The sequence below is a fragment of the Sphaeramia orbicularis genome, chromosome 12 (genome assembly GCF_902148855.1).
Source record: "Sphaeramia orbicularis chromosome 12, fSphaOr1.1, whole genome shotgun sequence".
Taxonomy (NCBI): Eukaryota; Metazoa; Chordata; class Actinopteri; order Kurtiformes; family Apogonidae; genus Sphaeramia; species Sphaeramia orbicularis.
In genome coordinates, this window is record NC_043968.1 from 19,737,386 (window position 1) to 19,881,564 (window position 144,179).

The 144,179-nt window shown below is 37.9% G+C and overlaps 4 protein-coding genes and 1 long non-coding RNA gene across 7 annotated transcripts; 2 read left to right on the plus strand and 3 right to left on the minus strand.

Annotated features, from left to right (window-relative positions):
* Window positions 1–5,408: 5,408 nt before the first annotated feature.
* On the minus strand, window positions 5,409–14,190 carry kctd9b (potassium channel tetramerization domain containing 9b). 2 transcript variants are annotated; one of them, XM_030150004.1, is made up of 12 exons: window positions 13,791–14,182; window positions 13,468–13,589; window positions 11,878–11,921; window positions 10,228–10,321; window positions 9,956–10,014; window positions 9,719–9,847; window positions 9,575–9,642; window positions 9,380–9,475; window positions 9,145–9,294; window positions 7,913–8,018; window positions 7,695–7,828; window positions 5,409–7,039 (listed from the first exon to the last, which is right to left on the minus strand). In XM_030150004.1, exons 1-12 carry the CDS (start codon window positions 13,836–13,838, stop codon window positions 6,923–6,925), a joined length of 1,167 nt encoding a protein of 388 aa, XP_030005864.1. In that variant the 5' UTR covers window positions 13,839–14,182; the 3' UTR covers window positions 5,409–6,922. The 2 variants fall into 2 exon arrangements, with proteins under 2 accessions (XP_030005864.1, XP_030005863.1); XM_030150003.1 differs by having other exon boundaries at window positions 9,719–10,014; window positions 13,791–14,190.
* A 71-nt stretch (window positions 14,191–14,261) lies between these two features.
* Window positions 14,262–18,806, minus strand: marchf5l (membrane-associated ring finger (C3HC4) 5, like). The gene is made up of 7 exons (XM_030150007.1): window positions 18,655–18,806; window positions 18,023–18,099; window positions 16,645–16,847; window positions 16,423–16,553; window positions 16,147–16,318; window positions 15,822–15,988; window positions 14,262–15,613 (listed from the first exon to the last, which is right to left on the minus strand). Exons 2-7 carry the CDS (start codon window positions 18,049–18,051, stop codon window positions 15,449–15,451), a joined length of 867 nt encoding a protein of 288 aa, XP_030005867.1. The 5' UTR covers window positions 18,052–18,099; window positions 18,655–18,806; the 3' UTR covers window positions 14,262–15,448.
* A 562-nt stretch (window positions 18,807–19,368) lies between these two features.
* Window positions 19,369–27,332, plus strand: actr1b (actin related protein 1B). Its single transcript, XM_030150006.1, has 11 exons — window positions 19,369–19,556; window positions 20,386–20,450; window positions 20,573–20,648; window positions 22,005–22,130; window positions 22,236–22,360; window positions 23,582–23,798; window positions 23,886–23,978; window positions 24,068–24,242; window positions 25,492–25,553; window positions 25,648–25,688; window positions 25,786–27,332. Exons 1-11 carry the CDS (start codon window positions 19,509–19,511, stop codon window positions 25,886–25,888), a joined length of 1,131 nt encoding a protein of 376 aa, XP_030005866.1. The 5' UTR covers window positions 19,369–19,508; the 3' UTR covers window positions 25,889–27,332.
* Window positions 27,333–30,032: 2,700 nt separating this feature from the next.
* Window positions 30,033–51,546, plus strand: LOC115430116 (uncharacterized). The gene is made up of 3 exons (XR_003936874.1): window positions 30,033–30,087; window positions 50,362–50,367; window positions 51,370–51,546. It is a non-coding gene; the product is annotated as an uncharacterized LOC115430116 (long non-coding RNA).
* On the minus strand, window positions 32,356–98,171 carry npy8ar (neuropeptide Y receptor Y8a). 2 transcript variants are annotated; one of them, XR_003936873.1, is made up of 6 exons: window positions 97,990–98,171; window positions 55,330–56,015; window positions 53,047–53,288; window positions 50,983–51,129; window positions 48,963–50,762; window positions 32,356–32,367 (listed from the first exon to the last, which is right to left on the minus strand). XR_003936873.1 is itself a non-coding variant. In XM_030150005.1 (5 exons), the coding sequence occupies exons 2-5, from the start codon at window positions 55,636–55,638 to the stop codon at window positions 50,312–50,314; spliced, it is 1,149 nt and encodes a 382-aa protein (XP_030005865.1). In that variant the 5' UTR covers window positions 55,639–56,015; window positions 97,990–98,171; the 3' UTR covers window positions 48,698–50,311. The 2 variants fall into 2 exon arrangements, 1 of the variants encoding a protein (XP_030005865.1); XM_030150005.1 differs by lacking the exon at window positions 32,356–32,367 and having other exon boundaries at window positions 48,698–50,762.
* Window positions 98,172–144,179: the final 46,008 nt, after the last annotated feature.

Here is a 144,179-nt window from a genome sequence, read left to right on the forward strand (position 1 = left end):
GAAGAAAATGTTTCTTCATGCAGCTCTGAACCCAAATCACGCACACACACACATGCACATACACACATGCACATACATAGTCTTAATAAACTTGAACCAGAAATCACAAATTAATCAGTGCCAGGTTGTGTTTTAGGGGGGGAGGGGGTTGATGGAAAGCTTGAAAACTCTGTGACTCAACTCCAGAGAGATCCAGCAGTCTGAGTAATAATCATGGATATATGGGTGTCACAAAAAAAAAAAAAAAAATCAATGAAACCTCATGTTGTGAAATGTATCAGTGTGGTCTGGAAGTGAGAGCAGGTTGACCTGGCAGATAACAACAGTCCAGTTGGATGGTATGGGGCTTCTTAAAACTTTTACACATATGTATTTTATGTGTTACTAAAAATCGCCACGTGGTTATATTGAAAAAAGTAAGCAGTATTAGGGGTGATACATGGCAGACAGATGTTCATGTGCCAGTGATGTCAGTGGAAGAAATGTGACTGTGATTCAGTCATTTATTCATATGAACTCATATTTGCGTGGGCTGCTGTCATTTCAGCACTAAGCCACACATATTGCATTAGGAGCATTTAAGTTTACCCAGTGGAAAAGGAAAAGTATATTAGAACATTTAACCAAAACATTTCTAACCTTCCTGTGTGTAACATTTTGCAGATTTAGGCATTTTTAATCCTGGCTGTCTATTTTGTTGGTTTCAGGGTTAACTTCCTATCGAGAGACCCTCTCCGCCTGCAGGTCAAACAACCCTATGCAAACATCAGATCGTTTGAAAACCCACCGGTGCCACTGACCAAACTATCATAAGCATATTCAGACCTAAGGTGTGCAGACATTAACCACCTAAACCACACAAACACTTAACCCTCCGGCCCACAGCCCTGCACTCTTACAGTCTGACATGCCAAAGGCCCAGTATAGCCTGTCCAGACAGAAAGTGAAGCAACACAGCTTTCCCCTGTTTTGAGCTCAGAAAGCACATCTCATCTGAAAATACACCCACCAATTTCCTATAACACATAGTGAGTAAGGCATGGGGGTGTGTTGTGCTTGGCAGCTGTCAAGCCACAACTCAGCTGACACTGGTTAAATTAAAATCCTTAACATGTGATGGATGCAGGTTGCAAAACTTGACCATTGTTGTTTAGTTTACTTCTAGGGTTTGATATTGACGTTGTGTCAAACATACACTATTGCCCATAAAGTTGTAATAATTTTGTTTTCACACATTCCTCTTTTTTTTTTTTTTTTTTTTACTTACTGTTGATTTCGATTTTTTTACAACCCATACATGTTTGAATTTACATTACAATTTTAACCCATAAAGACCCAAATGTCCATCACCGACCAAAACCATCTACTGATCTAAACTGTTTCATACCCATTGAGTCACTAATCCTATCAATACCTGTAAATAATTGATGTAAAATGCAGTTTGTCATCTTTTCATGGTCATCAGATATGACCCATTTGGACGTTCAGAGGCTCCGTAGTGAACGTGGAAACACCATCATCTTCTACAACATTGATTCACCAGTAAAACCCATGGAGTTGGATCAGTGACAGTGGAGACACTGGGTTTATGTTCAGTTGATAGATTTTGGTGAAAAAGTCACTTTTTCTTCAGTTTTCTCTGTTTTTGATATAATACCCTCAACTTTACTCTGAGCTTTTATGAACGTCTACATGATCAGCAAATAAAATACAGAAAAATACCCGATTTACACTGATAAAATGTGAAATACAGAGGATAATAATAAAATAAATTGTGATAAATCACTTAAGGAAAGTTAGATAGAGAGAGAAATTCATTTGGGAATGGACACAAATTAGCACTGGGCTTTTACAGGTTAAATACAACATTTTCAATCTACTTCTCTCCAAAGACAGATCTTCATATTCCTCTTTTTACTCCTGTTTATACACATCACAAATGACTTTTGGCCAGGTGTAATGATTACATACTGGGTCCCAGTTACACTTTATCCATAAAGAATAAATCACATTATGATCATTTTGCAAGAGGAGGTAAAGATATTTTATTCCAACTTTATGAGCAACAGTGTAGCTTCTTCTTAAAGGCACACAAATCAGCATTTCAGAAAATTAAACAATGGTCTATGCCTATGGTTTCAAAGACATAACTTGAGAGGACAAACCAAACTTACTTCACGTTTCTCTTGGCTCCAAGGTGCAAAAACCTCGATTGTGATGGACATAGTGATGGCCAGGCTATTGTCCATTCACATGAAGACAAGAACTGAGTTTGCAGCGTGAATGGGTCTGTGCCAAAGGCTGTACTGTGGTCTACAGAGTATCCGTGAGGTTCACCAAGTTGACTGCAATGGTTTTTGTTTTATGTAAGCAACAGGACACACCAATCATTCTAGGGTGTAAGCAAACCGATTATAGTCATCTAAATACACCAAGCATAGTCTGAGGACAACAAAAGAGGAAGATATTGTTCTAGGTGGCAGCAAGAAAACTGCATTTAATGTAGAAAATAGAAAATGTACCAAAACAGAAATGGGTGCTTCTGTGAAACTGGGTTCCTTTTGGTACTTGGCACTATGCCAGCTTTTTTAGACCCAATAATAAAAGAGAAATTTAGACATATTTCCCCCCAGGATGTACCTAATGATGACCTCAGATAAATGCAAAAAAATTCTATTCTTGCTCTGAGCTGTCCCAAAATTAATCAATCTGTAATCAAATACTCGGGCCAAAAATAGGACCAAAATTGGGACATGAAAAGCTGTCGAGGTGTCAGTGCATTTGATCTGGAAAACATGGCTGTAAATGGTCTTATATACCGCTATAAATAAAGACACTTTGTTAAATTTGAGGATCCAAGTGGTTTTTCTAGTCCAAACATGCAGGTTTTTCATGAATCGGCAGTCTCATTCTAGATTTCGCATGTAACCCATCATGTCCACATGTGTTACATGTGGAAACTGCCCATTTAAACACAAATAAATTACGAGTGATTTTGTAACAGCGGTCATTTTTGTGAAACACTCTGCTTTGCATAATTACTTCGATTCCCAAAACGTACCAGTGAGAGACTAAAAATATATTCAAAAAAATTGTAGTGCATAATTTTCGTGTCCTTTTTACAGTTACATGTGGATTTTTGTATTAAAATAATATAAAAATGTGTTTTATCTGAAAAATAGTCTCTCTTCTATCAGTAAATATTTATTTTAAAATAGACACAAAGTGCTTCCAAACTTGCTTCATAACATTAGTCTACACCTGGTTTGTATTTTTAGCCCCTCTGCCCTGTTTTTAGGGACCAGTTTCATAGAAGCACCTATATCCAAGCAGATATCAGTTGATTTCTACACGTGTGGCATGTACATGCAACTGGTGGCAGATTATGTTCCTATATAAAAAATTTTTAGCATCATCAGCAGCATTTCCTGCTAACTGTGGGTCTACAGGACAGTGTCATGGTAGGTATTTGAGGCAGGGTATGGAGGGAGATAATAATGATAGGTGATAATATTTCAGTGTTATGTTGTCTATAAGTAAAAAAAAAAAAGCCACTTTAAGTTAGTGTATTCTACAAATGTTTGTGAGAAATGACTCTACTTCAAACTGGAACATGATGTACAGCATTGTGCAAAGGTGATTACAGTTTATAGAAGTGCACTACTTGTCCACTGGAGTCACCTCTCTGCATCAAACCACCAATCAAGACTCACCCACGGCCTCATTTCTCCACAGAGAACACAACAGCAATAATCTTGCAGTGGTTGAATAAAGGACAAACAGACAGATATAGCAGGTAGAGTCAATCAGGTTCCTGAAACGAGAAGCAGAGGCTGACAACAGTTTACACCACAGGTCACAATTCTCTGCTGCTGATTTCAGTCTAGACCTTTTTTGGGGCAGTTTAAATATTTCTGTTTACTTCCTAGAAAGAATGGATGTGTACTTGAATAAACCACAAAAGTAAACTGTAACAAAGTCAGATCAACATCAGAGGGACCAAACTGAACCAGAGATTCATAGATAGAGGTCATTCTGTCTGATCTGTATCATCCTCATGCACACCAGGACATGAAACAGTGCAACAGCCTGTGCAGATCCTTAAAACCAGCTGAAAACTAGTGAACATCTTTTGACTCAGATAGTTTTCCTTTTCCTGTTTGTAGGCCCACAATATGCAAAGGCTTGTCAACAAATACTGTGAAAAGACCCAAAACCAAATATTTATTCCTAAGGCTAACCAGCCAGTCTGAAGATTTACAGTGCATGTTGAAAAAGTCAGATGTTGTTTCAGGCATCATAAATGCTCTGTAATTTCTCACAATAGATGGGAACTGGAAACTTTTACAGCTTTCATGCATTTGTGAACCTTTATTTGCATTACTGATGGTAAACTCCAGATGGACCTTGCTTTAACTTGTATACAGACACAAAGACAACACTGCCCTCTGCTGTGATGAAGAGGTACAACAAACACACAAAATAATGCATACCGTATAACTCAATTCTGTAGGTCTGGATATGCCTACACCGATAAGCCGCAACATGACAACTGACACGTGAAGCAGTAATAAGGTTGAATATGTTATTTAACCACCTGAAACTCAGGAAAGTAAAAGGTTTGACTTTTTTTTTTTTTACATTAAATAATTGCCTTGATTTAAAAAAAAAAAAAAAAATCTATGAAACTCTAGTCCCCTACAGAAGGTAAAATGCATTGCTGGGTCTCAGGAGGTTAAGTGGTACTTTTCAGTGGGTTGATGTATTATACAATATGTGAACATTCAGTTCTGATTGTTGAAAGCAGCAAGTTAAAGAGTATAAGGATCTGAGCAGCTTTGACATGGGTCAAATTGTGATGCCAAAATGATGAGGTCAGAGAATCTCCAGAACTGCAGGTCCTGTTGGGTGTTACCGGTCTGCAGTGGTGAGTGCCTAACAAAAGTAACCTAAGGAGGACAACTGGATCTGTGGAAGCATAACATTAACCACTGCCTAATATTAGGTAGGTACCCTTATCACAGCCCAGAACTGCTCATACCTAAGGTCTGCACTCCACTAGACCTCTGCAGGTGTGTTGTGGTATCTGACACCACATTGTCCTTCATTAGACACCTTTATGTAGGGTGTCAGCCACGTCCTACCTGTAGACCAGGTACACCCAACAAGACCCACAGTTATAGATGCTCTACGTTGCCATTTACCTGTCACAATTTGACCCTTGTCAAAGCCGCTCAGTTCCTCACGTTGCCCATTTTTGCTTCCAACAAATGCCCTTCAAGAGCTTCAGTTGCTGGCTGATCTATATCCCAACCACTGATAGATGCCATTGTAATTGTCATATTACCTGTCAGTGTTCATAATGTTATGGCTGATCAGTGTATAATAATACTTAGAGTCTTTACAACAAATGTGAGAAGTGTAAAAACATTTATTGAACATCTTGTCACAGCGCAGCAGAAAAAACTGACAGGTAAAGATTAGCACCACATTGGTATAAAGACAGTTTCACATGTCACAACAGTTGAAGTGCTCTGACTCTTCTAGTCAGTGATGACTTTGTACAAACAAAAAGTCTCAGCAGGATGAATTCCTAAAATATACATGCAGTGGCAAAATCCTGCCATAGCAATAACTTGGAAACTTTGGCAATGGAGAATGGCTATTCAGAGTATCTTTACTGTAAATTTTGACATCACACTTTAGGCAAGACAGGAAGCAAGCTCAAATTTGCAGTTACAATAAGCACCTGTGTTTATGAGTCAAACCAGAGGTAATAAAATAGAGGGGGAGCATGTACGAACATAATTCAACAAAGACACACAGGCAACATACAGTATAAAAAAACATGTTCTTCAAGGTCTCACACAGCCTGTTTTAAATGGTACTGTCCATGAAAAAAGTGGTAAACCTTGGTCACATATGAGAGCTCAGGTTTACAACTGACATCCATTACCTTGGTAACTAATGCAGGTCAAATGAGAAACATGTTCAGACAAACCATAACAGAACATTAAACCCCCTCTGATCAAACTACAAAGATACATTCACATTAATGTGACATATACAGCAGAGCGACGTGTTTACCCAACAGTAGACAGACTACTTTACAGGGCAATGGAAATCTAAATAAAGTACATGTAGGGTACAGTCAATGCCCTATTCAACACTGCAGTCATTCTCCTTACAACTACAATCTGGTCATATTAAAGGCTAATATACATACTATTTCGTAATATGTCTATTAGTTTTATTAGCAATTGGTTATTTCATTAGTGTAAAAACATTTGAACAACAGGAGGTCACATTAGAGCGTCTGAACTCCAGTGTTTGCCCTAAAATACTGTTTTCACCAAACAGGAAGCTGGACAGCATTTTTATTAACCTACAGCTGATGAAGCTTGAGTATTAATCACACTGAAGGTACTAAAGTTCATATTAGTTCAGATATGATTAGTCCATAAATCAGCAGTAAAACTCCTTTAATGCTGAATGATTTTGTTTCTTTCTCGGTTTTGTGTAGCTTTCTTTGGAATTTTGTCTGAATAAGCTAATTAGAAACATCAATAATGGCTGTGCGAAACAATACTAATAGCCCTGCACTCCCTACATTTATTAAAATCTATTTCTACTACTTTAGTGGTTATTAACAGTGGTTCTTTTGTCATTCAATAGCCTATTGGAAGCATACCATGATACACATTGGAGTCAACTTCCTTGTTCATCAGCTGCTCTCGAACAAGAAGAAAATTCAAAAATTCTTATCTTTTCAGCTCTTACAAGGCATATGTGTATATTTATGGGTGCAAAATACTCTATAAAATGTAAGTTGTCTAACGAATGGATGAAATATAAGGTTTGGCATACATTTGTCCTCCTCAGGCAGTGGAGTGTATATTGTTGTGTAAAATGGAAGACTGGTTCACCGCACACTCTGAGACATGTGTAGAGGAGTCAGCATCTCCTCAAAGATGGCTCCCTTCACATTGGAGCCTCTAAGGTTCGCCTCTTGAAGGTCACATCCAGATAAGTCACAGTTCTGAAACAGAGTATAACACACATTCAGATTACATTTAAATGGGTTTGATTATGTGTTAGAGTACATCTACAGGAAGTGAATGCATGTCTGTATACTTTAAGGGCTCATTCATGCTCTACGTTAAAGACGCAGACGTGCAGATGGATGGAGCATTCTGTCTGACATCTGCGTACATTACGTGCGTATTTCTGTCCATCTTTCGGGAACTTGCAGGTGCGTATCCTGATGGAAAATATGGAGCAGTACCACCGGGAACCGTGGACGCAGTGTTGAGATTTGATGAGAATAATTTTCATAAATAGCGGAACTTTTCAAAGAGCGACTGTGTGAGTTAGTGAAAAACTAACGACATATTTATGACAACTACCCTTCTCAATATCAACATTATTATCCACATTAGTAAAACCTCCTCCGTCCTTACCATATTTGTTATTATTGACTTTCTTCTTCTAAAAAAACTTCTTTGTGGTATTTGGCCAGTATGTTACTTAAGAGCAGTGCCCTCTGGTGGATTGATTGAGAAATGCTCATTCCGACGCACTGGACGCATGGAAGTATGAAGGCAGTGACGCATGACAGCGTTAGAAACAGACATACCTATTTACATATGTAAAGCAAACATAAAAAAGCCTTAAATGTGAGGATGTGCACTTACCTCCAGGTCCGTCCCGGCCAGGGTAGCTCCCCTCAGATTACAGTTCTTCAGTTTGGCGTTTTTCAGTGTTGCGACTCTCAGATTGATACCAGTCATCTGACTTCCCTCCATATCCACACCCTTCAAGTTGGCTCCTGAAAACACAGACATTTCATTTCAATATAATTTTCATCTAGTTTATCAGAGATTAAAGATATGTGTATGATCTGGTGGTTTACCTTCCAGATTTGCTTTGATTCCAGCAGGATCCTCAAAGTTACAGCCTCTCAGAGAAGCTCCTTCAGCATTGGTGCACAGCATCTTCACACCCTGCAGATTGGCTCCCTGCCACAAACAGAGGTTTTATTCTGTTATTCTATCATTCAATTATTTGTTAAACAGAATTGTACTTTATATGCATTCACACAGTTCAAAGTTGATTTGTTTGTCTCCTCATCCAAGTTGGTGTGAATCTGATGACATTGCAATGACAATAGGAAAAAACATAACGTGCTCGCACTTGAAAACCCTTGGCCTTCAGTCCACGCCAAAATTTTTGCACATACGGACAGGCAGACGTACAGACAGACAGACAATGAACTGATGACAATACCCTGTGGTGAGGGCCGAGGGTAAAAATTATGTTTTAGGCACCAGTTTGACAACTTTTGGAGCAGTGTCATATACCATTGGATTTTATCAGTGTTTATGGAGTGTAGCTCATCTGACATCACAAACTGCATGTTTTTATTAGCCATTAACCTGGTTTAATGTTACCTTGATAGTTGGTGTTTTCTCTGCTTATCTTTCTCTATCTACTTTAGTAACAGACTTGTTTTTTTGGTTTTTTTTTTTGCCATTTCACATGCGATTATTTCTTGCATGTAACTCACTAGCCCTAATCTACATATACATACTTTACAATGCTTCAGATTGGATAATCAAGCTACTTTGGTCCAAACCTGCAGGTTGTCATAACTTTGCAGACAGGAACTTTACTAATAGAGGCCAGGGTTATGTCTATCATGTTGTCATTTTCTGGTCTGAGCTGGGCTTTAGACTCACCAAAGCTCCTTCAATTATGTCAAAGTAAAGTGCGTTTCTTTTAATCTGATGGAGTAGTGATGTTTCAGTATCATATTGCTGATATTTACCTACCCAGTGCTTCATGTAAACCGATGAACTGTTAGGCAGGTGTTTGTGAATATGATGTCTGAGATACATTTAATACTGACTGTTACTAATGTTCTTTTTTCAGAATCATCATACAAGTGTCAAAGAAATATTAGATATTTCAGCTTTGCATTTTTCACTATTCAAGCCCAGGAGTAAAGATCTAAATATCTTAATTACACAGTACTTGTCAGTTCAGCTTAAGGAATTATGTTTCTTCTGGCTAATGCTGAACATTTCTCTTGATAATAATCCTGTGAGTCTTCAACACAGTTTATAGAAACCAAAAAGAACTCACATCAAGACAAGCCATAGACAGGTCTGCTCTCTCCAGATTTGCCCCGCTGAGGTTGGCATGCATCAAATTAGCTCCACTGAGGTTGGCCATCTTAAAGTTGATGTAGCGTAGATCCAGACGAGAGAGATCTGCACCGTTAAAATTCAAACCCTGGTAGACCAGAGAATATGTGAGAATCTGTATCACAGGTTTACTTAGTAACAATGACTATTTTAAAGCCATGTCTTCTGAGTACCTGACACCGCAGCTCTGACTTAGTTGTTGTGGCCAAAAGGAATCGAATAAACTCCTTCCGAGTCAGAGGAGAATGGTCATCAGGAGGCTGAGTGGACTAAACATGTGAAGCAGATGAATAGGTTTAACTACACACAATGGATACACATCACATTCATCTGTATGTGAGCTCCACAGATTCAGTTCAAACACTGGCCTTTATCAGGTTCTCCAACTGCTCAGCTAGCTGCTCGATACCAAAGAAGCGAGCCTCTTCCAGCACCCCTGCAGAGGACAGACTAAAAATCAGAATACTGTTTGATCTAGGGCTTGCTGCAGAAAGGTTTGTGTGTGTTTATACCAAGAGGGTTGATGCCTTCATTGATGATGAGCTGTCCGTGTCTCAGATAATTCAGGATGGGTTCAAAGTAGTCGGGACTGCGATCGATTAGAAATGCTCCCTGTGAGTCCTGCTTGTTCCCCCAAACATCTAAAGAGTGCCAGGGTGAAAGAGCAGGCAGAGGATAACAGTATGAAGTGAACTGAGAAAAGAGCAACTGTCTCATAAAGCTAATAGGCATCAGTGATTGATATTCACCTTTTTCTCTGAACATATGGGCCAACATACTCTCTGGCTCTTTGCTGACTAGTGTGCTCCTGAAAAAAAAAACAAAAAACAAAACATTACCCATTTGAACTGAAGGCATTCAACAATGTGCAATTAAGGCTCTATATTTTGTTAGTTAGATGAACTTAACTGATACAGTCTCTGATTATCATCCTCAGGCATCAAAATATGAATAGCAACTAACAGATTCTCTATATGATACTATAAACTAGTATTGCTTACATCACAGCAGTCATGTTTACCTTGTGGTGGTGAAGCAACGTCCACCAACGTTAAGTGTCAGCCAGTCAGTGTGAGTCTGACACTTTTCAGGGCCTCTAAGGTCTTCCTGAGGATCTGAATATAAACAGGTTAAAGGTTTTTTTGAGTCACTGTTCAATTGCAGCAGAAACCATGCGGTGATGGAAAAAGTAAAAACTGAAATGCTTTGGGTTTTGAGGTGCCACATAAGTTCCGTAGTTTTCTTTTCTTTTTTTTTTTTCCTAAAAATTCTGACGTTAATAATAACAGCAATAGCCTTCTCCTGTTTCAGTTTTTGAAACCTTGTTTTTCAAGTGTGTGATGTAGGAATCATTTTCAATATTTTGACTGCTTGTCTTTTACTACTTTATCATGTTTTAAAATCCCGGATAAACTTTCTAATATTCAAAATTCTGACTGCCTTTGGTTGTTGTTTACATTTACTTGTACTTTTACTTTCATTACTTGAGTACCTTTAATTGTAGATTACTTGATATACTTAAGTATATAAAAAAAAAAAACTACATACTTAATGACTTTAACATGAGTGGCATTTCAGTTGGTGAACTGAACTAATACCAAAGTAATTTTTTTGGTAGGGTACCTGTACCTCTACTCAAGTGTGACATTCCGGTACTTAATACAACACTGAATCTGATCTGTATTCTGGGTTTGTCACCGTCCACCCTGTGTCATCTACTGTAAATCACATCTGCTGCCTACAACACACAGTCATCACAACTCCTTACACTGAAAACACTCTCGGTAAAATCTGTCACCGGTCAATCATCAGCGTAAGACTGGAATGAGCTTCAAAAATACTGAAACTGGACAAATTTATTTCAAACTCTGCATTTAAAACAGTGTATGACTTTCATCACAAATTCTTTTTCAAATTTGTCAAACCTGAGGGATAGCCTAAGTATCACTAATCCATTAGTCTTTCCATGCTTATGCACCTGAATCACTTCACTCACGGTGAACAGCTTCAAAGATGACTCCATCATAAACACAGTCCACTTGTTTACATAATAAACCAAAACGTCACTTGGGTCTTTTCAGAAATTTTGTCATGAAGTGAACTGTGGGACGCAAAATCGGTTTCTCACAGATTCTGCCAGAAAATGAGCCAGATCGTCATAACGTAAAATTATATAGTCCGCCAGGGTTGTTTTAAAAAATGAGTATAGTCGGTAGATGGAGGTAAAGGTGACATTTGGGTTCAGCACTCACAAAGAGACAGTGAAAATGCTGCTGCATGGAAGTCCCATTCCCACGAGTCATATGCTGCTTTAAATGCAGAGTTTGGAATAAAACTGTCCAGTTTCAGGATTTTTGAAGGTCATTCAAGTGATTCAGGTGCATAAGCATGGAAAGACTAATGGATTAGTGATAATTAGGCTATCACTGGGATTTTACAGATTTGAAAACAAATTTGTGATGAAAGTCATACGATGCTTTACGAAAAGTATTATGGACATTTTTATCAGACACATGCAACTGCAATCCTATAACTAACATACTGCTGCTTTAATGTCTGTTTTAGTTTCAGTTCCTTTTTAATCACCTTGTATTTTTTGTCATGACATTTGTCATTGTAAATTAAAAGGTTTTCTTAATAACTTATCTGGTTAAATTGAACAAAATCTTACCTTCAAACGAATCCCCATCAGATATGTACAGCACATCATCATCTCTGCAGGAATAGATAACATCGTTGATAAATATTAACCCTTTCATGCATGAATTATGAGAACCTTAATCAAGATTTTTTTCCTGAGTGTTTTTATTCTTCTTTTGACATGTAAAAAAAAAAAAAAAAATTCTTTATGAACCTATTTTTCATGCAGTTCCAAAAATGTCCACTCAGCTGGATACCATGCGTTTAATTTTGGAAGCAAAGAAACATGTATTTACTGATATATTGTGTGAAAACTATGAAATAAAAACATTTTTAATGCTGCTAATCTGTTGTTTTCTCACATTTTAACATACTCAAATACTAGTCATTACTCACTTCATGTAACTATCATGCAAAATAATAATAGCAATAATAATAAACTTTTAATTGCAGTTTAATAACAATAAGAAGCGATTAATTTACACTCAAACATGTTACTGCAGATCAGGTTTATCTAGAACAGCAAATTTACAGTAATGGTACAAATTACAGTGTTTAGGATGATGCATAAGTGTCCACTGTTTTGGCTGATATGGAACTAAAACAACAAAATACATGAATATATAAGAGAACAGCTATAGAATAACTGTCCACTGTTAGTGACCACTATGCATGAAAGGGTTAAATGAAACAACACCATAAACTTTGTGTACAGGGTGGGGAAGCAAAATTTACAATATTTTGAGGCAGGGATTGAAAGACAGTGTATGACCAATTAGTTTATTGAAAGTCATGAGAATGTATTTGCCACAAGAAAATTGACATATAGAAAATGTTTTCATTCTATGTGTCCTCCTTCTTTCTCAATAACTGCCTTCACACACTTCCTGAAACTTGCGCAAGTGTTCCTCAGATATTCAGGTGACAACTTCTCCCATTCTTCTTTAATAGTATCTTTAAGAAAGTCGACATTGCTGTGTGATGTTCTATTGGTAGCATGTTCTAAAACGCCCCAAATAGCAGAATCCAGAGGGTTTAGATCTGGGCTAGAAGGCGGCCATAAACATGATTCCCAAAAATTGCTAAAGTTGGATTTGTTGCTGTTGTCAACAAGTGTTTTGGTGTTCTTGTGTAAGATTTTAACTTCAAATCATATTTTACTGCATTTCTAACGGTCTTGTTGTCTACCACAAGTTCAATTGCCATTTTTCTCATGGATTTGGTTGGATCCTTTAGGATTTTGGATTTGAGAGCTTTAATAAAAGCTTTGGTACGTTTTTGTTGCTTCCTCCACTTCCAGACTTTCTCGTAATAGTTTTGCTCATAGTCATTCTCTTCTTTCCATTATAAACAGTCTTTATGGACACTCCAACTATTGTTGAAATCTCCTTTGGTGTGACGAGTGCATTCAGCAAATCACACACTCTTTGACGTTTGCTTTCCTGATTACTCATATGGGCAAAAGTTTCTGAAAAGGTATGGATAATAGTGTTAGGTATGATTATGACCTCAATATATGTTTGGTTTCAAAACAATTGACGCAGTGCCTGCTGAGAAAAAAAACAACTAAATGTTCATTGTAAATTTTGCTTCCCCACCCTGTATAATGTTGTGATCTTACCTGATTAATGATATGTCATCTATGAGTCCTCCATTCCCATTATAAACACTAGAGGCCCTTATTCCCAGTTTGGAACTGGCAACAGACAGTAGATCATCCAGAGACCCGTATACAGCCACCACCTGTATGACAACGTGGACAGGTTAACATACAGGAACTCACAGCACATCCCTGAATGTTGAACAGGAAGACAAACAAACTAAATGTGAGTAGAAGTCGAACAGAAGCACTCTGAGGATGAAGACAGCAGACGGAGGCAGACGAGCTAAACACAGCTATACTCCACCTTTAGGCATATATACATACATATATGCTCTACGTACCTTTCCATTTGTGGACGTTCCGTTGACAAACAATGTGACTCTTCTCATGGTGGACTGATATCAACTAAACAGTTCAGATTTAACGCTTTCCCCAAATCAAATACATGCTTTTTGGCAACAAGCACTCACTCCCTTTCTCTTTCCTGCCTCCGCTCAAACGTACAGTACAGGGGAATTAGCCAATCAGCTCGTCAAAATAAAACACCCAAGCCAATCAGCAACGTGAGTGGGCGGGACATGCACGTCTCAGAGCAGCACAATAAAATGGTGTAACACAGGTAGTTTGGGTCATTGTCACATTTCAGTTTTGTCTTTGTTGTGAGAGAACCTAAATACTGTGCAGTTTATTCATTTATAATACCCACATTAATGGGATTATGTCAGTTCATACTTTGTGTTAAACACATAATGAATTTACAGGATCCCTAGGGTTCTTTGACTTTTTTTGTTTGGACATGACAAAAGGGCACATTAGTTTTAGGAAAAAACTTTATTAGAGAAATCATAAAATGAAACATAGGAGTACAGGGCAGAAGGACAGTGTGCAATTAAAGACACAGTGCATGTTCACTTGTTCACACATGTTCACACACCAGAATACACTTCTCTTAACAAAAAGCCTTGTTTTGTCTGGCTCAGAGAATGGTTTACATTAAGGCCCTGCAATAATAAGTCTATTTTAGAGTTGCGCAATTTTTAAACTTTTTAAACCAAACAAATATCACCTTAAAAGTGTACTAATGTCCCGTGCTACCATGTGCATATCACAGCCCTGGACAGGATCCATCTCCAAGGCTGAGCAACTCTCCTTTTACACCACAGGATGAAGTGCAACAAGCTTAGTCTGTGCAAAACAACTGTGAAATCCTTGAACTGGGTGTGTGCTAGTTCTACAAACTATGTGAACATTTCACATTTCTGGCCACTCTCCTGAAAAGTGTGTACTTAGATCAAACTATCAAAAGTTCTGTCAAGAAGAGGTGCAGCAATTAATGTGCCTATCTGTGGTGTGTGTTAGCATTAGTGTTTACATAGTTCTAAGATCAAATACAAATGGACACAGTTCATAATACAGTAAGTCACCTGATAGTGTTCTCAGAGAAACTTGCAGGAGAATCACTCATCATAAAAAATATCCTGCCCAACCAAGTATTAAAATGTCTGGAAAGTAGCTAAAAGATGCAAACAAACACTATTTTTAATCAATTACATTAAAAATAGAATAAACGTGATTTATATGTTAAATAACCCACTATGACCAATTACTGGGCTACAAACCATTATGGCACTGCTGCAGACTAGAATCAGCTCATTACAACTGTATAACCCTTAAATTATGATCCAATATTTTAAGCATACAGTTTATTAACTACATAAAGCTTGTTTTGCTGGGGAAAACTGTTTCAGATAAGGCACATAACAGGAAGACCTTAAAAAGACTGGGTTAAGGCTCAGAAGTAATTGTTTTCTCACTTTGGGCTGGGGGTTATGGGTCAATACCTGGGCACTGGGGTCCATAACTTCATTGGTGAACAATGTGTGTTTAAGTGCTTAATGTGTTCTGCATTGTGTTTATGAGAACTGTCATTTAATAGCATCGTTTGCAGCTCCCTCTGTGACCCCCTCTATTTATCTGTGCTTTATCCACATTTGCTGAGCTACTCATTTCCACTGTCCTCTGTGTCCTCCCCTCCAGCTTCACTCTGCCTGTTTGCATCTTGTTCTGGGTAGTTGAGGATCTGCCGGTTTGCCTGGATGATGTATTGCTGCTGTTTGAAATACACTTTAAAAACTCCCTTGATCAACACAAACGCTATCCCGCCCTGTGAGAAAAGAAGAGCACAGAAAGGTCCCTTCATGAAAATGCACACAACAGTTGTAAGAAGCATGCCCTTGTTTTAGTATGAAAAATGGACAGTTGCTTAACTTGGCCTTCTTCATTTCTCTACTCTTTACACTAAAAAAATCTAAGAGCACACCATATTTAGTAACAAAACTTCTTCCATCTACAGAATGGATGCTCATGTTTACCAGTATAGTGCGCTGCAGGTTGGAAGACACTCTTCCAAACAGAAGCCTTCCCACAAGACTGGCGATGGAGGGGAAAATGAGAGCTCCACACAGAGTCCGGGACACAGAGAGGTGATCTCCAGCTCCATGACCATCAGCTGGGATGCGGGGCAGATAGCGGTTGGAACCTGAAGCAACATAAACACATTTGGTTAAAACTGATATTCAACAGCTGTTTTTTTTTTAAATCAACATATGTTTTCAATTCACTGCATTCTTATTGAAGAATGCTTGAAAACCTAAAAAATGACAATTCTTTTAAATTTTATTTGGATTATGTTTATACCTGGTGGGATTTTCCGCTTGTAGGAATATTTCTGCCACATTCTAACTATATAATCTTCCCAGCGGATCATCTTGCCCAGCACCAACACCACAGGAATGGTGGGAAGACCCATTAACAGGAATAGAGGGTCAGCCCGCTCCATCACATACAGACCCTTCTTATGTCCAACAACCTACATGTGAATATATATTTAGAAAAAAAAAAGTTTAAAAAAAAAAAGTGTGAAGCTCTGTTTTTATATTTTTTTCTGTTAAATTCATTGTGAATCTTCCTGACCTGCATAACAGTCACAGCTCCATATGTGACCGCTGACCAGTACACAGTGCCAACCACCACCCCCACAGCAGCAAAAGGACTGGCCCTGGACAAAGCCCTGTCTACCTGCTGCAGAAAATATGCCAACGGACCTGAAAAATGACATGATGACAAGATTGCTTATTGGAAAGTGGGAAAAATGGGTCTAGCTGTCTCATAGTGAATTTGTACAGTTTCACCTACCCATCTTGGGAAATACAATATGGTATTCAGTACCACACTGTGGACAACTGACCGCTCCTCCATTGTTTCCTTTTTGCTTCTCATCAAGCCACCTCTGCAGACAGGTCTGGTGGATCCATTTAGTACAGCCTTTACACCTGCATGGGCTCACCCACTCTGCACTGCGGTCATCCTTCTCTGTGGCAAAACACACCCAGCAGTGTCTGGGCAGCACACATATTGACACATTTACTTTACAGCAAACAAAGATACATTTCTCAATAGCCATTATGTCATTTCAAGTATGAAACAGTTGTACAGCTGTATAATTGATAAGGAAGTATCAAAAACGGGATCATTTTGATTGTAGTTTCCTTTGATTGTAAGAGTCTCCTGAGCAGAGTGGAGCACATAAAAACCAACCTGATCACAAATGATACTTGGACTGACTTTATATGATGCAATCATAGAGGAATTATGTAAACATGCCTTCCTGCATTTGTATAATATACAGCTAGAGTATAAGCCTGTGCTTACCATGGTAACTTCAAACTTATTGTTAACATTAGCAAGCTAACAAGCTGATAATGAAAAGGATTCCATGAACATGCTACCATAGGCATAATGATAAATTTATTAGAAGATATTAGATTAGCATGTCTGCATGTAAGGAATTAAATAACCTTATGTTAACATCCTCAGTGAAGCTAATGGGAGCATCCTTATTTTTGGAGGTTGGAACAACAAAGTTATTAAAATTCCACCTGAGAGAAACACAGCTGGCTGTACAAAAGTTCAAAGCAATCCATCTCAGCTGAGATATTTACACTAATTCTTAAATGCAAGCCTTGTTGAGGCCCCAGAGGTAAAGGTCAAAATGTCTCAAATGTCATCAGGCTTCATACTCTTTAGACAACAAATGACTGAAACGTCAATACATTATTTATTAATAAATGTTTAGATATTTCACTCTGAATCAAAGTGGAGAATGACTGACTTTTAGACAGCTTGGTTGCTATTAACTGAATCTAACAAAACACAAAGGGTTTCCTCTTAGATTTACCTAAAAAAAAAAAAAACAGTTTTAATCGGAAATACAGCTCAACACAGAGATTATTATACATGTTGGTCTATTAATCTATTAATTTGAAAGCCTTTATAGATAGATAGATAGATAGATAGATAGATAGATAGATAGATAGATAGATAGATAACAAAAGTAACAGTAACTTGTAACCCAATGAAATAGAAAATATGTTTGCAATGCTAGTACATCCAGGCCTACATAACTGCTAATAGATTTATGTCCTCTAGTATGATTAACTCCCTTGATTATTTCACTTCATGTAAGATACATAAATAAAACAGTCGGATATGCACTCAGGAGAAATGGTCTTACTTCTCAGGCTGCTCCTCAGCACTGGCCATGGTACTGGAGGGTCTCTGATCATAGATCCATCAGACTACAGCAAAGACCTGAATTAGGTAAATTAAATACAATATCACAGGGTTAGTGATTCCTACGAGAAAATACATTCACACAAGATTTGCACAGTTCTTTCCCATGATACTAATACAGTTCAAACTGACTTCATCCAAGTGAAGACGGGCATAAGCAGTCTGACCAATCTGTTGGTACTAATTTTGTCTCCCATAAAAACCTTAACCCTTTAGTCTTATATTTGTCCCCAAACGTGACCTGTGACAGACAATCTACACACTCCAACAAGCTTTAAATATCAGACTTAGGGTAGTAGTTAATAACCTGGAGTCAAACTGAGGTTTCTTGCGCAATAAAATAAAATACCCTTAATTACGTATTATCCAGGTGTTGAAAAAAGGTAAGGCTAGTTCTTCTTTTCCTAGGTACCGGGTCACATTAAATTTGTATGTCCCTGGAGTATGTCCCTAACTACAACGGTCATGCTAGCTTAGCGTTAGGTAACTTAAGCTAACCGATGGGTACTTTAATGTTTAGCTCGTAAAGGACTAAAGGCTGAAGTAACCAGTAATTCTCACAATTTTTCTGACCTATTTAGCTGATCTTCTAGATGAGCCCTGTGGTGTGCAGGTGAAAAGGACTCCTAACCAAAAAATAACGACACCATACATCCACATACGAGACTTAAATCAGTCCAGTGTCCATAGTCCGCACGTATTACGATCATGTGTTTGTTTTTTCTGACTTTCTGTCTAAGCCAGACAAGACCCGCCTACTGATACTTTTTACGGCTTTGCGATTGGTCACCGGCCCTGTGGGTTCTTGATGCATTCAGAGTTTGTAGAAAATATGGGAAAAAATGCTTTGGCTTTTCTTTTTATATGTAGACAACTAGCAACGAATTGGTGTTGTTTTTGACTCAGTATTTTTTTTTTATTTACTTGCTGTTGATTTTGCGTTAGTTTCAAGCCTTTGTCCTCTGGCTGTAGCTATGCATAAATATTGCTGTGCGGTAAGCGCTGCTTACTGAATAGATGAATAGCCAGTTTCATTTAATTGGGGTCCATTTCGGAAGTCGTAAGCGGTATCCAACGGGTAACCACAGTTTTGTCAAAGATGCTGGCGCTGTTTAATGACAGCTAGCAAGTTGCAAACGCATGGCCATTCTTTTGAAAACGATGATTGGTTCATTTTCCTGTCATATATCACATGTGTCTCCTAACACCCTATATGATTGGCTGATCTACGTGTCAATCAAAGCAAAAGCGCAGTGGCAACGTTGTTGTGGTAAAGAGGCGGTCCAAACTACAGCTCAGAGGAGCGGCGGCGTCGAGACTGCATAGTGCACAGTGACAGGGCGTTATCTTTTACATGATTAAAACACTAAACGGCCAGGAATACACATACAGATCGATAGAAATATATATTAAGAACCCAGTCCGTCATGGAGTCCTATGACATTTTAGCTAACCAGCCGGTTGTGATTGATAATGTAAGTATGATGATGTCATTCATCCACACCCAAGCCGAGGCCGCTGGCTGTTAACATTGGCTAACAGTTAGCTTTGTTAACTATTGTGTTATGGCTAACAGAAAATGAGCGTCGAGCTCGGCCAAACCTCATGTAGTATTCGGTTGTTACGAATATTCTAGTTTCGCTTACAAAACCTGTTATATTTGCCTCCGTTATCATTGCATGCAGCGATTTATGTGTCCAGCTGAAGTACTAGCTAAGACTGTTGCTAGCGCTCTGACCGGCTAGCTAAGGTTTTTCAAATTCCGAATGTTAGCTGTCTGTGATGCTAAGGGTACTGTAGTTAGAAACCTTAAATGGAAAATTTCTATCATAGCATGTTTAGATGTCAATAATAATAAGAGACTTACACAACGGATTACAGACCGTTAGAAGTAGCACAAGCAGTAGCTTTGTATTGATTGCTTGTACCTAAGTACACGGGTGCTAGCATTATTGTTATAAATGTACTAACAGCATGAATGAGCATGTTTGACATCAATGCTTTCTGTTGTTGCTGTATATATTTGTGTCAGCCTACATATAGTGATAATATAAAGCATATACAGCAAAGTCGTTCTTGAGAATAGGATATGTAGGGCACAGTGGTAAAGCTAGCAGGCGGGTGGGTGCCTGAGCATGAATTTGTGGACACGGGGCTGGTGACTGCTGGTGGCCCCAGGCTCTGTCTCATGACCTCCCTCTCTCACAGACACACACACACATCATACAGATTAAAACATTGCAATTAGTTCACATTTTATCCAGAGGTACTGGGCTGAATTATCATATGCTTATTTATTTTTAGGGCTCTGGGGTTATCAAGGCTGGTTTTGCAGGTGACCAGATCCCCAAATATTGCTTCCCTAACTAGTAAGTTTTCTTTGATTTTCTTGTTTAACATTTTGTATTGTTTTGTATTTTTAAGTTTCTCTTTCTTTGCAGTTTTACTCTTATTAGTCTGACTGCTTTGTTTCTGTGTGTGTGTGATACAGTGTGGGACGTCCTAAGCACGTCCGCGTGATGGCAGGAGCCCTGGAGGGAGACCTCTTCATTGGACCCAAGGCAGAGGTACCACAAAAATGTGTTTGTGTGTAGGACGGCAGTATTGGTGATCTATCATCATTCTAAAATATGAGCAGATACTACCAAAAGGCTGTTTTTCCCAGCACAGTGTTCAAAGTGTAGTCTGAAATATAACTGCAAGGTAAAAGCCTTACTGCTCACAATGTTGGAAGTGAAGATGCATCACACATTAAACTCTGACAGTACTCTTTGTTGTACTGTCCTGCATTTGGGAGTTAGATGAGAATTGTTTAATTGCAGTCAGTACCTGTCTTAAGTGTAAGTTTTATATTTCATATTAATTGTGCTCTGTGGCTCCATTGCATCTTTATAAGTGTGGTTGTGCAGGTGTTTGTTGCATCAGTGAAAGTATGTATGTATCTCTAAATGACATAATTGCATTGCCAATTCATAACTTCATATTTTCAGACCAAATATGGTTTCTCTTGTACACCTTATAGACCTAATAGATGGTAAAAAATCAGTATCATTACTCAAGCTGTTTTTAAATTCATGTTTATGCATAATGCTGTCTTTATAAATCAACTCAGCTGCTTGTAGAGCTGCACATAACGTTCATTTTAATTTTTGATTGCTTTTACATTATTTTTTACGTTGGATTCCTTTGACAGTCAACTGCTTCTTTCTGCCTTGAAATGTCAGAAAATAGTGAAAATGACAGGAAATGACATTTGTCCTTCTTCTATGAATTGTTAAAGTTAAGTTTTTTTAAGCCAGCAGTCCAAAACACCAATCATGTTACTGCAGGAATTAGACAAACATCGTATCACGTCTAAAAACCTGCAAATTGCAACTTAAAGCCCAAACACTGTTAACTTCTCACAGCAGGATGAATATGTTTCTACTGACTTTATATATTTGGATGTCTCAATTATTCCTGTTGAGTCAGTTGAGTTGAATGAAGGTGTCTCTTTGATCCTGCTACAAATCGTCTTTGTTTGTGGTATGCTCATTATGGGCATCAGGGTTTCCTCTACAGTATCAACATTTGGGTGCCTTTAAGTTACTCACATGCTGCAAAGAGAGATATCGTCACAAAGTGATGCTGTCAACTTCAGCTTCATGGTTTGAATGAGGGTTTAATCGCATCGGTCATAGTGATCTTAGTGACTGCTGACAGATCAGTTTTTATCAATATGGTTTCAGACCTCACATGTCCTCAGGCAAACAACAAATATAACTGTTATTTTAGTTGTGTTTTTTAAAGAAGCAGCTTTGTCTTAGCCATAAATGTACAAATTTAGAAGCTTGCAGGAAATGGCAACTTGATTTTAAAGCTGTTTGATTAGATTTTATAATGATTTATCATGTTTCTTTTTCTTCTTCCTCATCCACCTTTAGGAACACAGGGGCTTGTTGTCAGTGCGATATCCTATGGAGCATGGCATAGTGAATGATTGGAATGACATGGAGAGGATCTGGCAGTATGTGTATTCAAAGGAACAACTGCAGACATTCTCTGAGGAGGTGAGCTCTGTTCCTCCCCGTTCTGCTATAAGATGATAAATTGACATATTTCTCAAATGTGATATTAATGCATCTGTGATCATTTCTGTCGGTTGTCCTTTGTAGCATCCTGTCCTGCTGACTGAGGCTCCTCTCAACCCCAGCAAGAACAGGGAGAAGGCTGCAGAGGTGTTCTTTGAGACCTTCAACGTCCCTGCGCTGTTCATCTCCATGCAGGCCGTGCTCAGCTTGTAAGGATGCCTTCTCTCTTCTCACAAGCCTGTTGGACATAGACTTGTCAAAACATTTATGGCATGCTTGCAACTTTTTAGTGTCATCACTGTCACATTACTGCTGACAAACCACTAAACCAGGGCAGAAGTTGTGTTTGTGGTGAAGAATATGTTAAGTTATGCCTAGAAGTAAACTGTTTTACAGTCTTAGCAGAATGAAATATTATTTTCTTGTGATTGAGAAATTAGAAATTAATTAGAGTTCATTGTCATTGCATTCAAAAGAAATTATTAGATTTTGTGCAGTCTTCAAAAAGGTACGGCAACAAAAACTCACATGTATTCCAGACATTCATCCACACAACTAGTAGCATTCACACCCTGAAAGTTAGGGATGTCCAGATGTGATCTCAAGTATAATAATAGTTTAATAACCCATGAATAATAACTCCAAATTTAAATCAAAATGTCATTTTTAAAAAGTATTGGTATTGGGTCAGTATTGGCAAAACTAATAATATAAGAATTTGGATCGGATCCAAAGCAAAAAATCCAGATTGGGACATCACTACTGAAAGTTGCACACATGCAGCCAGTTTTTTAAAAAATGACAGTATAATTAGACTGACTTTTTGTTAACACTGCTTGTCGTATGCTTATTCACTTTAATGACTGTCAAATTTTTGTTTCAAAAGTATTCCACTTAATCAAAGATCAAAATGGTTGTAAATTAATTATCATTGCATCTCTAGTGGTTCTGTTATCGCTAAATGCTGGGTTACAGAGTTAGTTCTTATGTTGTGCTGTCTGATCACCATTTCAGTCAAACTATATGCCCTGAATAAAACTATCCAGTCAGGCAGCATTCAGGAAGGGAAGGCTGCTCAAGATATGTTATTAAACTAACTTTCACAAACCAATAGATGAATTATCACTCATTTCTGATGTGACAAGCTTATGTGTAGTTGGAAGTTGCTAAAAATGTCATTAGTACATGAATCCTTCCTGCCTAAACTAATTAGTGCAGTCAGGTGTTCACTCCAGGTGTACTGCAGTATTTGAAGACCCTGAACACCATTCTTGACCTTTGGATTTGCTAATGAGCACAGCATAACCTTTCTTAAATGCACTTCCAGACAGACAACAGTGACGGGCACATGAAGAGTTACCTCGGTGGTTAATAATTGGGAAGATGCTAATGTAGATATAAATGTGTTACCACTGTCCTGTTTCCTGCAGGTATGCCACAGGCCGCACCACTGGTGTTGTGTTGGATTCTGGGGATGGTGTGACCCACGTTGTGCCCATCTATGAAGGCTTTGCTATCCCTCACTCCATCATGCGTGTGGATATTGCTGGAAGAGATGTATCCCGGTACCTGCGTCTGCTGTTGCGCAAAGAAGGCTACAACTTTAATACCTCTGCAGAGTTCGAGGTTGTTCGCACTGTTAAAGAGGTGAGGTGGAAGTTTGGCATTGAACCTGGAGATTCCTTCAAGGGATGTTCTAATGAATTCTGGGTTTGTGTGTTTTTACCTTTCCAGAGAGCCTGTTATCTGTCTCTCAACCCCCAGAAGGATGAGACTTTAGAAACAGAGAAGGCACAATATGTACTGCCTGATGGAAGCACTTTAAATGTGAGTCAAACACAGACGTGTCTCAAACAGAGGTATATTTGAAGTGTATCTGTCTCATAACTGATTTGGTCATGTGAACTTGTTTACAGATCGGTCCAGCGAGGTTCCGTGCTCCAGAATTGCTGTTCAGGCCTGACCTGATAGGAGATGAGAGCTCAGGCATCCACGAAGTGTTGGCCTATGCTATCCAGAAGTCTGACATGGACCTCAGACGCACACTATTTTCCACCATTGTTTTGTGTGGAGGATCAACACTGATCAAAGGTTGGTGTTGAGTGGTGAAGGCAGTCATACAGACTAACGTTGCTTCTTTTCCAAAAGACCGAGTGTGTGTCAAGACTGAGGAGCAAGGATTAATGAGTTTATACAGTTAGTTGATTAAAAAAAATGCCAACCCTGTGCTTGCTGCAGAATTTTAGCACTGGCTGTTTGTTGAATAAAACATTTACTGAATTTCAATAATCCACACAGTCATTTTGGAGCTCAGATATCAGCATGAAGTTGACTACAGTCGAAATGTATCTGAAAGCAACATTTACCTTCTTCCTAAAAATCCTAAAGAGAACCAGCTAATGTAGGCCAGGCATTGATACACTGAACCAGTACTTTCTCTTTAGTATTATCACACACAGATACTGTACAGCACTTCATACTATGCTAGGCACTATGTTGGAACCAACATGAGTCAGCACACTGCTATTTCTGTAATATTTGTAGGCATTTGAAGTAATAGTTGAGATTACTACCGCTTTGGTTCTGTGTCTGCAGGACAAAGCGGTGTCACTACAGAGACATGAAAGCCGAACTGTAAGACTTGTAAGACCTACAATAGTCAAAGTTTGGATCAAAACTTTTGGAAAAAGTGAATTATTATTTATTTAGCCAATTAATCAGCTGCTTCTACACCCATACCAGGGAAAGAAGTTAATTATTAGAAAGTAGATATATGTTCAACAGGCCAAGTCAACTTAGATAAATTAATCAGTCTTGTTAGTGAACATCAAATTCCAAGTAATTTATTAATAAATCTGTAGATGCAGACACTAACCCTTAAAAAATTTAGAAAGGAGTGATTTTACTTTTTTTTTTTTTTTAAAAAAAACATTATTTCCCCTAAATTCCTTTATTTGAGAAGCTACTATCCAAAAGCCTAGTGCTGATTATTTAAAAAATAATAGTAGTTTGTGATTAATTTGTCTTTATCACATACTCTGTGTCTATAAAATAGGGATAGTTGGATCTGGTAATTGTTCATGGCCAAGTATCAAATTCAATATTCAGCATTTTATATATATTGCCATCTTTATTTATCCAATACTTACTACTCTTTGATCCTGTCCGTCATCTGATTTGTTAAATGTCGTGAGTAAAAGCCGATGTCACATTGAAATAAAAAAGTTCAGTGATTTTTCATTGTATTGATGCTGGAAATAACATATCCGCCGATCTGTGCAGAAAAGTCCTATCTACCTGTACATTCACTCATCAAAAATCATCATGTGATTTCTTATAGGCTTTGGGGAAAGATTACTAACTGAAGTCAAGAAGCTTGCACCCAAAGACGTGAAGATCAAGGTAGGCTTCGATTAGCATCGGGGGTTTTTTAGGTGTACTAGTCAGGAGCAAAGCCTGAAAGACATTTTGTGAAATGTTTTTTTTCTTTTTGCAGATATCCGCTCCCCAAGAGAGGCTTTATTCCACGTGGATTGGGTAAGAATTCAACTTCTTCTTTGCCGAACAGTTAGGATTGTGTACGATGTTGACATTAGACCAGATTTGTCAGCTGACTGTTCTCCCTCCCCTCCAGTGGCTCCATCCTGGCATCATTGGACACCTTTAAAAAGATGTGGGTGTCAAAGCGGGAATATGAAGAAGACAGAGCACGTGCCATCCACAGGAAGACCTTCTAGAAGGGGCAGACATGCAGGGATCGCCCCCAGAACTGCCCTCAAATCTCCCTTATCATACTGTCGGAGACTCCATATACTGCACCAGTCATCTCCGGGTACCTCTGCATTATCCCCTATCAACCCTTCAGCTTCTGATCCACTGTCAGCCTATGCTTTACCCCCCTCCCCCCTATCCCTCCTTTTTCATTCAGCTGTGTTGCGTCCTTCTCCCCTTATTTCCCCTGCTGGAAGCTGACGGTTACAGCACCCTCCTAAACATTCACATAAAGAGGGCCGTCAGGGTTTGTCAGAGGGCGATGATTAGCACTGTGGACTTTTACCCCAGGCCATGCGTTATTATGATTTAGTCCACATTGAAGTATTCATATTGCTCTCTTGCCTACAAAACCCTGCAAGGTGTAAAAATGTCATGAAATGTCAATAAACGTGAATGTTCTTTTTTTTTCTCTCTTTTGCTACTGTTGAAATTTCCATTCCAAACCGAAGACGTAGGTTTTTATTTGATGTCCGTTTTATAGGCTTTTTTTTTTTTTCTTCATTTTTTAAGTTGTACTCGGACATGGAGTAGCTTCTTTGAAACTAAGATTTTAAGTACTATAGCAGTGTATAGTGCTAGTGAGCAAAAAGATAACCACTGTATTATATCAGGCCTGAATTGCACACGTATCATCTTTAGTGCAAGTGAATGCGGTTAATGAGATCGTTAAACTGACTAAAGTCACCTCTTATTGTTTGTCCTTACCAATGAAATGTCTTTCCTTAAAAAATGACATCCTACGTTGAGTGAGGTCTGTCAGCTTTTTGTCTCTGCTGACTTTATTAAAAGCAGGAGATGCCTTGATTTTCATTTTTGAAAATCCATCATTGGATTGGATCATCCACGTTTACAGCAGTCGAAATGCACACTTTATTGTTTTTGTGCAACATTCAACTGATAAATGATTAAAACAAAAAGCTGTCTAACTTGCCCCCTCTTTGCGTTGCATGTCAGTTATATGTGTACAGTTGAAGATGTCCACAATCAGCCACAAAGACATGAGGCCAGGCTCTGGAGTCTGGATGAAAAACACTGAGAGGCCACAAGAATCCAAAATGGCTGATAATGTTTTTGTATCATTCTCCCCCTTGTCCCCTCTATATACTAGTAATACTCTGGGTCTTATGATTTCCACGCATCTCAGTGGCAGTGAAGGGGTCATGTCGCACCTGTGTCCGCCTTACTCTTGGTGCGCCTGCACCAGAGCGTCCACATCTGCTTTTGGGTGTTTTTAAAAAAATTAAGGTTGTAAAACGTCATCAGCCTTGTGTACAGTGGAATGCTTTTCAGAAACAACCACCACACAAAACCATAGGATAACAAACTAAAAATGTACAATACTGTTTATTCAAGTGTTTGCTTTTACTTTTCGTAAATTCAATATAATAAATAAGTTAATGGCTGCTGCTTTGGTGTCTTTTCATTGATTTAACATCTGTTTTGGGGCTTAAGGGTAGAGGAAAAAGTCTGGTTATGCTATCAACGCCTGCACAGCCATAAACATGGTATGAAATATGGTGCAGTTGTGTTGGACTGGGTTGTATGCACACAAGGAATAAAAATAATGGAAAACTAGCAATATTTATTGATTTGATTTAGTGATTTATTCTGAACATGCAATGAAATTTAACATGTGAATGAATAAAACATGAATAAAAACACAAAAATCAACAATCAAGACAATCTTAGAAGAACAGCACAATAGTTTCATTTACATGCCTGAAAAGGGGTGGAAAGAAGTGCAACTAAGACTTAGATAAGGAGTCTATTTGGTTATCCACCGTCTGCTCTTTACCTGTAGCTAAACTAACTCAGGCCTACACGCTCCTCTCATGTTAAGACCTTCTTAACTGAAGCTCAAATGGGTTTTTAAGCACATTTACAACATTGCTTTGTTGTCTCATAAGTCATATGATGTACTGGATGTCAGCATGATCACAGCTCTGTCTTTACTTGTGTGTAAGTGTTGTTTGTTAGTACTATTTATATAGCACCATGAAATTATTCTGCCTTGTCACACTTACATTTTGTCTTTTTTTTTTTTTTTTGTATGAGCACAAATCAAGCGAGACTAACATGAGCCACCACTTGTGCTGGTTTGCAACAGAAAGGAGCATTTGACTGTAATTTTCTGGCCTCATTTACTGTAAAGTCTATTTAAAAAATGACTTGACTTTTATCAGGTGTCTTAATGCTCACATGGAGCATGGATTGGGTAAAAGCGAAATCTAATGGGAAAAAGTCAGTGACATTCCTGGCAGAAATAATACCATCCTTGACCACCAGATGTCAGTGTAACAACAGCAGATGGAAGCTCTAAAAGAATACCATGAAGGTGTTACATGATGCTCACTGGGGTTTATATAACAATACTGATCTAGTACTATAACATAAACAGGAAAAGCAAACATGTCATCTATTTGTTTACTTCTCTCACCTTCTCACTTCTAAAGTGTTTTTTTTCTCACTTTGAGTCTATAGGAGCTGTGATGTGGGAGGGAGGCTTATGCCTGAGGAAAAGTATCTGAAATGTTCCACATAAAATGTTTTTTTTTAAGTAATTTTCCTTTGTTAAATATAGTGTTATGATACAGTGCAAAAACAGTGTTAAATATATGCGTGAAAACCCAAACTCCTATTTATATACGGTATCACCTTAAGCTTAATAATTTACACAAGTGGATAACATTACACTTAAGCTGATGTTCGTTTTGTGCACGCTGTTTGTGTGACAGTATACAAAAGTAATCCAGGATGACTATGACAGTAAGCAGGAGCACAAACCAAATCTGCATTAATCCTCTAGATTGTCATTTCTGCATCTTCTGTTCAACAACTTTACCCATATATACATATACAAAGGGAAAAAACTCCTGATTAGAACACAATATTTAATATTGAAGGAAGAAGAAAACCAATGACTGATGACAGATTCTTTCACTGATATGACTTAAGTATACACTCTGGTACTAAGAAGCAGCAGTTGTCCACCTTTTAATCCACCTGTTTCTCCCTCTCGCTGATCCCTGTCACCTTCAAACCCCTATTATTAAATAAAACACACACACAGGCTGTAATGAGTTTCAACAAAGACACAATGGGAAGCTGTTTGGAGAAAAAATGCATTCATTTACCGCACGGATAATAAGCTAAAGGCAGCTTCCTGATTAAATATTTAGCCGGCTTGCCTTCCTTTTATTTTATAGGAAATACAGCAATGAATTATAGATTATGTATTTGATAAATATCAGCATCTTTGAGAAATAATGAAACTAGAGATGACGATGGTTCTAGTGAAGATCTAAGGGCATGAAGCCAGAAGGTGGGAGTTATTTCTCTGACATTGACAGACACAAAGTTATTTAGCAGCACGCTTCCATGAGCTTAGAAATAAGGTGAGGCACAGTGACATGTTTCTGAGACCAGCGATCGTCTATGCTCTCTTATCTTTTCCCTTGAGTTGTGCTCTTGAAATCCTAAAGCCTGTGGAAAAAGAGAAACTGCATCTGCTCAGATAAATGAATTTTCTAGCCGTGTACTCTAAAGTTTAACTCTGCTCAAAATGTCCCCTTTGGACTATTAGTTTACTCCAAAAGAGGATGCAAAGAGGTAATGGAAAGGACAAGAGCAGTGCATTCTGGGAGTTTGTGTGAGGTGGTATTTAATAGATTTCTATGTGATTCAGTAAAAAGGGCAATTGATGTGATAAATAAGATAGTAAATAATAATAATAATAATAATAATAATAATAATAATAATAATAATAATAATAATAATAATAATAATAATAATAATAATAATAATAATAGATACATTTGTGGCAACTCTGGAAATTAATAATAAACAGAATAAAGTGCTGTGTAAAAGTCCTGGGCCAACATTAGGTTTATTGGTTTGGTAATGTTATAATAGCCACATATATACATTTCACAGTGACTGTATTACCCATAAAGACCCAGTGCTACTTTTGTGGCTGCAAATTTTTTCTCTCTGTTCAACCTTTCTTAAGTTATTTATCATCATTTCTTGTAATATTATCCTCTGTATTTAGCATTTTTTCAATGAAAATCAGGTATTTTCTTATATTTAATTAACTGATCATGTAGATCACAGGTGTCAAACATGCAGCCTGGGGGCCAAATCTGGCCCACCAAAGGGTCCAGTCCAGCCCCTGGAATGAGTTTGTGAAATGCAAAAATTACACTAAGATATTAACAGTCATTTTAGTTCAGGTTCCACATTCAGACCAATTCAACCTCCTAATAACCTATAAATACTCACAACTCCAATTTTTTCTCTTTGTAAATGTTTTCATGTATTTAGTCTAAAACAAAGTATAATTTTGCAAAAAAAATCTGAATAACCTGAACAAATATGAACAACCTGAAATGTCTAAAGAGAAGTACATGCAATTGTAACAATATTCTACTTGTTATTAAATGTTTTGTGTGTTTGTAGATCCACTGTGATCTGTAAGTTATAACGTACATGTGTAAATGATAAACTGAAGCAGAATATTGTTAAAATTACACATGTCAGTTTGTTCATGTTATTCACATTGTTTGAAAGGATACTTTGTAGATGTAATTTTACTTTTTTTCACTCTAAAACATAGAGAAAAGTTTGGAGTTGTCATTATTTATTTATTATTATGTTATTATTCTACTAGTCCGGCCCACTTCAGATCAAATTTTGCTGAATGTGGCCCCTGAACTAAAATGAGTTTGACACCCCCGATGTAGATGTTCATAAAAGCTCAGATTAAAGTTGATAATCATAGTATCAGAAACAGAGAAAAATGAAGAAAACATGACTTATTCAACAAAATATAACATTAACTGAGCATAAACCAAGTGTTTACATCCACTGTCCAACTGACATTGTAGAAGATGACGGTGTTTCCACGTTCACTACATTAGTGGATCAACAGGTATTAAACATTTTAGGTCAGTAGATGGTATGGGTCATTGGTGGCTGTTTGGGTCTTTATGGGTTAAGATCCAATCTGATATATGTGAAGTATGTACAGCTTTAAAAACAAAAGTTTCAGGAGAAAAAACAGCTTCTATAAACCAAAGTGGTCGTAATTAATGTGACGCCTCCCTTTGCACTTTGGTCTGTCACCCTTTAGTTCAGACAATATGAGATTTTTTTGCATTAATTTTCTTGTGTTTTATATCAGATTTCATTCAACACATGTCACATGTTTGTAACTGTTTGTGCTGCTTCTTGTCATGGGGTCAGGGGTCACACTAAATACTGACTTTAAGCTATAGAACCCATTTAATTCTTTTTTTTGTGCGTCTTGTCACATATTTCCTGTATTTTCTTGTTGTATGTGAAGAAAATAGAATGAGAAATAAATATATATAATCATTTCAACCCTGCAAATACAACAAAGATTAAGGTGGACTAAGACTTTTGCACAGTATTGTATATCATTATAATCAGTGCAAGAGGTTGTAATTGTTCATTTCCATCCAAATTGACGTGCTGGTGTTTTGTGTGTGTGTGTGTGCGTGTGCATGTGTTAGTCTGTTAACAGTCTAGCATCCATAATTTTGGACAAATGGACCTGGATGTTTTTGTGAGTTTTTGCTGACAGTGAATGCAGATCATTACATTCTGGTCATTGTAGGTCAAAAGTCAAAGTAAGAAAAAAAAAAAAATCAAACAAGTGGTGCTAGGCACAACAAACCCACCCCTCGCACATATTGTATCTTACTTTGGCATCGATCCAGTTGATGTCATCATGTCTATGCATGTGCTGATGTCAGTATATCAACTGCCTCTATATATGTGCCGAGTTTGATGTAAATTGAAACAAAATTGATGTTTTTATAGACACGTGAAATTTTGGCCATTATACGCAAATGGGAGAAAAAAATTGATTAAAAAAATTCACTAAAAATTGGAACTTTGACCAACTTTTCCCAAAATGTAATGGCATCTATTCTGGCTCACTGGCAATCTATAAACCCAATGTGGTATGAATTCAACCAATCATTTTGCTGCTGCAGACATTTGAAATTTCACCCATTATAAGTGTAAGACTCAGAAGGCTCAGGAAATGTAAGGTTTAACAGTGAAGTAAATTCATATTACAGGGAATAAGTTAATTCATGTATTTGTTAAAAATATATATTGACAGTGTTTACCCAATTAACTATTTACATTTATGTTTGCAGAATTATTATTTACACATTTACACATTTAAATATTCTCATTTGTAGTATACAAGCAGCTAAGATAATCTGTTGAATCTGTCTTTTTAAATCACTTACATTTACTGATCTAAGTACTGCCAGCTCCTGATTGCTTAGTTCAGTCATGTTAGCATGTGTCAGGAAGTGTTGTGGCTGTAGCTGCCGATGTGAAACGTAAAAACCTGTTCAAGAAGAATTCTGTCTCCATCCTGCTGTTTCATTTTATAAAGAATGAACTATTAACCACCAATGAACCTTCACGTTACATAAGTAAATGAGGGGAAAAAAAAAGAATTTAAAAATTTATAAAAAACTGAAACTTTGACCTACTGTTCCCAAAATGTATTCAGATCTATTCTTGGTCACTGGCAATCTATAAACCCAGTTTGGTATGAATTTAACCAATAGTTTTGCTGCTGAGAGTGTAAAACAAACAAACTGAACCAAAAACAATACCCCTTGCCTCCCCTTCGGGTAAAAATGTAAAAATTCACATTCGTTCACATGTGGTAATACAAATCATATCTCAGTCAATTTTGTAAATATCACTATGTGTTAAGATTTTGTGCACTGATTTCTTTCAGTTTTTAGCTGAAGTGTCTCTGGACCATTGTCTTCCAGAATCCAAGATAAAATCTCAAGCCAAATTGCATAAATTTATGTAACTGCAAGTAATTACTCCATGAAGCCAGTGCCACCACTGAGCATGTTGTCATGAGGAATTTAGCTGCCTTTATGTTTGCTCTCATACTTTTAGAAAACTAACGTCTGCTGGCATGTAGTCAGAGACAGTGAAAACTCTTCAAAATTGAGCCACACAGGTAGTTATCAAATAGCACATTGTAATTAAGCCTCAACGACCAAAACAGCCGCTGAAAATCAACAGCATCTACTGATCTAAAATGTTCATTAACTTTCCAATCAATAATCCCATCAATACGTGTAAATAATTCAGGTACAATGCAGTTCCTCAGCTTTACAGCATCATCGGATATGTCAGAAGATTGGCCGGGAAAGACAAGAGGTTTGAGAGAAAAGTCAAAGAAGCCATTTACTGTATGTGAAAGTGGAGAATCCCTGCCTGAACGGTCTGACAAATAGCAGTAGTTGTAGATGTTTATTTTTATGTTCAGTGAATGAAATATTTTGCTGAAAAAAGTCACTTTTTTTCCTTTCATGTAATTCTCTAACAGTTTTTTGTTTTTTGTTTTGTTTTTTTACATTTATATACAAAGACAAACATACATCGAGCATGTCCCCATTGATAAAACTAGACAGCAACTTCAAACAAGACAAAACAGGGAAAAAGAGAAAAAAAAATATAAACAAAAGAAAATAACACAAAAACAAACTGCGTAATTGAATTGTACTTGCATGTGCGCTTGTGTTCAGACGTGTGTGCATTGCAGTCATTGTATACGGTGTAAAGCATTAATATAAATGGGGTGTGGAGGGGGTGGAAGGTTGTGTGTATGAGTGTGATTGTGTCATAATTGTCTATGAATATCCTGATCACCGATCTGTTTATATCTGTAAATTATATTCATTTTCATCTATATACATGTATTTGTATTTGTTAGGGGTTTTTGCATTTTGAGCTCCAGGTTTGGCTGGTGCGGGTGTCACCATTGGTTTGGGGGTGGGGGGGCTTATACCTTTTTGTGTCACAAAATCTTGTATCATAAAATGTGATTTATTTATTTTTTCTTTTTTGTTGTATTGTACTTTAGGAGATGCACAATGAAAACTAAATAAAAAAGTTGATAAAAAAAAAAAAAGTGTGTGTGTATATATGTATGTGTGTGTGTGTGTGTGTGTGTGTGTGTGTGTGTGTGTGTAGGTGTGTGTGTTTGTGTGTGTAATGAGTTACTGAAGATGGAGTAGTCAGAACAAAGGGGTCAGAAAAAAGGAAAACAAGTTATGAAATGCAAGTCAAAGTGAAGCAATAGCGAGTTAAAAGAAGCAAAAAGTCACTTTTTTAACGTTTTCTGTATTTTGACACACTAACCTTTGAATTAAATTTGAGCTTTTATGGACATTCAGTAAATCAAATATAGGTAAAAACTTGATTTTTACTAAACATGCAAAATGCAGAGGATGATATTATAATAAGTGGTAAAACATGACTTAGGAAATGTTATATGTTGAAAAGAAAAATACTTGGAGGCTGCCACAGAAATAGTTTCAGGTCTTGTTAGGATTAAAGGGCGTGTATTGACTGGTAAAGAAATTTAATATGAAATGATCCTGAGAGACTGAGACAAGTTTACTCTTCATTCTGGCAAAGAGAAAATAAATTCCTCAGTAAACACTTCTCAGTAGTGTTTTTGTGATGCATAGCCATGGTATGTACAATATAATATTTGTTATGTTCAAGTGTGTGCAAGAGTGCAAACATGCCATATGGCAGTTACTCACTCAAATTTTCACACATACTTCAAACAAAAGTGAGCATTGTAGTGTCTGTTAGCACTATTCATGGCTTAATCTAGATACAAATAGCATGGATTTCACTGTATTGTTAAGCTTATCGTACACTGGGCTCCATATTAAGGCTGTTCACACACTCAGTACATTACACAGCGGACTTGATAGAAGCTTTTACTGAGCTCATAGAGGCAGTGATGTGTGTGTTGGGCAAACACACTGCTACGCCAGATGTTCAAATGGCTGCACATTAAAAATTAGTCCGCAACATTTTATTTCAGTGTGTTTGAGTGTGTCTAAATACTAACATCATGGGGATGTAAATGGTTTTACACGGTCACATGTGTGTACTAAGCTCCCTAAAAGGATATGTAAATGATTATTGACGAGGGTTAAACGTTGTCTTTAAGGTGAGGGTTTGGTTATGCTAAAGGTTGTCCAGGAATTGAATGGAAGTCAATATAATGTCCAAAAAGACATTGTGTTTGAATGTGTCTATGTGTGTGAAAGAGTCACAAATAGCAGCTGTGTGCGTGTACCATCACAGGTAACCAAGGAAACGCAGGGATGGCACTTCCCGAATACAATTCGGCCACGAGCAGAGGCAGAAAAAGATGAAAAATCTATCATGTCGCTGTAGCTTCTCCTCAAGTTGAGCTTTGTCTAATTCTCCTCTTCTGAGGTAAAATCCTTGAGCCTCACATGTGGCTGTTAGTTTCCTCTGTTCGCCTCTCTGTTTATTCTTTTTATAAATCAAACTAATGCTAATGTATGCAAAGTGAGTCACCCATGAAAAAGCCAAGCAAATCCCTTTGCAGTTCAGGGCTGCTGTGTTTTGCAAGCAAGCAGACCCTCCTCCTTCCTCCTATGTAGTGTGTATACAGTGTCCAAATGTGTACTGCTGCATTGTGTGTGTAGCTTGGATGCTGTTCAAAAGCCGGTGGCAAAATCTTATCTTATCTCCATGTAGCTGACATGTTAAGTCTCTGGGATTTCCACAGCATGTCTGCACAAATCACAGCTTAGAATAAAACAAATCATTCAATAAAATGGCTGTCCTCATCAAAGTATTTGTCCAGATTTTTGTACAGATGAGCCATGTTCGCTGGGATTTCCTGCCATACGGAGGCACGCTACTGCAGGGAAGTGTCCTGGCATGGTAAGCTTTATAATTAGGGATCAGAGGGATGAGGGTGGGGACGATGAGGTGGGTCACTGCTAGACAGGACACTTGAACTCTTGTCCTCCAGTGGGATATCAGACCATAGCTTTGGTCCAAGTGCTTTTGTCTTCCACTCATGCAGAAGGGATGTCTTTGCAGTTTGATCTGTGGGTGCTTCTGCTCAGGTGTTTAGCCCTTAGGGGTCCACGGTCACAGCCCCCTGACTGAATCACATGGCATTTTCAACACGTCGTAGCATCGGAAGTCGGTCACGTAGACCACAACCCGAGATATGATGGTTTGAACTCGCAGCAAACAAAGTGAGTAAAAGTATATGTTTATGTATAAAAGTATATGTTACCATATGTTTGTCATTTTTTTGTCCTTTTTCAAAATGGAAAAAACTGGCTGAAACTCCGGATTCTTATCCACAGACTGCATTAGCATTACAGGTAAGGGGGAGAATGACCTGGAGGACCAGGGGTGGGGGGAGGGGGGAGAAAACCAGAGAAAACACCTGTGTAAAGACATGCTTTTATGTCAAATATTTGAGTATAGTTTTAATTTATTACAATTTTAATGTTATATACCTAATATTTGAAAACAATTTTCACTTTTAAAGTCTTTGAAAAGGTTTGTTAAGTATCTTTGTGTTATTAATGCAATAAATTATATACATTTTTCAAAACAGATTTTATATTTATTGTGTGTTTTTTGGCCTTTTGTGTTGATATAGTGGGTAAAAGTGAAAAAAAAATAGGCAGATGATATAGATGAAGTTGTGCTGAAAAAAAGATACCAAACATGGGTATAGTAAACATTTCTTTATATAGTATCTAAAGGCAAAATCAAAATGACTCAAAAACAGCCAAAACAGGCTCAGACCCCTAAGGGTTAATGTCAAGCTCCATGTTAACTTATCTCTTGGCCTTCGCTTCATTTTTTTTTTTTTTTTTTTTTTTTTTAAATCAAAATCTTTTTTATTTGTTTTTCAGGACATAGTGCACAGGTGTTCAGTTGTTACAGACAAGTTGTATGAAAAGATGCATGTCAACATCTTAGCACATAAAAAAAAGGAAAAGTAATACTAAAAAAAAAGAAAAGAAAAGAATCCCCAGTCACTGCCAGCTTTTAAATATTGCTATTAGCCTGTCATAATAATGATGCATGGAGCGTGGAAAGGTAAAATGTGATAATATCAAATGTTCACAAGGCCTGAAACATGTTTTAAAAAGGCCTCCACGCTTTCTGGAATTTTCCATTTGAATGCTGGAGTGAATACCTGACTTTGTGGAGCTTCGGGCAGCACACGATATTTATCAGCCATTCTGTATGAGCGGGCGGAGTGGGATCTCTCCACCTGAGGAGGATCCACCGACAAGCAGAAGACAGGCAAATGCTACACCGTGTTGTTTTTCAGCAGATGATCTTCACTTCATTTTTTTTTTTTTTTTTTTTTCATTTTTATTACACCACAGGGTATTTTAATGTGACTTTGTGTATTTTTGTGTGTATTTTTAGATTAATACATATTTCTTATCTGTAGTATAGATTTAGCATTTTGTATATTTTAGTAGTAATTAATAGTATTTCAGTGGTATTTGTATATTTAATATGCTATCGCTGTAGTTTTTGTAAATTGCCAATATTTTTCAGTATTTCATGTGATATTATTATACAGTCTGTTTTGCACTTTAGGTACTTGTTGCTAAATAGAGACAGAGCTGCTGATTTTCACTGTTCCGGTAACAATGACAATAAAGATCTATTCTATTCTATTCTATTCTATTCTATTCTATTCTATTCTATTCTATTCTATTCTATTCTTTTACTCTCTTCTTTTTTCTCTTTTCTTCTAATTTTAATGTGACACATTTTTTCTTATTTCTGTTATTATTAATTGTTAGTAATCCATTCTGAAATCTGAATTTTTGTGTGGCGTGTCTGTGGTAAAATCAAGTCAGGATAAGTAACTAACCTCATTAAACCCATTGACCATCAGCCTTTAGTGAATTGTACCAACGGGCTCCAACTGCGACACTATTGTGTATGAAATTGTTTTCTGTGTCTTACTAATGTTCTGTGTATAATAAAGCTTACTGCTGGTTCACAGTAATAGAGCTAATGTATTTTATCAGTCATAAAGCTGAGGTCAAATGAATTAAATAAGGAACAATTTAAAAGATATAAATGTATAAAAAAAATGCATAGAAAAGGTAAAATAATCAGAAAATAGATAAAATGTGCATTTTGTCATTACTGAGCATGCTCATCACTGCTATTATTTAAACTAAATTTATTTCATCAACTTCTGTTTATTTTCTGTTCCTGTTGCTGCTTTCTTGGACAGGACACGCTTGCAAAATAGATTTTTAATCTCAATGAGCAATTCTTTTCCTGTTTGAATTAAGGTTAGAACTTGTAAGTACAGGAAAATGAGTTTTCTTTTAATATATTCAAGTCTGTAAAAGGTTTTTTTTTTCCCCCGGATGGATTTTAAACATTTTTGCTGCCAACACACAGTAGAGGCTCATTAGAATGACAGGTAATTCAATCTGTATATGATGATGGAACAGGAAGCCAGTTTCCAGCCAGAGGCCAGGATTCAATCAGCGGAACAGCCAGGGGCCACTTGACAAATCAATGAGTGGGATTATTTCCCTCATACATATACAGCAGAGATGGTGTTCACAGAGGATGACAGACACACATGCTTCAAGTATCTCATTATATACCGTGTGCCACTACATACACGTATACATACCCACATTTTATGCATAGAGCTAATTAGGTAGTGGCACAGTGATATTGTATATAATGGAAAGTACAGACGTGTAATGATGCCTTTAATGAGTTTGTAATGAGAGTCTTAAATTCACAAGTCTTCAGACACATATAGATTAACAGCTATGGAAAGCTGATGATAATCACCATCACTTTATCGGCTATAATGTCTTAAATTGGCTACCAGTTAAAGGTTAATTACGTTTTTTCCCAGCAGGAGAATTTTTTCTATAATTTTGGTTAAGAAAACACTGGACTTCACTACAAAAGTTCTGATTCTGACATTATGGCAACTGTAAAAAGTAATAAAAAAAAAAAAGTACTTCATTATTTCACGAGTGATTAACAAATTAGCAAAAATTATTTGAAAGTAAAAATATAAATAAAAAGTTTAAATAAAATGTAAATGTAATTTAATATAAAAGTGTCACTGATGCAGTTTACTGTGAATAGCTGAACTCATATTCGTATAATTAGACTGTAACTGCATTATGTTTTTGTGAGTAATGTCATCACTGGTAGATTTTATACTGAGGTAGCATACATATTTACATTTTATTTTCCCCCTGTGATTGGAAAAGAGCTGCTTTGACTGCACAGTGAACTCATAAAGGGCAGAGTTTGGATTCCGGTCACTGGGGATTGCATCCTGAGTCCTATACAGGGTGGGGAAGCAAAATTTACAATGAACATTTAGTTGTTTTTTCTCAGCAGGCACTACGTCAATTGTTTTCAAACCAAACATATATTGATGTCATAATCATACCTAACACTATTATCCATACCTTTTCAGAAACTTTTGCCCATATGAGTAATCAGGAAAGCAAACGTCAAAGAGTGTGTGATTTGCTGAATGCACTCGTCACACCAAAGGAGATTTCAAAAATAGTTGGAGTGTCCATAAAGACTGTTTATAATGTAAAGAAGAGAATGACTATGAGCAAAACTATTACGAGAAAGTCTGGAAGATACTATTAAAGAAGAATGGGAGAAGTTGTCACCCGAATATTTAAGGAACACCTGTACAAGTTTCAGGAAGCGTGTGAAGGCAGTTATTGAGAAAGAAGGAGGACACATAGAATAAAAACATTTTCTATTATGTCAATTTTCTTGTGGCAAATAAATTCTCATGACTTTCAATAAACTAATTGGTCATACACTGTCTTTCAATCCCTGCCTCAAAATATTGTAAATTTTGCTTCCCCACCCTGTAGGTGTTTAGGAATTAAGTAAAATAAGTCCCTTTGGTTAGATTTAGCAAAAGATCAGGGTAATGTTTGTCTCTAAATATATTTTTTAGAACAGTTTTCTGTGTTTTTCAGATTTGCACTGAACCAAGTCCTGCTATCCTACATGTTGTCACTAAGGCTATGTTTAGACGGTAATGATCTGAACCGAAAACGCAAAAGTAGTGTTGTGTTCTCACTTCTAATTCTGTGTTTAGATGTGCATTTTGGGAGGAAAATCTGCAAGGCAATGGACATGCAAAAGTATGTGAAACTTCCTGTTATTATAATATTATTATTATTGTTTATGCCATGCATGGTCGTCAACTACTCCATTAACAAAGTTGTCCCAGTGTTGACTAGTCCTCCCAGGTCTCATCCACAGCTGTCTGGTTCACCTCTGCTGTTTTGGTGCATCAGTAATTTGCTGAAGGTAGTTAATGTGCCTCTGTACTCTCTATTACTCATTTGTGACAATTGCTGAAATGACTCTTGGATGTAAATTAGAGCAGCTAGGGCAACTTAAAGGTCCATCTGAAGGAAATAATCCAACTTGTTGTCTTCCTGTACTGGCACGTGCCTGTGATGTAAACTCTACGCAACGAGAAAATGCAGTTTTGCGTGTTCAACCCTTTAGACCAGATGTCTCAATCATGTGGTCAAGGGTCCAGTCTGGCCCCTTGGATGAATTTGTGAAATGCAAAAATTACACTGAAGATATTATACACATACAGACCAACTTAATCTCAAGATCAATAAAACACTATCATAAAAACCTATAAATACTCACAACTCCAAGTTTTTCTCTTTGTAGATGTAAACATTTTCATGTCATTTTACTGCATTTACATTACAACAAACTATCATTTTACAAAAACACAAGTAACTCTAACAAATATTAACATTTTGAAACGTCAGAAGTGCAAGTTTATCAATATTCTGCCTGTTATTAAATGTTTCATGTGTTCGTAGATCCACTGTGGTCTGTAAGTTGTAATTAATATGTGTAAATGATAAACCAAGACATAATATTGTTAAACTTGCACTTAGTTTTCTTAAGAAATTTCAGTTTGTTCATGTTATTTACATTGTTTCAAAGGATGGTTGGTAGATCTAAACATTTTCCTACATAATTGTACTTTTTTCGCTCTAAAACATAGAGAAAATTTTGGAATTGACAATATTTATATATTATTATGTAATTATTCCACTGGCTTCAGATCAAATTTGGCTTACTGTGGCCCCTGAACTAAAATGAGTTTGACACCCCTGCTTCAGATGGTGATGTGAGAGTGGAGCATTTTTAAGATTTCCACTCTGGAAGGTGGTTTCACTTTTTTGCGTTTTCAAACCCCTAAAATGCTGATGCCGTCTAAACGAAAGGCACATCTGATAAAATATTTTGTCATTGTCACCTGAGAGTGTTATCGTGTAAACTGGGCCTAAGTCGCTTCCTAAATGTCGAACTTGACCCAGCATAAAAATCAAATAATGTGACAAACACTACAGAACTATATGAACACAAATAAAAATGTATGTAAATGTAGCTTCAACAATCACTTTTCTTTTAGTTATTCCTCCCCAAATACACAAGATTTGTATTAACCTTCAGCTGGATACAGTAACATTAAAACACTGTCACTTTGTTTTAGCTCATGTGTTCATTATCAGGCTTATCCGATATTAAAGCTGAGAACACATTCAAGAACCAATATTTCATGGTTGTCTGGCAAAACAACACAGTCTCAACTTTTATCACACTACATCATCAGACAAGACACTGCGTTGACTCATCAAATGTACGCAAGTGCTTATTCATGGCGGGTTACTATGACACAGGAGGCTGTCAAAAACAGAGAGGCTGAAGGAGCTTTTATTGACAGATTTAGCAGTTTGGAGGAGGTAGAAGAGAAGTCGTCAGTATCTGTGATTTATCTCTCTGACGTGAGCCATTCATTCTCAGACTTAGGCAATTCATCCAGTGAGCTATGCATTTCTCACCCCACCCACCAGTGGATATATAAGACTGGACCTGTGAGCAGCATGGGTTGATCAATAAATTTGTATTTGTATTTATTTATTTAGTTACAGGACAGTGTGTATTGGCATTAGTTACAAAGAACAAGACGCATGCACCAGACTTAGCAGAGAAGCTAATTTCCATCTGTTGTCCTGGACAAACGACTAACACAACAAACATCGTCATATCAGTCCCCGGTCTCTTGCTTGTTTTGTCTGTCTTGTCTGTTATTTCCTGTTTTATTTTGTTAAGTTCTCCTCTTGTGTCATGTCTGGTGTCTTTGCTTCCCTTCCCTGATTGTTTCACCTGTGTTGATTACCTGTCCCCGCCCTGATTTGTTCCACCTGTGTCTCATTGTCTTCCCTCCCTCTTGTGTATATAAGCCCTGTGTTTTCCCCTGTCCTGTACCAGTTCGTATTCCTCCTTTTTGGTCTGTCTACTTACCAGCGTTCTTCAGATCCTGTTTGTTTGCCTGCCTGCCTGCCTGTTTCTGACCCGGATTGTTCCTCGACTCCTGAGATTTGCCTGACCCCCTGTCTGTACTTCAGCCTGATCAGCCACTCCCGTGTTCGACCTTTTTGCCCGGATTCATGGTACGTGAATCTGCCTTTTCCCCTATGTACTGTTGCCTGTCTGCTAGTCTCCCTGTGTATGACCTGGTCTGTCCCCTGACGCTCCTTTGTTTTCTCCTAGTCGGGTTCCCCTCGTGTGCTCCCGACCCGGGCCGTGGGTTTCCTCCTTTGGATTCGGACGTCGAGACGAATCCGCTTAGACCATCCATTGAGGATTTCCCCAAAACCTTTTTATGTGAACTGTATTCCCTGTCTGTGTTTAATAAACACAACTTAATTGTATTTTTGTCTGCTGGTCGTGCTTTTGGGTCCATATTTCGTACTTCCAGTCTCTACACCCGACCTATTTTGGCTCGTGACCCCATTTTAACATCACAAAATTCTGGCAACCCCAGACATTCAAAACTGAGACTTTCTTTTTTTGAAAAAAATTAATTGGTTTTTGATCATGTAATAGTTTGCTATACTATGTTGCAAATAAACTTTTATTTTAGCCAACATTTAGGCTACATAATGTATATTATTATGGACGGAGGCAGAAAAGCCAGGTGTAGATTACTGCACAAAGTGAGAATTTTATTTTCCTTGGTCAGGATATGTACAGTCAGTCCAGCTTGGATTTACAAGGCTGACAATTAATACTGAACAAACAAGAACTCAAACTATGAATTATGGAAGAGCTGCAGCATCTGAAACTGACCACAATGAATATTTGACAGATAAACAGAACCACAGTGCTTCAGTTTCAGCTTCAGAGTTTCTTTCATGTATTGTGATTGTCTCTCTCAACTTGCCTTATATTTTTTATTAGTAAGGTTTTATTTTCATTTTTTATCAATTACTAGAAATTTCAGGCGACCCCCACGTGGTTTCCTGACCCCAAGGTCGAAAAACACTGAATTACGTCATAATATACTGGAAGAAAACCGTTAAACATGTCAGATTTAGAAAAGTCTGCTCAGATTGAACGGCTTAATCCAAATACATTCAATACATACAATACATTCTAAAAATACACAAACTTTCCCAGAGCAAGAATAAGATCTAAAAGATAGAACAAGAAGAAGAGAAAGAGAGAGGAAAAAAAAAAAGGAGCAAGAAGGATGGATAGATAGATAAGCTAACTGTGCAACTGCAAACCAGACAGAAAAAAGTACAAGTAAAAACTATTGGGCTAAAATGACACGCCTACCTTAAAGTATGCGTCACATTAATTTAGAAACTGACACTGACCTAAAATAGAAAACCTGCAGGCATCTCATTTTTATCATAAATGCCTACAGGCCACACTTTCTCCACCTGCATGACATCTTAATGCATCCCGATGCCATATTCCAAACTCAGCGGCTGCTCTCCAACAGCTGTCTGGGTGAAAGCACAGAACCACCTGTGAAGGCTGCTTCATTGTCTGCCTCTAACTGCTCTCTACATGGTGGCAGCTGCTGGAGCAAGAAGAAGTGAGCTGTTAGGAAACAAATTTCTTCTCTCCCCGGCCGGCCTGCTCTGTTGACATCAGCACTTAGCCGAAGGTGCTGTAAAGTAGAGTCAACACTACAATTCTTTACACATTCTTCACCGGCCATGCCCCCCCACAGAGCGCGGGTCTCAATGAGCACTTTGTCACCTGCAAATTTCATATCTGGTCCCTGTCCACAAACTCTGCAGCAGGCAGGAATACTCACTTGTATCCTTAGCTCTACTGTGTGCTGCTCCCCTGACAGTTACATGAAAGATGTTATGACTGCTAGCAGACTTCAACTGTGCACTATTCTTGAGTAACAGTATAGGTTTCATAATAGAGTGACACATTGTTCATTAAAATTCCCAGGATCTACATGAGCAAACTGCAGTGTGTGCATGTCCACATCAGAGGTGCTTTGTAGCTGCTGTCTTCTTTAATCACACTACCTTGGTGACGCAGCCATTTCTTCTGGAGGCAGGCAAACTTCTCAAAGAGATTATACGCTTTACCTTCAGTCTCAGTTTAACCCTTAAAGACCCAAACACCAACCAGTAACCAAAAGCATCCACTGATCTAAAATGTTTAATAACTTCTGTGCCACCCTTCTCTACCACTAATCCTATCAATACATGTAAATATTTGGTGTAAAATGCAGTTTGTCATCTTTTCATAGTCATCAGATATGACCCATTTGAACGTTCAGAGGCTCCATACTGAACGTGGAAACACCGTCATCTTCAACAACATTGATTCACCGGTAAAACCCATGGAGCTGGATCAATGATAATAAATGGAAATGCTTGTTTTTACATTCAATTATTGATATCTTTGCTGAAAAAGTCACTTTTTCTTCAGTTTCCTCTGTTTCTGATATAATAACCCTCAACTTTAATCTGAGCTTTTATGAACATTTACATGATCAGTGAATTAAATACAGGAAAATACATGATTTCCACTGAAAAAAATGCAAAATGCAAAGCATAATGTTATAATAAATAGTGATAAGTAACTCAAGAAAGACTAAATATAGAGAAAAAACTATTTTGGAACTGAACTGGTTCTCGATTCCCATCCCTACTTACATAAAAGGGATGGGAGTCGAGAACCAGTTCTTTCTGTGAACGGTTCCCAGAAGCTCGATTCCTTGGAATCGTTTGCCTGCCGGCTTAACGATTCTGCTTATTTATTCCACCTTCGTTGTGCATGCGTGATGACGTCACATGCACGCTGCATTGTTTTGGTCAGAACGTAGCCAACATGGCATTGAGGCAGAAAAAAGATGACACCAGGTCCACTTGTAACACTTGCAAAGCTTCCATTTCTTCCAAATGGTGAAATCCCTCCAATATGTTCAAACATTTGTCCACAGCATGTGATTCATTTACAGGAATGTCACATATTTGATACACTACTTAGCGGCGCTTGTGAATCTAGCAGCAGAGTGAACACCAGGCCATCATCTGGGCCCAGTTCCGGTTCCAGTGCGGACAACAAACATCATACCCCCTCAAATACAAGTTTCCAAAGGTAGGGGAAAGGAAATGAGGTGCACAACAATGGGAGCCGAGCCGAGCCGTGCATACTGTATGTGTTATATTTTCTGTGCAGAGACGGGAATATAAAAGACAGTTAATGCAAACACACCCGTTTGTACTCTTTTATTCCTTCACCCAACGAGAATCGATAAGGAATCGCATCAATGAGCAAAATCGATAATGGAACTGAAATTATTAAATTCTTATCTATTCCCATCCCTACATGTAAGTAACACTGGGTCTTTATGGGTTAACATATGAACAACTACAGCTAGTGGTAATTAACTGTATGTGCACTACAGTTTGTGTCAGTGTGTAAGGACCTCATGCAGATAATTATTACACAGATAATCATTTCAGTGTCTCATAAGTAGCACCAATAACATGTTAAGCATATTTAAAATGGCAGAGGGTACAATCATGCTTATACAGTATATATAATGAACAGAGGGTTAAGATGATTGGCTCATTAGCATGTGAATACAGACTGAGACACGGGCCGTTTCATTCTCATTTAGCTAGTTTGCGTGTTATCAAAACACTGAATGACTATCGTTTGATCAGTTAATCATCATAAGAAAACAGGAAATTAGGAAAATGAACCCTTCTCACAAACTGAATGCTGCTTTTATTTTCTGTTTAGTTCATTGTATCATATATGATCTTTTTGCATTGTTACTGTTACCCGCCTCACGGTGAATTATAGTTTTGTGTGAATGTCAGTCTATATGTAGAATAATGAGCTTTGGTGATTATACTGTGTGTATATGAGCATAGATGCTTAGCACATTGTTCTCAGTAACCCCCCCCCCACACACACACACACACACCATGTCCAACCACAATGTAAATATGTAAATAATATTTAATTTTAATTCAAAGTTTTTATAAACATGTATAGAAATACAGAAATACCAAATTTCTTATTTTTCTCTCTACATTTTTCACTCATTTGTGGATTTTCTACTGTCTTTCTCTCTGTACTTGCTTGTATTTTTGCTGCTGTTAACTGCAACATTTCCCCACAGTGGGATAAATAAAGTCTGCAAACATGCCTTTGTTCTTATTTAATCATTCTTATCATTATCACTCCTTGTAGCTTGTCTTTCCTTCATGAAAATATTTTAGTACCTTTGCAGATTTTTAGTTTTGGTGTTTTATTTCATTTGTAGTTGGATGGCTTATTCAGTAGCTTCATAAAAAATAATGGCAGGGTCTTCTTTCTCCACATTTTATGATCTTCTTTAGTTTGCCAAGTAGAGCAATGTGTTATTTAACCCATAAAAACCCAAACATCGACTGGGAACCAAAAGCTTCTAATCTGCTGATATAAAATGAGTAATAACTTCCTCTCGATACGTGTAAACAATTGGTGTAAAATACAGTCATCTTTTCATGGTCATCAGATATGACCCATCTGGACGTTCAGAGGCTCCGTAGTAAACGTGGAAACACCGTCATCTTCTACAACATTGATTCACCACTAAAAACCCATGGAATTTGACAAATGACAGTGGATTGAGATGCTTATTTTTACATTCAATTATTTATATCTTCACTGAAAAAGTTGCCTTTTCTTCAGTTTTCTCTGTTTCTGTTATAATATTCCTCAACTTTAGTCTAAACTTTTATGAACATCTACATAATCAGTAAATGAAATACAGGAAAATACATTATTTCCACTAAAAAAACTGCAAAATGCAGAAAATAATATTATAATAAATGGAGATAAATCACTTCAGAAATGTTAAATATAGAGGAAAAAACTACTTTGGAACTGCCACGTAAGTAACACTGGGTCTTTATGGGTTAACTTAAGCATGTAGTGTGAAGACAAATAAGATTCATAAGTCACAGAAAAAAGCAAACAATCACAGCTGCAAGTCAACCTTAAGTCTCTGAATCTGCACGTCTCTGATAATGATCTTCTGGTATATGGCTCGTTTCTAATTTATTATTGTGTTAATTGTATTATTGTGTTGTGTTATTGCGTTAATTATTAATTCATTACCTGGAAAGAAGCTCCTCCATCCCATCATTACACCTTGAAGCCATACCATGGCCTTATGCTGAGGAGGACATCCATCTGCTCTGGTTATACTCCAGAGACCTCTGTCAAGACCTTCCGCAGCTGCAGAAATGAGCTTGGCCATATGTTATAGCCTGCACAGCTTTGTAACCCAAAGACTGCATATCTACTGTGGTATGATTACATAAGCTAGTGGGAAGTAGCAGTAGTTGAAAGGTTATCACTGGTCCTGATTAATGGTGGATTGTTACGGCTCATACATTTAAACCCTCTTTACACAGTGGTGGCGATCACTGAGAGATCTTTGAGAGATTGTTGAGTGATGAAAAAATGGCCAGGTCTCTCAACGATCTTTCAGTGAGTGCCCAGCGATCACCAAGATCTCTCAATGGTCTCTCAATGATCTTCCAGTGATCTCTATGGTCACCATGGTGTCCTCAAAGTTTTGACTCGGTCCAAAACAATCTCTCAACGAACGCTCAAGGCACACTCAACAATCTCATCAATCTCCAAATGATCTCTCACCAATCTTTCAATGAACGCCAAATTTTTCCACCCCGAAGGTAGAGATGGTTGAGAGATTAATGACGGAATGGGTACGACTATCTCGGTGACCCCTCCCCCCCCCCCCCCCCCCCCCACCCGCCTGATCCGACTGACCAGACAGTTTACAGTAGGGGGCAAAAGACACAACAAGCACACAAGGATCTCCAAAACATTTACACATAAATGGCTTTTTCGAGGCTTAGGAGATCGTTGAGAGATCCAGCTAGTTTTTGATGGCTCAGTGGTCACCCAACGATCTCCATGCTATGTAAAGGGACCCTTAGCATTGAGTTATTATTTCTATCTTTATTACAGATTCAGTAATTGAGAAATTTGATACAATTTCACCAAAATAAGTTATGATATAGTGTCTCAGCAATACCAGCCTCAGTCCTAATATTCTATAGGCTAATGACAGGGTGCGATTCGTTGGGCGGGATGGCGGATATCAACCCCCCCTCTGGTTTTTACATCCCTACATCTGTTCAATGAATTTCATCCTCAGGGGGGACAACCAGCTAATTGAAATAACAGACAGGTTGTGACTGAGTTTTCTTACACCTATATCTAACATTAGTGGCTCTAACGTTCACCTGAACTGAACTGTTGGCAGTCTCAGAATTTGCAGATGTCCCCATGCACTGGGGGGGGGTTTAGACCAAACCACACAGACTACATTTTCCACAACTGGTTTAATGACATGGCCACAGAGAACAAACAAACTACACAGAGTATTCTGCTAAGAAGAGTACGATGTTATATTATTGTCAGATATGTTTGTTAAAGATACACTCTTGTTTTTTAATGATGCCTCGTAGTTCAATGTTTCATTTCCAGTGATCTAATGCTGGAGGGCTGCAGGTCAAAAGATGAACCTAATCTTCATCAGCCTCAATATGGTTAAAGATCAGATGAAGTAAAAATGTGTTGTACAATACAAATGTAAAAATGTTAAATATTAATACAAAGTTTGACACAAAGTTCCTTCGTGAAACTGGACTTGAGAAGCCATTAGGTCCTTTTCATTTCAGTTTCTAAAAATCACTTTAATCAGTTCGATCAAAATACATAAATAAATAAATAAATTATCATGGAGTGTATCCTTAAAATGACTTCTCTTCACTTCTGCCACTTTTACATCTTCACCTGTTTTGGATGACTAGATCTCCCAACTGCTACAAAACATGCTGAGTCCTAAGGATTTATAGATTAAACATTCAGTTTTATCCCATTCAGAGAAAGTAAGGCTGAGTGGCATGATTATAAATTACATCTGTCATAAATTTTCATGATAGTGATAACTCAGCCATTGAAACAAGGACAAATCCATTCAAGTTTCTAGATGCTCAACATGTCATATTCATCGCACATCAATGGTTCACAATGACACCTTCCATAGTTAATGAGTTATACAATACATTAATGTTAAGGAGCCTCACTCACTTCAGCAGTTAAAGGTCAGTTTACCTGTGGAGGTTTACTGTAAAAAAAAAAAAAAGTTTACATTCAGTGTTTCATAATATTATGCATTACATATATCCTTTAAAGCCAAAATTATATGTAGTCGACCGTCATAAATTGTATACAAAGAAGATTTGAGGAAGAATTTCAAATCTCTATTATTTACATACATGTTATCCTGCCCGCTTCATTCTTGCCTTTTTCTGGCATTTTGATAATTTCTTACATTTATGCCAAATGTAAGTCAGAATAAAGAATGTAAAACTACTGGCAACAAAATATATCACATGCAACCTCGCCGAAGAGAGGCAAACAGTGGTGGCTCACTCTGGAAAACGTTTTTCTATACGACTACAACTGGTGAAAAATCCACTGGATACCTTAAAGCAAGCTCCAGGGATCTTGACCACTTCGTTAAAATGCTCAGTTAGGCATGCTTATCCACATTGTTGACTGTCATGATGGAATCATTTACACTTGGGTGATTACATATAAAATACATGTTCTATAAATGAGTCATCTGTCTGTGTTTCACTGACTACAGCAGAACCTTCTCACAGGTTCAATAGATCTCCATTTATGATACCAAGCACAATTTCCTGTGTCTTCTACACCTTTTTCCTTTTCCTAGCATCTTCATTTGTGCTCGCAGTTCATCTGCTGCTTATTACAGGTTCTTGTTTACAAGACCTTGCTCCTGATCTTAAGCTAGCATCTGGAACTGTGCCTATCTTTGAACACTCACCCCAAGTAAAGTAAGTTGTCTCACTGTCTGATGAAACTGAAGTAAAGCTGAAGTAGAGTATGACCTCCCTGTCCTCTAATGAAATGCTCAGAAATGTTCAGCAACTGTTTGTCATCTGTCTGTTACAGCTGATGGCCTGTACATGTTGGTAAAGCTTTCAGCGACTCCCTCATAGGACAATGGCACATCAGCCACTTCAGAGACAGGATTCCTAGGTATTAACTGGTATAGCCTTGGCTGGTATTGCTGTATTGAGATCAGGTCTGGGTGATGGAACACACACTGATCCCATCCTGTTGAGGGAAGTGGCTTTAGTGATGCCCTCGCTTCCCATGGTGGACAGGGGAAAACTCTCGTAGCTCTCCGCCGGCCGGTTACCACACTGGCAACGCTGCAAAGTGGACTTGAGCTCCCTCTGGAAGTTGCTGTTGAGAAAGCCGTACACCACTGGATTAATGCAAGTGGACGCCATTGCGGTCAAGTGGCAGGCGGAGAAGACGGCGTCGTGCTGGCAGTCGGGGAGAGCCTGGTGGTGCCAGTCAAACAGTGTGTTGAAGACATTGAGAGGCAGCCAGCACAAAGCGAAGGCAACCACAATGGCTACCAGCATGACGTTAATCCTCTGGGCTCCTCGAGTCCTCCTGCTGCGCTCCAAGATGTCCCTGCAGAACACAGCATGACTCCCATTGTCAGACAATTCAGAATGAAATATCACAGCAAACCTGAGGCTAGAACTCGATAACAAAAACAAATCAGCTTTCAAATGCAAGATGATATCCTAACCTAATAATAGAAAACATTCCTGCGCACAGAGATGGCAGAAGCTTTTGATGTGATCAAATTTGGTCATTTAGAAAATGAGACTAAATGCATCTGAATGACCTGCGTCGTCTGAGGCGAAGGAAGATCCTGAGGTAGCAGAGAAGCACCAGCAAAAGAGGCAGGCAGTACTGGAACAGGAGCAGCGATGTCGTGTAGGCAAGACGATGCTTTTCTGATGGCCACAGCTCCATACAGATCAAATGGTCCCTGCAAGACACAACAGACAGATTTAGAGAAGACAGGGGCTGGGGATTGAGAAGAGCATTTATCATCACAGCTAAATAGGATCTGATAAAGGGTGAAATACACTGACCCTCTGTATACTGTGAAACACCTGTGGCACAAATCACATCAGGTTATACTGACAACTATGAGTTCCTGGAACTGTCTAAGGCACAGGTATCATACATACAGACCAAAACCAAACCACCAAAGTGTCCAATCCAGCCCATGGGATGAATTTGTGAAATGCATATGAAATTACGCTGAAGATATTAACAATCGATGATCTTAAAATCATTCTAGTTCAGTGGTCACATACAGATCAATATGATCTAAAGTGGGTCAGAACAGTAAAATACGTGTATGATAACCTTTCAATAATGACAACTACAAATTTTTCTCTGTTTTCATACAAAAAAAAGTACATTTCCATGAAAATGGCGACATTCGGGTGTCCACATACGTACAATAGCTTCTTAATAAAACCATTAAAAAAAAAATCAAAATGTATTTCAACTTTAGCCTAATTTTTGAGTAATAAAATCAATCTAAAAAAAACTACATACTTTTTTTTTTTCCTAAGTCATGTGTGAAAGGGTTGGCTGGGACTGAAAGTTGTGACATGTTGACCCTGGGTGCTTTATGTTTTTTAACTTGTCACTGTGAAAACATAACCATTATTCTGCCTAGTGCTTCCGGACAACTCAGTAATGGCTTCACCTTATCACTAGAGTTAGAAGCCTTTTTTGAGCAGGTTTACTTGGATGAAAAGTGTAAGAAAGTGTCCTGACCTTTCATGGACCATCTACACAAACTGAGCATAGTGTTAGTTCAGACCACAGGCTGAAGTAACACTAGTCAAAGCTCACGCCACAACCCATCAACGCATCACCAGCAGATCATTTCAATGTCAGCTCACATCAGCCTGTTATCAGGAAAATCTCCTTCAGGGTGCCATTTTAAACTGCTTACCATGACTAACACCGCTGCTTTAACCTGCTACCCTTCCTGCTCTCACTGCAAATACTTTGCTGCCCACCTCCACATCCTCCTTTTCATGCTGTGTTTGACTTTATCAATGTCATGTCTTGCCACTGATGCTTGCTCTGTTCTGCTCCCTGATGGGGAGGGTGGGTCTTGATGCGAGCTGCTTCCTGCTTTAGGCTGTATGTGTATGCATGTGAAAGGACACGGCTACACTGCCAAACATAATTTACTGCTGATGAAATTAGCTTTCTTTTGGCAAATATGGTCCTGACTGAATCACAATGACACATATTTATCTTGATATTTTAAAATTTTATAACTTGTTCAAGAGGTTTTGGTAATAAATAACTAATAAATCACTTTATTTCAGTTAAATATGCACAACAATATTTGGATAGGTGGCATGGTGGGGCAGTGCTTAACACTGTCACCTCATTGCAAGAAGGTCCTAGGTTCCATCACAACATTTCTGTGCAGAGTTTGCATGTTCTCCTTGTGTCTGCATGGGTTCTTTCCAGGTTCTCCAGCTTCCTCCCACCTTCCACTGACAAGCACCATAATAAGTTAATTCAATCTAATCAGTATAGGCTCCAGCAGCCCTGCAAATCAAGATGATTAAGGGGTTCAGAAAATGAATGAGTGAATATGTGCGTACAAAAGCAGAGCTATCTCCTATTACATGTTTGTCTATTCAGCCATGTTGTAGCCTAAGGCTCTGTTGCAAGTTTTTCCACAGAAGAGTAAGTGGTGCAGTGAGTGAAAACACATTATTCTGTAAAAACATAATCACAACACTACAACACACGCACACACTCAACTGTTATTGCTATATTGTGACTCTGTTTGTATCTAACCCAGTCAGAAGTGGCCATACTTCTGTTGACTACTCCACACTTACTAGATTCTGCTCCTCACCTGAAGGGGTTGACAGGCAGGCTGATGTTCTGAAAGGGGTCATTAGTGAGGATGTTGAAAGACAGAAACGGCAGAGAGATGAAGCAAGCAACCAGCCATGTTATAGCTACAGCCAGGTAGGAGTGTCCGGCAGCAGGAGACCAGCCAGTGGGATGGAGGATCAGCTGGTGGCGCTCCAGAGCAATCAACACCAAGGAGAAGATGGAAACCGTCACCGACATGCACTGAACAAAGGGTGTCACCTAGACAAGTCAAAGAAGAAAAACCAAACTGGCAATTCTGAAGTTTTACATAAAAGGGTCATATTTAGCTAAACCCACTTTTATTAGTCTTTGGTTCATTTATTTGTGCATTTGGACCCTAATGCTGCGTTTCCACTGCGTGGTATCGGCTCGGCTCGGCCTTTTTGCGTTTCCATGACGAAAAAGGACCTGGAATCTGGTACCCGGTACTAGTTTTTTTGTATCACCTCCGCCGAGGTTCCAAGCAATACTAAACTGTGACGTATAACACTGCAGACCACAGATTGGTCAGACAATTTTCTCTGTGACCCGCCGTTTTACAAAAAACAGATGCGGAAGCGGACAGTAAATATAGCGGTACATTAATCCACATGATAACAGCCCAAAACTACACCATGGTCAGTCAAGGAGATTCAGTCTTTGGTGGCCGACGTAAAAATTCAGATGAGACAACACGCAACGAGCGAGTTTTCAGCAACTCCCTGAGCAGATGACACGGAAATAACATGCCACATTGCTATGACGTCCAGGTATTATAAAGTCAGTAGTATCCTGTAATGGAAACAGTCTCCAGGAATGTCGAGTCGAGCCGAGCCGAGTCGAGCTGGTTCCACGTAGTGGAAACGCGGCATAATAGTTCAAAAAGTTTGAATTTGAACCCCCTAGATGCTGCAAGACTATCTTTATATTCATTTTGGCAAAAATCGAGTGGATTTCTACAACCTGTTTCAATTCCTGCTTAATCTGTTGCGTCTATAACTAGTTACATCGCAACATTTACACATATAAGGTCAAGACTTCCGACAAACATTTCTCCGAGGATGAGAGAAATGGGACAGAGCAGCATGGTCAACAACCTGAAGGGTATGAGATGTGAAGTGGCTCATTTGCATTTAAAGGGCCAGCGCTCAAAACAACCTTTCTCGTATCATTACTCAGAAATAGGGTTGAAGATGGACCTGTGGACTTGAATTAATGAAGAATTCGGACCCAAGCATTGCATTTACAGTTTATGTAGAGCACAGGGAAATGTTTTAAAATGCATAATTCCATTGTGGTGGCATATAATCCACTGACGAGGGTAGTATCTCTCTTAGTTCTTTCCTTTTTTTAATATGTGAAAGTTAAGATCACACACACAAAAAAACCAAAATGTGACGCCTTTAAAGTCAAACTCAAATCAAAATTGGATGTATGTATAAAATTGCTTTGTGCTGATTTTAGTGACATCTAGTGACCCAAAAAAAATGACTACGTGACCAGGACCTGGTCACATCGTTATACAGCGACAAATATTTGTGGAGGGACATCAGGATGGATTCAGGTTTTGAAACAAATTTCTGCCCAATATCAAACCAAAAGTAAACATGCAGTCCATCCAGAGTCCCAAAATACACACTATAAATGCAATATCTATACTAACGCCCAACATACCTTTGTATAATTAGAAGGCTTAGAATCAGCAGACAGTCAGGCACACTGTTCAGGTTGTAAATATATGCCGCTTCCTGAAAGTTTCCTTGCCAACTGAGAGAACCACCCAATCTCTCCTCTACCAGTCTGCCTTCTGTCATCACCTGTTACAGTCAGGGCTGCATTGCATTATGGGTTATTTATGCAGGCAAAGTGTCTAGAGCTCACAAACTGTAATAATTACTTGGAAATAGTATGCAATTCACATACTAGTGCTTTCACACTAAAAAATCTTGCACACTGCATTAACCTACGGATTAAACCATAGCCTTATATTTTTGTGTGTAACTAAGACACAGATCCTAAAGTAAAAGCCCTTCCATATGCTTTCCCTCTTAACAGCTCATTTTTTTGTGCCTAAGCTAAACCTTAACAGGGTTATTTTGCAAATGTTCATGTTTTCTGTGGTATTCTGTGTAATTTCTCCTGCTTCTCTGGACCTGTTGCAGTCTTCTTAATAAATCTTAATCTGTCCCTATGTGTCTTCTTATATTGCATCTTGTGTTTGGGTCCCCCTCCCCTCCTTTGTGATAACCCAGCTGTGACTGTGTGCGTTTGTTTTACTGACCTTGCACAGGGCCTCTCCCAGCACCCAGCGATCCATCAGTGTGTATATGACGGTAACAGGCAAACACACCACACACATAAGGATATCAGAGCACGACAGGTTGGCAATGAGGATGTTGGTGACGTTGCGCAACTCCTGCTGCCGAGCGATGATGAACACCAGGCCTGCATTGCCTAGCAACCCAATTGCCATGAAAACACTGTATGCCACGATCAGAAAAGTCGCTCCACCCACCGAAGGAGGGCAAGAACTGCTATCTGTCCAATCCGAGGCCCCCCAGACACTGAGGAAGCCGCTGTCGTTGGACATGGCAAGCACAGATAAGGAAGAATAAAACAGGAAGAGGAAAGGGAAGGGGTGATGTGAGGGTGAAGTTTGTGTCAGAAGTCAGGGTTCAGGAGGACCAGTGCCCTGGAGCTACTGCCAACCTTCTCATTTGACAAAAATTCAACGGTAGAGGCACATCGAAGTGGAGATGTCAAGATGAGAGATAAACAGGATCAGCAGAAAATGGGGATTTCTGGTGAAATACAGTATCGGAGATTTGTGTAATGTGGATTTTAGCGAGCAGGTTGCAGGAAGATGAAGGAGTGTGTATGAGGAGACGAGCAATTCAAATATAGATGCTGTCCTCTTTTTCCTTCACGGTTGGCATCCCGGTGGATCAGCTCCGAATCTGTGTTTTCCTGTGAATGACAGAAAACACAACAACACTGAGAATACAGACAGTGTGTGAAGTGCTCTCGGCATATTATGAAAACACAGAGGTGAAAATGATAGAGGCTGAAGTGTACCCTTGGTGAGGAGTGATTATACAAAGAAGAATATGAGGATCATGCTCTTTCTCTCATGCTCTGTCCTTCATGAGCCACAAATACTCTATCAGAACATTCAATATTGGTGGCGTAATGACACATTATACAGTCCAAATCCTCACACACACACACACACACACACACACTCAGCGTTTTCAGATCCTCAAGTGACAACAGACACAATCGACTTTATGTGAATGTACTAAAATCATAACAGGGCCAGTACTGCAGTTTCAACCATCAGGAGACCACTTTGTTCAACGCAATTGAACATCAATATTCTCTGCCCGTCAGACAGGAGACTGAGGCTCAACCAGACAAAGGAGCAGGAGCTGAAAGGCACAGAGCAGGAAAACCTAGTCTGAATTATAGGATGTACGACAGCAGTGGAAAAAAAGTTGTTGGACACCCCATGCATTTGTGGTATATTGCGTTAAAAATCATTCTGAAGTCATTGTCATGCTCTAAATCCACATGCTCCCTTCTGTACATGCACTGTTCCATCAAGGTCAAAGCTGGATGTTTCAGTAAAATAATGAAACACACCCAGGGTATGACATGTTGAACCTGTCAAGAACTTGTTTTTACCTCCGCCAAGGAGGTTATGTTTTTGCCAGGGTTTGTTTGTCTGTCTGTTTGTTTGTCTGTCCGTTAGTGTGCAACATAACTCAAAAAGTTATGGACAGATTTTGATGAAATTTTCAGGGTTTGTTGGAAATGGGATAAGGAAGAAATGATTAACTTTTGGGGGTGATCTGGAAGAAATCCTGGATTCTGGATCACTTTGAAATTTTCGTTAACATTGTGGTAAATGGGGCCAAAATTTTCGTTTCCCAATATCTCGCTTAATTATTGACCAAAACTCATGAAATTCAACTCAGGAATTGACAATGGGGTCCTCTATCACATTTCAAAGGCTGATCCGGATCTGATCCAGAAGGCGGATTTTATTTAAAAAAATAAATGTAGGATTTGTATCTCCGATTATGTGGGAAATTTTTGCGCTTGGCGGAGGTCTGCGCGCTCCGAGTGCTTTTCTAGTTGTTACTTTTTTCTTGTTAACAATAAACAAAACAATGATTTCGTTAGCCTCATAGCATAATTGCCTAAGTCACATTTTTTAATCAAGAGTCAAGAAAGTAAAAATACGCAGATATCAAAATTTAGCCAAAATGATGACTTAGGCAGTTATGCTATGAGGCTAACGATTTGCATTTGTTGGTATCTGTCTGATGCAGCCACATCTTTTGAAACACAAAAAAGATTTTTCCTCAAATATTTCATGATAATATTTGAAATTGTGTCCAAAAACTTTTTTCCACACCTGTATGCTGAAATATATGTGACCTTTATTGTAACACAGTGGGAAGATTGGACTTCCTTCCTTCTGCTGCATACTATTGTGAAAGGATCCCTAGTAAGATTTGACAAACATCTTTTTATGTGCTGGTTTTGTTAGTATGGGTTTAGTCACTCCAACACCATGATGTGCTTCATTATGTGCAGATGTTCCACCAAAACAACTTCTCCCTGTCACTATTTTACAATGGTGCTGTCAGTGTGTCCTGTGCTCAGCATAGAACTAGTGTGATTTGTTTAAAGAATAATCCAAACAACCCAGAGAAGTTTTACCTGGAGGGTATCAGACCTATCACAACCACTGGCACAGCGGTAAGTATATGGGTGTGTAAGTCTGGCTGTGTAAGACTAAGAAAGACCTAAAGCCTGTTTTTGGCAACAAACTAAAAACTTACAAAGCCTGGCCCTATAAAGGTTCCCTTGGATTTAACTGAGCAAATAGTTCACATCCTTCTGCTGGATCATTACTGGAGCTACTAGTGTTGTAGTCAAGACCACCTAGACCGAGACCAAGACACTGCCGAGACTGGAGGGTATCAAGACCAAGACACTGCCGAGACCAAATGAGTTGAGTCTGTGACGAGGCCGAGACCACAAAAAACTGACCGGTCTCAAGAACTACATCACTAGTGGACTGTGGAGGGCTGGTATTGTCTGTTGAGAAAATTTCTACAATGTAACATGTTTTTACTATAGAAGAGGGCGCATAATAAGTAATAATTCTATTCTGTGATGATGCGGTTTTTGTACAAATCCCACTGAGACCACTATGTCCAAGACCAAGACAAGACCGAGACCAAATGCGCTGAGTCCGTGAAAAGAGAGACACCACAAAAAATTGGTCTCAAGACTAAGACCAGTCTCGAGAACTACATCACTTAGAGCTACAAAACTCTTTAACTCGAACTGATACAGTGAATAGCTTCTCATTTCTCATTTGTTTAAAAACCATCAGTTTGATGAAGACCAAAAAGATTGGACGGTGTCAGGATTTATTAGACTGAAATTGTGAGAGTGGTTCAGGGGACATGAGACATTTTCACATATGGAGTGGCCTCTACAGAGTTCAGACTTGAACCTCAGTGAGAATCTTTGGGATGTGATGGAGAAAATTCAACACAGTGGTCCGACTTTCCCATCATCAACACTAGACGTTGGGGAAAAATCCATCTAGCTGGTGTACAATAACATCTGCATGTTCAAGTCATTTGATTGAATGGTCAAAGAGCATCTAGATTAGACTGAGCTGGACTGATACGCAAAGATCACCTGTACAGCAGAGTAACTGAACTCTCTCTGAAGAAAGAAAGAAAGCAGGATGGATTGTTTGTACAAATAAGGAATAGTTTTAGTGACTATAATGTATTTTATTAACATTTGTTTTTGTCATTTTATTATGAAAATGCTTGTGGGTTTTTTTCTAAATGATATTCATTCTTGCTACGTGAGATACCTGTCTCTGATGCAAGGCACTGTTGGAGTGTATTTTTGTATAGTACTGATGCTGTTCTATTATATATCAATAATAAAAGGTGAATTAGGTTAGATAGAACACCACTGAAGGGTTAGATGTGAAATACACAACCTGACACTCAAATTAAACAGCATGTAATATAGTAATATAGTAATTTTGGATATTTCTTTTAATTTTCCAAGATAAAAACCAATGGTACTTATTAAGTATAATAAACCTTTAACACATTTCACAGTAAAAGACATTTTTTGCCCTTGCAGCTAAATTTATCCTCACAAATGATCGCAATTTTCAAGTAAACTAAGGAAAACATCCGTCTAAACCATCTTCAACACGCACAACGCAGGTCAGGTTTAGTGTTTGAATAATCAATTGACATTTGAATGTTTAAAGCTGAGTTCACTCACACAATGTGACATTGTCCACTGAATCCACCACACACTGATGGACACACACTCTATCGCTAGCATATGAACACTTAACCTTTTAGCTCAATTAGGGCCTGTACCATTTCCAGAAAAAGTATGTTTCATCTGCTCAGCTGTGCGTCTCTGTTGTAACGTGCTTGACAGATGGTGTACAATCTGTTTAGGGACAAGAGGTGTTTCCCTATAAGCCCCTGTCTGTGAATGAATTACAGTTTGGGAAGGGTTCTCAGTTTAAGCTTCTGCACAAAATATAATAATGCAATTTTCTGCAGTTTTATTTACTTCACACTTAGAGATTGTTGACCGTACAAACAACATACATTTCATTTTACACAACTAAATGATATTCAAGACCAAATTTGCAATGAAGATGCAATAAAACTGATGATACTCTAGCTTTACATTATTTATTTAGTTGCCATTAAAGCTTAAATAGGTGGAAATCTGAACATAGTTACAGCCTTAAAATTCATTACTTGGCAGCATCTATTTAAAATGTATCACTAATTTAATGTATGATGCAGCACCCTTATGTGTCCACACAACAACACAGAAATAAAGTAAAGTAGAGTAAAAGTGCATTATTGGTATTTATGTAATGTTAACTTTTTCAGCCATTTCATACACTGGGAAAACAAACTGGCTTTTCTGCAGTTGGTTTAGTTTAAGAGAAACAAAATGCACTAAAATAAACTAAGTGAGAACTATGTGAGTGAAGTGTAAATTCACTGTTTGGTTGCTGATTTTTATTCTTGATATTGATGTTATGGAGGCTGTGTTACACAACCATATACAGTATAATATATGGCTACAGAAAAACATCTATTCATTTTATTTTGTTGCATGCCATGTTGTTTATAAGACTGGGTCTCAAATCTCATTCTATAGCAGTATTTTTCATAGATTAAGTTTGTGAAATATGATGACACTGGAATGGTAGAGAATTGGCAATATAGTTTTTCACTGCAGGAGTTACTTCTTAGACTCTCTGCTCTATTTTATCCCATGCTTGAAAATGAGATTTTATTGTATTTGACAAAACAATCTTCCTTTTTGGAGACAAACCCTCACTCTGTTTTTGTATATCTGTGGACTTACAGATTACATCTGTTCTGCACTCATGTACAGCTTTAGAAATCATTCACATTACTTTTCATTATTCTGAATATCTTAATTTATGACATTGTTTTTTCTGTGTTGTTTTTCAACAGCAGATGGTTTTAATGTGTATGTCAATGGTTCTTGACAAAATGGGGGTTTTGTTGCTGTTTATCACATTTCTTTATTACATATTTTGCCAGATTTTTGTGACTAACATTTGAACAAAACAAGCCCCTGATGATTTTGTCACGTTTTTTGACAAATGTTGACTTTTCACCACTTTGCCACATGGGACTGATAAGTATTTCAAGTGTTTTGACTGCTGTGTTCATTCAGGAATGAGTTTTATGTGAATGCCACATTCAATACTCAATCATACTGTTCCATGGAACTATTAATTATTTTATACAAGGAAAAAAAATACACTTGTAGCAAAATGCACTGTAAACACATTGAAACATAATATATAGAGAAAAAACACATTCAATAGGATCCCACCCAGTACTGTGTACCTTATACAGGGTTTCTGCAGGTATCAGCAAATCTAATTTAATGCTTTTTAATGCCACTTTAAACAAATTTAATGTCCATATCCAACTGCAGATACACTTTTATATATAGTTTTATGACAGTTCACCATCAACAGGCTTTCCAGTCTGTCTTTCCTACAGACTGGAAATCCGCACTGGTCTTTCCACTCTTTAAAGGTGGCTCAGGCTCTGACCCCAACTGCTACAGACCTATCTCCATTCTGCAGTGTCTGGCTAAGGTCCTAGAAAAACTGGTTCATAGACAGCTTAGCCACTTCATGGCTTCAAACAATATTCTGTCCAACCTGCAGTCTGGGTTCCAGCTAGGCCAATGGTGCACCACAGCTACTCTGAAGGTTTTGGATGACATTGTTACTTCCTTGGATTCCAAGCAAATCTGCATTGCTGCCTTCATCGATTTATCTAAGGCCTTCGATTCTGTCAACCATTCCATCCTCCTGCAGATGCTCACCAGCATCGGTCTGTCATCACACACCTGCAACTGGTTCGCCAGCTATCTAAACAACTGAGTTCAGCGAGTGAAGACTGAAAACATCTTGTCTGACCCTCTCATGATCACTAAAGGGGTGCCCCAAGGCTCCATCCTGGTCCCAACTCTGTTCTCCATCTACATTAACGATGTGGCCAAGAACTCCAAGATACACCTATATGCTGATGATACCATCTTATACTCAGAGGGCCCCTTCCTCCACTCTGCGGCATCCACACTACAACTCAGTCTCAGTTCTATCCAGCAGTATTTTCATAGCCTTCATCTTTCCCTCGACACCAAGAAAACCAAATGCATTATTTTTGACAGGAAACATGATTTCATCACTGCCCCTAAAATCCTCTGTGCTGACAGCTCTGAACTGGAGTTTGTGACCTGCTATAAATACCTTAGTCTCTGGTTGGACTCATCCCTTTCCTTCACCACCCACATTAAGCACCTGCAGTCCAAAGTCAAAGCTCGCTTGAGCTTTCTGTACAGGAATAATACCTCCTTCACCCGTTCAGCCTAACGCACACTTGTTAAATGACCATCCTGCCCATATTTGATTATGGTGACACCATCACCATGGCTTCTCATTCCACCCTCAGCAGACTTGACCCTCTCCACCATTCTACCATTTGTTTCGCCACAGGTGCTCCTTTCTCAACTCACCACTGTGACCTGTATAACCTTGTTGACTGGACCTCCCTCCTCACCAGACGGCTCCACCACAGGCTCCAGCTCATTTACAAAACCTTACTCAGAAAAACACCTCTTTACCTCTCCTCCCTCTGCACCTCTCCTATTCTGCACTCAGTCTTAGGTCCAGTAATCTCATCAAACTCTCTATCCCCAAAGCCCACACTGCCTTCGGTTGCAGCACCTTCTAATTTGCTGCAGCTAACGACTGGAACACTCTACAAAACACCCTCAGACTCACTGTCCTCACATCTCTCACTGTTTTTAAGCAAAACCTGGAACAAATTTTAGTTGACTGTTGCACCTGTTGAGTATTTGTCTTTTACATGTCTCACTGTTATTGTTGTAATGTGTACTTATTTATTAACTGTTTGTTTTTGTAATTGTTTAACCTTGTTTTTACTTTTAGCCCCCTCACCCCCTACCCCTCACAGAGCCATTGCTCTTTGATCAGGCTGCATTTTTAAATAAGAATCTGTTCTTAATTGCTTGCCTGGGTAAATAAAGGTAAAAAAAAAAAAAAAAAACAGGTTCTGAATAGTTCCTCCTCCAATCACTTCTGCTGAAACTTACATTTTCCCATTTTTCCGACATTTTCTAATACTCCCTCCGCTCTTTTGCCATGGTGTGAACACGCTCACAGCACGTTGCATTCTGATCATCCAGTGCTGTGACCGTGTATCAGCCATAAACAATAACCAATTAAAGGGTTCCGCCTGTCAATCATCACACTAGACTTCCGATCAAAATTATTAAATGTTTATGTAATCAAAATAAATCATGAATAACAATGCTTTTTTTCCATCAAATGTATTAAATTTTTAATGCCTCTGGACATAGAATTTAATGCTTTTTAATGCATTTTAAGGCCTTAATTTTCACAAAATCTATTTAATGACTTAATGCTTTTTAATGACCCGCAGAAACCCAGTGATATTACATGTGTCTATGGAGCTCCATCATGACCCAACTTTATCTGAACTGGTCTCCTCCAGTCCTCATGAGACAGGTGCTGCTGGGAAATGTGCATTTGGTTTTGTGCATATGCATGCTTGTTCACACACTTATCTGTTGAGAGCTGCAGTTTATTAACACCTCTGTCCACTGGCACCCATCAAAAATAGTTCCTGTTCATTCTCACTGTTATTATCCACAGACTCACAAAGCAAATCACACACAGACCATCCATCCATCCATCCATCCATCACATAGGCTACACTGCAAACTTACCTGCTCATAATCACAGTGTTTTTCTCTTTCTATGGATAATTCCGCTTCATGTTCTTACAAAAAATGCAAATATTACAGCTGTGATGTTATAGATGTGACCATAACCCCAGTGTTTTCTCCGATCTGAGTGAGATGTGTTCATTATTATGACCTTGCGCAAAATGAAGGATGTTACTTTAGAACACAGGTGTCAAACATGGGGCCCGGGGGCCAAATCCGACCCGCCAAAGGGTCCAGTCCGGCCCTTGGGATCAATTTGTGTAACGCAAAAATTACACTAAGATATTAACAGTCCTTTTAGTTCAGGTTCCACATTCAGACCAATTCAATCTCAAGTGGGTCAGACCTGTAAAATACTATCATAATATTATAGAAATAATGACAACTCCAAATTTTTCTCTTTGTAAATGTAAATATTTTCATGTATTTACACTAAAACAAAGTATAATGTCACAAAAAATGTGAATAACCTGAACAAATATGAACAACCTGAAATGTCTTAAGAGAAGTAAGTACAATTTTAACAATTTTCTGTCTGTTATTAAATGTTTTGTGTGTTTGCAGATCCACTGTGATCTGTAACTTATAATGTAAATTTGTAAACGATAAACTGATGCAGAATATTGTTAAAATTACACTTATTTTTTCAGTTTGTTCATGTTATTCACATCTTTTGAAAGGATAGTTTGTAGATGAAAACCTTTTCATAGTGTAAATGTACTTTTTTCGCTCTAAAACAGAGAAAAGTCTCGAGCTGACATTATTTATACATTATCATGTTATTATTTTACTGGTTCAGCCCACTTCAGATAAAATTTAGCTGAATGTGGCCCCTGAAATAAAATGAGTTTGACACCCCTGTTTCAAGTTGTTCACACTATTCAGATTTTTAAGGAAACGTTGTAGATGTAAACATTATCATAATGTAATTTTTCTTTTTTCACGGGTATTATTTTACTGGTCCGGCCCACTTCAGATCATATTGGGGTGAATGTGGCCCCTGAGCTAAAATGAGTTTGACACCTCTGCTTTAGAAGAATGGATCCATCCAGTCTGGTTGAATTTAATATGATAAATGTGTGGCAACTTTGGCTAAAATACATTTTATAGCTCATTTATCTCCCACTTTATAGCAATACGATACTGCATATTTATTCAACTATTCTAATGTTCAGTGATGTTTGTTACTGACAGTCACTCTCACTTCCTCTCTCCCTTCTACACTGCAATCCTCTGCCAGAAAATATTTGCAGTATAAATTCACCGAAAAACATTTTGTTCATCATTTACACAACACTGGTAACAATAGATGTAACACTTTGCACATGACAAAACCAATCTCTTATTTCTGTGAAGGAGTGTCAGCTATGATCACTTCCCTTTAACTGTGGAGCCATGCCCATTCTAAATGAGGGGGACGAATATTATATTTTAGTATTATGTATTTATGATCATGTTATAAATCTAAATAATCTCCTATGTATGCAATAGATTGCATATGATATACTGTCAGACGCCATCTCCTGTGCTATTGGGCTCTTCCATAATTTATAGTGTTTCACGGCAGGAGTAGCCTACTTTTCTAACACAACAGGTAACGCTCTACTCTAATGTAGGGTACACAGCCCTCTGTGATCCACATCTGCATCAGGGAGGAAATGCAGGCGACAGGCTTACAGTGGGTTTCAGTTGACAAGGCACAGAATTCAGGTTGACATCTCCGGTTATGTGCAACTGCAATGTAAATATGTAAATAAGGTTTAATACAAAATTGATATACATATGAATAAAATATTACATTTTTTTACATGATTTTTTCCCCTCTTTATATTAGAATTTTCACTCATTTGCAGTTTTTCTACCTGTCGTTTCTCTTCACTTGCTTGTTGTATGTTGCTGCTGTTAACTGTGAAATTTCCCCATGGTGGGATAAATAAAGTAATTTCTTATCTTGTCTTATCTTGTCTTATCTTATCCTATCTTATCTTTTCTTATCCTATCTTATCCTTTCTTATCTTATCTTATCTTATCTTATCTTATCTTATCTTATCTTATCTTATCTTATGTTATCTTGTCTTATCTTTTCTTATTCTATCTTATCTTATCTTATCTTGTCTTATCTTATCTTATCTTATCTTATCTTATCTTATCTTATCCTATCTTACCTTGTCTTATCTCATCTTTTCTTATCTTATCTTGTCTTATCTTTTCTTATCCTTTCTTATCTTATCTTTTCTTATCCCATCTTGTCTTATCTTTTCTTATTCTATCTTATCTTGTCTTATCTTATCTTATCTTATCTTATCTTATCTTATCTTATCTTATCTTATCTTATCCTATCTTACCTTGTCTTATCTCATCTTTTCTTATCTTATCTTATCTTTTCTTATCCTTTCTTACCTTATCTTTTCTTATCCCATCTTGTCTTATCTTATCTTGTCTTATCTTTTCTTATCCTTTCTTATCTTATCTTGTCTTATCTTTTCTTATCCTTTCTTCTCTTATCTTTTCTTATCTTATCTGACAGTGCACTATTAAACAGGAGAACTCAGTAGTTGTAATTATAGTTGTACTATTCAAACTATTTCTCCAGTGTAATTAAAGGTGGATTCCATTTACTGCTTCCCACAGCCACACAATGCCTTTCACCTCCTCCCTGACACAGATGTGCATCGTAGGTTACCTGTGGAGCTGAGAATGCACCCTGTAGCTGTAAGTGGTCTTCACAGGGTAGCATCAAATAATGGCACATGGGAATCCCCACATACAAATATGTACATATTTCAACAACAAAAAAATCACAGAAAAAATGTATTGTTGTATCATGTTATGCATCAGCACACTACACTGCATAGCATAAACTGTACAGCTCTGAAAGATAAAAAGTATTAATAGCATAATGAAAATATTCCCCTACTGTTTTGGATAAAATGATAATAGATAAAAGGTGTAATGCAGTAGAAGAATAAAAACTCTTTAAATCACTTTTGGCCGATTTATTGTTTGTTTCAGTGCTTTGAAACACTCAGGCATATGCTTATTCGCAGGTACAGTTTAAGTCCATAAACGTTAGGGGGTGGCAGAAGGAGGTGGGAGGCAGAAAGATGCCTGACCCTGTGTTCATCTGCCTCTTAGTAGAAGGAAATGCAGTAGGTGAGTTTCTGAGATGTGGTGTGAAGAATATACTTGACTCGTGCAATGAGATGGCTAATTCATTGAAAAAATAGTCACAAAACCGAAAAGAAATAAAAGAAGTCATTAAAAAAATTCTAAAAAAAACATGAGACCACTTAACTCCATTTAACTGAAACGTACCATGAATGTGTCATAAAGCTACAAGCAGCTTCAAGGTTAATACTACAACAAAGATGGATGATTCTTTTAAGATTATACATGGTCTGTCCTTCGCATCACAAACTGTGTGATTCATTACTAATATAATACTGTATTAAATGAAGTTCGGCACATTAGGTAGGCCAAGGGTTGGATGTCAACAGCAAAAAATTTGGAAGTTTCAATTGTTATTTGGTAATTTTCAAAAACTTACTAGAATATTTTACATATTTCCTATCTATCTATCTATCTATCTATCTATCTATCTATCTATCTATCTATCTATCTATCTATCTATCTATCTATCTATCTATCTATCTATCTATCTATCTATCTATCTGTCTGTCTGTCTGTCTGTCTGTCTGTCTGTCTGTCTGTCTGTCTGTCTATCTAGATTATACATATGAGTATGGTTTATGCACCTCCATCTTACAGAAAAAATTATATTTTACTTTGCACATCACTGTTTATTGATGACCAGACCTTACAGTTTGATCCTGTTTAACCAGATTTCTGCCTGTTCTTTCTTTATACTTCTAATTTATTCTGTATGGTGTGTTTTCTCTTGTATTTTATTCCTATATTCTATATTTTACTGTTGGTCATGCTGCTGCTGCACGACAATTTCCCAGTTTGGGATCAATAAAGTCTATCTATCTATCTATCTATCTATCTATCTATCTATCTATCTATCTATCTATCTATCTATCTATCTATCTATCTATCTATCTATCTATCTATCTATCTATCTATCTATCTATCTATCTATCTATCTATCTATCTATCTATCTATCTATCTATCTATCTATCTATCTATCTAATTAGTCTTTTGATTTATACTGAAACAAAAGAGAGCCGCAGAAATTAGGGCGTTTTACCCCCTGATTTCATTTCCTGCAGCTTTAAAAAATAAAGATATAAAAATGTTATTGTTACAGCTTGGATTAGAGGAAAAAAAAAATTCCATCCTCCACTCCAACTGGTGCCAGCCTGTCAAGCCGCTAACGTTTTATGTGTCACACTTGTGGGAGATGGTGTTTATGAAAGGCCACAGATACATAAAAGCTGCAGTGCCACAAACAAGAGACTTCCAGTAACTTGATTAATCGAAAATGGGATTTTCAATGATGAATGTGAGTGTTTTCACTTCACACAATAATAAATAAGATATTATCGAGAAAATCCCACAAGAGTGTAATCTCATTACAGAGTGTGTCATCAAATAGATAATTAAAAACACATGCATATTTTCCCACCTCCCCCTTCTGCACTTGGCTCTATGACCCTCTCTTTAGTTTCTCCCTAAAGTAAAATGACTTTCGCCTCTGACTGAACTGTTTAATTAAGACGCAGCTTATTAAGAACCAGCCTCAACCACACATTGCATCTTATCCTGCTGGCACCAAACGCATCCTGTGATTACAACATTCATCTTAGTCTCGCATTAGCATATACATACATGAACATGGATGCAATCAGCTGACAGTTGTCCGTTCACTTTGCCAGCTCCACTCCCTCTCTCCAGAGCTTTGTCTGCCTCTCTCTTTCTGAGTTTCTGTGCCGACAGTCTTTATGGGTGCATAGGGACCAGGCTGCCAAAGAATGAGACAGACTCACAGGTGTTATTGCACATCCACAATGACTCAGTTGCACCATCCACGCTCTTACGATAACACGCTTCAAAAACCCTCGCTATCTTCTGCTCGCTCACTCCTGCACAGGCATGCACACAAATTCACGCCGCTTTCGAAAGTCGGAATTTCTACTGAATGGGTAGAATAGCGCAGTGTTCATTCAAACAAGACGACGACAATCCCACAGGTGTTTACATTGACACACACTCTGAAAACAAGCCTGCAGGATTGGTCCTCCCATTTCTCAAGCTTCTGCAGGAAATGTCTTGAATGTGACTCACATCTCGTTTATAGTGGAGGGATTAAGAGAATAGCATCGTTTCTGGCATCTCCTCTTCAAAACCCAATCTTAGAAACGTTCACAAGTGCAATATCGTGCCGGTTGTGCAGACGAACATGGATAGAGAAGAACTAAATATCAGGTCGTGTCTGAATACAATAATAACAAGATTTCATTCAATTCTGTATCGCAAGTGGGAGGAATTTTATCGTCTTTGTATTTTATTATTATTATCTCCCTTTTATAATAATTCTAATATTGCCTCTTTTCCTCTTTCCTGTTGTCTCTTTGGAATTTATACATGAAAAGCTGAAGAATTGACAGCTAAATATAAAAATCCTGTTTGTTATACTATTCATTTCAAGCTATGAAGCACTGAAATATAAGATAATAACAAGCAGATTTGAGCAGAATATGGTGGCTTTATTTCAATTCTAGAACAGGCTCGCATCACTTCACAACTGGGAAAAGTTTTACAAATACACTGATATTAACATGAAAGAATGGAGGATTTGTGTACGCCCATTTTCAGAAGCACAAGACACTTTATTATCTTTATAACTTCATTTTCATGTGTAATTCATTTACAACACTACTGATGATGCGCCCCTCCTGTGTGTCCTGGGGGGTTGTCCTGTTCCCTGGGTTGGGCCTGGGCTTGACACAAGTCTCCTGGTTGTGCTACTGCTTTCTGCAATATTCACCGATGAACTTTTGTACGTGCTCGCGCAAAGGATATCAATATCTTATCCTGTGTTTTAGAATCGGATCTATATTAACTTTGGGGTGAATAAGCTCACTAAATAAAAATCATCATAATAGTTCTGTCTAATCCATATTTATGATTTTACTATAAACCTGAAAAAAAAAGCATGTGAATGTTCAAGAATTTATATATTTAATCAACTTTCGGTAATAATCCATAGTTTGTTCACTCGTGCCTTGATTTAATAAAAGAAATGAATCAAAGAATTGAAGCTCATGAAGCACTGGGTGAAAACCTACACATAGAAATGAACCGTGCCCGGCAATAATTGGAATATTTTGCCAAGCTGTGCTTCATTTCTGACTGTCCATGTGAATTTCAAGTACAGGTAAAATAAGGTAAATGTATGTTTTTGCCCAGTCTGGTTTAAAGAATTTCCAAAATACCATAGAAGTATAGAAAATGCTTTGATAAAACAAAATGTTCACCTTGGAAGTCTTGTTGTGTCTTTGCTTTTCAGACATCGATCCAAGAAGCAGACATATTGTATAAACTAAGCACTTTTATTTTCAAGAGTCTGCAGAAAGAACATTGGTACATGAATCACAGTTTTAACCATTTAGAATCATGTGGGCGATCACTGCTGCAAATGAAATACAAATTTGGAGTTTAGTCTACATGGAGAATTAAATCGTCTGGTTTTATAAACTACTGGTGACGCTCATTACAATCTGTCAGTGTGTTACCTCTAATCTTAGTCTACTCTTTTCTTCCTGAATCCTTTAATATTTATTTATTTACTTTATTTATTTTTTTACAGTGAGACAGGTTGCCCCAGTTTTCCTGGCAGAGTTTAAAGAAAACACACTGTAAATCACAACCATCTGTGCAATGTGACAATAGAAACAGTGTTGTTTTTAAGAGGAATACAGTTTATTAATAACACACAGTGTCCAGATGAGGCCTGAGTGTGTGTGTGTGGCACCAAAGCATTATCGTCTGGTGAAAATATCTGAGTATGTGTGTAAATTTCTCTGAACCATCTGCTGACTGTTCCCTAATGGATGTGTAGAAAATGTTTTACAATGGAAAAAAAAAAAGTCATGGAAAAAGGATGAATAGTTTAGTTTCAGCAGTAGATGCTATTTTAATAAAAGCTGAAGTCTAATGCATCTCTGTCTCATACAGAGCCATTTATTCACATTATGGCTCCTGATTGTCTGATGTAAAATACACATATGCACATGTTTGGTTATATGAACTTGTCCAAACCAGGCTCTAACATTATGTACAAAGTTGTTGTTTTTTTTTTTTTTGCAGGAAATATACCAAATATAAAAGAAGTACTATATTTGTGAAACATTTTCTAGTTGAAAAATAAACATAATAATTTACAAAGCTGGAAAATCATACTACTATAAGTTACAAAAAATAAAATTAAAAAAAAAAAAAATCAAGCATGGCAAAAACAAACAGAAAAAAAAAAAATTAAAATAAAATGACTGTCACGTAAAGCTAACAGGTTATAATTCCTTCATTCATTCATTTAACTTTTATTTACATGTTGACAGATCAGATGAGGATATACATTTTCCAATTTTTCAATGATCTCAAGAATTAATTCATTGAAATGAAAACAAACAACAAACACGCAACAGGACATGATTAAAAACAGTTACATTGAAAAACAGTGTAGTTTATGATCGTTGATTTAAAGTGATCTATAGGTATAACAGGGTTAAGTTTTAATGTATGTTGTAACATGTTCCAGGTAATTTCAGCACTTTTTTTTTTCCAATTTTAGTGTTTGCTCAAGAAACCTCAAGCATCAGTCAATCCCTTCATCACATTGTGTTCAATAGTGACTATGTGACCGGTTTAATAAAGTGCTGATATATGAAGGCATGTCGCTCTTTAAAGCTTTGTGAATCAATTGATAATACATAATGCAATTTCAGGTTTAGGAATAGTAATCACTTTCTTCACTTACATCAGCGCATTGAACTCTCTGAGGGAGACAAAACCATTAAGCTGTAGTGTTCTCTAAAGGCTGTTTCATGACCAGGGTGCAAAATAGAGGGAAGCTGATCGAACACATTCAGACAAAATCCTAACAGCTGTTGGTAAGTGATGATCCCAGATACCCAATACTACTTTGCAAATAGTAACCATGTACATATATGTATATATCATGTACCATCATGTCATCTATTTGTATAGCATACTGTATATTATAAAGTTATATATTACTAATATATATTATATTATACTATATGGGGCGGCCATGGCTCAGTTGGTAGACCAGGTCGTCCAATAACCGAAGGGTTGGCGGTTCGAATCCCGCTCTGTCCTAGTCAGTCCGTTGTGTCCTTGGGCAAGACACTTTACCCTCCTTGCCTCCAGTGCCACCCACACTGGTGTATGAATGTTTGGTGGTGGTCAGAGGGGCTGTAGGCGCAAAATGGCAGCCACGCTTCTGTCAGTCTGCCCCAGGGCAGCTGTGGATACAGATGTAGTTTACCACCAGCAGAGGGAGAATGTGAGAGCGAATGAATAATGTAAAGCGCTTTGGGTGTCTAGAAAGGCGCTATATAAATCCAGTCCATTATTATTGTAAACTTATATTATAATGAATACTAGCTAATATAGGCCAATGTGATTTACTGATCTAATTTTCTTTATAGATAGAAGCATTTCATAAAATATGTCACAAAGTTACAAGAATTATGCAAATTTAAGAGTATTATTTTTGGTAGTTGGCATACAGCACTGCTATACAGCCATGCATGCCTCTTTTCTGCATCTTTAGTGGATATAGTTAGCTCGGTGGGACGCAGCCTGAGCAAAGATTTACTCACAGCGTAGCACTCGATATTACTAATTCAACAAAATGATTAAATAATCTACACTGAGATAATTTAGTACACAGCAAAACTATCCCACAGATCAGCAGCGAAATACTGTTTCATTTTAACACAGTCTCTGAAAAAAATCACTAAACACTGGTCAGGCAAAGAGATCTTAAAGGGGTCATATTTTGCTAAACCCACTTTTATTAGTCTTTGGTTCATTTATTTGTGTATTTGGACCCTAATAGTTCTAAAAGTTTGAATTTGAACCCTCCAGGTGCTGCAAAGCTATCTTTATATTCATTTGGGCAAAAATGAGTGGATTTCTACAACCAGTTTCAATTCCTGCTTAATTTGTTTCGTCTATAACTAGTTCTGTCACGACATTTGCACATGTAAGGTCAAGACAAACATTTCTCCGAGTACCCCATAATTGTTTGTCAGCAGCAGCGGTTGTAGTCCATACTGAAAATGTGTCCAAACTTTGAGGAGATTACCTAAAATGTTCAGTTGTTGGTTGAATGGGACAGAGCAGCACAAGTTGCTTTTCCATTGACCCTCAAATTGCGCAAATATAACTTGCACATAAAAATGTACCTAATGGAAAAAAAGACAATTTTGCCAAAAGTCTCATTTTTTGATTAAAAGTTTTTGTGCTGGCAAGAGGTGGTTTTTTGGGTGTAGCACAAATGGTATATCATGCAAAACTGCAATGGAAAGACCTTTTTTCACAACTAGTCGGGTGAATTAAAAAAAACAGATGTTGATGTATGTTACAACAAGCGAAGAATAAGAAGAAACATGTCGCGGTATGTGTGGACACACCAGGAAACCCAATAATTTTTTAATTTAGCACGAGATAGAGGGGTAATATATAATAATAATGAATATATCTGTAAATCAACACCATATTTAAGTTCGTTGCCATGTTGATGGAATGACTTTTTGTGTCATCTCGTGATAATAAATAAACAAATCATTGCATTTGTGATTTAATGGAAAAACCGACATTACGCACTTCTGTTTTTTTTTACATTTAGTAAATATCGGTAAAGTTTTGCGCAGATGTCCAATGGAAAAGTGACCACAGTCAACAACCTGGAGGGGGTGGGGTCATTGGCATTTAAAGGGTCAGCACTCAAAACGACCTTTCTGGTGTCATTACTGAGAAATAGGGTTGAAGATGGACCTGTGGAGTTGAATTAATGCAGAATTCAGACCCAAGCATAGCATTTACAGTTTATGTAGACCACAGGGAAATATTTTAAAATGCATAATTCCATTTAAAAAAGCAAAATGTCACTTTATTTAAGCTTATGTGCAAACACAACATGAGACATGTATTCAGGTATTTAGCTGAAGTTCTACATTTAATAAACTAGATTAGTGGGTGATGAACCACAGCGCCAGAAAACTGTCATCAAAACAATGGGACCAGAAAAAACTTGACATTTATTTACGTTGTCCAGTAATGATTAAAGAAAATAAAAGCACATCCAATGGGAATAACAAAAATGCAATCTGATCTTTCAGTTTTAATAATTCTAGGGTAAAATGAGAAAATTAGAAAAATTGATGAAGAATGCTAATGAGACAGTGAATTATGCTACATTTGCTTCTGCATTCTGCTCTGGTTTAATTACCTAATTACCTTTTCACAAAGGATTTTGTGGTAATGATATTCCAGCACAAACACACCCATAAAATTTTGTACCTGGGTGCAATTTTCCTTTGTTTTGCCTGTGAGGCCTCTAATGTTTCAGGCTTTACTTGACATTTCCACACACAGATTGGTCCATAATGTAAATGGCAAAAACCTGCCATTTGCATGACATTAATTATCAGACACACACATACACACAGCTCTGCACAATCACAAATGACTTACTTGATTCAGGCAACTATGAAACACATTCAACCAACGGCTGAATTTTAAAATAATATGGTTCATGTGTCACTGAACGCATTCAAGATTTCACCGACATCACTACTGATATTCTGTCGTGTTTTCAGTTGTGCTCAGAGCTGGCAGCGGCGTCACACAGTGGCTGAAACCATGCTAACTAACAGTCAGGACTTGACTGTAAATAATGTTTTTCGTTCTACAATAGTTCCACGTAGATCTGGCGTTCGTCAAATAAACTGTCTGTGATGAAGCAGGATCCATCATCCTTGGACATATTTTGAGATCATTTTCTATCTGAACACCTTGACCTGTCAACCCTTGATATCATTAAACATTCATTCAAGAAAAACGAGTCAAAGAAATCTGACGAAATAGAGAGTTGAGTTGCACAGTTAACACCAGCTTAACTGCATGTGGCAATTTGCTCTGCTCTATTGTGATTTTTGCAAAAAGGCTTATTTGTACTGAATGGGGCTAATGTTGCATAGAATATATGGATGTGGCTTAATTTACATACATTCACGAGGCACGCAGATGCCATTTGCTCGGATTGCACCCTTTACAGGAGCTTTGTGAGCCGTGCTGTTTGTGGATCTGGTTTTATATGAGTAAATTGCATGTTTTATCTAACCTATATTTATATCATATGGAATCAGAAGTGTCCAAGGTAACGGTAAAATAAGATTAAATGGATTGAAAAGTCTGGGGCCACCTGTGTTAAGAGCTGGATTTACTGCAAGAGGCCAAAACCATATAATGCTTTGTGCGCTAAAAATGTTGTCAACACTTTGTAACATTTCTAGGCAAGGAACAAAAACTTGACTGAGCGCCCTGTAATAATATTTTCTGGTGTGAATGTTCTGGCTGCAGAGATATAAATAACTTCACTGTTTTCTGAGTGTGGAACTGGGGCAGCCACATAGTAGTGCTATTTAATCCGTTATGGATTAAACTACATGATGGTTTACTTTGTGCAGAAAAAGAGAAGAATTGCCCAGTCACAGAGGCAGTGCCGAGGTCAAGCTTTGATATTAATTAGATGTGACAGAAGTTTAATGAATTCTGTGGTTGGAAGTCTTATTATTAATCTTATTCTTTTAGTACAGACTTTCTCTTTGCTTCGTTATGATTTTACGTCTTTGTGTTTTGCTCATATTCAGACAGATTGCTTGTGGGCTAGTAAGTTGAGGTACAGCATATCCTATCTTTGCCATGTTGCTGGACACAGATTGTAAAAAAAAAAACAAAAACAAAAAAAAAAAACAGCTGGTTGGTCAGCATGGGTGAAATGATCCTTCAGGTTTAATGTCTGTTAGGATTTCCAGTGTCTTCCCAGCTCGAGGGAGAATAACTTCACACAATGCACGAGAAGCTGGGAGGGATGAGAGAGTGGCTCAAGCAAAAATAGATGGGGAGGACAATTTCAAGGGCGCAACAGCACAAAGAAAAAGGGAAATCTCTGTTCGCGTCCTCGTCACATTGATGCAGATGGCATATTCACACTTTTTCCCTTGATTGGATTTGACTGTTACTTTTCGTCACACTGGACAGACTGTCATGTTCCTCAGACACAGACCGAGTACAAAGCTGCACCTGGCTGCTTATTCATGAATCTCTGCACCGCATCAGAATATATAATATGTATATTAAGTCGTATAGTGTTTTTGCTGAGGCTGTAAAACCCCATTATGAAATGCAGGAGGTACTGTATATTAAATACTTCAGTCATAAATAAGAGATGCAAACTGATTTTTCAAAACCTGGAAGGCAATGTGTACTCGTCAAAACCACAAATACGTCATTTTATAGCCGTTTAACATTTCTGTCATTGAATACTGTCAGCAATCAGGAGAAACAGTGGGAGTATATGGGACCTAATTCTTCAACAAACAGTACATTGCACACACAAATTTTTCCCTTCCTCCTTTTTCCTCTCTTATGCAATCCCACACAGCAGAAGACAGGCTGCAGAAGATCAAACAAGATACTCGTCAACAACCTCATCCTGTCTAGCTACAACAATCCCCACCTCCTCTGATGCTACTTCAAAGTTTTGCGAGTCACAGTCTTATCTAAATAAGGTCTACTGGCAGCCCGATCTGGTTTTAAAATGAGTCTATGATGTTAATCCCTGGAAAAGAGGCATTTTATCAAGCGGATCTCGATTTCGCCGCTGATAAATACCACATCTAGTCTGTGAGAGCTGCGTTAAGAATTACGCTTTCATGACATAATAATCTCAAGCGCTGAAGCCTTTCAATCCAATTTCTTTGATGCTTTCATTATAAACGCATTAAGAGTGACACATTTTGAAATTAAGCGAAAATAATGCTACTTTAATGCTCCTTCATTTAATTATTGTTTTATTTTGAGTGAAAGGGAATTGCATGGGTGCTTGTTACATTGGTAAAGGCAGCTGCAAGGTGCTAATCTGTGCTTAATTTTTTACCAGCAGCTGAGAGATAAACATAATTAGCATGCAAATAGACCTGGAAATCTACCCTCCCTCTTATATGGAGGGTGGGGGATCTCCCAGAATTTCTGTGTGTTTTGAATTCCGGTGGATGTGGGATGTCTTTGTTGACTGTATTTTAAGAAATGACATCAGAAAGATTCCAAATGTTCATCTCAGCACTTCGTTTTGTTGTAGTTGTCATGGCGGTGTGATTAACGAGGACCAGTGTTCTCCTGGTTATGCAAGGAGGGGGCGGGATGATTAATGAGGTTGCCATCAAACGGTTTTCTACCAACTTGTATCGCATCGCGCTATCAGTCGGCACACAGAGACCTCACACTGAGGCACCAGACTTCATCATCACATCACTGTTTTACGCTTCAGGTATAAGCCTTAAGAAATCTTGGATAGACATTTGGAGCCTGACAGTAGGAGCGTGTTAATGCCAGCAGGGTTGAGACTGGGAAAATCTGCTTGGCCATTCATCCAGCAGATGGCAGGTCTGTCTCGGACTAAAGCCAAGCAGTTTCCAAGCGGCCTTGCCTGGGGGCTCGCCGCCCCTCATGCATCTTTCCCTCTTTGTTATAAATCTATACAATCATTACTATATCACAACCTTCAAAGCGGGACAGATGGAGGATGTTAGTGAGAGCAGAGAGAGGAAGGGAGACTGGAATAATCCTCTTTAGGACTTTGATACTGTCTGTGGCCCTCGTCTCTGTAGTTAATTTACAGGGTATTAAGTCACAGCCACAGGTAAATAACTTAGTGTATGTGTACATGCGAAAGAGCAACACAATGCAAAGCAGAGCCGAGGAAATACAGACACTCACACATCTGAAGTGTAACTGTTCCATATTCATAAGTCAAATGTTTATTGATGAGTGAGCTGCCGAACAGCACAGAGAGACACAGCCAGAAAGGACGCGAGGCCACATTTTGTCGACTGTATGGACAATATCCTGCGGTGTGTAAGGCTCTGTCTGACGTTTAGTCTTGGCACTTCGGGCTATGGCATTCACTCTTGCATGCATCCGTCTCTGCCATACAAATAGAGTGGAAATGAGCAGATGAATAAGTAGAACAATCCACCCACTCTGCTGATCATCAAAAAGAAGCATGACACAAGCCTTTTACACAGATGCTTTATGACAGATACTGTATCTTTCATTCACTGATCACTTTGCAATACAGACATGAAACCAGTCCCTTTATTTCCTGCATGATTTCAGGATGCAGCTAGAAATCCTGACTGCTGTATCACACTAAGCTTAACTAATCTGACACAGCACTGGTTTGGAATAATGCTGGTCTTATTAAGTACAGATCTATAATCCCACCCATTTTCAATACTCTAATAATGCAAACCACTGCGGTAAAAAAATAAGAATCACTGTGCGAAGAAAACCAAATCTGCTTCAATTCTGTGCATATATATATATATATATATATATATATATATATATATATATATATATATATATATATATATATATATAAAATTTATTCCGTGTACAAGGAAACATTTGTACTGTCATTACTCGGTGTTAATATGTGAAGCCAAACTAAAATAAATCACCTTTTTAAGTCGCTATGGGTGTGTTTCTAGCAAAGTCCTCTCAATTTTAGCACTCTCTTTAGTCTCCATTAACTCCTGAAGAAAATGCACGGCTTTTTATCTGCTAAATAATTCATTATGTTACAGCTATGTGCTTAATTTGGCTGCTAGAGGTAAGATTATGAGATTTATAATATAATGCATTGCATTCTTCACATCTTTTTGTAATGGAAGAGACCGTAAACTGAAAAACAAGTCAAGATGGTAAAACTATTGTTGTTTTTCCAACAGTTATATTGGATCTGAAACACCAAACATTTTCTGCACTCTTAGGAGCAGCACGATGTGCTAAAAATACTGGAGAATTTATCACTCTTCAAAGCTGATAAGGCTAACAACACGACAAAACAATGTATTTTTTCCAACACCTGGGGGAGGTTTTGTTTTCTGTTGTTTACAGTTGGTTTCTGAGCTTTTTAGGCAGAAATGGTGTCTGCCTGGGGTCAGAAACATCACGGGAGTCAGCCAAAACGATAGGGGTGGATTTCAGATTGCCAGATAATGAGTTGAAGACCTCCATAAAACTAAAAAGTAAAAAAAAAAACACACAAAAACTGCAGAAGAGCTACATGGGGAGAGTTTTCCATCAGTTAATCATACTGAGAGACCCTTATTACACTGTGACAAATTGAAGTTTAACGAGTGCTGTGGTTTTTCAGGGTTAGAACATTCTCCTGTTTGTAAAAAGCAGGGGAAAATTCAGTATAGTCAAAAAGACAAAGGCAGAGTTACATCAAACCTCATAGGACACTTTCCAGTTCACGTGTCTTGCATGTGTTTGGCCCTTTATTTTTATGCAGACCAGAATGAACACAACTGTGTTTTATGGGAAGCGGGTTGGTGGACTTCACACAAGACTTTTACCAGATGAGTGAGGGATGGCTGTCTGAGTGATGAATAATATAATCTACCTAAACCAGGGGATGGAAATGGCAGTAATAATGTTATAATTCTGTGCAGTTATAGCTTTTTTTTTTTGTCAACACATGGACATATGTTTATGGATGGAACCATGAGTACATTAGTTATGGGAGGTCCAATTCTTTTTACGAACTTCAGTTTGTTCATCTGTTGTGAATCAATTCCAAATCAATTCAGTTCATTCACCAATTTAAAAAAAAAAAAAATCATCTAGCGGGCATTGGTCACAAACTGTGTCACATTGCCAAGCATATGCTTAATCCACTATGCAACTTGACAAATCTATCTATCTATCTATCTATCTATCTATCTATCTATCTATCTATCTATCTATCTATCTATCTATCTATCTATCTATCTATCTATCTATCTATCTATCTATCTATCTATCTACTTTATGTTACTTAAAACCCCTTTGTCCTCTGTATGTTTAATTTTATTTTATTACTGTGCTTTCTTGCAGTTCTGTCTTCTTACAGTAGGGGTGTCTAGTCTTGTTCAGCGATTCAATAGACTTAGACATAGAGATTTGTGAACGATTCAATGAGATATCGATTCATGAACGATTCAGCGATTTGTGAATGATTCAGGGAGTCATCAATTCGTGAACAATTCAGAATCGATTCAGTGACTCAGCTCTACTCGGCCGCTCTTTCATTCAGTGGTTCACTACCTTGCCTTGGTCTGTCCGTCACCGGTCTTGTCTCACGATACAATCACAGATCTTGCCGTGGAGACTACCTGCAGCACAGTGCATCACACAGCACTTCCGCCTCTGACTTAATGAGGATTCTGACTAGTATATGTGATAATAAACAAAATATTAGTTAAGTGCTGCTGAATTGATTCAGTTACATCCTAGAATCAATTCAATTCGTTCACTTAAATGAATTGAGTCTTTTGAATGATTTGTTTGTGAATCACCCATCACTAGGGTACATGCCGTGTAAATGAAGTAATGAAAAATATCTGCATTTTCCATGAGTGATTCTTTTCATTCACAACAGAATATGACAAAATGTGTCCAGTTAAATGCTATATTTTTCAGTTCCAGCTGGCTGTTCCTGAATGTTTTGTATAATTCTAGATCCACTGTGTTCTGTAAGTGATAATGTACATGTCTAAATGATAAACTGAGGTATACTATTGTTAAAATTGCACTTAAATTGTTCATAGATTTTCAGGTTATTCACATTTTTTGTGAAAGGATAGTTGTAAGTGTAAACATTTTTATTACGTAATTGTAGTTTGGGTTTTTTTGCACTAAAACAAAGAGAAAATTTTTGAGTTGTCATTATTTATAGGTAATTGTGTTATTATTTTACTGTCCCAGCCTCCTTGAGATAATATTGGTCTGTATGTAGAACCTGAACCAAATGAGTTTTGGAAAAAAAAAAAAAAAAAAAGAGTTTGACATTCATGTTCCAAATTAAAAGCTTGAGTTCTGTTTGTTTGGATAATAATAGTTAAAATAGTTAGTATTACCATCACGACACTAAAAATAATGTGGCATCAATACAACCATCTCCATGCCTGAGACCAGAAAATGTTTTTTTTTTAAATTTATTTATTGCCTGTTGTTGCAAATATGCAACATACCCAAAACACAATCTATCTTATGTACTATAGTCAAATGAACTATTTCCACTTAATTTAGAATCTACTTGAAAGGAAAAACACAAATTATTATTTTTTAAATATAGTTTTATATAAATTCAGGCATTGACAGGTTAAAGAAATACACAAAATACAATATTTAAAGAAATATAAGGACGAGGAACAGCAATTTAACCCAGGACGGAAAATGGAAGTGTATGAAGAAGGAAATACAGCTGTATTATTTTGTGCCCTTCTGTTCTCTATGGTATGTTATAACAAGCTTTTTTCAGTAACTGTTCCTTTCCTGTTAATGGACTGTATATATTAGTCATGTAAAACTGAGTATGACAATATAAGCCTGGCATTCAATACTCTGGAAAGTTCTGTTCAGATTTGTGGTTTCTCTTTTGTTCACCATTGTATTTTATTCTTACTTGTGTCTGAAATAAAGTTTGTCATTATCCTTACATTGGTTTGTGTCCCTGTTAGAGTTTTCACTTCTCCTCTTATGAAAATAATGACGTCCCTCAGAGAAGCTCTGGCTTCTTTTGGCATGTCCTTGCCTTTAGGCTTAATTAAACACACACGCCTCCCACTTGTCAGCCTATGTCAAAATGTTAGCGCTGAAAACATGCAGAGTGTGATTCTGTTTGTCTTACTGTCAGTCACTCACGGAAAGTCATTTCATAGTCTAATATCTGACATACTACAAAGCCTTTCCCAGTAGGGTTTACATTTCAACTGAAGGGATAATCAACCCAAATGAGGGTAAATTGAACGGTATAGGATGCGTGATTAGCAGTTAACTTAAATGACTGGACCAGAGCAGAAGCGAGTACCGAGGGACTCAAACATAAACTGAAACGGCGTCATTTAGAAATGGCATGGTCCTTAACATCACAGAGCGAAGCCCAGCAGGCATATGACTCATGCTGCCAGTGTCTCTCTCACAGCGCACTGTTTGTGTTAGATGTCATGAAATAAAATCAAATCAGTGTCCAGCTCCTGTGGTTTTCAAGTCTTCCTATCAATTTTTAACAATCCCTTTGTATCCCTTGCAGAGTCTTAACTTTGGATTATTTATCAGTGTGGGTATCTCCATCTGACATGGAAAAGACAATATTGTCTCTTTGGTGAAATTTCAGACGTTTGCTTTTTCATTGAAAGACTGTGGGACAGTTGTGTTTATAAAGAGACTGGTGGGACTATAAGACAGTCTAATACACACAAACGTTGAAGGTAGAATACAGATTATACCTTCAAAGTTATGTAGTTGAGGTTTTGCTGAGACTGTTTTAGACGTGTGTTTATTCTACTTAATTGACTGGTAACTGTCTGAGTGCATATTTTGCATTCAGTCTTGCACATCCAAACCTCGCCACACTTCATTACATCTGTGTCTGTGATGGAGGTAAGTCTGGGATCGTCCACTACTGATCCGGAATAGGGGTAGACGCTCTCAGGGTTGTTTGGGTTGCTCTCTATCTGGCTTTCTTAAACGTCTTATATGTAGTAATGATATGCCAACCCTCAGTAGGGGCAAGTCGTGTAGCAGAACACACTTAGGACTATGAAAACCGCCAATAAATCAATGCTATGCATCCACAGACTGTATCATTCAGTAAATAAAGCATAAAGGTCATTGTTTACACACACATCTGCATTATGGTATAATTTTTCTGGGGTGCCAATAAGGGGGGGTGAACATGACAAATTCATGGGGCTCAGGATTTGTGGGGGGACCATAGAGCAGTGGAGGGGGCCCAGTGGATACAGGTTGGAAGTTGTGAAAATTTCGAGTACGATTCACTGTAGAAGAGAGGCATAGAAGTCGGGTGGTGAAAGTTGAAAGGATATTAAGTTTTGCTTTCATTTTCATGCTATCGTAAGTGGTGTTGTGTAATGAGCGCAACCCCCTCCTCTCCAACAGATTGCAAAGATAGTCAATTTCTGTAGGGTCCACAAGGATTATGCTTTCATGGGGCCTATAATTGGTAGCGGCGCCCCTGTACATTTTTCTTCAAACTAAACCTCATCACTGTTAACAGTCAGTCAAAATTACACTGAGTCTTATAATTTTTAAGTGCTGTGTCAGCTGATAGTTTACATTATAGCTATGTTGGCTTAATTCTGTTTTTAGACAGAAAACAACCACAGTAAATCCACAAATCACCTCAGTTTTCTGTTCGGTTTGTGTTGTCATTCGCTGAACTAAAGATCAGTTTGGAATCAACAAAACAAGGTCAGAACTGTCACAGTTTAGTCGGAACCCTGGATCAACAAACAGTGAACTTTACAAAGATAATAACATCACATACACATTACCACCTCTTACATTCAAAAGCATTATAATCAAACTCACCCGTGTAAAGGAAACACTGCACAATTCAGCATCAAACTCCATTCTTTTCATTTAGAGCTGTGTCCAGTGGTGAAAACAACAACAGTGCTTCTAGATTTTGTCACTTTGTCATTTTCTTTGACTCTAAAAGTTGGTTCTCATTCTATCTCACAACTTTCTGACCCTTTGGTCAAAGGCCCTGAGGCGTTCACTTTGGGAAAACTAATGCTTCAGGGAGAGTCTTCCATGGTGACGGAGACTAATCGTCCCATAAATCTCCTGGTCCTTCGGTGTAAATAGATTCAGTTCGTATTTCTATAATCCAATACACTGGCATCTTTGGTATGACTTCACAGCTCTTTATTCTAAACACTAACGCTAATTTCAGTTTTTATTTTTTTTATTTGAAAGAAGAAATATTACATGCAGCCCCTTTAAAATGAGTCACTCATCTTGATGCAGGATACAGGGACAGTGTCTTTGCCAGACAGTGTCAGTGGAGAAGTTATTTTGGGCCAAACATTTGGAAAAAAAGCACATAAAAAGATACATATAGACTGTCAAAAGATAGATAGATATGTTTATTTGTCCCGCACAGGAAAATTGATTTCACATTGATTTCTGCACAGCCAAGAGAACACAGCCCATCACTCACAAATGACATGACATAACACATACCCAAAACAGTAATCCCACACCTTATACCTGTTCAAAACAGCAAAGACAACAATTTCCGCCACCACACATATCCAATTAACACATTACAGTCTCTTTAATGATTAGTTCAGTTCTGTTATTGCATTTGGAATGAAACTTCTGCTGAATTTAACTTTTTCCCAGTTTATTGACCTGTAGCAGTGACCAGAAGGAAGCAGTATGAAATATGGATTAAGGGGGTGACTGGGGTCAAGTGCAATAGTGTGTGCTCTGTGTGCTATTGAGGTCTGAGAGGTTGGGGGTGGAGAGTCCAATGATTTTAGCGGCTTTATGAGTGATCTGGATGAGTCTGTTCTTGTTGGGGGCTGACAGCATGGTGAAGAAACAGAGGGAGCAGTAAAGGTATGGGCTGGACAGTGTTTTTATAGAGTAGTGGGGGGGGGGGGGGGCAACTGAGAGTGCTCTGACTGTACGGATGGTGGAGAGTCTTTGTTGGCAGCACTTATGAATGTCATTGATGTGTTGATCAAAGCTCAGTTTATTGTCCAGAGTGAGTCCTAGGAATTTGTGGCTCTCCACCATCTCAGCTATGTTGATGGGGGTATGGGTGGTGTTAGGGGCTGTTCTGCTGGAGGACTTAAAAACCAGTTCCTTTGTTTTGGAGATATTTATCTGCAGGTGACTGTCCGTGCACTACTGTGTGAGATGGGAGATGGAACTATGATAGTCTGTTACAGAGGTGTTGTTAAGCAGTGCGGCTACTGCAGTGTCATCTGAATATTTCAGGTACACTACCAGGCAAAAGTTTGGACTCACCTGGTTTTTCTTTATTTTTATGACTATTTCCATTGTAGATTCTCACTGAAGGCATCAAAACTATGAATGAACACATATGGAATTATGTAGTTTAAAAAGGTGTGACAAAACTCAAAGCATGTTTTATATTTTAGATTCTTCAAAATAGCCACATTTTGCTTTTATTACTGCTTTGTGCATTCTTGGCATTCTCTTGATGAGCTTCATGAGGTAATCACCTGAAATGTTTTCCAAAAGTCTGGAAGGAATTCCAAATGATTCTGAGCACTTGTTGGCCATCTGTGGTCCATCTCATGTCATTTAAATAAGAAGGTGAGTCCAAACTTTTGCCTGGTAGTGTAGGTGGTGATGGGTGAGGGGCTGATGCAGTCATTAGTGTAGAGGGTAAACAGGAAAGGGCTCAGGACACACCCTTGTGGGGCACTCGTGTTGGTGATGGAGGGTGAGGAGGTGGTGCTGCCCACTCTGATAGATTGAGGTCTGTCGCTGAGGAAGTGGATGAGGAGAGGTGGGTGGTGGAGTGTCTTAATCATCTGGTGGTGCTGGATAATATTTAAAGCAGAGCTGAAATCAATGAGGAGTCTGGTGAAATTGCTTGGGGATTCAAGGTGTTGTAGGATGGAATGAAGGAAGCTTGCCACTATATCCTTAGTCCCCGTCTTGGCCTTGTAAGCAAACTGGTCAGGGTCCAGGTGTGGTTTGACAAACGGAAGTATGTTAAAACCAGCTTCTCCAGGCATTTCATTACTATGGATGTAAGTGCAACTGGGTGGTAGTGATTGGGTTCTGATGGGTGTGGGTACTTGGGTACCAGTACAATGGTGGATGTTTTCCAGAGGGTGGGAACTGTGACAGTCCTGTAGGAGTCCAGAAAGAGGGAGTGCATAACGGGAGCAAGTTCCATCTCACATTCCTTAAGGACCTGCACCTGGATCCCATCCAGTCCCGGGGCCTTCCCTGGCTTGCACCGGGTCATCTGCCAGCGTACGCCCTCCACAGAGAAGGGGGTGGGTTGAGCTGGAGGGGCATGGTCTCCAGGAGAGATCTACAGTTCTCCAAGTAGTCCCTGGTGTCGCATCGGGAGTAAAAGATGTTTCTCAGCAAAGGAGATGCAATCAGTTACTGCAGATGAAGTAGGTTTTGTGTTCTGGCCAGTGAGTGTTCTCACTTTCTGGAAGGCTTGTTTTGTATTCATGATGCTGAATTCCTGTTCCAATTTTTCTTTGTGTCTGAGTTTGGCTTTGAAGATATCACTTTTGATCTGCCAGGTTATGGATCTGAGGGACACCCAGTCCCGCTGATGAAACGCTTTCTGTTTTTCCCTCAGACTGTGGATGATGTCAAAGTAATCCAGGGTTTGGAGTTGGGACTGGGATTGTTGTGTCTTTGCAAAATTTGATGTAAGCTGTAATGGCCTCCACCCTCTCGTTCTCACTGTCACCAGTGAGAATGTCCCAGTCCGTGCATGCCAATGAACTCTGGAGTCGTGTAATTCTGTCCTCCGACCACTGATGGGCGCTGTGGATCTGGGGCTTGTGCCTCTTCAGTTCCGCTCTGTAGTGTAGGAGCAGGAAGACAACGCTGTGGTCAGAGAAAGTAAGCGGTGGTTGAGCTTGTGAGATGTACACGTCTAAGATGTTTCCATAACACAGGTCCAGTGTATTACCCCCTCTTTTTGGAATATCCACGTATTGGTGGAATGAAGGCAAGGTTTTATTGAGTCTGCAATTGTTAAAATCACCTGTGATAAATACCGGAGCTGTGGGATACTTCCTCTGCTAGTCATTAGCCATGTCAGCCACTAGCTCTGCAGCGGTGTTGACATTTGCGCCGGGTAGAACATATACACAGTAACGGATGACACTGGGGAATTCCCAGGGGACATGGAAGGGACGAAGGGATACTGTAAGCATCTCCATGTTCGGAGTGCAGATCTTGCTGTGGATCTTGCTGTTGGTAGACCACCGGTTGTTCACATACACACATACCCCTCCACCCCTTTCCTTGCCCGAGACCTTTGTTTGGTCTACCTGCAGAATGATGAAGTTATCCAGGCTCACCTCAGCATCAGGAACCGTTTCACCCAACCATGTCTCAGTCAGGACTATGCTGCAGGCTTCCCCGTAGGGTCTTGTGTGTCTACTTTGTTCTGGAGAGGCCGTACATTGGCCAAGATGATGGACGGTAGCGGTGGTTTGAAGGGTCGTCTCCTCAGCCTGGCACGGACCCCTTCATGCTTCCCTCTTTTCCTCGGTCGGATTTCTGCCGGCAGTACACTGGGTGGTTTGATACTGCACGGCATGGAGGAGCAGAGGTGGAGCAGTGCCTCCCAGGTGTAGGTGAGGCCGCATCCATGAGGCTCCGGCTGAAGCGCTCGACTGTTGCCAGTGTTACTCCAAAATGTAATTAAAAAGATCCAGACTGCTTTGTGTAGTGGAATCCACATACCGACAAAAAATACTGACACAGACTATACGCTAGACAGGACTGACAAAGATTAACAACACGACATTTAACAAAAATCACCACCATTAACTCAGACTCGAGGCAGAGAAACGTACGGGAAGTGTCGTCGCAGCAGCGCATAACTGTAATTCACATATAGAAGAAAAGAAGAAAGTACGAACTGAAACAGTTGCCTAATGACAGGATTATTCCAGCGGTCTATCCTGTAAGCCCAGTCAAATATGTTTACTGTTATATAACAAAGAACACAATGTCGAGCTCTACATTGTTATTGCAACATGAAATTTGTTTTTGCAACAATTTAATATGTACAAACTTTAAGGAAAGTTGTACGTTTGGTTGTCACTGATTTTATTTTGACGTATTTTTAGATGAGAACTTTTGTGTTTGTGTTTAAATTGTGGATTGATATTAATTGTTCTGAGTGGAGGGATAAACTTTTAAAAGAGACGGAGGATGTTTTATGGTTTGACAGGTTTGGAAAAATAAATAATAACAAAATGAGCTGAGCGTGGAGTCTATTGTTCTTGTGCCGTGTTGTTGCACATGAGCCTCATTTTGTTAAATAATACTAACTTGGGATGTAAACAATTAATCGACTATAAATTAATTGTCGATAAGAATTTGCTCGATTCAATTATTAATTGGCAGGAATCTCCGCTGAAATTTATTTATTGAATTTCTTTGTTAAATTTCTTTAGTTCTGCTCCATAAATGTCATTGCCTGTACTGTATCCACTGGTACTGTAAATCAATCATTAAGTAATATGACATGCTTTTTTCATGAAGTACACAGGGTGGGGAAGCAAAATTTACAATATTTTGAGGCAGGGATTACAAGACAGTGTATGACCAATTAGTTTATTGAAAGTTATGAGAATTTATTTGCCACAAGAAAATTTACACAATAGAAAATGTTTTTATTCTATGTGTCCTCCTTCTTTCTCAATAACTGCCTTCACACGCTTCCTGAAACTTGCACAAGTGTTCCTCAAATATTCAGGTGACAACTTCTCCCATTCTTCTTTAATAGTATCTTTAAGAAAGTCGACATTGCTGTGTGATGTTCTATTGGTAGCATGTTCTAAAACGGCCCAAATAGCAGAATCCAGAGGGTTTAGATCTGGGCTAGAAGGCGGCCATAAACATGATTCCCAAAAATTGCTAAAGTTGGATTTGTTGCTTTTGTCAACAAGTGTTTTGGTGTTCTTGTGTAAGATTTTAACTTCAAATCATATTTTACTGCATTTCTAACGGTCTTGTTGTCTACCTCAAGTTCAATTGCCATTTTTCTCATGGATTTGGTTGGATCCTTTAGGATTTTGGATTTGAGAGCTTTAATAAAAGCTTTGGTGCATTTTTTGTTGCTTCCTCCACTTCCAGACTTTCTCGTAATAGTTTTGCTCATAGTCATTCTCTTCTTTCCATTATAAACAGTCTTTATTGACACTCCAACTATTTTTGAAATCTCCTTTGGTGTGACGAGTGCATTCAGCAAATCACACACTCTTTGACGTTTGCTTTCCTGATTACTCATATGGGCAAAAGTTTCTGAAAAGGTATGGATAATAGTGTTAGGTATGATTATGACATCAATATATGTTTGGTTTCAAAACAATTGACGTAGTGCCTGCTGAGGAAAAACAACTAAATGTTCATTGTAAATTTTGCTTCCCCACCCTGTATAAACAATATTTAGCTTTTATTCTTATAGACCCTATCAAAAGAGAAATTCAGGTTCTAAGGAAAATCGTTGCTTATCAATTAATCGTTAATCGATCAATAAGGTCAACCACCTAGTGATTAATGGATTAATCGATAATTTGCACACCTAATACTAACTAAAAACACTCCAAAGTGGACAAAAAAAGTGCTATATTATCAACATATTGTTTTGGTTATGGACTGGACAGGACTGTTTCGATTCCTTATTTCTGTTTTCCTAATCTCTTCAAACTCTTTTCATGAATCCAGTAGAAAGTACCAGTCCAAAGAGACAAAGAACAGAGACAAAAAGATAATAGGTGAAAATGTAAAAGCTTAAAGATCATCAGCTCTTAATGAAGGGAATTAAACCAAAATCTAAAAGCAGAGTGATGATTGGATTTAAATTCACACTGCACTAGATGAATGCTGCAAATACATTTTCAGCCTGATAAGTGTACAAAAAAAACCCCAAAAACATCTTGCATACATGGTCAATAACTAATTAAGTCGATCATGTTTCCATTCTGTTTACAGCTTGTTGCCTCGAGCGATGAAACAGAAGAAACAAAAGCAGCTTTAAAGTTACTTCCTATTGCTTAAAAATGAAAACTCTGGCATAATATAAACCGACCAGTTAAGCTCTTAAAATTCAGATAATAAAATGGTCTCCCTGTCCGGGCTTTAATTTGTTCTGTATTGACACAAAAGAGTACAAATATTCCAGAGGCTGTTTTTATTGAATTTGTGTTTCCTGTGTATCTTGCGCTCTTTCATCTAAATTAAAAAGAACCTTGTTATCTCCGTTATTATCTGACAACCTTATAGTTCCACTCAACTGGATGGCATTAACGATTCAGCAAAGACCATTATGTGCATCTCATTAAAATTATGTTTATTATACCTCTACGCCAGTTGTGTGTGATCACGACTTAATCAGAGGAAATTATACATCTTCTTATAAAGGTGAGGAGGTACATCGGCAAGACGGCTGACTCAAATTGAAATTAAATATATGTTGCCTCGGAGAACTGTGTCTAATTTATGCTCGTCATAAACATAAATAAGGTTTTGCAGAAGGTAAAGACCTGAGTGGTGAGATCTGAAGCTTATCTATGCGCTGTGGAACATAAAGGAAAGAGAATGTGTGCATGTGAAGTCTGACAGGAATAAAATGGTCGAATTTCTCCACTGGCTCATATTGACTTAATATTGCTTTACACGCATTGCTTCTAAAATTGCTGTGTGTTTAAAAAAACAAACAAAAAAAAAACATCATCCATACAAAAAAAAAAAAAAAATCATCCATAATGACACAGTCCATTCCAGCTCAGGATTACAGTGTTTGTGCTTGAAGTAATTTACTAAATGCAAGCAGGCAGGGGAAGTCTCAAGTCATGACATAATACTGCTAAAAGGGTGGCAGTTGTGAGCTGCTTTTTATTTATTTATTAAATTGTTTTGCATGCAGTCCAAAAAAACACACAACTCAAAGTCAATACGGGCAAACATTAAAAAAAATGACAAAATACACATCAGATTCAGGTGTGTCCAGTCTGAATGGAAACTCTGCAATGAGATGTGTGATAATGCAAGAAAGCATTGAAAGTATGATAGGGTGTAGCTATATTAACCCTCCGGTATCTGGGTACGCCTTTTAGGCACACTTTGCATTTTGTGTTAAAAAACTTCATGTAATTTTTCACAATTTAAATAAGGTTAGAATTCAAAAGTTGTTCATTTATGCATGATCTTTAAAATTCTGGTCACCAACTAAAATGTGCACATTGTAAACAAAAGAAAATTACAAGACTAGCATCTGTCTGCCAAGTGTGCCTAAAACGCACTATTTCTTTCATTTGATCTGTATGATTAGGGCTGACCTTGATTTACAAAAATAAAATAAAATTAGAGCAAAAAAATAAATCAATATATAATATTTAATAGTTTGATTTATAGGTGTGCATTTTACGCACACTTGATGATAGATGCTCGTATTTTTGAACATTTGACCTAGCACCAAAAATAATCATGCAAATTAACCAATGTAGCTGTTAATCACTGACATATGCCAGGATGAAAAAATCTAATATGTGATCCACTTTTTATGTAGTATATTGAAAAAAAAAAAACTTTTTTTTTTTTTTTTTTGCATCAAAAAATGGTTTGTTTACATTGCAAACACGGCATCTAAAGGGTTAAAAAATGTGACAGTTATTGAGTATTTGGTATTTTTATTTACGGCTCAAGTTGATGAAATAGAAAAAAAAGTGTAAAAGAATTAAAAACAAACTGTATGAAAATTTTTTTTGACATTACTCCACAAGTGGGCCAAAAAGGCACACTTGGTGCTTAGTAAGGGCCTTGCTGGACGGGATACTGGAGGGTTAAGCAAAGCTGAATAAGGTTAAGGTTGCATATAATGATGCTCTTAGAATATTGTTGAAACATCCAAGGTGGGAAAGTGCAAGTTATCTTTTTGTGATGTGTAATGTTCCTACTTTTCATGCTTTGCTGAGGAATTTTATATATAAGTTCATGTGTAGGCTCAAGGGGCCTAGGAATGGAATCATCATGTCTCTGACTGACTCTAATTTGACCTCCATCTTTTGGAAATACTGACACAAACAACTAGGGATGCACCGATACCGATACGAGTATTGGCATCGGCTCCAATACTCAGTTTGTGTACTCGTACTCCTAAAAGATATCCGATACAAACGCACCGATACCACTTACAGCTATGTGACATTCCCAGTTCAGTGCAGCAGGTACACAGCGCTGGAATAATGTGTGTGGAGTGTGAAGAGGGTGGAGATTTTTCAAAATAAATGACGGTGATAAAAGTAACACTGACTGCAAGTAACGTTACAGACACAGACAGATACGGACGCAGCGTTCTGTCCGTCCTCTGTGTACATTCCATCCGTTTTCCAGGTGCTGGCGGATGAGTACCCAGAATGAGAATACCAGCGGAATATGGAGCGGTGCGGACCCTCGCCAGCGGAAGTGAAAATGAAACTTAAACTGAAGCTAAGCTGTTAAACCTTAGCAGAGAAAACGCTGTAATATTAGTATCACATTAGTGTTGCCTCTGTCATCTCTATGTTTGTTATTACTGACTTTCTTCTTCTTCTTCTCAAAACACTTAACCCTTCTTCGTGGTATTTGTCCAATATGGTTAATTCAGAGTGGTGCCCCCTGGTGGGTTACTTGAGAAACACTCATTCCAACACATTAAATGTCAGTAGCAGCACTTTGTTCCAGTCAGACTAATGACAACAACAATAAAGAACATTTACAAAAGGAACTAAGAACTGGAATGGGATTATTAAGAACTCGTATCGGTACTCGGTATCGGCAAGTACTCTAATGTAAGTACTCGTACTCGGTCTGGAAAAAAGTGGTATCAGTGCATCCCTACAAACAACTATATGTATTTTGATTGCTGACCACTGGCTGACATTGTGTATCTGTGGTTTTTATTTCTGTGGCTTGTGTGTGTGTACATGTACAGGGTGTATAAAAAATATATATATACATTTTGAAAAATTACCCTCAGTTCTGCATTTGATAATTTTTGGAATTTTCTTTTATGGACGTTGGTAAGTAGAGGATTGGTGGATATTTGTCCAAATTTACAGACCCAGGTTTTCATGCATGAGTGAGCAGGGGCAAATTGCACAATCCAAGTTAAAACTGGTTTGCACGAAGTAGCGGTGAGATTTAAATCCAATCAAAGGTCATGGGAGGAGACAATGGGCATCCATCTTGTTTTCCACAAAATTGCCAAGTTACAGCATTAACCCTTTGGCCACCATGTCAGTTTCATTTCTTTACCCATGGCAGCTGGTCCTGCCTTTCAAAGTTAATTCAACTTGTTTAGGCCTGAAAATGTCACTGAGGACAGGACAAGGTAGGGTTAGCTAACCCTAACTCTAACTTGGCCTGTCCTCAGTGACATCCTCCCATGACCTCTGATTGGATTTAAATCCCACCACTACTTCGTGCAAACCAGTTTTAACTTGGATTGTGCAATTTGCCTCTGCTCACTCATGCATGAAAACCTGGGTCTGTAAATTTGGACAAATATCCACCAATCCCCTACCTACCGACGTCCAAATTCCAAAAATTATCAAATGTAGAAGTGGGGGTAATTTTTCAAAAAAAAAATTTTTTTTTTTTGATACACCCTGTAATTGTCTACTTTTGGACTTCGAGTCTGCAAATAAAAAATAAAAGTATGACTGTGCCAACATTAATTTGGAGAATCACAGTAATTTTACAAACATTAAAAGACTTTTATTATGGGTGATTTAGTTTGAGTTCTAGTAGAGGGTGTTGTAAATTATAATGAACTTTGTGTGTATCAGTGTGGTATAGTAATAAAAGCCATATGTAACAGTTAATAATCAGCAATTTCAGGTGAAAGAGAACCTATTAAGTTAATTTATACAGTATATTCAACACCAGGAATAATTTGAGGGTGGTAAAAGACACATTGTCGCTTATTGTTTTAAATTAAGAATTAAAGAAATGAATCCGCTTGATTACGCCAGGGATGGCATTTCCTGTTCACAGAGCAGTGGAGTCCTATCCCTTCTGTTTGGGACCTCATTAACCTTTTCATGCATAGTGGTCAATACAGTGGACAGCTATTTCTACAGCTGTTCTCTTATATATTCATGGGTTTTGTTGATTTATGTGCATATTAGCCAACGCAGTGGACGCTTATGCACTATCCCAAACACTGCAATTCATACCATTACTGTAACTTTTCTGTTCTTGATAAACCTGATCTGCACTAACATGTTTGAGTGTATGTCAATTTCTAGTTGTTATTAGACTGTAATTAACAGTTTTCCTAAACATTTTTTTTGCATATTATCTCCATGAAGTGAGTAATAACTAGTATTAGAGTATGATAAAATGTGAGAAAACATCAGATTAGCTGTATTAAAAATGTTTTCATTTCATAGTTTTCACACAGTATATCACTTTCTGTTATTGCATTTGAAATACATGTTTCTTTGCTTCAAAAATTAAACATTAAACACATGATGTCCGGCTGAGTGGACATTTTTATAATTCCATAAAAAATAGGTTCATAAAAAAATTTTCAATCACATTGTTTTTTTCAAGTCTAAAGAGGAATAAAAACACACAGGAAAAAAAAAATCTAGGCTAAGGTTCTCATAATTCATGAATCAAAGGGTTACAAAATTTTAAAAATAAAAAAAAGAGACTAACAAAAGTTATTTTTTCATGCTGTTTGAATTCTGCTCTTATTTCCACATAATTAAAAGATAATTTTATCAGTCAACAGCATCACAGCTTGTTATAAAACTGTTTAAATATCAGACTGTGAAAACACCTAAATAAAAACGACTACGCCCCTGAACATCACGGACATGTGACATCATGGTAACTGCCTCTCCATTATCTATTCGGAGTCCCTGAAGATGTCTCTGTGACTTCGACTTGACCAGACTTGTTCTGATTTTCCCATTTTTAAATACTTTTTCACATTGCTCTCAGTGAATGAGGTGAAATATGCCAAGGAAATACATTGTGTTGCTGACATGTGCCTTGCAGAATGAGACCTGAAGTCCACCGAGCACACAAAGCTAGATGTTCCTGTACCATCTTTAACATAAACTGTGACATTCTTGGCTTGTAAAATGATCATTTAAAGTGATAAACATCATATGCGTAAATGGGCATGATTCATCGACTACGGTTCATATTTTTTTTCATAGTTACATCTCAAGGGAAGGAGTCTATTGCTCTCTATTACCCTGTAGTCACTTTGCTTTAGTGCTGTGTCCCTGAGTCTATAAAACACATCTACTTATCATTCCACTACTTTGCAAGTGATGATGAAGAGCAGTGGAAATGGATAAAGCTGATAAGAAAAGTTTCTGTTCTGACGACGAACTAATGTTTGATCTCACTACATCTGCCAAACCGGATTTTTACAGATTACCCTGATACCGAGGTGTCTCACATCTTAACGCTTTGTGTTTGGTTTGTCAGCCTTTTATCTGTGCTGCCCAGTTCAAGGGAAAGTAGATAAAGTAATGATTTATGTCAATACACAGCTGAGCACGAGGTGAAGTGATACACAGCGGCGAACGGACAAAGAGTGGTATTTAAGATACTTAAAAATGCAATCTGTGAAAATTACAACAACTATTTGAGTGAAATAAATGAATGTGGTGCTTTCTGAGTCCTCATTAAAGAAAGACATTACAGTAAATGAGCATACAGATTCCACAGCTGGAAATGAGTTTTAGAGCACCAGACTTAAACGAACAGTGTATATGCAATGGAATGGGAGTTTCTTGTATTAGTTAAGAGTTTTATAGTCATTATGCTGTTAGCGAAAGAGCAAATGAACATCAGACAAAGTCAGGCAGCAGCTGGTGAACACAGTGTAAGACTTAGCTGCCAAAGAGCATCCATTACCGCTGGAGGAAGGCTGAGTAAATATTGGATGTAGATTTGTGTTGAAGCAATAAACATTACTTCAAATGAATAAAGCATTCAATAAATAACTGTTAAAACTATTGGAATATCTCAAAGTAGATGTGTGTTGTGTTTCTGTAGTAAAATATAAACTCAACAGGTGAATTTTTTTTAGCTTTTTATGATATATTTAAGTATCTGTGGTGCTTCCAATCACATCCAGAGCATCAAAGCTGATCTCGATTTCTTCTTGGTGAATTTCTGAGGCCGTGAATAATCACCAACAAGTGTGACCGATTAAACATATTGAATTACCAGTCCTCCAAGTCTGGGTTTGGTTAGGAGTCTGAAACAGCCCATATTGTTAAAGCCAGGCTGCACAGAGACTCTGTATGCATAGAGATGCATCCAGAGTCCAGCTGTGGAGGACAGATAAATCATCCAGTTACTGGGTTTATCTCATGTACAACACTTTTCTGTGTGATCATGAGAGCAAAAATCAGTAAAAAAAAAAAAAAAAAAACAGGTAATTTTTCATGGAGAAGAGGATATTCCTAAGTTAGTATTCTTGGTGAAAGCACCAGGGTGTGTGATTACACAACACCAGCTCTTGCTTATACATTTCCAGGTTAAACACATTCACCACATTCAGTGACAGGGTTTTGTCACTTCCACTCATTTATTTTTCAATGAGAAACGCTGAACTCTTTTACATCAAGACATTACACATGAGATCAGTCATGTGTTAAACTCCCATCATACATCATTTACACCGCTCTGTTTCAACCAGTGCAGATGACGTGTGACCAGATTGCAACAAAGTATGGAAAGAAGCGTGGAGCTGCATCTAGGCTGACAAAATGATGGATCCATCCAAAAGTGGCTGATTGTTGGAGGCGGTGATGGCGCCTGGCTGTGCTCAGACTGATTGTACTGTGACAGCGAGGGCGGCTGGAGAGTCCTATTGAACGTCCAAATCACTCATATTGATCCTCAAAGTAAGCACTAGTCATCAAAAAGCCTCTGATGAAGCACCGTGGGATTATTTCACTGTTACTTCCTGCCTTTTGACTTATTTTTAATTTAACCCCATAACACTGAGCGTATCATATTTGATACATGAGTTTTGAAGCCCTCTACATGATCAGTGTGATATTTTTTTCTTGAAAAACCTGATGTATACAATTAGATACATGCAATAGATGGATGATCCACTTGGGGGGAGGAATTCATTTTCAGTGACACTACAAGATTGTCAGGAGGCAGAACTTTGCCAGTTTTGAAAAGGAATTACCGATTTGTTAGACATGTTTGTAATAAGATTGGATTGGATTAGATTTATATAACGCTTTTCTACGAACGCATACTCAAAGCGCGCACAAAGGATCCATTATTCATTCACTCTCACATTCCCCCTCTGGTGGTGGTAAACTACATCTGTAGCCACAGCTCCACAGACTGATGGAAGCGTGGCTGCCAATCTGCGCCGACAGCCCCTCCGACCACCAACAAACATTCACACACATTCATACACCAGTGTGAGTGGCAGCACTGGAGGCAAGGACACAACAGCACATGGACAGAGCGGGATTCGAACTGCCAACCTGAGCCATGGCTGCTCAGATGGTATATTGTGTTATATTGTTTTTGTTTTTTCAAAAATGATAATATTCGAACATTGAGACCTGATATATCAAATATGCTACAAAATTGAAAATCATACATGGAAATTGATATTTGAAAAAAAAAAAAAAAAGGGTTTTCAGAAGGACCAACAAAGACTCCAGTTTTAAAGAACTGGAATTTTCTGTCAATGATTTAAGGGTTCAGGCTTTACAGAGTTAATAATGTACCTGAGAGAATAAGGCTTAATAACTAGAAACATAAAAAAAAAAAAAAAAAAAAAAAGCATTTACATAATAGTCAGTCACACCACACAGATGAATGAGACCAAATGTAGATCTATACAGTTCAGATTTCTGGAAATACTTTCAACAGCCTCATTTCCTGGTTTGAGCAAAAAGGTAGGAAACCATCTGTTTGCTTCTCAAAGGAATCCACAGATAATAATAAAAGTAACACACGCATTCTGCTATTGATCTACGCATGACAGCTGTCAGCACAATACACCGTAGAATAAAATGTTAGAGTTAATTAAAACCAAATACAATGAGGTCTCATCTGAAGGAGGAAACATTAATAAAACTGACAAGACAAGATGTGGTGCTATTAAAAGTAAACACAGCCCCAGATGCTGAAAATGACCTTCGGATGATGCAGATTTAGTTTGTTTGCAACAGCTTTCCAACAAAAGCATCAATAACGACCATAATGACATGAAACATCTCTCAGGTAACTTTCTGTCTTTTTTTTTTTTTTTTTTTTTTCGCACCTTGCACCATGCGTCATAATCTGAGTCGAGACTAAGGAAAATCAACCATTCACCTCAGATGTGATCCTTCACACCAGCACCCATCCTTCGTGTCTGTACTTGTAACTTATTTGAAGGTTAGACTGCGTATTTTTGGAAGTACTCTCATACAGGAAACAGTCATTTAGAAGTTATCTGTTCCATATCAATACGCGTCGATCTGAGGAACATCTCAGCCCTTCTCTCCGCCTCTGACAACTACCATGCACTGAATGTGAGCTCCGGTTCAAACTGCTCTAACATCTGGTCCCTGCCGTCTCCTTAAAACCCACCACACTATGTCTGTGTTTGGAGGAAAATGAGGACAAGCCCACTGGTGTTTGGCAAAGGATGAGCGCGTCACTCACCTGTCCGGCGCGTTGGTGCTGCTGATGGTGTCTGCGATAGTCTCCTCCACTCTGCACACAAAACCACGAGTGTGAGATGTGTGTGTGTATGTGTAGGTGTGTGTGTGTGTGTGTGTGTGTGTGTGTGTATGTGTGTGTGTGTATGTGTGTGTGGGGAGAGCAGCTCTATATAACGATGAGAGCAGACAGGGGTCCGTGTGCGGTGCAGTGGGGAGTCAGGAAGGAGAAAGTGCGCACACAGATTCGCTATGGAGACGACTGAGGAGGCTTTAATGCAAACCTTTGTTGATAAAGGTTATTTTCCGTGGGATCACGAATGGAGACTACGTAAGCGACGCCTTTAGATGCGCACCCACCCCCACCCCCCCCCCCAAAAAAAAAAAAGGTATTAGACAAGTGTTAGTGAGAGTGAGAGTTCCAGACCTTGGTGATTTATTGGCCAGAGATAAAGTTAATAATAAGGCAGAACGCAATAATGTACAGTTGAAATAACAACCATCCTCATCAACATCAACAGCAAAAATAAAAAATAATGATACCAATAGTAATAATGTCTTAGTATTAGAAGCAAAATAACAAATCACTGCTCTACTTATTTTTTTTAATGATCTGCCTCAGATTAAATGTGATAAAAAGAGTAATTGGAAAATAAATGACAAAAGTGCTGGTTAGCTGATGTTTTCAATGTATATGATGAAGTGTTATTAAAGTGTTATTACACATATATATTGGTTCATGTACATTTATAAGTCTACTACTAGAATGAACCTGTAAAGTGAGTGTATTGTAAAGATCAGACAGTGTATTGAAGTAGATCTGGAGGCTCTGAGACAAATATTCCTTCTGATTAAAACACATTCTCTTTTTAATTCACAGAATTTCACATTTGACCCAAGACTGTGTTAAAAAAAAAAAAAAAAAAAAAAAAAAAAAAAAGGTATTAGGCAAGTGTTAGTGAGAGTGAGAGTTCCAGACCTTGGTGATTTATTGGCCAGAGATAAAGTTAATAATAAGGCAGAATGCAATAAAATACAGTTCAAATAGCAACCATCCTCATCATCATCAACAGCAAAAATAAAAAATAATGATACCAAATAATTTTAATGATCTGCCTCAGATTAAATGTGATAGAAGGTTAATTGGAAAATAAATGGCAAAAGTGCTGGTTAGCTGATGTTTTCAATGTGTATGATAAAGTGTTATTAAAGAGTTATTACACATATATATTGGTTCACGTACATTTATTCAATAGATTTATACATCTACCACTAGAATGAACCTGTAAAGTGAGTGTATTGTAAAAATCAGACAGTGTATTGAAGTAGATCTGGAGGCTCTGAGACAAAAATTTGTTTTGATTAAAACACATTCTCTTTTTAATTCACAGAATTTCACATTTGACCCAAGACTGTGTTAAAAAAACAAAACAAAAACAAAACAGTATTAGACAAGTGTTAGTGACGGTGAGAGTTCCAGACCTTGGTGATTTATTGGCCAGAGATAAAGTTAATAATAAGGCAGAACGTAATAATGTACAGTTGAAATAACAACCATCCTCATCCTCATCAACATCAACAGCAAAAATAAAAAATAATGATACTAATAATAATAATGTCTTAGTATTAGAAGCAAAATACAAAATCACTGCTCTACTTTTTTTTTTAAATGATCTGCCTCAGATTAAATGTGATGAAAAGATGAATTGGAAAATAAATGACTAAAGTGCTGGTTAGCTGATGTTTTCAATGTGTATGATGAAGTGTTATTACACACATATATTGGTTCATGTACATTTATAAGTCTACTACTAGAATGAACCTGTAAAGTGAGTGTATTGTAAAGATCAGACAGTGTATTGAAGTAGATCTGGAGGCTCTGAGACAAATATTCCTTTTGATTAAAACACATTCTCTTTTTAATTCACAGAATTTCACATTTGACCCAAGACTGTGTTTAAAAAAAAAAAAAAAAAGGTATTAGACAAGTGTTAGTGAGAGTGAGAGTTCCAGACCTTGGTGATTTATTGGCCAGAGATAAAGTTAATAATAAGGCAGAGAGTAATAAAATACAGTTGAAATAACAACCATCCTCATCATCAACAACAGCAAAAATAGAAAATAATGATACCAAATAATTTTAATGATCTGCCTCAGATTAAATGTGATAAAAAGATTAATTGGAAAATAAATGGCAAAAGTGTTGGTTAGCTGATGTTTTCAATGTATGTAATGAAGTGTTATTAAAGTGTTATTACACATATATATTGGTTCATGTACATTCATTCAGCAGATTTATACATCTACCACTAGATTGAACCTGTAAAGTGAGTGTATTGTAAAGATCAGACAGTGTGTTGAAGTAGATCTGGAGGCTCTGAGACAAAAATTCCTTTTGATTAAAATGCATTCTCTTTTTAATTCACAGATTTTCACATTTTGACCCAAGACTGTTTAAAAAAAAAAAAAAAAAAAAAAAAAAAAAACTAGAGCCAACCGGCATTTTTTTCCCTTTCATTTGTAGACTATTGGAATTAATTAAAAAGGAGACAGGCTTTAAGCAAGTATATAATTGACTTGTGCTTTTTCAGTAAGTCTATTGACTTTGCTATGATGTTACTCATTTCTTTGCATATATACTTATATTATTGCAGTATTTTTGCTCAGAATTGCGTGTCCCTTCTTATGATTTCTTCACCTCTTCTCAGGGGATGTTTTACATCACACCCTTTGTCATTGAGCATACACTCCATTCAAAGAAGACTGAGTGTTTGTGTGTGTGTCTGTCGGCTGAAGTGGAAACAAAGTAGATGGTTGTGGCATAATGTCACCTTCTGAAAAAGTGGAAAAGGAAGAACTTCAAGTGGGTCAAGAACTCCACAAGTACTTGTAGTATAGAATAACTTGACAAAGTTATGTTACAGTCTTGTTACCACAGCCATGGTGGATCTGTGTGTCAGGAAAAGATGGATTTGAATAAACAGAAGGTCTAAAAGTGTGACTCAGCAGGTGATCAGCTGTCAGACTGTTCTGTCAATCAAAACAGGACATGGGCCAGCATTAAAGCTTCTGTTAGACCTGAGATCTAATTAACAGAGTGAAAGACCATTATAACGCTTATTAAAGGGTCCACATAAAATGGATGAGACCAGACACCCTTTCCTGAGACTTTTTCATTTTAAAAGACGTCAGTCCGTAATGCAAAGTAACTTTAGAATCACTGACAATGATGGCAAAGCTCATTTTAATACCAAATGTAAATTGAAAGACTCTTTGGACAGGAAGTCATTATCAAGATGACTTCTTCATGTACAGATCACATGTTCTCACCAGACTGGACATTTCTTGCAGAGATGGTAGTGCTATTCAGCATACGTTAGGGCTGGTGTTGAATTTGCGGTCTCAGTGCTGCAGACCTCAGCTCAGCTTTTCAGTGTGAGTCATCTTAAAAGAACACAGACAGAGGGATGAGCAACTACCATTAAAAAGCACAAGGCACATAATCAGAGACAATTACTTCTCCATTAGCACTAAGCAAATAAACTAATACCCAACTTTTCATGCAAAGCACATATCGACAGATCTCATTTAAGTGCTGATTTTACCAGGAAATGCAGCCACAGCTGCTGAAAAGAATCAACAGTTTACTGAGCAGACAATCACCTCCTGTTCAGCTGTGATTGATAATCAAGCCACTCCAGATTTATTTGTACAAATAGTTTTAGTTCACTTCTGATATGTGTAACTAACTTGAGGATAGCAAAAGAAAATCTATGGAAGACCTTCAGTTAAACTTTCTGAATATGAGTTTACTGAATTTTGCAGAATAGGTGCAGATGAAAGTGAGGACGCTACTGACGTTAGTAACTACTTTTCTTATTGTCGGTTAAAATGTCTACAGCTGGATGTCTAATATCCAAGAGGCCCTTCAGCTGATGGTAGGATTACAGTAGTCCAGGTGAAACAGTGCAGGTTAAACATATTAATTTTAACACAAATTTCTCACATAAAAATCAGTTTAGATCACGGTCCTATAATACTTGTCCTGTAATTCATGACTTCATTTCTGTGTTAGAATGTTCACTTCATGGCTGGAGTGCAATTTTTGGCGCCTATAGCCAATCAGAATTGTTTTTAATTTTATGTCTTTACATGATTGGACAATTTTTGCTGCATTGCCAAGTGACCTTGAGTGAGACACAGACTCTTTCAGGAACCCAGAATGAACGTAAAGCAGTTCATTAACTTGCCACAAATGTAAAATCCAACAAATATTTGTCTTGTTCAGCTCATAACCTTCTGTTAGTTGTCTCCACCCCTGGGTTTTACTCAAGGACTTTAGTTTGAGGCAACATCACTTGTCCATCTGGTAACATGGGTAATACAGGACTATTAGATATGAGCTTCAAACACTAACATTCAGTCAGAGTTTAGCCAAACACAGAATACATTGCATCAAGCATCAGCTCCATCAGTACCAGCTGACTGACACGTCTCTTGGCCAGTCTTGTTTAGCACCAGCCGTCACTGATCAGCCTAGAAACGATAACAGTGGCGTATCGCTTTTGCATGATGCCAGATATTTCTGCTGTCAGCTCAATGTCTATTGTTGCCAGTCTCTGCAAAAGCAATTATAATCATGTACTCAATAAGAGAGGTTCCCTCAGCCTGACATGATGGTGTCATTTACTGTTCATCTTTATTTTTGGGTTGGAAGTGTCTCTATTCATTCATTCATTATGTGAACCTGCTTTATCCTCACTAGGGTCGGGGGGGTCGCTGGAGCCTATCCCAGCTACTTGTCTATCTCTATGTGTTTTTAATTAAAATATAGTGTCAGGTTCAGGGTCAGTATGATTGCTTTCAATACACAATGGACTATTTACAATAACCACAAATGATTTAATGGAGGCTGTCTTTACCTGACATTGGTGATATAAAGATTGAATGTTGTCCACCTGCTATTAGGGTCACGGCTACCCACTTATTTCACAGCCTACAGAATCGTAATTGGTGTAAAATGGGTTGTAGTGGGTTTATAGGGCTGTCAGTGACAGATGAGTTGCCCTTTTACTTTTGTCCTGTCCAAAAACAGCACAGGAGATGCCCTTTTGCAGAGACGTGAACTCCTTCATGTTGCAGTCATTCAGTATCTTGGCAACTGGCTGTTTTTTCTCTTACACCTGTGTGGAGGTGCTTGACTCCACACTCCTCTCGGCTCCACACGTACTGCATGTTTTAGGTCTGTTTAGGTGAATGATAAATGGTCTCTGTTGTCGTTCTGGCACACCTTCACTCTCTCTCTCTCTCCATCTTATCCTTACCTCCTCTCACTTGTTTGCCTCTGTCTCTTCTTTTCTCCTCTCCTATTCTCTGCTGTTATTCTTTGCGTTGTCCAGTGTCTCTCTAATCTGACCATCACCTTCACTCACCTTGCCTGCCCCTCTGTCCACTTGTGTCTTCCGTGTCTCCTCTTATTTCTTCGTGTTTCCGTTTCTCCTTTTCTCTCCTGTCCTTATTTCCCCCTAAATGTCTGGTTCCTTGCCCCTCGTCCTCTTACCATCCTCATTCCTATTCTCTACCCCCCTGTTTACTCGTGGATTGTCATGATATCCCATCATTATTTACACAGGATGGAATGTCTCAAAGGGCAAAGCATCTTCTTGCCCCCTGCATGTCTTTGCATGGAAATTACCCATAACTTACCTGTGTCTTTGCTCGCTGCACCTGCAGTTAACCCTTTAACCCCTGATGTGTCAGAGGTGCTCGTTCTGTATGTATGATTTTTTTTAATGATATTTCTTGCTCAATAGGAAAATTTTCAAAAGGTGCAGAAAGAATAGACCCTGTGCTTTCCACAGACATCCGAGCATGCTCAGTGCACCCCCTCCCCCACCTGTGTAACGGGGGGCAAAACACAGATAAGTGAGTGAGACCGACTTACTATAATATTTGGGCTTTTTTTCTTGTTTTTTGTTTTTACTGTTGTTTGCAGTGTTGTTGTGATTTATTTTATTATTATTATTATTTATTTTATTTATTTATTTATTTATTTATTTATTTATTTATTTATTTTATCGTGTTTTTACTGAGTTTTGACCGTGTAACTGCTCGTTGGACTTTAACCATATGCCAAAAAAGTAGCTGGACTGATTTAGAAAAACCGAGCCCCAAAACATAAACTACTGGGCCAAAATTCAAATAGTTGTTGGTGTTCAGTGTGTTCCAATTCACAGTTCATGTTCAACATCCTAAATCTCTTCTTGATGTACATTCTGAGTGCCTTATTTAGTAAAAACCTGTCAAACTTCAATTCATCTCTTTGTTTTTTTCTGTTATTCCACCTGTTTTGACCCTGAAGCACACAGTAAAACAAAACCACAGAAGAAAAGGAACACAAGCACATACTCACGGCAGCTTTTATTACACTTTAGACGCAAAGTCACAGCAACTCATTTCACTGAAAAAATGTCTCAGGGGTTGAAGGGTAAAACCAGTGATTCCCAACCATCTTTTAGCTCTTGACCCCATTTTAACATCACAAATTTCTGCCGACCCCAGACATTCAAAACTGAGACTTTTTTTTTTTTTTTTGCTAAAATAAATTTGTTTTTGATCATATAATAGTTTGCTATACTATGTTGCAAGTAAACATTAATTTTAGACAACATTTTGTCTATATAATGTATATTATCATGGACGGAGGCAGAAAAGCCAGGTGTAGATTACTGCACAAAGTGAGAATTTTATTTTCCTTGGTCAGGATATGTACAGTCAGTCCAGCTTGGATTTACAAGGCTGACAATTAATACTGAACAAACAAGAACTCAAACTATGAACTATGAAAGAGCTGCAGCATCTGAAACCGACCACAATGAACATTTGAAAGATAAACAGTACCACAGTGCTTCAGTTTCAGCTGCACAGTTTGCCATGTCTTTCATGTATTGTGATTGGCTCTCTCAGCTCACCATACCTTTTCAACCTTGAGGTCCCGACCCCAAGGTTGAAAAACACTGGGTTAAACCCTTGAATGATTAAGCAAAAGCACTTAATCGTTAACTGTTAAATAAAGGAAAAGTGAGGGTTTTTTTTGTTTTTGTCCATCCTGAGTCAAACCCTTAAACTATAATTACCTTGTAGCAAAATGGTATCGAAGCATTATATCAGATTCTAAGTCAGGAGTTATTTCATTCAAGTTTTTCTACATGGAAGAAAAAGGTCTTGCAGGGTTGGAGAATTCACTTTTGAACACAGCAGGGGGTGTCTATCATCATAACACCCCCTGAGCAGCACTGCTTGCCTTTAAGATAAACGCTGCTTGTTATATACTGTATCTCATGCATTAACTTTGTCCAATCAGACTCTCAAGATCCATTAGGTGAAATATGTCACAGGCCCCCACCAGGCTGAATAAAACAAGAGATGCCGTGCTGCGTTGCTGGTGACTGGCTCAGAGCAATTTGCTGTGATAATGACTTTCAAAATCTCTGAAATGGACTGATGGGACAGAGATGGAAAAAAACATGGGAGGGTAAGAGAGACAATGGAGCAGAGGAACAGAATTACAGGACAGAAGGACTGTACAATACATTGTGTTCACCAAGAATGTGAGTAGGTTCTATATAATAATGAAACGGAATTTGGGTGACCCTGGGATTTTGTACAGGAGCATAACATCAATAGATGCCTGAGCCTTGAGCCAAACACAAGGACAGATGAGAGACCCAGTCCAATCTTTAGATAGTAATTGCTTTCACTGTGTACCACCAGGTCATCCGCCTATTTCTTTTCATGAACCTTATTTTTCTGATAGATTTTTGTTTTTCACAGCTGTGCATCTGCATATGAATTCATTTCAATGTCATAACTTCAACCTTGGTGTGATTTTTAACCCTTATGACTTTACTGAAGCCAATTTCTGCAAATTTATCCAAAAAGGAAAAGGATAAAGGACACTTTTTTCTATTTTCTAGAAGACCATAGAGCAGGGGTGTCAAACTAATTTTCTTTCAGGGGTCATATACAGCCAAATTCAATCTCTGGTGGGCCAGAGTAGTAAAATAATAACATAATAGACTTAAATAAATAGACCTAAATAGATAATAGACATAATAGACATTTAAAAGCTGTCCATACAAAAAAAGACGTGAATAACCTGAAAAAACAAAATTTCTTAAAAAAAATAAGTGTAATAATAACAGTATTATGTCTCAACTATCATTTATACATGTGCATTATGGATCTACAAAGGCACAGAATATATATATATATATATATATATATATATATATATATATATATATATATATATATATATATATATATATATAAACTTAATAACAAGTATTATATTGTTAAAATTGCACTTTATTGTCTTTACACATTTCAGGTTGTTCATATTTGTTCAGGTTATTCACATTTTATTGTTCAAAGGATAGTTTGCTAATATAAATATTTTCCTAATTTAATGTTATTTTTTTGCACTAAAACAAAGAGAAAAAATTTGAGTCATTATTTATAGGTTATTGTGCTATTATTTTACTTGAGATTTCATTAATCTGACTGTGACCCCTGAAGTAAAACAAGTTCAACACCTTTGACTATTAATATCTTCAGTGTAATTTTTGCACTTTAAAAATTCCTCCTGCAGGCTTGATAGGAACATTTAGGAACACAGGCCGCATGTTTGACACCCCTGCCATAGAGTAAGAAATGTAACAACATGCACGGTGAATAAGGTATGCATCTCAGGTAGGGGTGCACTCGTTTGTACTGAACCATTTCAGTTCAGGGCCTTCAATACAATACGGAGGTGTATCGAACGAAAACATGCAGCCTATGTGAAGAACGCAAACACTCGGGAAGTAGGGTGGCTGCAAACAGAACCCATATGCAGGGTTTCCCCTATATACATTCTACAGCCGCGCTGCTGCTTAATTCTCAGCACCACTGCAAAAAAACCCAAAACAAAGCACTATATTCTGAGACTGGGGCACCGATAAGGGGGTAAGCATGACAACAGAGAGTAGAACAGAGGCACAGAAGCCAGGTTGGACATTTGAAATATGTTGTTTCACTTTCAGTCTTCAGTAGTTACAGAAAGCACCACCCCTATACCACCCCCCCCTTCACTGTTCTCCTTCACTGTACCGAAAACATATCGAACCGAAGACCCATGTACCGAAAATGTACTGATCCAATATTTTTCTGTACCGTTACCCCCCTAATCTCAAGTGTTTCCTGTAAAAAGAAAGGTCTTTCCATTTTGCAACCACACATAGCTACTGATACCCCATTTATTATTTCCAATTCCCACTGAATATGTTTCTTTTAATGCAGTGTTTGTCATTTCCTGATAAAGAGCAACAGACCCTGATATTCAGACAAAAGAAGACAATTCAACCAGAACATTCCTATTTTACTGGGCAGCTCAAACCTGATTCAGTAACTGATTTCAACCCTTACTTTTTGGTCAACCTCCCAAGTATATTTTGCTTGATTGGTCCTTTTCAAGAAACCTGTTCACCAGAGCTCACAGCCCCTCCCAACACTGATTCACCCACACCGCTGCTGAACAGTGTGGTTTATAAAAGGCTCATTTTAGTTACAGTCAAATCAGGAGTGATGTTATGGTTGAATGAGGACCTGTTGCCTCTTAGATACTACTCGTATGTCTTGTTCTTCAGCAGGATATGATCAATACTACAGTGAACATCAATATTTAAATGACACTGAAAACAGAAATTGATGTAACACACTTTTGCACAGTTGCAAATTGGAAAGGGGCTGCACCTATGATATGTATCTTCATGCATATTTCTTAATTACATGCTTCATGGATTTTTTTTTTTTTTTTATACTTGGGAGAAATTGGACTGTTCCATATTTGAGACGCCATGTGTACTTTTACGTGTCTTGAGTGTTTGATAAGATGCAACTTGAAACCAAGCCTCAGTTCTGCACATAAAGCATGTTGACGTGAGCACACGGTAACAAGGTAATAGACATGAGTATCGATGTGTTTCTAAGCTTCTGGCATCCAGATTATGACACCAGGGAAATAAGACTCACAGGTTTCAGTGGGTCAGGTAATAGGGACAGGAAAAAAATGTCTCATGCTAACATCTTATAATATAATTTTAATAATTCAGTAGTAATAACCTTTAGTTATATAGCTCATTATTTATGCAAAGGATGAAACAGGTTCATATGAAATAAAAAGAATAAAACTAGATTAAGTCAGTCAAAAAAACAGAGCAGATGCGGCCAAAAGCTTTCAGAAAGACAGAAGAAATAGTGTACCTTAAATCAGCAGGCAGAGTGTTGGTGCAGTAGCTCTAACAATGAATGCTCGACCACCCTTTGACACAAATGTGACCTGGGAATTAAAGCAGGACTCCATCCTTGGACTTTAATGGCTGGATGGGCACGTAACAAAACGGTAAGTCTGAAAGATATTTTGGTGGAAAGCCATTTAAGGCCTTAAAAGTAAGTACTAAAACTTTAAAAGCAACACCATAATTAACCAGGAGCCAGTGCAGAGACGAAAGCGCAGAGTGATGTGGTCATTTTGTGATGAGTCGAGCTGCAGAGTTTTAAACTAATTGGAGACAGTGGATGGCTTATTCATGAATGCAGTGCATCGCCGTAGTCGTGACAAAATAAAAGCATATGCAACTCTTTGATCAGAAAATGACAAGAAGGACTTCTCGTCAAATGAACAAGAAACAGGCTTTGACAACATTCTGGCATCAGAAGAGAAAGGTTTTCACTTTCCTCTGAGATGCTTTGAGTTAGGAGGCAGGTTTGGGCTAAAACAAGTTATTTCCATCCAGTACTTATGCAAGAGGACTCTACATTTTTTCATGTATATTTGTCTCTATAAATATAATAGAAATTTTTACAGTTACATAAATCTGTTTCTGCTCCAGTTTTTTTTTTTTTTTAAGTAATGAAGTGGAGGAAAAACACTCCATATGTAGACAGCTGAGGGAAGGAAAAGTAGTTGGTCACACTTTGAGTATTTGAAATGTCATAGTCACTGTTACCGAGTTAAAAATTAACCACAGTCTACCATGTGCCACTGTTTGCACTTGGTAAGTGTATAGGTTACATTTACTGAATTGGTTGAAATGTGTTCATACTGGCATTTGAAGTCAGTGAAAACACACAGACTGCAATATAGGTGGGCGTAGATCCAAATGAAAACACATGCCTTTTGAGTTTTGGGAAGAATTTGTACAGAAGTAACATTTGGAGAGGGGAGCATATGTTGCCTTTGTAATTTACCGGAGTTTTCTTTTCTCTAAATCTCTATATGAAAGATATTTGTGTAGCACAACACATAGAGTCACAGTATGGGAAATACATCAGGTAAAAAAAAGTTTCCCTTTTAGTTTCAGTTATGAAGTTACGCATTTTGATTAAATGAAATAGCTGGAGGTAATTGCCAAAAATGAGATCTACTGGGAGAAGAGCAATAAAGCTTGTCTGTCGGAAATGATACTCCACCATCCATGTGCCACCTGACATGCACTGTCAGGGGAGATGAAATCTCACCCTGGTGGTCCACTCTTCCTTCTCGTCATCTTCTATTATAGCTGTCCCTTCCTGTTATGTCTCGTCCTTTCTCCTGTGGCTCTTAAACTGATTCGCCACAAAAGAGAAGATCAAGGATGAAATGAATCCACCATCGCTACCTCAGATTCACACTCATACTACCCCAACCGCCTCCTCATCTGTCTCCTCTCCTGTCCTTTTGTGTTTTGCACCTAAGATCTCCTCAGAAATGACGTGATTGGACACAGAAGTATCTTCCATGTCATTTGATCAGTGGTGTCATTCAATTCATCTCCTTTTTGAGCTGCACAGACAATGGCCCTGCCTGCAGATAAGTAAGGGTTTCGCTACTTTTTATTCTAAAAGCAGAGTGCATCATTTCAAGGGGTTCAAGGGACCCGATAATGAAAATAAACTTAAATGACTCTTCAAAGGCACATTGCTGTTACGGTCACCATTACAGCCTAATAAAAAGAGATGGTTTTTAATTAAACTGATGCTGAAAACCTCCTTGGCCTGTGTTATGTTCAGATGCTCGGAGGTATTGGAAAATATTAACTTGTGAGTTTAGTCACTGGAGATTGCGCAGATAAATTGAGCCTGGGTTAATAGGCTCTTATCTGGCTTCAAGGGCAGATTGACTGCAGCTCAGTGGTGGTCTGGCACAAAGTGGAGCATAGCCTTGATCCAGAACCATTAACAACCTGTTGTGCTATTTTCTGTCATTTGGTGCTCATTAATTTCATTACAGCTGCAGTAATTGCGGAACATGAGTGAAGACAGGGAAAGGTTCTTGGCCACCGCCACAGAAACTCTGAATTCAAGCTGCTTCTGGCTCGGTTGATCCAAAGAGCTTTGTACTGACAGGCAGGCGGTGAGCTCAGCTGCTGAATGGCTCTCGCCCTTTCCTTCAGTGTGTTGTTACGCCCACATGAGAAAGCTTATGATTGACAGGTGAACAGACAGCTATAGATACAGGGGTGTATCTCAAAAGATTCAGAGGAGACAGACCTGCCATGACTATAAATATGAACTGAATCCCCCCGGTCTGGTCTCCTGTGGTCGATCTATCTACCACCAGGCTGATGAGGCCGTGGAACCATCATCGATAACAATCTGAGCTTTGAGCCTCATGTGGACGCTGTCTGCAAAACAGCCCAGTGGAGCTTGTATTATTACCACAGGCTTTGTGGTTTTATTGTCGACCGCACTTCTAAGAGAATGTTTTACTCTTGTTTTATTGAATCAATTCTCACCTTTATTTTATTTGCTAGTTTGGGTCATGTCCCTTACAAATTGCAACTTACTGTAGGGAATTGTAAAGATGTGCAGTCAAATATCTGGCTTATGATCGAATGGTCTTCCTCACCTCTACAAGGTCTTTGAAGAAGGCCCAGTCAATCCTGGGTGACCTGATCCATCCACTCCACAGTGAGTTCTCTTTGCTTCCATCAGATCTCAAATTAAAGTCAAACAGACGGAAGAACTCCATTTTCCCTGCTTTTATCAGGCTCTTAACTCAGTGTTTTTGAATTGATACTGCCAGTAAATGTTGTTTCACACTTCATTTAATTTTGTTGGCTGCATAAAATTCTTCCCCTGCCGATACTGAAGATTCTTGAAGTTGGATTGTTATTGAATAAGTAGAAGAAGAAGAGAGATATTTAAATTTATCCACCTGAGTCATTTTATTTTCCTGTGGAACTACGATAATCCTTTCTTACTGGTTCCAGTTATACTTCATAATCTCCTCAGTTTATACAATGCCTGCTCTGAAACACATGACAGACATTTTGAAGTAAAAACTAAATTGCTGATTATTCACTTGAGGCAAAGCAAGGCAAGGCAAGTTTATTTGTATAGCACATTTCAGCAACAAGGCAATTCAAGGTGCTTCACACGGGATATTGAAATATGACAAGGGAAAAAGAAACACATTTAAAACATTATAAAAGAAACATGTATGAGGTGATTAAAAACAGCAAGTAAGAAAACAACACATAAAATCCAAAAATATAAAAACACATACATATTAAAGTAAGAGTTGCAGTGCAGAGTTTCGAAAGAGAATATAAAATTTAAAAAGTCAAAAGTCTTTTAGTCAAAAGGCAGCAGCGAACAGGTGTGTCTTTAACCTTGACTTAAAAGAACTCAGACTCTCAGCAGACCTGATATTTTCTGGTAGTTTGTTCCAGATATACGGAGCATAGAAACTGAACGCTGATTCTCCATGTTTAGTTCTGACTTTGGGAACACAGAGCAGACCTGCACCAGACGACCTGAGTGGTCTGGATGGTTCATACTGGACTAGAAGGTCTCTGATGTATTTTGGGCCTAAACCATTCAGTGCTTTATATGCTAGCAAGAGAATTTTAAAATCTATTCCCTGAGAGATAGGGAGCCAGTGTAGAGACCTCAGAACTGGACTGATGTGGTCCACTCTCTTGGTCTTAGTGAGGACTGGAGCAGCAGCATTCTGGATCAGCTGCAGTCATCTGATGGACTTTTTAGGCAGACCAGAGAAGATACAGTTACAGCAGTCAACTCAACTAAAGATAAATGCATGGACAAGTTTTTCAAGGTCCTGCTGCGACATTAGTCCTTTAGTCCTAGAAATATTCTTGAGGTGATAATAAGCTGACTTTGTAATTGTTTGTATGTGGTTTTTAAAATTCAGGTCTGAATCCATGACTTGAGAATTACACAATAAAACTAATTTATTTGAGTTACCTACAGTACATAAGTAAAGACTTAGTGTGATAATATATGCTGTGATGTTGTGTAAGATGACATAAAAAAGCCCGAGCGTACAATAGAAGCCTGCTCTGGTTTCGTCTCTCTGGTCTGGTGTTTTATTTAAGTGAGACAGTTGAAGGGATCCAGCCCTAACAGCCTCACGCCTTGATTCCCCTGGGAAACAGAGTCCAGTGGACCACTCAAACACTTGATGTACAATTCCTGCTGATCCTTGTCATTACACTCGATGCTTGGATTCCCCCCTCCCAAATCCAGAGGGCGTACCTTCTCAGCAGTGGGTAACAGTGAGCACAGACTATTTTACATGAGTATTAAACACCTGGAGAATCTGTGTTTTTTTGGAGTATAGATCGTGATCACATTTACAATTAAAGTTCAACAGATGCCTCTTTGCATACTACTTTCTTACACCATATTGACTTCAGAGCCACATGTACTTGACAGCAGGATTTTTGTCACGTGTACCATTGTCATTCAGACTAAATCCACTTCAATAGCATGGTGAATTGAATGTGAGTGGGTGTGATATATGATATGATGACTGGCATAGGCTCATGGTTCTCGCACTTAATGAATTCCTGATGAGAAGATTACAGACAACGTGAAGGTTTTAAGTGCAGTCTTAACATTCAGTGGGAATTTCAGCTGTGTTAAGAAAAGAACCTAATAACCTTCTGATGACTGGATGTGCGGTAGTGCTCTAGTGAAGACCACCTCAGTCATGACTGGGAGGTTTTAAATCATATTAAATAAATCAGAGAATGGACAAGAAATGTACTGATACCCCTGCAGTTGCTGGTCTTAACCCATAAAGACTCAATCCTACTTTTGTGGCAGTTCTCAAATAATTTTGTCTCTATATTTAACCCTTCTTAAGTGATTTATCACCATTTATTCTCATGTTATCCACTTTATTTTGAGTTTTTTCAGTGTAAATCATGTATTTTCCTGTACATAATTCACTGATCACTGAGGTAACGGAAAGGACAAGAGCAGTGCATTCTGGGAGTGAGTGTGAGGTGGTATTTAATAGATTTCCATGTGATTCAGTAAAAAGGGCAATTGATGTGGTAAATGAGATAGTAAATAATAATAATAATAATAATAATAATAATAATAATAATAATACATACATACATTTGTGGCAACTCTGGAAATTAATATTAAGCAGTATAAAGTACTGTGCAAAAGTCCTGGGTCAACCTTAGGTTATTTGGTTTGGTAATGTTATAATAACCACATATATACATTTCTCAGTCTCTGTATTAACCCAAAAAGACCCAGTGCTTGTCACGTCTGCCACCAGACGTTAGTCTGGTTTTGTCTGTCTTGTGTGTTTTTGTCTGTCACTTCCTGTTTTATTTTGTTATGTCCTCCTCATGTGTCCTGTCTGGTGTCTTTACTTCCTGTTACTAATCTTCTCCACCTGTGTGATTACTTGTCCCTCCCCTGATTTGTTCTACCTGTGTCTCATCGTCTTCCCTCCCTCTTGTGTATTTAAGCCCTGTGTTTTCCCCTGTCCTGTGCCAGTTCGTAATCGCCTTGGTGTGTTACTTACCAGCGTTTTTTGGATCCTGTTTGTCTGTCTGCCTGTTTTTTGACCCGGATTGTTTCTCTGACTACTGCCTGTTGCCCGACCCTTGTCTGTGCCTCAGCCTCCATTGATTCGACCTACCTGCCTGTTTTACTGTCGGATCCCCAACATGTTTTTTCAGTCCGGGCTGTGAGGGTCCGTCTCCGGTCCACTTCATGAGCCCCGTGAAGAATCCTGAACTCTGTGGCCTCAAGATTCTGTTAACAATCACTGTCAGAGACCTGTCTGTTAACCTTGTGTTTAATAAACACTGTAAACTTTTACGTCTGCTTCCGGGTCTTGCATGTGGGCTCAGTCTCCGTACTCTGATCATTACAGCGCTACTTTTGTGTCAGTTTCCAAATGAAATTTTCTCTCTATTTAACCTTTCTTAAGTTATTTATCTCCATTTATTGTCATATTATCCTCTGTATTTTGCATTTTTTCCAATGAAAGTCAGGTATTGTCCTATATTTAATTCACTGATCATGTAGATGTTCATTAAATCTCAGAGTAAATTCAAATGTTATAATGTCAGAAACAGAAAACAGAACAAAAAGGGATTTTTTTTTTTTCTAGAAAAATATATCATTAACTTAACATAACCCAAGTGTGTCCATCCACTGTCATTGATCCAACTCCATGGGTTTTACTGGTGAATCAATGTTGTAGAAGATGACGGTGTTTCCACGTTCACTACGGAGCTTCTGAATGTCCAAATGGGTCATGTCTGATGACCATGAAAAGATGACAAACTGCATTTTACACCAATTATTTACACGTATCGATAGAATTAGTGGATCAGATGTTTAGATCAGTAGATGGTTTTGGTCACAGGTGGATGCTTGGGTCTTTATGGGTTAACATAAAAATCCTGAGTCCTCTTTGAGACCAAGATCTAATAAAAATGTGGTTGACTTTGAGACCAACACCTTCAAAAAGTCACCTCAAGGCTGATCTCAAGGGATATCCACCTCTCAACAACTGGTGCTCTGCTTTAGTTAGTGTGATTAAAGAGTTATTTTTTTATTTGTTGAACTACATCTCTGATTCAATCACATCTGTTCTTACCTTGATATTATTTTGAGAGTTGTTTATGTACTCAGGAAATTCTGCCCCAGGGTCCACTTAGTGTAGTCTTTAATAAAATTGCCAAAGTAGAGAGAGTACATCTTTGCAAAAGGGGAATGATTATGATCAATACAGTAAATGAGCATAATCTGTGTCTTAAACACTGTGTGAAGCTGCTGTACTCCATCAAGACTCAATCATTAATGGAGAGGATGCACCAGTAAGATGTGTAAATGGGTAACAATTAGATGTTACACGCATTTGTTTACAATGATCATGGGAGAAGCAAAACATGATTAATCACAAACTAAACTAGATGTTACAGCAAACTTCATTTGAGTGATGTTGAAGGTAAATTTAGCACAATTTATGAAATATCTAATATTTAATTACAGATTTTACAATATATCAGACATTTTAAAGGCAGCAGAACACATTCACAGCTACCAAAATCACCAATGAGTTAATACCATGTAATCACAGACAATCATTCACTGAATAAAGTGTGAAGCTCACATCTGCATTATAGTATCATCAAGTTTTCTCCTTTAAAAAAGTCGGTCAAAGTAATAAGTCTTATAATCTTCATGTGTTGGATCAGCTGATAGTTTACATTATAGCTCTGTTAGCTTAGCTCTGTTTTTAGATAGAAAACAGTCACAGTAAAACCACAAATCACCTCTATTTTCTGTACAGTTTATGTTGTCAGTAGCTGCATTAAAGATCTGATTGGAATTGTTCAAACAAGATCGGAACTGTCACAGTTTAGACTGAACCATGGAACAACAAACAGTGAACTTAGCAAAGATAATAACATCACATAACAAGGGGTGCCAGGCACAACAAACCCCGCCCCTCACATGTATTGTAGCTTTTGTTGGCATCGATCCCGCTGATGTCATCATGCCTATGCATGTGCTGATGTCACATATCAATTGCCTCGATATATGTGCCAAGTTTGAAGTAAATTGGAACAAAATTGATGTTTTTATAGACATTTGAAATTTTGCCCATTATAAGTAATTGGGAAAAAAAAAAGATTTTAAAAATTCCTAAAAAATTTGAACTTTGACCTAGTTTGCCCAAAATGTAATGACATCTATTCTGGGTCACTGGCAATCTATAAACACAATTTGGTATGAATTCAACCAATAGTTTTGCTGCTAGAGACATGTGAAATTTTGCCCATGATAAATAAATGGGGAAATGATAGATACATACATACATACATACATACATACATAAACTTTGACCCACTTTTACCAAAATGTAATGACATCTATTCTTGGTCACTGGCAATCTATAAACCCAATTTGGTATGAATTCAATCAATAGTTTTGCTGCTAGAGTGTTAACAAACAAAGAAACAAACCAAAAATAATACCCCTTACCTCCCCTTTGGGGGAGCGGGGTAATAATTTTATACCTTCATAAGCCTCATAATGAAACTCACCTGTGTAGAAGAAACACTGTGATTTCAACCTCAAACTTTATTCTTCTCATTTGGAGCTGTGTGCAGTGGTCAGGGTTAACACCACAGAAGACCACCACAGTAACTCACTACTCAGCCCAGTGGTCAAATAGATTCACAGTGACTCAGACTGTGACTGTTAAGGAAATCAGTTCATATCTCTGTATAAAAATACACTGAGATCTTTGACACAACATCAGAACTCATAACTAAACACTACTGAATACTCAAAACGATCTAAAATTATAATTAAAGTATAACTACTGCATGTATCTTCCTCAAACAGGCATCATAGTGTAGAATACAGGTCTCAAGTTTTTAAGGAAAATGTTAAATATTTTTCAAGCTGAAATGAAACTGATTATCTAACATCAGATAACAAACTCCATTTGGCACCATCCAGAAAAAGACTTAATGAGCAGGTGTCAACTGTTTTAAGCAGATGCATGGATAAACATCAAACCTGTGTGTATAAGGAGGTAAATAACAAAGGTTGACTCAAATCTGATTAAACCCCACAACAGACAAAGCTGTGTACAGATCAACTGCAAAAAGACGACTTTAGTCACAGGTTGTTTGTGCCTGTCTCTTATTTTCATCATGTACTGTTATACAAGAGAACGCTGTATTGTTTTGTCCTTGAAAACCTCAAGAGAACTGCTGATACAGTAAAGTTATTGTGACAAAATAAACCCGTCTAGTATAAAGTTAGTATGCAATAAGAATTCTTGCCTTACTCTTGCAGTAGTCAGTTAAGGCTACAAGCAGCGCATTGCAACATGTGAAAAGAGGATGTAAGCAGATGAAGACGCTTTTAAAGTTGAAGGTGAAAGAGTGTTTTGAATGCTGAGTTCTGCAATATTTGTACGTATGTTCCCACAGGCACCTGTCTACAGATGTTGCAGGACTCAGCTGAAAGGAGATCAATCACAGACATAACAGGAGCAAGATGTTCCCTGAAGTGTTCAGAATCAAAATTTGATATAGCTGTCCTTTTATTCTCTGACTTCTTCTATTTCTTCCTCCAGATAGCATGTTCAGTAATTTACTGCAGGGTTACGGATATTTTCCCTTTGACCTGTTTTATTTAGAGGATTTTTCCCCATGGATATGCTTATATTATGGAGAAAGACAAGTGACAAGTGTTGCCTTTTAAAGCTACTTTCATGCTCTTTTTAACCCTTTAACAGGCAAGTGACTATTTTTGGTCATTTCAGCATGCATTACAATACAGTGACAGCAACAGTTACAGTGAGGACAGTGAGTCAACAATCTCAGGTCCAATGTGGTCTGCAGGGTCTGGAAGGTCCACCTCTGCATGAACAGTGACTGTACCTGCTTTGTTAGGTACCATGAAATAATGGTACTAATGTAAGGAATGATGTTCAAAGGGAGAATGTGAATGTGGACAAGGTTACAATAGTTTTGGATTTTTACCTCCGCCAAGGAGGTTATGTTTTTGCCAGGGTTTGTTTGTTTGTTTGTCTGTTTGTTTGTCTGTCCGTTAGTGTGCAACATAACTCAAAAAGTTATGGACAGATTTGGATGAAATTTTGAGTGTTTGTTGGAAATGGGATAAGGAAGAAATTATTAAATTTTGGTGGTGATCGGGGGTGGGGGGGCCCACGGGGGGGGCACTGATCGTTAGTGTGCAACATAACTCAAAAAGTTATGGACAGATTTGGATGAAATTTTCAGGGTTTGTTGGAAATTGGATAAGGAAGAAATGATTAAATTTTGGTGGTGATCGGGGGTGGGGGGGCCCACGGGGGGGCCCACTGATCAGCCTTGGCGGAGGTCTGCGCTCTCTGAGTGCTTCTAGTTTATCATAGTTTAGTTTTATTTAGTTTTGACTTTTTTTTCTCTAATTCAGTTAGTTTTAGTTCATTTTTAGAGCAGGATTGCCAGTTTTATTATTTTTTATTTCTTTCTAAATGCTTAGTTTTAGTATTAATTTTAGTTTTGTCGTATCTTTTATCTTCTTCGTGGTCGTATTCAAATAAATCCCAGACAGGACTCTGCTGCTTTCTCCATACTTTAGTCTCCATGTTTCCAGGTAGAGTGGGGCGAGAAGCTGACTCTAAACGACAAGTGACAAGAAGTTATGGACCGTGAAGTACCGTATGATGCCACTAGCTAAAATTGCTAGAGCGAAATAAATCGCTTTCGTATCAATCTGACAATGACAAAGACGAAAACGAAGGGAATTTTATCCATAATTTTTATACATTTTAGTTCGTTTTTTAAGCACGCAATACAGTTTCAGTTAGTTATCATTTTTTTCTTTTATAGTTTTTATTTATTTCAGCTAACGAAAATGTTTTTTTCAATTCTAGCTTTTGTCATTTCATTAGTTTTCATTAACGATAATAACCTTGGATATGGACAGGTGTCTGGATCAGTACTTATGTTGGTCTAATGTTCAAAAATGAAAATGTTCCTTTCACTGTACATGTATTTTCTTGTATTTTTTTATATTTACTTCTTAGAATTTTTTTTTTTTTTTTTTTTGCCACTTATGGGTAAGGAACCGAATATGGTATCTTCACTGACCTTGATTTTCTACATAACAATAAAACATTTTGAAAAGCTTCACAAAAGTAGTAAAGCCTTGTTATGTCCTCCAATAACACACTAAGGTTGAAATTTTGAATTTCAGAGTATTTCCCTATAGAGGGTTAAATTGCCCCTGTGAGACAAATAAAGTGTGTTGAATTAAATTAAATTGAAAGATGTCACTCTGATATGTCCACACAAACACATCAAAATGCATAATGAAGCAGACTGCAAAATAGTTGCCTTTGTATTGCAAGTGATATTAAACATTAAAACAGATATGAACTGAATCATGTGACTCAGTTGTAACAGAATGAACTGAATGACTTGACTTTTCATATATTATGCTGATAGGAAGCTAAAGGATGGACTGCCGTGTGGAGAAGGGGTGGGATTAAATAAGTTATTCTTCCTCCCATGCCTTTTCAAATGTGCAAATGAAGTCATGTGTAAGTTTTGTTTTTGTTTTCTTCCATGACTTTTTACTACCTGTTTTATTTCTAAGGATTAAGTGAGATTACGTTGTCCTTTTGCATATTCGAAATAAACTAAACTAAAAAAAATAAAAAAATAAAAAATCAATTACAGTGATGATAAAAATTCACAAATGTATAAAAATTCATAAGTGATTTCATAAGTGAAAATGACTCTACCTTCCATTTCCTGTTTGAAACCTTCTATTTTATGACATCTGTAGTTCAGTGTTGCTTTAGTATAAATCCCAAATAATGTATAAAAACACCGGAAAAACACAACAACACAGGAGGCGGAGGTGTTGGAAGGTTAAAGACGCCTCAGCACCTCGGTTCCTTTTGGATATATATAAGATGACAGCAAGAAAAAGCAACTCAACTCAAACTAACTCTTTAAGAGCCTCATTTGATTGTGTCTTGATTCTGTGTATTACGGATGTCCCTGAACTACTCCTGTCTCATAACCACATTTGATCATCCCCCATCTCAGCTTTTTCAGAATCATGCAGTAGATGGAGTTAAATTCAGGATGGGGGTTAAAGTCACACTTTAAATGTTCAGACATTTTATTTTAGCCATTATTAAATGTACTGGGGATACAGGTTTACCACGCATTAAAGGCCCAGTATGAGGTCTACATTTAGGGGCATTTGGGATGACTACACCTGGATCTATGAAGCTATACCTACTGATGTGGCATTTCTCACAGCACTTTATAGTAGTTTGAACATGAACAACCTGCCTGCTTCCCCCTGCCTGCTTCCCCCTGCCTGAGCTCTGACGCTCCCCTCCTCTCACCTGATGCGTGGTGGAAGCAGAGGTGGAGGCGGAGGTCCGGTCTGCTTCTGTGTGTCCGAGGACCCCTCCCTCAGTAATCAGATACATCATCCACCTGCTGCGGCTTCTGTTTCATCAGTAGATATTTAAGGGTCTGGTCTGTGCAGCACTGGGTCAGCGTCTTCTCATCACTTGGGAGATGAGGTGCCCAGGGGATGGGCGCGCACTGTGAACGCGTGGCCTATGTGAATTTTCCGTGGACATATGAGGTTTCATAGTCCATACATTTATCATCCTACATCAGGGGTGTCAAACTCATTTTAGTTCGGGGGCCACATTCAGCCCAATTTGATCTCAAGTGGGCCGGCCCAGTAAAATAATTAACAGCCAAAAAAGTAAAATTCTATTATGATCAGGTTTACATCTAGAAAGTTTCCTTAAAAATCTGAATAACATGAACAACTTGAATTGTCTTAAGAAAAACAAGTGCAATATTAACAATATTATAGCTCAATTTATCATTTACACATGTGCATTACAATCGCACAAAACATTTAGTAACAAGCAGAATGTTGGTAAAATTGCATTTACTTTTCTTAAGACATTCCCATTTATTCATATTTGTTCAGGTTATTCAAATTTTTTGTAAATGTATAGTTTGGTATTGTAAACATTTTCATTAATTTTACTTTTTTTACACCAAAAAACAAAGAGAAGATTTGGGGTTGTCATTATTTATAGGTTATTATGACAATATTTTACTGGTTCTGACCCATTTGAAATCTAATTGGACTATATGTGTCTTTATGTGGAACTTGAATTAAAATGATTTTGACACCATTGATTGTTAATATCTTCAGTGTAATTTTTGCAGTTTTTCACAAATTCATCCCGCGGGCCGGATGGGACCCTTTGGCGGGCCGGATTTGGCCCCCGGGCCGCACGTTTGACACCTGTGTCCTGCATCATCGTACATTGTGTGACACCAAGTACATGTACCTGTTTGAGTCCCGCGGTCATAAAAGCTGAGCTTCGTGCAGACCTGTCTGTGGAGTCCAGAACACCTGACTTTTATCTCCAGCCTTCATTCATCAGACTCCTGTTTGTTCCCCTCAATTGTTGTTTCTGTTCATAAATCCGTTTTTTTCCCTTCATGTGTATTTCGGTTCTATCCATTCACCTCCTAGACAGGAGACTGTGGTCAGTGACAGGAGGAGCGCGAGTGAAGCGTCAGATTCAGAGGGACACATATTGGATGTGGGGACGGTGATAATGGATTGGATGCTGGACGGCGGTAATGGATGATTGACAGGAGGCTCAGTCAGGTTCGGCCAATTATTTCATTCAGACTGAATAAAATGATTGGTCAGAATTTTATCAGAAATATGAGCAATATATGAGAATTAAAGATTTTTGAGTTTCAATACCTGGTGGATTTCTTTTACATTTTAGTTTTACACACGCTTATTAGGAGCATTTTAAGATGACAAAAGAAAAGTGTAAAAATGCCTCATCATACGATATAGCTTTAAGTGCAGAAATGCATAGGATGAAATGCTTTCTCCTAATTCAAAAGACATTTTTAAGACTGATCAGCTTTTCTAAGAGACTCGACTCCTCTGCTCCTCTTTTCAAAAAATTCAAACTTCTATCAGTTTTTGATGTGAACGTTTACCAGACCTGTGTCTTCATGTACAAATATGTTCATAACTCATGTTCTTCCCAAAGTCCCAAAGAACTTCTGTCAATCAGTATTCTCTAAAACATCATGGAGCACATCTTTGGAATAATCTACGACCTGAACTTCAATCAACATCTTCTTTATCATTATTTAAAAAGCATCTGAAAGGACTCTAATTCATAAAAAAATGTAAAGTTGTCTATCATTTGATTTGTATTTGATGATTTGTAATTTGCATTGAATTTTTATTGTTTTTACTTTAGTTTATTATTTCAGTTATATCATATTTTTAATTCTTTTTTTCCCTCTTTTATTTCCAGGGGGTATTCACATAAGCCTTTTTTAGCTTCTATCCTCTCTTGCACAATGATGTTACTTGTCTGAATGTTGTTAATTTTTCTCTTGCTGTTTAATGATGTGCAAATAAATAAATAAATGTTATTCATGCAAAAATTTGAATCATGTTTTTGTTACTTGAGAATGAGGTGTATGCAAAGGAAGCAGGTCAACGCCATGGAGTCCATTGTGATGTACAACCATGTTTCTACAGTCGCTCACAAAGACTTCCTCCTCTTTCTCTACATTTCATAGTGGGTGGCATCCAGGATTAAAGGGCATTACTGTCACCTGTCATGTCTGAATGTGTTCCCTTAAAAAAGCCCAGAACAGACAAGGTTAACATGGACTCCAACAAGAGTTTTTCCATGATTTTACATCCAGGTGAGGGCAGGGTCAATCCAGTGGCTTACAACCTGCAACTTCCCCATGAGATTTCACCAAATATCACACTCTGAAACTATATTTAGCAAAGTTTGTGCTTGAACAGTTGGATGTTTATGGGCATTAACTAACTGCCCTCTTAAGCTAACAGTATCTATTGTCGCACACTGATCACCAGGAGAGACACAGAAGAACCCAAGAGGGAAATACACAGGTTAACAAAACATTTCAGTATTACATGCTGACATTCAGCCCCAAAACCTCAACATACCAGTATCCAGGCTGTTATTAAGAATGTAGGCCACTGAGACCACTGTTTGCATTGAAATTGGGTCTCTGTAACACCTCTGTTTTGACATCCTCCTCAGTCAGAGGTGTCAAGTAACGACGTGCAAATACTTCGTTACCTTAAGTAGAAATTTTGCTTATTTATACTTTTCTGGAGTAATTATTTTTTACTCCTACTCTTTACATTTTCACGCAATTATCTGTACTTCCTACTCCTTAGATTTTAAAAATAGCCTCATTACTCATTACTCCCCCCATAGCCATATTAATTTAAACTGATTCATATAAACTCAAAACAGATAGTAACTGATACAAATAATAAATTATTTAACTAGTAGTATTGTGACTGCCTCCGCCGCTACCGCTGCCACAATAATTCTAGCAAATTAGGCTACTGGTATTATTAAATATTTTTGTATTATTACAACAATTATTATTTTCCCCCTCACTCCCCCCTCTCTCTTTCTCACTTTCATTTACACTCCCCTCTTCCCCTTTTCCCTATCACCCCTAACCGAGCTATATGGTTTAGTTGCTATTTACATTTATGATCTTTTTCTTTGGAATATGACGTTGTTGTTGTCAATACTCTGTCATTGTTGTTGTTTTTGGTTTGTTTGTTTGTTTATTTGTTTGAGTTTCCCTTTGTTTATGTGTTGTTGTTGTTTTTCTGTCCACATTGTCTTGTTAGCTATCACTAATTAAAAAAAAAAAAAAAAGAATGTAGGCCACTGAGACCACTGTTTGCATAGAAATTGGGTCTCTGTAACACCTCTGTTTTGACATCCTCCTCAATCAAAGGTGTCAACTAACGAAGTACAAATACTTTGTTACCTTAAGTAGAAATTTTGCTTATTTATATTTTTCTGGAGTAATTATTTTTTACTTCCACTCCTTACATTTTCACGCTATTATCTGTACTTGCTTCTCCTTAGATTTTAAAAATAGCCTCATTACTCCTATTTCACTCCAGCTTGTCATTGTTCAAATAAAAAAAAAAAAAACTCTCTAGATAAATCGCACCATCCAGATAGAGTGAATTTGCTTGTGGTTGGATGCGAAGTACAAACATATACCATTCCGACACCCTATTGTTTGTTTTGTTTTTTTTCACCTTTATTGAAGCAACACCAAGTGACATTATGTACTGTTTCATACAATATTTACATTACATCATTATAATGTGTGTGTGTGTGTGTGTGTGTGTGTGTGTGGGGGGGGGGGGGGGGGGGGGGGTGTTAAGATATATGGCATGTAATATACAAAAGAAACACGTCAGTCAATAGTAAAGATCAATGTCGTGTCCTGGTTGTGTAAATGTTCTGTGTGTAGCGTAGTGTGTAAGATGTGTATGTGGTGTGAGTGTTGTGATGTGGACTTCTCAAGAAGAAAAAATTAAAAAAAAAAAAAAGTAATACTGATAATAATAAATAAAAATCAAATTAAGTCAAATCCAATCAAATAAAGAAAAGTAAAGAAATAAAAGAAAATATAAGTCAGGGATATTACCAAATACACTCAGCTTCAGCTACCTAATGATTGTATTTGGTAATTCCGACACCCTATTGGTTTGTACACGATCCATCGCACCTGCACGTGACACAAATCACGTCACACTCCAGTGAGGACATAGCAGATGTACTGTATGTAACCTAGTATGAAGATGTCGGTGGCAGAGACTCATGAGAACTCCAGCCACATGTCCACCCACTCTACTGTATATAGACGACCACACAAGGGTCATTTTTACCTGGGTCCACCAATGTTCTTGTCCAGTTTTGTTCTCTTCCATCTGTTGCTCTCACAGATTCTTGCAGCTAAGCTTGGATGTACATTTACATTCCAATAAAGGTTATTGGACTCCGAAACAGTTTTTATCCAGAGGCAGTTAGAATGATGAACTCCTGCTGAACTTTGAGCCCAGAATGCACTTTTAAATTGGCACTTTACTGCTGTGCACTTTATAAATAAACTTTTTTTTTAGTTATTCATAAGTAATTTTTAGGGGGTGGGGGGGTTATTGTTACTGTTATTGATATTTTTTTAATGTCAGTATTTTATTATTTTTACTATTTTATCAGTAACTTATATTATTTTTAACTAAATGCTGCTGACAGTCGGGGACCTGAGTACAATATTTTGTTTCTGTGTATTTTTATATGCTGAAATGACAAATAAACTTGAATCTGAATCTGATAACATGCCTCTGAAGTTTGACTTTTTGCACCATTCCAATACTTAGATTTAACAAGTCATCATATCTTCCACTCCATGAAACACATGTTAATGCTCAGTCGTACACATATATGGTTCTTTAATACATTTGCATTGGACTCAAATGTGTTCATTTTCAATGCGGCTGAAACAGGTAGACTGGTGCATCCCAAATGTTTCAACATAAACATTTTAATATGACATTATAGTCATTATGGCCTTTAGAAAAATGTGTTTTGGGGAGGTGGGGTACTGCACTATAGACCCCTGTGGAACCACCTAAGCTTTTGTCCTAATGGCATTTTTTCCCCCTTATATTTACTTTTATACTTTAAGTACTTTTGGAACCAGTACTTTTACACTTTTACTTGAGTGAAAAGCTTGAGTTGATAGTTGAGTTTTCCAACTGATAAAAGTGTATAAAGACAGAACAATAACGTTATATGATCAGTTATAAGTTTTTACATTTTGCTTCGTATTTGTTATGCATCATGTGACATATTTATTTACTTATTTTGGTCTGGTATCGTAATAGTTTTGCATCATTTCGTCAGGTGTATATTTACCTATGTTTTGTTTGTTTTGTACTTCCTGAACATGTAGTTTTGCACTTGGTTTTGTATTCATTTTGTATTATTCCTAGATGTATTTTGTTTGGTTTGTCTGACTTTATACAGTATGACTTTATAGCTAGTTGTGTATAGCTAACCATTAAGGCTATTATTATTTAGAAGGGGACAGGAAATATAAGATTTTCTTCATCCTGCTCCTTTTTAAGCATGGGTGTGTAAATGTTTGTTCACCTGATGATTATTGAATGTCTGCTGATGAAATGCACATCCTTGAACAAAATAAATGAAATGAAATGACATACTTCAGCCTCTACAGAAGTCTTGTTAAACCCTAGTATCTATACTTGTACGTGAGTAACAAATGTGAATACTTTTAAGATTTCTGTCCTCAATTTGAGTGAGTGTAGGATAAAACTGTGTAGTCTGTAATGCTGACATGCTTTGTTAACCTATATATCAAAGACGATGTATTATGACTCATTTACAGAAAAATAAGGGGTGACAGAAAACTCTGTCTGATTGTAATTCTCTGTGTGAGAGAATAACATTATACAAAGATATTTCATCAGTTGTTTGTATAAAATATTCATTGGTGCAGCTTATTTACAACCTTATCATCAGGCCGTAGGTGGTCCAGGAATACAAGGTCACATTAAAGCTGCTGCCATGTGAAGAATGTGAAATGCCCACCCACTCTCCCCACAGATATCTGACACTGCCATGCCAGCACAAATATACTAAAAACTAGAAAAGTGCAGACCTCCGCCAAGGGAGATTAGTGCCCACCCCCCCTGACAGACAGACAAACCAACGCAGGCAAAAACATAACCCCCATGGCGGAGGTAACAACATGCAAACAAAAACACTTCTCACTACGATTGGCTAATTTGTTTGCAAATACACTACATGGAACAGGACATGCTCAATAACTTCGTAAGATGCTTTAATCAGGTAAATTTTCTACATATGGTGGCTTCAAGAGACTTTAAGCTGGGAGTTTAATGAAGATCACAGGGGGATTTTCTCCTTTTACTATGGTTTTTGAGCGGCCTATTCAAGTTTACAGACTGCATAACGATGGTTGGTGAGGTTCATCTCTCCTTCACACAAAACTCTCCAGTCTGTCTTGGTATGTGTAATGGAATTTTCTGATTCCATTCTTTGTTTCCATATCCATTCCTGACTACCCTTCCCCACTGCATGCTAATTTTCTGAATACCCCCCACTGCATGCTAACTTTCCTGTCTCCTTACCTAAATTCCCCTACTGTGCATGTAAATTTTCTTGCAAGGTAACAAAAGGTGACTGATTGTTAAAGCCGTGAGTTCATCATTCAATCAAAAGGCCCTTTGAGGAGACTGGAGGTGTCACTTGCAAATGTGATTCACCCTATAAAAGGTGGACCTTGTGAGAAGCTCTTGGTCTTTTCTTCGTCGTGTGCAGAACTGACCTTTCTTGACAAAGAAATAAAATATTGTCAGCCGGCAGATGTCTCTATTTCATTATTCACCAGCAGCACAGAAAAACTTCCATAACACATGCCACTGACATCCTTCAGCTTAATGCTTAAAATCATGCTGAAGAGGACTGAGTTTAGCCAGAGCCCACATATTCACCTCCCATGGGTAATCAACAGTGCTAATGTAAACACAACAGGCAGGGAAACCATCTGCAACAGTCTCAAACGGGATTAAAAAACATCTCCTGTGTAATTGAGAGGCGCAGACAGAGGATTTTCAAAGAAGCTCATTATGTCACCAACAATCCGGCTTCGTTTTTACTCATCATAAGTGAACACTTTCACACATTGTGCTCGCTGTGATTTTCTTTCAGCTCCTCGAAGACGGAGCTGTAGCACGACATCTAAAAAGGTTGAGAGGAAATATACGCCAGCAGCAGCAGCAGTTTCTTAAAGGCAGGGCTGAGGGTAAAGAAAAAGGCCAAAAGAAGCCCCCTGCCAGTCCTGCCCATCCTCAGTGCCACCTGTTTGACATGCTGCCCTCTAGAAAACGACCTGACTGCTCCATCTGCCGCTCCAAAGGTTCGATTCTGACGTCATTTACCCTCCATAACTGGCCATCCTCAACCTTACAACCTGGCCCACATCCTCAGGCATGCACTCAGCCTCATGCATGCAATCATGAATTGACAGGCAGCCAAAACCTAAAAGTCAATACAAGGACGTGACTTTTAAGCTAAAAAAACAAACAAAAAAAAAAAATAGTTTTGGTATTTTTCAATTGAAAAATTCTGTGATACGCGCTGAGACAAAAGACGGAGTCACTAGATTCTGGAATCAGAAGATTTTACTTGCAAGGAGTCAAGTACATTCAACAAGATGCAGCAGTTGACTGACTAACACCAGGAAGTCTAAGTTCTAATGAAAGAATATGGGTAATACAATCATTGGTTCAAGTGTCCAAACATAATGACGTTGATCCAGTTCACCATCGGCTGAGGTATTCAAAACACGGTGATGCATGGGTTTAGTGACTGTGTTTGTACTCTTCTCCCACCTACACTATGGCCTGATCTCCCCAAGGGCAACAGGCCACTATGGCCCCAAACTGGCACCACGAGACAGAATACACGTAGATAGAGAAGAGATGGTAGACATATCCTGGGTGCTTTCTCATAGGATGTGTTATCACAACCCATCCATGACTCGTGCTCTGGACTCCTGGTATTTACAGAGAATAGTCTAATATGATATTGCTCTAACATTTTTCAACCTGGTTGTTTGTTTCCAGAGGGGAGGTTTTAATAGGAGATACTATTCTGTGCCTGACGACAGAGAGAAACCAGCCACATCCTGTTAAAACCCCTGCACCTCTGAAGGCAGATTTTTTTTTTTTATGTCATTTACATAAACTGAAATGTAAAAACTCATCTCATCGTAGACATGCAGCATGCTTGAAATGTATATTAGCAAAAACAGCGGGGTGAGTCTTGTTGTCACGGTGGGGTTTCCTGGTTCCATGTGCGCTCACAAACTGTTCAAAAACTGGATCTGTCTGACAATCCTGGAGCAAAGACGTACAGAGGATGAATGGAAGAACTGCTAATCATCAAAGTAACATTCCAGTTATAGAAATGTTAAACTATTTCAGGCTGTTCTCTGGATTATTGCAGCAAACACTGTCTTGAAATGGTTTTCTTTTTTCTTTTCTGTCTTTTCTTTTGCACCAGAGTATATGTGATTTTTCCAGGCAGGTGTATTGGATGGACAGCAGTGGGGTATTGTAATAGCAATGGTAACTCTCAAGCAGAGAAAATTCCTCTCTGATATTTATACTGTCAGAAATAATCTCAAAAGAAAAAACGTATGTCTTTCAGCACAGCTGGCTTCTCCTGACCAGCGGTTTCATCATCGTCATCTGTGGCTGCTCTGCAGAGTCAGATGACACAGAACAGAGCTCTGGGTTGGTGTGGAGCTACTGGGCATCAGTGGAAGAGTTAGATCAGCGGGAAGAGCTGTGTACTGCACAGATACTGTACTACAAGAGCTGATTCCCAGTGGGTTGACACTAACATCAATTTTGCATGACATAATATTATCAGTGTTGGTGCCAGATACTGATGTAGTACATGCAAAATGTTGGGTATCTGTCATTACTTTAAGTCCTAACTGTGATTATTATGAGGAGGAGGATATCTAAATGTATTCATTTGTCACTAGATCATGGTTCTGAACTCTGAAGCACAAAGCCATATTTTACAGAAGTCTACAGAGCACTTGCTGCTACTTGTCGCCGATAATTGAAGGAGACTCATATTAGTGCATGAACATCTATATAAGCTTATATATCTCATTAGTGTAACATAACACAGGCCTGGTTTTAAAAGAGTCCATGAGCACAAATTGTTATTTCACTCCATCACGGCAAAGGAATATTATAATACTCAGGAGGAAAACCAGTGCTCTGAAAAATAACTAAGGGTTAAATTCACAAAGAATGGATTGTACTGAATGTGTGCCCAAAATCTACTGTTTTGAGAAACTATTCATGAAAGAGTTTAAACTACTGATACATCTATGCAAACATGGGCTTAAGTTTTTCATCTGAATATCATTTGTTCTTTTTTGCATCAGCTTGTAGTATTTCAGACATTTGTCCACATTTCTGCATACAGACTTCTTCAGAATTAAAATAACAAAAAGCAAAACCCCTCAAATTGCAATGCTTATTTGCACAGAAAGTACACGATTTTGCACTGGACACATGAACATTCTCTAATGTGCCTCCCTGCAAATGATACAGATGCACCACAATGCCGCTTTCTGGTGGTGTAGTTTATGCTCTACACTTTGTGGGTGCTTTGTGAATTATCTATGTCATCTATATCAACGTTTCCCAACCAGTGTGCTGTGCTGTGAGAAATCATCGGATGTGCCGTGGAAAATTATCCAATTTCACCTGACTGGTGCTGTAAGTGAGCAGCGTGATATGGATACATAAGACTGCATGCACCAATGATCCACTGTACAATAGTCTCCTGTTTCCATTTGCAAAATAAAAGGGAAAGTGAAAGTGGACCGGCCCCAATGTGGTGCTTTCTGTTGATAAAGCCCCCCACACTAGTGATGCGCGGGTCAGTGAGTTACCCGTGAACCCCAGGTATCATACTGGGGTAGGGGGGGATTTGCCTCCAAAACTGTGATACAACGGACCTCAATCAGGGGGTCCATCTGAGGGGTCTCTGACACACCCCTCTCAGCTTTGTTGTTCCAAACGGCAGTGTAACCTGTGCACCCCGATGTGGCCCCCCCTTGAAAAAAAGAGAGAGACTCAGAGCTGTTGAGAAAGATTCATGTGTCTCTTCAATTCCTACAAGAAAGCTAAACTAAACAGAACCAGGTTTCACACCGAGGAAGTAAACTGAGACTAGATGTGCATTATATTTCAAGAAATATACTTTTTGTGACATTCATCACTGGCATGGCCAATGCTAAATCTGTGCTGACCCCTTTTATGAGCACTCTTTATACAGTATGGGCAGGATCTACTAAAGGTTTGTGTGTATGAAAATGTGTGCAATGAGTTTGCACACGCAAAAAAACGTACAAACAGATTTACTAACAGTGCGCACTCTGGGTTGCGTCTTTCATAGATGCAAAATAGCGTGTCTGCATCCAGTTTGTACGTTTGCCACAGTGAATATGCAATATGGGGTGTTACGCAGTTGTGCGTGTGCTGGGAGGAGAAAATGTAAATATATTGATTTAGCACACACAAAGTGATTTATCAAACCCCAAAGCAATTTTGCTCATAGAAACTGCATCTATATTTAATAAAAGGAGGTGCAAATGGGTTGGATGCGTAATTGTGCACACATGGAAGTGGTTAGGAGACATCGAAATGATGAAACGAGATGCAGAGAAGGCATTTTTCACCCTTGTGTGAACATTTTTGGAGTGACAGAAGAAAAAAAAATACACACCGACATTACGTTACAGTGTGACAAAATTATGTGTGCCTGACAGTCATTCAATCCAACAACAACACCCCCCCCCAAATGGAAAATAAAATAAATGAATGAATGTGTCATGCAATACCTTCTATTAGCAAAACTCCTCCAACATTATATTTCCGTGCATCTGGATCATTCAGCGCACTGTTCCCATTAATGCTGGTGTATCCCAGAGCAGTTTTTACAGCGTATTGTCTCCAGTAGTGCACGCGAAATCCTCATTTAAATAGGGTGGTCGGCAAGACTTTGCACCTGTTGTAATTTGCGCAAGCAATTGTAACCCAGCTGATAAATAGGGTTAAAAAGTAGAAACAATAATAGATTGGGTTAAAATTCTAAGAATAAAGTTCATAAGGATTAAGTTGTGTTTAAAAACATTATTTTGATAAAGTAAAAGTTTTACTGTATAATTTATACAAATGTGCTTTTATTTTGAAATGCCAACGCTTCGTGACGCACTCAACTTTATTTCCTGTTAGTCGGAAGCAGATGGGAGAGGAGCAGACAGCCATTTCGCTCGTACTATGTTTAGCCGTTTTCTTTAAGACTGAACTTTACGAAAAGTAAGGAGTAAGTTAATAAAAACACTTTCGGTTGTGGAAAGAAGCTGTTAGGGATGAGCTGTGACAGTGTGAATGATATTACTGAAGGGAAGCGTGGTAAACGTCGAGTTTCCGTCGTGTCTCCCTGTCTCGGTAAGCTAGCTTGTTTCATTCCATGTGTTAGTGGCGGGTTAATGTTTTGAGTCACTCGTGCCTTAATTAGTTGAACTTGTGCTTAAAAATAGTTTGATAAAGTTGTGAAATGTATGTTTTTGTGTTACTTTATCACATTTAGTAAATTAAAAGCCTACTGAAAGTATTTTGTTGAAATGAGCTTCCACTTTTAAAGAGAAGGAAAGGTTAAAAACATGTAACTGAAACTCAGGTTATGTTCATGTGTAAAATGCATACCAAGTGCCAATGTGAAATGTTATGCGCATGTTTTAAGCTGGAACTGTTAATATTTTTGGTACAATTGTAAGTTATAACAGTTGTGAATAGAAATATTCTAACTTCTTATATCAGTGAAGTATTCTATCTGATTACTTTATTTGGTTAACTGATTGGTATTCACTACTATTCAGCATTTAGAAACATATATATTTCTGTAATGTGAGATTCTGACCAAGAAGTTATAATGTGAACATGTTGCCATGTGAGTATGTTAACATTTGATTGAGAAATATAAGTAACCTGCATAATGATAAAAATTATGTTTACAAAAGGTTATTACCTGGTTGTAAAATGCAGGTCAAGTTTTGTTGGATTTGAAACTCCTTGAAGATTCACCGATCTCAATAGATGGTGAGCCAACCCCACTGATGTGCTAAGAACTGAATCCTGTCCACTGAAAGGTCAGATGCCCTATCTGCTTTGTGGTAGGATTGTACCAGTCATTCCGCTGGTCCAAAATTGGATGTCCACACACGACTTTGACTTAAATGACTATTTGATTTTACGTGTACCCGAGGATCTAAAGAACTTTACTTCATACAAACTCAAGGAAACAAAAACTCAATGTCATCTAGAAGGACTCTTTATTTTGTTTTATATTTTTTTATTTTCAAAGGGCCCATTTATTTTGTATGTTAGTGTATGTATTATGTTCACATGTAGAATTTCCTAACTAAAGTTAGAGTAACTTTACCCTTGGTGTATGTGTTGCTTATTGCATCTGAACTCTGCTCCTCATGAACCTAGAGCGAGGTGTACTTACCAGGAGTGGGTTACACAATCTTAGTAAATCACCAGCAAACCGTGGTTCAACCACACACGCAAAATTCTAGATTGAGCACACAAATTAGTACACGCAAATTGGGATCTGAGTAGATCTGGCCCTGTGTGTCCCAGTTTGCTTTTCTGCTGTCTCCTCCCTGACCCTGCCACCTCGTCAGTAACATTGGTTTCACCTGGGACTCCCTGCTGCTGTCCTCTCCCTTACCTTTCCACACCTAATCAGCCACACCCACCTCGTCAGGACTACTCTCCTCATTTGCCTGCACAGATGCAGCTCATCCCCCAATCTGCCTAGTGTTTAAACCTCACTGACTCTCCATTCTTTGCTAGGTTTCGTTCCACACTCCAGTCCATTTGGTGGCGGTAATGCATCATTACGCTGGCTTGCCAACCGCCAATGAACTAGAACTAGTCTTTGCTAGATTGTCTTCGGAACCTGGCAGACTCTCCAGCATTCATCTGTACTCACTTTCCTGTTTCCGACCCTTGCCTGAGTTTGATCATGTCTCTTGGCCTCAGTCCTGGTACCTGACCTGTTTTCTGCCTGTAACCCTGAGTTTGGTAATTCAGGATTTTCCTGGTTTTGACTCTGCCTGGCCCGACCACGTCTCTTGACCTGTCTCCTGGCAAACCTGTCTGCCTTCTGTTCTGGACCACGTCTCTTTGCTTGCTCTCCATTCAACTCACTTTGATTATCCTATTTCTGTGCTGTGTGTCTTCAATAAAGACATTTCTGAACTGATTCTGTTGCCTGGTGCACTGCATTTGGGTCCTAACCAAACCTGTTGCAGTGTCTGAATGCTGACAAGAAATGCCATGGGTGTTATCTTTTTGATACAATTTATGCAAAAATCCAAACCAGGTATCATGGTTATGGGAGCTGCCGTGTTGTTTGTCATGAAACATTGAATAAAGCTGTATAATCACATTTCACACACAGATGCAGCTACAAATGAGCCTAAATAATCCCCTTTCTTTAATCCAGCTCTAGACAACCAAACCAAATCAGAATTAATGCACACGATTAAATAAAATTACTGATTAAAGCTATATCTCTTCAAAAACACCAATAGGTCAGTGTTTTCTACAGCCTGTAAACAGCATCAAGAAGAGGTGCAGAAGTCTTATTTCCCCTGAGACAACTTGAATTACAAGATGCTGAAAGCTAAATGTGTAATTTTTATTTAATGATGCCAGAAAGCAGTCTTGTTCGTTCTCAGCTCTCCAGTATATTACATGTGTCATCCAATCTGTAATTGAATTTTTCACCTTATCATCTTGTTCTCTTGCCATGCAGTAATGAAGAAAAAAATCTTCTGACACTTCTATGGGTAATAATCAGCTCTGATTAATAGTAGTAATGAGAGTAATCATGTCATGGATACTAATATATTCTCAAGCTCTTAATAATTACGTAATGCAATCTCTCTTTCACTCTTCTCACCTCAGCTGAGATAATGTGCTGCAGTCACCCCTCTATCCTATTTTTTCTTCTTTTTTCTGATCTTGACATTTTTGTCTTCTAATTGTCATTAATGGTTTTTAATGAAAATGGAGATTTTTGTTAAGTTCATTATTTTTTGACTCGGCTCCCATTTCAGTATTCCACTGATTAATGGCTGTTTTTTCAAGTAGCTACAACAACAATGTGTGGTAACATGATTTCTACATTATTTACAGGAGCTGAAGGGACAAACATATCTTATTTCAATGTTATATCCTCTGCTTCACTGCTAATATTTTTCTTATAATAATTTAATTTCCAGGCTTTACTGAGGTTTGTATGTAATTAAAGCAACAACCCAAAGATAGAGTTTAACTGGTTTAATCACAAGAAACAGCTTAAAGAAGATTAAATCAAACGCTAATTAAAATTTACATTATCATTTGCTTAACGCCAATTTTATTTTGTTAATGGTGATTGAAATGGATGATCATTGCTGTTAAATGTAAATTAATAACATACCCAACTGAATTGAATCTACTTGTACTTATTCTGTATTAATGCAGTTACCAGTTTACTGTATATGTTCCATATAAGTCACACAAAAGATGGTAATGATAAGTCTTTCCTCCCACCACAACAGATCTACTCTATATTCTATTGGTATTAGTCAAATGTTATCATTGAAGAAAGCTGTATGCCAGGCTACGCCCCATATGAATCTAAAAATATCTCAGTTGTCAACTATATTGCAGTCTGTAAGTTAAATGGAAAATCAGAAGCAAAAATGTACCTAAAATACTATAACATGAAAGGGCATTATGACATCTTGGCACAGAAGTGATAATGACAGTACCTTTGACATCTCCATACTGGTTGTGAATGTGTTACTGGTAGCTATGGCTGTTTGGTCACAAAAACAACATTCATGATCACTTGTGGCCGTAGGCAAATTAGCTGTGTGTTGGTGGCAACTAATGTTTGTTAGCTAACATGCTAATATTAGCTTGTTCACAATTATGATGTTGTTTTTAATCATCCGTTAATCTGTTAAACCCTGAGCCATTTGTTTCTAGTGGGAATCATTTCAATGTAACACCAAACAATGGATTAGCTGATAGCAGAAGTTTAATAGAGAGAATGCACATACGTCACTTCCCCCCTGGGCCACGCCCCTCTAAGTCAGACTGAGTGGCAAAAACAAACCGGCTCTACATGGCAGAGCATAGCAGTGACTACAGCGAGACCAGGAAAAATGTGGAATATAACATGAGATTAAAGACAATTGGACTGGACATTGATCCATACAAGCTACCGAACAACAAGTGGTCTACGAACATTGATATGTGTCCAGAAATCATGTATCCCGACATTTATATGAACCTGATTTCAACGCAGGGAAAATACCCAATGCAAAGGCTGAAAGCATACAAAAGACAAAGAGTTGTTGACATCCTCGTCATTGTTAATTAGAGGATTACAGCTGGTGAGTGCTTTCAATTCAACATACTATTGTTTTTGAGGTTTTATGTCAGTGCAGACGTATTTTCTTGGTGGTGATTGCCGAGGTAAAGGCCCAGCAGTAGTGCTCACAGTTCACTACTGATTTACTGGAGTTGAACCCTTAGTATTGACCCAAGTGAGTGGATGATCTACTGGTACTTTGGATATTTAAGTAGAGTTAACATCAAATACTTGATACAACACAGCTACAACAGCTTTGTGCTAGAGTACCCCCTTATTTGGAAAACTAGGTTAGCCTCAGTTTAAGCTAGTTTACAAATCATGTAGAGCACAAGGTTCAGAATCACACAATTGAAGACAAAAACGTTTCAGTTATGAAATATAGAACTAAATGACAGATGCTAATATTAAGAGCTTTACTAAGAAGTAACGTTAGCCAAAACGATATGTAATTTAAGGTATGATTTTACACAAGAATACAGCATAAATTAATGTTACCTGACACGAAATGGCAACCACAAATCCAGCTTTCATTGCCTGGATTCCAGTTATTTCTACGAATTGCAGCAATCCATCTGCTTCTTCTGTCTTTGGCTTTATGTAGCCACTAAAACAATAGCTCCGAGTAGGGCTGTGCAATTAATCGAAATTCAATTACGATTTCGATTATTACACGCAACGATTACAAAAATTATGTAATCGAGAAAAAACGATTATTAATTTTGAGTGGTTTTAATTCACGCACACGCAAGCTACAATGAGCTGCTCTGCCCCGCCCCCCTCTAAGCTACTGCTGCCAGCTAGCCGGCAGGTCCACCCCAAGATGACAGTTGTACCTAGCGGTCTGGAAACATGGCAGGAGAATCACAGCTGAAGTGCTTGGTAAACAAAAAAGGCAAGTCAAATTCAATTGTATGGAATCACTTTGGGTTTGATGAAGAAGACGAAGAGCAAAAACACATCACGTGCAAAAAGTGTTTCGTAGTTGTGTCCGCACCGACCGCTAACAAACCTCTGTAACCATCTAAAGTTTAACCACCGCCACCTTTATCATAATCTTATGAAAAACTGAAACGCATAAAAACAACTCCGTCTACAACTTCGTCCGCAATGCAATCTTCAGTCTCCGAATCTCTTTACGCTGCAACTCCCGTATTAACCTAACCCTAACCCGTATAACCCTAACGTGCGTTTTCTACATGGCTGATGTATACAGAAGGCCTGAACTGAAACCTCACGGCACGCCACTGAATTTACTGTTTCATACTACATTGAACATACTTGAATTTATAATTTGCACTTGACGTGAGTTTTTTTTTTTTTTATTGCTACAGTTCTATGGCAAGTCTAGAGCAGTTTAATTACAGTGCACTATTTGTTTACAAAAGGAAACACTTGAATTTACAGTACACTTATTTGCATTCAAAGATTTTCTTGTTTCGTACAAAAGTGAACATACTTTGTTTTAGTGGTTAAAAGCTTCATTTATGTTTAAAGAGTATATTTTACATTGTTTTGCAAGAAAAAAATAAACAACTTTAAGGTTAACAAATAATCGTTTTTAATAATCGTGATTTCAATTATTGCTAAAATAATCGTGATTATTTTTTTTTCTATAATCGAGCAGCCCTAGCTCCGAGTGCATTTTAAACCTATTTGTGCAATCAATGGCACAATAGCTCTTCCCCATTTTTTAGATTGTTCTAAAGTTTTTGCAGTATTCAAGCCAAAGCCACTACTCATCTCCCTCTTTCTGCCATTCAGTAGGCATAACCTCGGTGACTTCCGCTAGCGGTGACGTTACGTGCATACCCTCTATTCATACAAAACCATCTTATGATCAGAAAACAGCAAAGGTAAGGCAAAATTCCTAATCATTGCTTCATAATGTGACCTTTATTTTTGCTTTTCTTTGGCTCGTTCAGTGAGTTTTAGCGGTGGAGAAATAATACTTGGACTATACGATCTGCTTAGTGTTAGCTTAGCGCTGCAAGTTTGTCTCCTTGGTCTGTTGTTTTCTGAAATTATTCATGACATAGCTACACTGGTCTTGGATCATAAGCTTGGTTTTGATATCTGTCAGTTTATGTGCTTGTCGTTTGGTTGTGTTCTGTTTTCTGACAAATGGTTTTGTTGAGCTTTAAGCTGTTCTTATGGTTATGGGGATATAGCATGTGTATATTCCTAAAGCGCTACGGATGAAATTATGGTTGCCAGGGGGAACTGGGTTTAAGAAGCTACAGAATCAGGCTAACTTTTCTTATCAATAGACAAGACAAGACAGGTTTATTTATACAGCACATTTCATGTACAAGACAATTCAAAGTGCTTTACATCAAACATTGAAAACATTACAGCAGGGAAGCAATGAAAAGTATAGGCATGAGAGAAAAAAAACAAACCAGATAAATAGATAAAACAGATAAAAACTTTAAGCTTAAAAGAAACGGCGCAGATCTGAACTGATGAATAAAAACTAATCAAATGCAGCTGAGAACAGGTGGGTCTTTAACCTGGATTTAAATAAACTCAGTGTTTCAGCTGATCTGAGGCTTTCCGAAAGTTTGTTCCAGACATGTGGAGCATGGAAGCTGAACGCAGCTTCTTCGTGTCTGGTTCTGACACTGGGAACTGATAAAAGACCGGATCCAGATGACCTGAGGGGTCTGGTGGGTTCATCCTGGGTCAGGAGATCACTCATATATTTTGGTCCTAAACCATTCAGAGCTTTATAGACCAGTCACAGAACTTAGGGGTTCTGTGCACCAGCTCTGTGACATACTTCCGATCTCGACAGTGATTGGCAAGTCAGTTTCCGGTGAACTTCTGCTCCAGTCACAACAGCAGGGAAACGGAGGGACAGAAGTACTGGAGTGCTTCAACTGTCAGAAAAAGGGGTAAATATAATATGAGGGACACTTTTAAGTTCCAGAGAACGGTGGGTGGCTCGAATGAACATTTCTATGTGTCACTTTGCACTGGATCGAGTTGCTATAATAGTGAAACCTGCTGTACCTGCTGTCTCAGCTTCTCGATTTCTTCGTGCATGTTGTCATACTGTTCCCGGTCAACACCCACTGTGCGACTGGCTCCATAGTCGTGATCCACAAGCATTGGGACCATAGCGGAATGAACAGAAGTGAACCTAGGAACAGTAAATGACATCATGGTTTAACAAACAGATTATGGCACCAGTGTTGGAAGTAGGTCTGGTATTATCCATTATCATTCTGGATTAAGGAAAACAGAACTCTGTGGATTGCTTGGATAGTTTAGATATGTTTACAAAGTCAAACTGATCACTAATTACAAGATGCAGCAACAGAGCTTTTAGAAAACAGTCTCTTCTCTTCAGATCACTTAATGTTGGACATTCCAATCTAAGGATCCAGGATAACTTTGCTGGAGAGTATGGGCACTCTAAACGTGGCACTGACACTTCCCACAATTAGGCTGGTTATGTTGCAAGTAGAACATTCGGGCTGTCACTTCAGATCCAGTTAATACTTCCTTCCAGAGCCGTGGCTGTTTAGGTTCACAAATGACACAAGTCAACCTAGAAACAATGTCAGATCACATCAAGTCAAGTCTCTTCATGGGCTTTACAACAGCAACAACACTTCATGACCTAACACTTTCAGTTCTCTTAAAAGTCAGGTCTATGTGGAGAAACTGGAAAAAACAACATGATATCATGACTCACGTAAATGCACACACATCATTTTTAATTGATTTGTTATCTGTATGCATTATAAGCTTTCCGTGTGTATCTTCACACCATGTCAAATACCACACACTGAGGGTTAAGGTTGGGGTTAGGGGTTGGGTTAGGGTTAGGGTTAGAGCAGGGGTTTCAAACATGCAGCCCAGGGACCAAATCCGGCCTGCCAAAGGGTCCAGTCCGGCCCTTGGGATGAATTTATGAAATGCAAAAATTACGCTTAAGATATTAACAATCCTTTTGTTTCAGGTTCCACATTCAGACCAATTCAGTCTCAAGTAGGTCAGATCAGGAAAATACTGTCATAATAACATATAAATAACGGCAACTCCAAATTTATCTCCTTGTAAATGTAAATACTTTCATGTAGGCTAATTTTATTGTATTTGCACTCATACAAACTACCATTTCTCAAAAACCATGACTAACCTGAAGAAATATGAACAACCATAAATGTCGTAAGAAGTGCAATTTTAAAATATTATGTCTGTTACTATATGTTTTGTGTATTTTTAGATCCACTGTGATCTCTAAGTTATAATGTACATGTTTAAATGATAAACTGAAGCATAATATTGATGAAATTGCACCAATTTTTTTTTTTTTTTTAAAGAAAATTCTGTTGTTATTCACATTGTTTCAAAGGATAGTTTGTAGAAGTAAACATTTTCATGATGTATTTTTTTTACTTCTTTCACTCTAAAACATAGAGAAAACTTTGGAGTTGACATTATTTATGTATAATCATGTTAGTGTTTTACTGGTCCGGCCCACTTGGGATTAAACTTGCCTGAATGTGGCCCCTGAACTAAATGAGTTTGATACTCCTGGGTTAGAGGTAAGGTTATTATCGTTAACGAAAACTAACGAAATGACGAATACCAGAATTGAAAAAACATTTTCGTTAACTGAAATAAATAAAAACTATAATTAAAAGAAAAAAACGATAACTAACTGAAACTGTATTGTGTGCTTACAAAACTAAGTAAAATGTATGAAAATTTTGGATAAAATTCCCTTCGTTTTCGTCTTTGTCAATGTCGGATTGATGCGAAAGCGATTTATTTCGCTCTAGCAATTTTAGCTAGCGGCACCATACAGTACTTGACGGTCCGTCACTTCTTGTCACTTGTCATTTAGTGTTGTCTTCTCATCCCCACTCTACCTGGAAACATGGAGACTAAAGTTGGGAGAAAACAGCAGAGTCCTGTATGGGGTTTATTTGAATATGACAGCGAAGAAGATAAAAGATACGACAAAACTAAAATGAATACTAAAACTAAACTAAAACTAAGCATTTAGAGAAAAATGAAAACTAATTAAAACTAGCAAACCTGCACTAAAAACGAATCAAAACTAACTGAATTAGAGAAAAAAAAAGTCAAAACTAAATAAAACTAAACTATAATGAAAAATCCAAAACCATTATAACCTTAGTTAGAGGTTCAGGTTATGTGAACCAGAGATCTTGGCATAAATTGAAACGTGATCAAATTGTGTTTAATAACACGCGAAAGGTCAAAAATGTGTATGTATAGCATACCAAATGCCATAAGAACTGTCGTGACAGAAGAAGAAGCAATATAGCAAACAACTGCTGAGGGTGAAATAAATTTAGGAGGAATAGTAGCTTTAAAAGTACTTAAGTAAACAGCAGTAGTACTGGAGTACAAGACTTATCTGGAAGTACAATTTTCAACAATCCAACTATTGTAGTACAAAACACTTTGATAAACAGATTTCATTCATTTTCATAGTAATCACTCCCACTTGTCTCTGCCACATCTGATTTACAGTTTAACTGCCTCTATTTTCCCTGCCTCTTACACATTAGCATCCAGCTGCACTTTCAGTATGTTTCACTCAGTGTTCATGGTGTATCACTTACTGCGGCCGCTGCCAGAGGGTTTGCAAGCAGTGGGGCAGCAGATCAAGATTTGTTCCAAAGCATCGCATCAGGAAAGCCTCCTTTAAACTGGATGTCACGCTGCAGTAAACAGAGCAAACACTGACACTAGGGGCTTAAATCTGTTAAAAGATGTAGGTGGGTTAGTGTGTGTTGGTGGGATGTAGAGGTCTTCAGAAAGTTTGAACTCAACAGATCTGTGGAACTGACATGCATATATTTAACAAAAGACAGAGCTTTGGTGTATTATTTATACTGTTCAGATCAAGGGAAATAAATGTATGTGCATTGCCTGCATGAAAATAGTCAGCAGAGGACATTCGAGGTCAGTACCTTGTGTAGTGTTTAATACTTAACTATCAAAAGTAGCACTTGAAGTGCCAAAGACTATAGCTTACGTGTTCCTCTTTAATCATTTATGAAGGTCGTAAATGCTGATGCAAAACTGTCTCGTGTAGCCTATATTTGCTTCAGGAAATGACTTTATATGCAGCAAACTGCTAGAAAAACCAGCTGTTGTGCTCTTTATTCTCCATGTAGACCTTGAACCAAGTTACCAATTGTGAATTTTTTGGTGTTTTTTTTTTTTTATGTTTCTCAAAGGTCTACAGAATGCTGTGAATACAAACTTGAGTATGTGGCGGCTGTGTGATCCTAATTCTTGAATGCAGCTTGAGTGTTTACATTTTGACATTTATGTGTTTTTTATTGTGTAGAGCACAGATATCAAACATACGGCCCATGGGCCAAAACCGCCCCGCCAAAGGGTCCAATCCGACCCATGGGAGGAATTTATGAAATGCAAAATTACACAGGAAATATTAACAATCAAGGATGTCCAAATCATTTTCACATTTCAGGGATCACATACAGACCAATTCCATCTTAAATGGGTTGGACCTGTAAAATACTATCATAATAGTAGTAGTAGTGTAAAAAAAAAAAAAGGACAATTACATGAAAATGTTTATATTGACAAACTGTCTTTTCACAAGAAATGTGAATAACCTGAACAAAAATGAACAACCTGAAATGTCTTAAGAGAAATAAATGCTATTTTAACAATTATTCCATCTGTTACTAAATGTTTTGTGTATTTTGTAGGTCCACTGTGATCTGTGAGTAGTAAAGCACATGTGTAAATGATAAACTGTGACATAATATTGTTAAAATTACAGTCTACTCTCGTTATACCGCCAACTTCCGTTCACGGCCAAATTGGCGGTATAGCGAAAATGGCATTACAACGGGTTGCGTCCATAATGTGCATGTCTTTACTATATGATGTCTATGCTGCCTCCGTTAACCCGTTCTAATTGCGTTTCTAAATAAATCTTGATTCTGTTATGTTGTAAGGGATCATTTAAAGTGGGGAAGCATTTTAAGCATTATTATACCGTGTCGGGAAATGACACCCCATCATCTTGAGGCTTTGGCTTAATCCCATGTCCTCTTCCCGACATCCTGACCTACTGAGTGTTCTGCGATAAATAAACGGTGGCCGTTCCGTAGACCTACTCGTAGCTTGTCGCGATCAGTGTCTGGCGCGTTTGTTTCAGTGCATTGTTACAATTTATGTGTACTCGATGGCAATCACGCTGGTGGTATAACGGTCGGGAAATCAATGGTATAAGTGTTGTTTGTGCATGGAACTGGGCTGGCGGATGGTGATAGGCGGAAATGGCGGTAGCTAATGGAATAATGCATTGGGGATTTTTGTGCAGTGGTTTTGGTTGGCGGTGAGCGAAAATGGTGGTATAACGGCGGGCGGTTTAACGAGAGTAGACTGTACAATTATTTAGGCATTTCAGATTGTTTATTCGCATTTTTAAGGCAGCCTTGTAGATGTAGACATTTTCATAATGGGATTTTGCTTTTTTCCTTGTAATTTTTTTTTAACTGGTCTGGCCCACTTCAGATCATATTGGGCTGTATTTGTCCCCTGAACTAAAATGAGTCGGACACCCCTGGTGTAGAGAATCATTCCACACATTATTGAATTCAGCTTTAGTGCATTGTTTTTAGCTGTAGCAGCATGGCTTTGTGCCATTTCTGTGTTTCTGCTGACCTAAAAGAGCACCATTAATCCATATAAAACTGGTTGTACACTGTATTTAACAGTCTGGTTTATTCTTTTTTTGCCTTAATTACTGCTGCCATGGCTTTTATTGTTTATTTCAGGGACAAGTCTTTCTCATTTAAGTGTATAAATAAAACTTATCCTCTTGGGACTGCTGTGGGTAATGTGGTGAATGTAACAAATGTTCAGTGTCACAACACAAACAGCCAGTGTTTATACCTAAACAGGCTGCCTGGGACCTTTTAAGATGAAAAATGTTGTGTGCTTTCTGCTCGGGTTTTGTTCTTGGTGCTCTGAAAAAGACAAAAAATCCAGCAGTTTCAGTTAATTAGAACCTTACTTATAGGGTTTAACACAGCTAATATGTCTGTAGACTTTAAGAACCAGGATACAGACAGTGCTTTTGTTTGAATCTTGATCTACTGAGCTAAATTTCTTCAGGTGAAAAATGACATCTTGCAAACATTATGTGAGTGTATCCATCTTTGCAAGCCGATCTTGACAGCGAGAGTTATCAGCTGCACAAAATTACAAAAGCTGAAAAATGTGATCAAGTTTACCAGCAACACATAATGAAAACTCATATGCTAATATTAACAAAGACAAAAAAGATG

Bases quoted from the DNA above. Each gene is read 5' to 3' on its own strand.
- kctd9b (XM_030150003.1), bottom strand. From the start codon at position 13,838: ATGAGAAGAGTCACATTGTTTGTCAACGGAACGTCCACAAATGGAAAG. The intron at 10,322-11,877 runs GTAAGATTTTGT...GTTTATATTCAG, and splicing joins TGATGGGGATTCGTTTGAAG to ATCCTCAGGAAGACCTTAGA. The intron at 9,295-9,379 runs GTACTCAGAAGA...CTGGTCTACCAG, and splicing joins AGTCAGAGCTGCGGTGTCAG to GGTTTGAATTTTAACGGTGC.
- marchf5l (XM_030150007.1), bottom strand. From the start codon at position 18,051: ATGGCCAGTGCTGAGGAGCAGCCTGAGAA. The intron at 16,319-16,422 runs GTCAGGAAGATT...ATTCACATGTAG, and splicing joins GAGCTGTGACTGTTATGCAG to GTTGTTGGACATAAGAAGGG. The intron at 15,614-15,821 runs GTAAACATGAGC...CTTTTCTCACAG, and splicing joins ACCTGCAGCGCACTATACTG to GGCGGGATAGCGTTTGTGTT.
- actr1b (XM_030150006.1), top strand. From the start codon at position 19,509: ATGGAGTCCTATGACATTTTAGCTAACCAGCCGGTTGTGATTGATAAT. The intron at 19,557-20,385 runs GTAAGTATGATG...ATTTATTTTTAG, and splicing joins AGCCGGTTGTGATTGATAAT to GGCTCTGGGGTTATCAAGGC. The intron at 24,243-25,491 runs GTTGGTGTTGAG...GATTTCTTATAG, and splicing joins AGGATCAACACTGATCAAAG to GCTTTGGGGAAAGATTACTA.
- npy8ar (XM_030150005.1), bottom strand. From the start codon at position 55,638: ATGTCCAACGACAGCGGCTTCCTCAGTGTCTGGGGGGCCTCGGATTGG. The intron at 53,289-55,329 runs GTCAGTAAAACA...TGACTTGTCTAG, and splicing joins TGGGAGAGGCCCTGTGCAAG to GTGACACCCTTTGTTCAGTG. The intron at 51,130-53,046 runs GTGAGGAGCAGA...TGTGTCTTGCAG, and splicing joins CTGCCTGTCAACCCCTTCAG to GGACCATTTGATCTGTATGG.